The sequence below is a fragment of the Gorilla gorilla genome, chromosome 1, assembly GCF_029281585.2.
Source record: "Gorilla gorilla gorilla isolate KB3781 chromosome 1, NHGRI_mGorGor1-v2.1_pri, whole genome shotgun sequence".
Classification (NCBI taxonomy): domain Eukaryota; kingdom Metazoa; phylum Chordata; class Mammalia; order Primates; family Hominidae; genus Gorilla; species Gorilla gorilla.
Genome location: NC_073224.2, coordinates 193,184,869 through 193,300,994, shown reverse-complemented (window position 1 = coordinate 193,300,994; position 116,126 = coordinate 193,184,869). Strand labels below are relative to the sequence as shown.

Here is a 116,126-nt window from a genome sequence, read left to right as displayed (position 1 = left end):
ATTTGGTAAGCCAAGCTAGTTAAAGAGCCCCAGGGACTTGCTTCCCATCATCCACCTGACAAACATTTGTTCCCTGTCTTGTCGGGGCTGTCTTTTCATCTGTATGATGGAAGGAGATTGGGAATATTAGTGAACATTCAGGACTTTGCTAGATTTCCCAATCTGGGTGAAGGCTGGAGAGGCGGAAGATCAAGCTTCTGTGTTCATTCCCTTCTGGAATCCTGCGGTCCAACCTGAGGGCCCCGATGTATCCTGACTTCTCCCACTCATTACCTTCCGTGGAGGCCGATCCAAGCTTCAAGTCTTCAGAGGCCCTGCTGGCCTGTTCCCTTCCCTGTTCCCTGTGGCAATAGCTCAAGAGATTCAGGACCTATGTTCCAGGTTCTCAAAGTTGCTATGTCCCTCACATGGCAATCAAATTCAGTTAACATCTTTGAGGGCTCTGGGGGTGCTCAGAGGAAGGAGGGCTCCCCCAAAGCAGGTGGAGCTCTAGTCATGACTGTGGCTTATTTCACCACATATTCCACAGCTTGCTGTGGGGTAGGGAGGAGAGTGGCAACAGGAAACCTCAGAGGCTGCAGTGTTTATGGGAGCCGAGGGTGATGCGGCATCCTTTACTCAATAGGTGGATGCTCTGCCCCAGGCTGGAGAGGATGGCTTACTACCTAGGTCCCTGCTCCAAATATTGTTTTGGAATTTTTTTTTTTTTTTTGAGACAAGGTCTCACTGTGTTCCCCAGGCTGGAGTGCAGTGGCACCATCTTTGCTGACTGCAACCTCTGCTTGGGCTCAAGTAATCCTCCTGCTTCAGCCTCCTGAGTAGCTGGGATTACAGGCATGCACTACCATAACTGGCTAATTTTTGAATTTTTTTAGAGGCACGGTTTTGCCATGTTGCCCAGGCTGGTCTCGAACTCCTGAGCTCAATGATCCTCCCACCTTGGCCTCCCAAAGTGCTGGGATTACAGGCAAGAGCCACTATGCCCAGCTTTGTTATGGACCTTGAGCCAACAGGAAAATAAAGCCCAGCCTGACTTCTCAACCAAGCTGCCACTCTACCTCCCAGGACCCTTTGTTACTAGGTTTTGCCCCATGGGAGTGTGCTCTTTTATCTGCATCATTGAGGCCCTATCTCTTTCTTTTCCCCTTCTCTTCCTTTCTGTCTATTCTTCTTTAAGCATCCCTCTGTGAATCTCTCAAAGCAATTTTGTGTCAGCTTCCTAATGTATTTACAGATATTCTCATGTAAGGTGCAGGTCTTGGGTCACACAGTTCTAAGATAAATCTACTCTCACTGCCATGGTCATATTTCAAAATGACCATGAACCCAAAGCATGGGACTTGTAACAGTCTGAGCTGTCCAATGACAGAGGAGGTAGTGAGCGATCTGTTATAGGAGGTGTGCAAATAGCACCCTTTTAGAATGCTGGGATTGGGCCTCCTGTGGTGAGCCAGAGGAAGAGGCAGCAGAATGGAGGGCCTTCCAGATTCTAGAGGAGTGACTAAAGGCAGGGATATTGGGGGCTGGAAGGGAAGCAAGGCAGCTGGCCAAAGACACACTTGATTCAACAAGCTATTATATGTCAAGCACTTAGAAATGTACCTGACACATAATGAACGTTAGCTGTTATGATGACTGTGAATGATTCATAGACTATATAATGAAGGAGCTGAGATCAATCAGTCCTTCACTCCCATCACTGATAACAAAATAGATGAAGGATTGGGGTCTAGAGGGAGAATGGGCTTGCAATGGAACTTCAGGAGCTGGGCTGGGGCTACAACCTATGCCTCTGCCTCCCAGGAGAGCCTCTGCACAAAGCCAGGCTGGCTCCTTTGCAGGAAGAGGGAAGAGCTCTAGATGGGCCTTTGTTGACTATTAAGAACCAAGCTGCTTTTTAATTCCTGTCCAGGCAGCTTGTGAGTTGGGGCAGTGGAATGACAGCAAGACCTGAGCCAATAGATGCAGATGTCTACTGGAGAGTAAGGTCAGGAGTCAGGCCCATGTCCTGCCACCCCCACTGTAGCTCCAGCCAGCAACAAGTATCTTCCTCTTCAGGATGGCCTCCTGTCCTGTAATTAGTGTTGGGATTGTATTTCCACTCTGTCTTTTTATCTACTACCTCAAAAAAAAACCACCCAGATTAAGGGGCTGGAGTGAGAATAGCCAATGCCAGGCCAGGCGTGGTGGCTCACGCCTGTAATCCCAGCACTTTGGGAGGCCGAGGAGGGCGGATCACGAGGTCAGGAGATCGAGACCATCCTGGCTAACGTGGTGAAACCCTGTTTCTACTAAAAATACAAAAAAAATTAGCTGGGCGTGGTGGTGGGTGCCTGTAGTCCCAGCTACTCCGGAGGCTGAGGCAGGAGAATGGCGTGAACCCAGGAGGCAGAGCTTGCAGTGAGCCAAGATTGCGCCACTGCACTCCAGCCTGGGCGACAGAGCAAGACTCCATCTCAAAAAAAAAAAAAGGAAAAAGAAAAAAAAGAATAGCCAATGCCAGGCAACCTGAGATGAAACAGGGAATGATTCCTATCAGACTGAGTTCCCGGAAGGCAAAGAAAAGCCAGGCTTCTCCACCCCAAGCATCCTAGCTTAGCCCGGTCTAGAATTTCCAGAGCCCCAGGAGAATCTTTGTGTCCCCACCCTAGAGAGCTGGGCCAGACATGACCACACCAGCCAGCCCTCCACATGGTCCAGTATCTCAGGACAAAAAGCCTTCCCAGCCCCATTCTGGCTCAGTTCCTTCCATGGTCTGCCAAGAGCCATGTGGCACCCAGATCACCGCTTCCCACCAGTGGCTGCTTTAGTTTGCCTTTTATTTTACCAAAAATAAGAACAATAAAGTCTTCCCTCTGTTTCATAAAAATAAATTTTCCGACCCTCCCCCTATCCCAGAAATCAGCCCTTGCCACAGCCTAGAATCCATCATGCGAGTCACAGCACTCTGGGGAAAGCTCCTACTCCCCTCGCTCCGCAGCCTCTGGCAAAGCTGCCAGGCCACTCTGGAGGCGGCAGAGGCAGAAGTCCCAGGCCCAGCTGGCTGGGCCCAAGAGCTCCATCTGTTTCCCCAAAGTGCAGGCAGCTTCTAGGCCATTGAGTGGGGCATGATATTGGATGCTTGGCTCAGGAAACAACCCCAGCCAACCCAAGGGGCAGTGGGACATGTTGGCCTCAGGTTAGACATTATTGCTCAGAGCAGAAACAGTTGTGTCCTAGAGAGAGTCTGTTAAACCCTCTTTCCATGTGTATCTCTATGTAGCAATTGATGGGCCCTGCGGTCAGGATCCCTGGTTTCTCCAGCTCCATGGATGCCTCCGTGTGACAGGCCCTGGACAGTTTCTCCCTCTTCTTCTCCTGGCTTCAGTTTCCTTGTATGTACATTGAGACAGTGAGACTGGATGATTCTCAGGTTCCCTCTGGCTTTCCATTCTGGCATCCCAGAGTGGAGGCTCTGGGAGGGCAGAACCCTGTTCCTGCCTCAGTTTCCCCACCTGTGGGTCTGCGTATAGGGCTGGTTATGGAGGTACTGAGTAATGGAGTGCTGCGTGAACATCCCAGTCTCCCTGTGGATAGCTGTGCTGTGAGATCCAACTGGCTGGAATGTGTCAGGGATGGCTGGGAAGGAGGCAGGTACTTTTAGGATGGAGGATCTCCATGCCTGGAAGAGTCCATTCACCAACTACATCCTCAATGTGCTGGGATGGGAGACAAGACTCCAAAGTTCCCAATTCAAGTTCCACAAGCTCCTTGGACTGGGGGATTATTTTGTGCTGGGCTTCAGATCTGAGGAGCCAGGTCTGTAGATTCTGGGAGCTAGAGTGGAGTATATGATTCCCAGATGAAGGGCCAGGGGACCTTTGTGTACTTGAGGGATCATCTCCAACCCCCAGGAGGACACCTATAATACAGGCCTTCTTGGAGGCAGAGGGATGAGTAAAATGTCAGCTCATGGGCATCTCTGGGTAAGAGAATCAGAGCCTGTGTCTGCAGTGGGTCGGTTTAGGAACTCAAGGCAAGGCTCCTCTTCCTACCTTCCCCCCAGCTCTCCAGGACTCGTGCTGATGGAAGAGTGTAGCCCGGAAGGTTTGAATGTAGAGCAACATCTACAACCACATTTTGTGCACTTACACACATGGTCAGATACACTGAGTGGGGACGCTGAGCTGTCATCACTCCTACAGTGGTCATGGTCTGATGGTCCCATGGTATCTATTTATCCATCCATCCAACATTTATGGAAGGCCTACTATGTGCCAAGGAGGGGTAAGGCAGCTAGCTCTCACAGACACACCCCACAGTGAAAATCACACACACACACACACACCCCGGCATCTGTGCTCACTCACAGGCAGACTGCTCACTTTCTTGCACCTTTCTTGCCATCACCTCGGCCACACCCACATTCCTCCAATAGGCTTGGGAACCAGCATGGAAGGGTCAAGTGTCATAGAAGAAACGCCCTAGCCTACCCTACTCCCAGACTTCATGCCAGAGGTTTAACTCCACTTCCCTTCTGTTTGCCTGCCTAGATGTTCTCCCCTTCTCCATCCACAAGCGGTCAGGGCGACAGGTAGGCAGACTCCTGAGAACCAGAAGTCCAGAGGCTTTGGGTGTGTGGAGTGATTCCAGTGCCTTCAGATTCCTTCAGGCTCCTGGGGGTCCCCTCTGCCAGCCACCCTATGTTCAGATCGTCCATCTGATGGCCAAAAAAGTCCAGACCTGGGCTCAGTGGCAGATCCGCTCTGTCATCTCCCTCTGTAGAGACACAAGGTAGGGAGGGGTCAATTAGAGCTCAGCCTACTAGGCAATCCCTTCCCAAACCATAGGGCCTAGCTGATCTTCTGTCTGAGCCTGGCCTTCCCCCAGCAACCCCAACTCTTAGGCTGCAGATCTGGGTTTGTAAACCAACACTTGAATGAATTCTCTATTGAAGTACAGAATTCACTGTTAAATGAATTGCCTTCCCCTAATTCATCTACTTGGGCATTGGAGTTACTTAAAGCAGGCAGCTTTTGGACGTGAAAACTCAGAGGCTAGCCTTGGTAGGGGAGGGTGGTAGGGCTTGGCCTCACCAGTGGCTCCAGCTCCCGCTGGTCCACCAGACTGAACTCGCGGATGAAGTAGTAGAAGTGCTTGTAGCAGGTGTTGACGTGCGCCTCTGCCCCCATGCTGAGGATGCTATCGAAGTGGTGTATGTAGACATGGACAAAGACTCGGAAGAGGCGGGTCAGGATCTTGGTGCAGACCTGCTGGAAGTTCTTAGGGAAGGGAACTCCTAGAGGGCAGGGGAGGGCAGAAGAAGGGGATCAGTATCCTGGTGCCAAAGCTCTGCTCAACTTTTCCCTCCCACACACAGGCAACCAGGATGGCTTTTTCCCCAGCACACTTTTTAGTACACTTCCCTTTGGAAAACAGAGAGTGGTTTGACTTTCTCCCATACTTTTCTTTCTTCCTTCCTTTCTTTTTTTCTTTCTTTTTTGAGACGGAGTTTCACTCTTGCCCAGGCTGAAGTGCAATGGCATGATCTCGGCTCACTGCAACCTCCACCTCCCAGGTTCAAGCTATTCTCCTGCCTCAGCCTCCCAAGTAGCTGGCATTACAGACATGTGCCATCATGCCCAGCTAATTTTGTATTTTTAGTAGAGACAGGGTTTCTCCATGTTGGTCAGGCTGGTCTTGAACTCCTGACCTCAGGTGATCCACCTGCCTCGTCCTCCTAAATGCTGGGATTACAGGCATGAGCCACTGTGCCTGGCGATACTTTTCTTTTTAATGAAGCACAAATCTGACTGTGGCTCTCCCCTGCTGGAATATACATCATCTTCCACATTTTCCCATCACCTAAAGCAGGGCTTTGCAAACTTGTGGGGGTCACTGACCAACCCTTTTTAGACTATGATAAAAGTTACAACCTAAACTCTCCCCAGAAATATGTGCAATTGCAGAGATGCTCACATCACACTCTTGTATACAACTCCAAGGAGAGTTCAACAACTGGGTCCATTTAAAAAATCCCTGGGCCTTCAGGATTAAGTCCTAACTTTCCAGCAGGACGCTGCTCAAGGCCTTTCATGATCTTATCCTGACCTCCCTCTCTAGCCCCACCCCGTGTCCCTCCTCTTTTCAACATTCACACAGAAGTCCTCAGACCCCCAATCCTGGAAATTATGAATTCTGCAAGAGTTAGTTCAGACAGCCCTCATTCCTTCAAATATTCAACAACACGAAGACCCTTCCATTTATGAGCAAGGCCCTTTGCTGGGCCCTTCACACCTTTTGCCTCTAATCCTTAGAACAATTCGCCTGATGTGTCTGATTGTCACTTTAGATATGATAAAACAGAAGTGCTTATAAAGGTGAAGCTGCTAGCCCAAGGCCACATAACTATTAATCAGTGCAGAATGGAGACTGGATTCAAACCCTCTTTGCAGTGCACTGCAGCGACCCTCACAGATATTGGGACCCATGAAAAAGGCCCCGCTTCTGCATAGTCCCCCATGCTCAAGGCAGAGATCTTGATGGCTTATGCCCTCTCCTCTGTGTGGCAGTCACCCAGGGTTTTAGGCATCGATACCTGGAGTCCCACAGGCCCAGGGAAGTATGGCCAGCAGGGACTATGAATCTACATTCAGGTCCACAGCTGGCCCACCCGGCTCTGTAGACCCCCTCCTCTTCCTCACCATTCCCAGGTGGGGTCGAGCTTTCCCTCCCTCTGAGCCCCTCCAGCCCAGCCCAGATTCCTCAGACATATCCTGCCCATCTAGACTTGGGGTCCTGGGCTCCCACAGATCTAAGCCCCAGTTCGGAATTCCTCCCAGTTCAGTGCACTTTCCTTCAGTAGCCTCAGTTTCCTCCTATGTAAAATGAAGGTGCTCCTTGTTGGGCATGACAGTGCAAGAAACAGCAGGCCACTGGCTGGGGAGGAGCCGTGGGCATTGAATTGTGACTCAGTGCCCAGCTTCCTTCAGCATTCAGACTTCTCCCCTCAGGGCTTGACCACCCTGCCCCACCCACCACTGATCCACACAGCCTCTGCAGAGATGAGCTCCAGGCCAGGTGGGGGCTGGGCCCAGCTACAGGTGTGGCTGGTGTGATGAACACAGTGTCATGCCTGCTCAGCTCCTGGACCAACAACCCCCTCCTGCTGCCCTCGGGTGGGTAAGCAGTGCCTGGGTGACATCACTCATCTCCCCTCCCTACCCTCACCCACCCAGGCTGCCCAGCTGAGATAAGAAAAGGCCCCACAGCCTGTGCCTGGCAAGGGAAAATTCTGCCCTCAGAGCCCCAATCTGAGGTGATGATACCACCAGGGCCCACCCAACCACCAACTCCCTCCTTTTTCTGAGGCCAGGAGTCAGAGGGAACCCCGGGAGGCTGGAGGTCAAATCAGCTATGAACACCTCGGGGCAACTGTTCTGGAAGGTTCTGAGAATCACAGCATCTGTGGTCTTGCCAGAGTGGTCCTTGGTGGGACCACTTATGCTTTAGAAAAGAAAAGCCCTCTGAGGTGGGTGGATCACCTGAGGTCAGGTGTTCGAGATCAGCCTGGCCAATGTGGTGAAACCCTGTCTCTACTAAAAATACAAAAATTAGCCAGGCGTGGTGGTGGGTGCCTATAATCCCAGCTACTCAGAAGGCTGAGGCAGGAGAATCGCTTGAACCCGGGGGGCAGAGGTTGCAGTAAGCTGAGATCTCACCACTGGGTGAAAGAGCGAAACTCCATCTCAGAAAAGAAAAAAAAAAAAAAAGAAAGAAAGAAAAAGAAAAGAAAGAAAAGCCCCAAATTGGGAGTCAGGAAGTCCTAGCAAATGCTTGACCTTGAGCAAGGCACTTAACCTGTTTCAACCTCGCTTTCCTCTTCCACAAAATGGGGATGAAAATCAACCCCCAACCCTGCAGAGTGTCTGTATCAAACTAAATCCTCATCTGTGGAATGGGCTCCCAGTGGCTCCCTCCCCGCCAGGTGACACTCACCAACACGCGTGGGAAAGACCTCTTCGTCGTTGATGAGGCCTTCGATCCAGTCCATGAGCAACGCCATATAGCGTGGCGCAGAGAGCTTGGCGGGCCGCCGGTACTGGCGCTCGTCCTGCCAGCGGTACTCGTAGCGGGGCCCGCCGGCCATGACCGGGCAGCTGGTCTCACTGCAGCGCTCCGCCATAGTGCCGTAGATGAGGTTGATGCGGTTGAAGAAGTCCACCACGTGCACGGCGATCCAGTCGTCGATGTTCTCCCCGGGTGGTAGCCTCACCACACTGCGCAGGTCCAGGCCCGACTTGAGAGAGGCCTGTGCCTTCTTGTACAGCTCAAAGCGCTGTGTGCCCGGCTCAAAGCGCTTCCGCGGCCGGAACGTCTTGTCCTTGGCGAACACCTGCTTCAGGCACAGGGCCATGGCCAGCTGGGCCTGGGGCTGCTGTCCAGGGGCTCGGACCTGAGGATACCCTGCCAGGGACAAGGGCATAGGGGAGCTGGCGGTCAAGGCCTTATCATCTGGGCTCTGACTTCCCAATTCATCATTTCCCTGTCACCTCTCAGCCTTTGCTCAACCTCTGCATCCTCTGCCTGGAATCTAAGTCCTCAGCCCCTAGGTCCAGTGCCCCGCCCTCTTTCCAGGCTATGTTAGTCCCCCTTGCTAAGCCCCCACAGTCCTCCCATCTTGCTTTGTCTCTTTTCTGCTTTCATTGCAGAGCTGGGCCTGGCCTCTAAACAGGTGCCCCTCAGACTTGCTGTTGGTCACGAGAGAGGTCGCAGAGGCTCCCTGCAGGCCCACCAGCAGACAGGGGCTTGGACGAGATGACCTCTGGGAGCCCCCTTGGCCAGCTGGTGCAGCGTGGGAGAGCCTCGCAGCATTGTGCTGGGGGCAGGGTGGAGGGGGGTCGGGGGTGGCTTTCGGCTTCCTCTGGGATATCCCGTAGTCCATCCGGCCACCGGGGATTCCCAGGGAGCAGCAGGGAACTTTTCTACCAAAAATGTCCTTTCCTTTTTTTTCACCCTGAAAGAGGAAAGGGCCCTCCCGCTGCCAGTTGGGCGGCTTCTGAGTGTGGCTGCAAGCACTGGAGGAGGGGGAGGGCGGCAGGCCAATGAGGGCGTCGCTTCCTCTGACAACAGCTGGAGATCCTTCCCCTCAAGCCAGCCTCCTCCAGCCCCAAATCTGAACAAGCCACTGGCTCCTCCCCTTGCACCTGACACTCAGTAGACATTCGTCTAGCAACTACTATGTGCCTGGCACTGGGAGGTAGAAGAGTATAGTCAGATGCACCCAGGAGGGCCCATCTAGAGCTCAGGCAAATTTACTTTGCCTCCTAGAATTTAAGGATCCCAGATTCAGAACAGATTTTGGGAGACAGTGATCAGGGCCCTAGGCTCAGAGGCAGGAGTCCTGGGTTCTAGTCCCAGCTCTACCACTGGCTTACTGGGTGACCCCTGTATCACCATGGATTTAGCCCATCCAGGTCCTGGGTCACTCTGCTATAGCTAGGTTTCTAAGACCTGAGTCATCTCATCTCAACTGTGAGTGTGTGAGCTACTGGGAAATGCAGACCCATGTACCTACCAAAACTAGAATTTAGCCACACACTAAGCACACTGCCCCTGCCCCTAGACTGAGCACTAAGGCTGAGTATAAGCTAAGAATTGCATTCTGGTTCCAGGCTGACCTCTGACCTGGGCTCTGGCAAGTGTGAGCCCTGACTCTAGCCTTTAGCCCTACCCTGAGGCTTGCTTATGGCCAAAGCCTGGGCTTGACCTCTGACGCTGGAGCACTGTCCTCTCTCACATCTCTGGTAACCCTGGGACAGGATTGGGGAAGGGAGGGTGGGAACCAGGTGACAACTGGGTAAAAGCAAAGGGATGGCACATATTTCGGGGAGGGGTATTACTTCTGGCAAGAAGTCAAACTAGCTGGAGAGCTGTTTGAGACAAAGGTCCTTCCTTGAACCCACAAAGGCAGGCCAGGATGGGGGCAGTCTGGTAAAATGAGAGCAGCTTGGAGAGTAGAAACAGGCCATTCAGCAGGAACTTGTTCTCTTGAAAAAAACTCACAGATGTGAAAGGTCATCTCATCCATCCCGACTCTTCAACTTCTCACCCAAAGAAGTCCCCAGGGTGGGACCCCAGTTTCCAGAGCAAAGAGATTTCTGCGCTTCATTTGCCATCTCCATTTTAAACTCTGCTTGGGGCAAGTGCTTCCAAAATCCCTCACACTGCAATTAGGCGGGGCTCCTGGGCTCCCCACATTGCATGGCCCCCTTTATGACAGTTAGAAATAGGCCTCCACCCTGGCATTCAGCACCTTGTCCTACCTTTCCTGCCCCACTTCCCACCTCCCCACACCAACCACTCTGGGCTTCTTCCTGATTCCTGAACACGCCCCCACTCTTTTGCCTCTGCATGTTTTCTTATCCCTCCACCTGCCTGACCACACATCCTCAGATTGGCTGCTACCTCCTCCCACAGCCTCCTCTCCTGAACTCAGATCTCCTTCTCCTTGGGTAGAGGCTGCTTTTGGTCATTGCAGTCTCCACTCCATCCCCAACCCACCCCCAGCTTAGGACAAGGCCTGGCACAAAGTCAGTGTTCAGGCTTTAAGGAAAGCTTAGACTAGAATCTTAGAGTTAAAATAGCCCTGATAGATCAGCTGGCCCAACTCACTTGTACAGATGGGGAAACTGAGGCCCAGATGAGGAAACTGAGGCCTAAAAAGAGGACTTGAGGAACCTGTGTCCACATAGCAAGTTACAAGCAGAACTGGGAACTGGGATAAGGTGGGGCTGAGCTCATGACCAAGAGTAAAAGACCATTTTCCTGCACTGGCTCATCAATGGTCTGGTGGAGACAGAGAAGAGGAGGGGAGTGGAGGGACAGTGGAAGCATCTTCTCCACCAAACAGCCCAACCTGCTTCCTGTCCCCAACACACTGACTCCACACAGCAACCGGGGTGTCCTGACCAGTGAGCTAGAGTTCCACCTTACTCCTGTGGAACTTCAAGGCCTGGGTCTCTTTCCAGGAAAATGTAAGCTCAGGGGGTGGGTGCAGGGCAGGTGCTCTTCTAGCCACAGGGTTAACTCCCTTCACTCCCCACCCCCATGCCCTCACTGAGTTTCTATCTGTCACAGAACCTCTGTCTCTTCCTGAACCACTGCCGTTCCCCGTCCTAGCCCCCATTTCCCAGTGATGGCTATCCTTTCACTCCTGGAGTGGCAGTGCCTTGCTCATTCCCTGGGTGCGGATCTGGGCTTCTCAAATGAAGACAGCAGCCTGACCCTACCTGTTTCTGATATTTAGCCCCTTGCTAGGCTACATCTACCACTCCTTGGGCCTGGCCCAGGATCTGGGCCAGAGGATGGCCCCAGTTTGAACCCAGAATCCATCCTGGGACGCTCTGCAGGACAGAGGTCGAAGAGAAAAAGTAGAGGCGAAGACTCCACGCTCTCCTCGCGGCGCGCAGCCACCCACGCCCACCCCCGGCTTCCCTGCACCCTCAAACCAGCTCCCAGGGCCAGGAAGGTCGTAGGACCCAGAGGAGCCCGCCTGACATTTCCGCTCCCCGAAAACACGCCCCCCAACCCCTCCCCTCTGCCCCGTACTCCCCCCCCCCCCAACAATACCCCCCGCAACTTTCGAAGCTCTGAGCCTCGGACGCCAGCCCCAGGACAGCGGCCAGCCTGCCTTCGGGCGGGACTCTCCTCCGGACTGTGCCACGCCAGGACGGCCGAAGAAATGAAAGTGGAAGCCAGGCGGGCGGGGTGCGCGGCGAGGCCGCAGGGGCACGGCGCACACTCACGGGTCCTCTTCTGGCCGTGGGGTCACATTCCCAGCCACAGGATCGCCTTTCTCCTGCAGGTCCCGCAGTGCCTGTTCTCTCTCCTGTCAGCCTGTCCGTCTGCCTGTCCTGCCGGCCGCGGCCGCCCTCCTGCCCGGGGCGACGCGGCCACGGGGCGGGGAGGGGCGGAGAAAGGGGACTCCCCTCCACTCCAGTACACAGACGCACTCGCCCCCACCTTCCCGGGAAGTCCATATGGGGCTCCCAGCTTCCCCTTGGACAAAGGACTAACTGAGCTGCCCGCCCTCTCGGTGCTTCCTTGGACCTCCACCAAGGAGGCAGCCTCAAGTTCCCAGACAGTAAAATGGGAAAACGCTCGGCTTCTTCTGGAGCAGAAACAAGAGCTGCTAGATAAGGGTGGTTTCTTTGCCCTCCTAGAATCGTCTGCGTCACACTTGTCCCGGGACCCAATAAGGGATCGGGACTGTCCTATCCACTCCCATATCCTCAGCTCCTGGCACATAGCAGGAACTCAAAACCCACTTGATGAATGAATGAATGGGTGAGTGAAGGAATAAATGAACGCCTTGGGAATCATGAGCTGAGTCCTTCACCCCTGAGGGACAAGCCCAGAAGAGCGCTCAAATCACAAACTTCATCTCCTCACCAGGGAGGGGGCCTGGCTCAGGTTGGGCTGATTCTCCTTGCTCCTTACCCAGAGTCACCCCATTTCTTATCTCCAGACCCTTATCCCAGCTGTTCCATTTTAGAATACCTTCTCTCCCTCCTTCCTTCCGACAAGTCCAAACCACTCAAGATCTGATCTGCTCTCCCTACCACCTGGGTTCCTTCGAGGACAGACAGATATCTCACCAGCATTCAATGCACACCGTGGCTCCCAGGCCCAGGGTCCAGTTGGCTGCTCTGTCTGGGATGGGAGGGAAGATTGGAGGCCTTCTAGGGTAGGAAGCCCAAAGCAGAGAGCTTAGCCATAGAAGCCACTCTGGAGGGGTGGGAAGTGAGTAGATGCGGGTAGAGGAGAGCTGGAGGCCAGAGGTGGGCATTTACCATGGCACAATGGACCTCCCTTGTGTCTGGACCTTCTGTTTGCTGGATGACATGAGAACACGCTAGATCCTTAACCCAGATCATATCCTTTGCAGCAACATGGGCTGGAGCTGGAGGCCATTATCCTAAGCAGACTGACACAGGAATAGAAAACCAACTACTGCATATTCTCACTTACAAGTAGGAGCTAAACAATGAGAATACATAGATACTAGGAGGGGAACAGCAGACACTGGGGCCTGCTTGGGGGTGGAGGGCGGGAGGAGGGAGGATGAGACAAAAATACCCATCAGGTACTATGCTGCTTACCTCGGTGATGAAATTATCTGTACACCAAATCCCCATGACACAGAGTTTACTTATATAACAAACCTACACATGTACCCTTGAACCTAAAATAAAAGTAAAGAAAGAATCCCAGCTCATAGAACTGTGGATATGTTCTTTTGTTGAGCACCAATTTTTGCCCCAGTCTAAAGTTCTCTGTATTTTTATGTCTGACTCTTAACTCTCTGCCCTGAATCCCCTATAAACAAACACTTGCTTATGGAGCAAATTAAACTATGCTTCTTTATTTATTTGATATCCTAATCAATATCTTTTATTGAGTATAACTCTCCACTCAGATCATGGGACTGGGTGATAAAGCTAACCTGGTTGCCGACCTCAGGTGCTGACAGGTCAGTAAAGGGGACAACACACAGAGATACACAAGGTCAGAGCTCAGTCACCCAGAAGTGAGAATGTGGTTGTGGACTGACGGACTTTGTAAAAGTTGGGGTATTTGCAGGAAGCACATGGAATGCCCAGAATGGGTATGTTTAATGAAGAAATTATTTACAGGTATGGTCAAGGTGTAGGGAAACCACACAGTGTATCACCAAAGGGCTCACAAGAGCAGAGGCTGTCAACCCTAGGCTGCGGGAGTGTGGGGAAGGAATGGTGAAAGTGGGAGCTATGAGGAGGGGGCTGCTGTGGCCTAAGGTGGAGGGGCATACCCAGCTCACAGCAATCATACAGGGAAGGACAGGGGGCAAGTAAGAGGCCTCACTCTCCTCCCTCTCTCCCTCCCTCTGATCTCTGGCCAGGTTTCCCCCACTAGCTGAATCCTCCCAGAAGCTAAGAACAAGGGAACCTGTTGCTGCAGCCCATAGACGTCAGCCTCCTAGGGCGTAGAAATGGGTGGAGGGTGGAAAGCCATCTGAGGAGCCATGTGGGGTCAGGGCTGACTTCATAGGGGAAATGATTTGGAAACTGCTTGTGTTTTCCTTATCATTCAGTTCTAAATAGTTCATAAATTTCAGTGTAATTTCCTCTTTAACTCTTGAATGATTTCAAAGTATGTTTTTCAGTTTCTCAGCCTATGGGAGGTTTATGTTTTTCTTGTTGAGTTCTAATTATATTGCATTGTGGTCAGAGATCATGGTCTGGAAGATTCTTCGGAATTTGATGTGACTTCCTCTGCGGCTTTGTGCAGGGTCATTTTCTGGACCTCTGAGCTGGGTTTTATAGGATAGGCAGGAGTTTTTCTGGTGAAGAGTGAACAGCACAGAACCTTACACCATGGGAAATAGAGATGATCCATTTTGAAGGAACATCAGAAATTCCCAGCTCATCCTCAGAGTCCCTGGGTGTCTGTGGGATGGGAGGCAGGTGGAAGGGTTGGGGGAAGCGAGAGAGCCCAGATCTCTCAACTACCTGTACCCTCTTCCTGCCCTTCTCAGTCTTGGTTAGAGAGACTAGTTCTTCTAGGAGGCTCTGCTGGGGCTGAAAAGACCCAGACCTTGGAGAACAGTGTCCTGGCTTTACCGTAATTTAGCTGTGTGGCCTTGGGATGGTTCTGCCCTCTCTGATGAGACACTGTAACCCTCCAGCACTGGAGACCTACACAAGATGGGCTCTGTTCCCTGCCACTGTGTCTTGAGTATGATAAATGGCTCCAGAAGACTTCAAACAAGGCTCATCTCTGAAGCTTGGCGTGAGCCAGTGAGGACCTAGGAGAGGACGTGCCCTTTTCCACTACTCAGCCTGGGCACATGCCCCCCTCGCAGTGGGAACTCTGAGTGGCAGCAGGGTGGTGTCTACCTGCTGTGTGCCTTTGGGAAAGCCCTTGCCCCTCTCTGGGCCTTAGTTTCTACACCTCTACCATGAAAGCATCTTCTAGCCACACGAAGTACCACTCCAAGTACCTTATCAGAACCAGCTTCCTGTGCCTTCCCGCTGTAGGCCTATATCCAGTGACTCCACTGATACAGAGTGGCCACTTCCTGGGGACTCCCCAGCCCTTCCTATGCCAAGAAAGTTCCCCCCCCTCCCTCCCTGCCCCCCAGAATAAGATACTGCACCCTCAGTTCACCTTACCAGATGTCTGGCAGCTACTATAGCCTGATAGGGCCCACCCTCTACTCACTCTCTCCCAAGAAAGAGTTTCCATTTCAGCTTCTGCCCCTCCCTGCCCAGGAGGCAGGATCATCCATCCTGGATTTTCCATCCTGGCCCATTGAGGAGAATGCCATGGGCACCCTTATGGGCAGTCAGAGGAATTGAGGTTAAACTTCCTTTCACTTGAAGAAGACAAGGTTCAAGGGAAGATGGCAGGGGAAGACAAGGTTGACAAGGATATGCACTAAAATTCTGTGTGACCATGGACAAGGCACTTGTTCTCTGAGCCTATTTCACCTTCTCTAAAGTAAAGACAACAACAACATCTGCCCCACAGAACAGCTGAGAGAATCAAATGTGATAGCACTTGTAAACAGTAGAAGGCTGTGGTCAGTCTGTTTCAGGGGTGCTGCCTTCAAACACCCAGCAGGTGTTTGTGTGGAAGAGGGACTGAGCTTGTTCCAGGGTCCTGGAGAGCAGTGGGCAGACACCCAGGACAATATGAAGGGGCGCTTGGCACATCAGAGCTGTCCAACCATGCAGCCGGGATGGCTGTGCTGTTCTCTCAGGAGGGAGTGGTGCAAGCAGAAGTTACCAGCCCTGGGTGACATGGACTTCAGAGGGTTTCAGTCCCTCCAGAGATGGGGAGGGCCCTCTTGCCTCTAAGAACCTCAGGCTCCAGTGTTCTGTGCTCCAAGCTCCTCCTCCTTCCCAGCCATCTCCCCTTAAGGTAGAGGCATTCCTCTCATCTCTTCCATCTTGGGAAGGAGACCTCTGGAGGCTGGGTGGAAGCCTGGTGTGTATAAGTGCCTGAAGACCATTTCACAGCCCTCAGACCTCACCCTCAACATGGCCCCAGTAGGCATTGTCCCCTCCAACCACTTGGGTTAGTTCCCAGCCTGGGGTGCCCCACGAGTGGAGGTGATAGTTGTGGGGGAGGGGTGGTTTCACCAGTGTTCCAGGCTCAGCCTTCCATGGAACCCACTATGAAGGCTGCCCAGGAAATTCTGTCCAACCCTAGCCCCTTCTCTGCTGCTGGGGTGCCTCCATTTCAGCCTCTGGGGCTGCCTGCCTGGAGCAACCCCCACTTAGTTCAAAGCTTTTCTATAGAAAGCCCTCAGATTGCCCCAGTCTGGATGCACCCTCCTCCTTCCTCCACAGCACAGCATCCTTTCTCCAAGTGTGTTCACTAACACCTGCCTCCCTGCCTCAGAGTTGTCAGCAGGGATGGGGGTTTCTTATGGTCCCCAGAGAGCTGGGTGTTATCTTTTAGCAATAATGGTAGTAAATTATGGCTGGGCGCAGTGACTCATACCTGTAATCCCAGCACTTTGGGAGGCCAAGGCGGGCGAATCATAAGAGGTCAGGAGTTTGAGACCAGCTTGGCCAACATGGTGAAACCCTGCCTCTACTAAAAGCACAAAAATTAGCCGGGCATGGTGGCTTGCACCTGTAATCCCAGCTACTCAGGAGGTTGAGGCAGGAGAATCGCTTGAACCCAGGAGGCAGAGGTTGCAGTGAGCCGAGATCCAGCTTGAGTGATACAGTGAGACTCTGTCTCAAAAAGAAAAAAAAATAAAATAATGGTAGTAAATTATGATTTCAACTATTATGGTGGTGTGAAAACACATCAATTTCTTCTATTTGTTCATTCATTCTTACATTCCACAAGTATTTACTGAGGGCCCGTTAGATGTCAGGCACTGTATGTTGGCCAGTTGCAGACCTTCCCCTTGCTTTGTGGGTGATGACAAAGGCCTCGGTCTTCTAAGGAACTTCCACTGGGCCCACGAGTCCCATTGGCTACAGAGGAATATTATTGAACAACAGGTCAGGGAGGAGTGGCTTGTAAAAGGGAAAGGTTCTTGGATATCATTTAGTCTAATCTCCTTGAAGTATGTGGAAAACTGAGACACAGGGAGAGAAAGAGATCAGCCCAGTGATGAATCATGACAATAAAAACCATTCAGTGAACCTTACGTATGCCTCTCCCTGAGAGGCATATTCTCATTTCTTCTTCTCAGCAACCCTGGGAGAGAGGGAGGTTTATCTTTCTAGAGCTTTTAAGTTGTTCTTCTCTTCAGAGAGGGACAGAGGGGCTGGAAAGAAAGTTCCACTAAGTAGGGAGAAGGGATTGGCCATGTTTAGATGACGTTCCAAACTCTACACTGCAGCTCTCTTTGGGTCCCATCTTGGCTTCATGTCCAGGAGATGGGAGAGCTGTGTCTGCTGCAGCGGGAAGCAGCAATTCAGTGGGTGGAGTCCACTTCTTGTTGGAGACTCATGCTGCACCCCGTAGAGTCTGGATTCCACACAAGTACAGCTTGTGACTTCCTGCAGAATGTCATCAAATTGCATTTGGGGCCTTTTCAAGAAGTAGCTGTAGGAGCTCCGCTTTGCCTAAGGCTAAGTAGACTAAGGGTATGCTCTTGGCTTTCCCAGGAAGTTTTCCTAAATTACACCAGCTGCCTGGAACCAACCCTCCTCAGGGGGGAGCCCTTGACACAAAAAGTTCTCAGTGGTTTGCAGATGCGCTCCTTGGTTAAGCCCATGGAGGTCGTGTCTTCCCTTTTGGACTATAAGCCCTTAGAATTGGGTTTTTATTTATTTTGCCTCCTCCCATGTTACCTTGTAGCAGCAACTGACAGTTGTAAGGAATGTTCTGGTTTACAAAGTGCTTTTACTACTCTTTTTTTTTTTTTGAGATGGAGTCTCGCTCTGTCACCTAGGCTGGAGTACAATGGCGTGATCTCGGCTTACTGCAACCTCCGCCTCCCAGGTTCAAGTGATTCTCCTTCCTCAGCCTCCTGAGTAGCTGGGATTACAGGCACACACCACCACACCCAGCTAATTTTTGTAGAGACAGGGTTCGCCATTGTTGGCCAGGCTGGTCTTGAACTCCTGACCTCAGGTGATCTTTCCACCTCAGCCTCCCAAAGTGCTGGGATTACATGCGTGAGCCACTGTGCCCGGCCTACTCTGGTCATTTTTGAGTCCTGTAACAACCTTGGAATGCGAGTATTGGCTCCAAAAGGTGAAATGACTTGGCCAAGAAGCACAGCTTGAAATGGCAGAGCAGGGCCGGGTGGGGTGGCTCATGCCTGTAATCCTAGCACTTTGGGAGGCTGAGGTGGCAGATTGCTTGAGCTCAGGAGTTAGAGACCAGCCTGGGCAACATGGCGAAACCCCATCTCTACTAAGAAAATACAAAAATTAGCCAGGTGCGGTGGTGCATGCCCATGGTCTCAGCTATTCAGGAGGCTGAGGCAGGAGGATTGTTTGAGCCTGGGAGGCGGAGGTTGCAGTGAGCCAAGACTGCTCCAAAGCACTCTAGCCTAGGTGACAGAACAAGACTTTTGTCTTTAAAAAGCAAGCAAGCAAGCAAGCAAGCAAGCAAGCAAGCAAGCAAGCAAGCAAGCAGAGCTGAGACTCAAAAACAGGTCTCCCAGCTCCAGTCACAGGGTCTATCCTTCTGCCTGACACTGCCTGAGCACTTAGCAAATATACTGTTAGTAAGTTAGGCAAAGAACAAGTCAGTTTGAATTGGGGCTAGACACTTTCTAAAAAATGCTCTCCTGGGAAAGTAGATGATAATGAAGACATCTGTGCCTGGATCCATGTTAAAGCAATTGGCAGCATTAAGTACATCGACCATCCTCAGTAACCTTGACACCACCTTAGACTTCTCACTCACTCTTTTGATACCCTTGCAAAATCTGCTGGGGCAGGTCATATTCCACACATTCTACAGATAGCACCCAAGGGAGGAAGTCACTTAGTGTGAGTTGAGGGTTGAAAAAGAGATAAGAAGGAGGCCAAGTGCAGACAGAAGAAAGGGGTTTAGGAAACAGAAGGCTGTCTGAAGGTCACTCGGCTTCTAGAGTGCAGAGTTGCCTGCCTCTGGGAAGAGGGCATGAGGTAGACCATCACTGAGAGACCCGAGCTTCCCTGACCTTGAGAGCAGTTCCCTCTCCACAGGGGTGCCCAGAGGACACAGTGCAGGCTGCTGGCTCTGAGACAAACTGAGAAGGGTGAGAAAGTTCCAGCAATCAATCCCAGCTCCAATGGGGTGTGAGTTTCCCAACTGAGCTCTGTAGCTGAGTTCCCATCAATCCCTCATTCCCCTCAACCCCCCTCCCCTGCCACTGCTGCCTGCCTGGCTTTCCATATATCACCCCCCTCTGCTCACTCACCACAGGCGAGTACAAAATGCACGCAGGATGGATGGAGAGCTTCAGTCTGTGCAGGCAACACACAATTCTCTATGCAGCTGCAGGGGCCAGGCACAGATAATCCAGCGCAACAGATAATCCAGCATTTGTTTCCAGGGGTCATGAGCCAGGGAAATTCTCAGCTTTCAACATCAAACAAGGAAAACATCTGAACTCCAGGCATCTGGGAAGGCTTTCCTCTCTTGCCCCATAGAGGTCTTACCTAAGGGCATGCTGGGAACAGCTAGTCTCATCCAAGGAATTTTACTAGAGGCAGACAATAATAAAAATCCTTGTCTTTTTCAGATATTTTCCAGTTGGGTTGCCTTGGACTGAAGTGCAAAGAAAATTTGGAACAAAGAGATAGAAGGAATGCTGCTACTGATACCCTGTGTGACCTTGGGGAAGTCACTTCACCTGGGTTGGAGCCTTTTTCCTCAGGTGCAAAGTAAAAGTAAAAACTTATTGCAGGGGCTCCCAAATCAGGCTGAGTTTCAGAATTACCTGGAGAGTTAAAGAAAAGAAAAGAAAAATATTAAGTTCGTGGAAAAGTAATTGCGTTTTTGACATAAATGGCAAAAACTGTAATTACTTTTGCACCAGCCTAATAGTTTCTCAGGCCCCACCCCAGGCCAACAGAATCTATATCTCAATGGTGAAGCTCAAGAATGGACAGCTCTGACAAGTGCATCAGGTGTTTCTGATGCCCAGTCGGGTAGGAAAATGACAAGGTTAGATGGATTTGGTCTCTTTAAACTATAAACAGTTATGTTTAATGAGTTGCCAAGGAACTAAATACATAGACATCTGCAACCAGGAATAACTTTGTCTCAGATAAGCCATCTACAAATAATCAGGCAGGCCTGCACCTTGGCCCAAAACTCCAGACGTTACCTGGTTTCTGACCTAGATGTTAGCTGCCAGGCTTTGGGTCTGCCTGCTCACCTGCCCACCTCCCAGATTCCTGATGCCTGTCCCCTGGTCTGGTATGATTACCACTGCTCAAGCCTCTCTAAATTCCCGGAAGAGATTTTCTGAAAACAAAACATGGTGTAGAAAAATAGTACAAAAGAAACATGTTCTACAAATGAAAGGTCTATGTTCTAGGAGAAGATTTATGTTCCAGAAACAGAAATTCCTCCTCCTCTGTATAGATGTGCACCTTGAAAAGGTACTTAACCAGCTACTGTTTTGCACTTTCATTATAGTGCTAAGCACTCTGTGTTTGCTACATCATTTAATCCTTTCTTATATTTTGAGATAGGGCCATTATTATTTTATTTACAGATGAGAACACAAAGGCTCAGAGAGATTGAATAACTTGTCTAAGGCCAGACAGTGAACGAAAGGCAGAACTGGGATTCTAATTTAGTCCTGACTCTTCACATCTATGATGGTGTTTCCCCAGTGTCCTCATCTGTAAAACAGGAATAATATTGGCCGGGTGTGGTGGCTCATGCCTGTAATCCCAGCACTTTGGGAGGCCGGGGCGGGCTGATCACCAGAGGTCAGGAGTTCGAGACCAGCCTGGCCAACATGGCGAAACCCTATCTCTACTAAAAATACAAAAAGCTAGCTGGGCGTGGTGGCACACACCTGTAGTCCCAGCTACTCTGGAGGCCGAGGCAGGAGAATCCCTTGAACCAGGAGGCGGGGGTTGCAGTGAGCTGAGATCGTGCCACTGCACTCCAGCTTGGGCAACAAGAGTGAGACTCTGTCCAAAAAAAAAAAAAAAAAAAGAGAAAGAAAAAGAAAAAAAGGAATAATATTACTTTTTAAGGTATTGTTCAAAGATCAAATGAAAGAAACGTAGGCATCTCAGGGAGTCTTTTGGGGGTCACACAACAAGTGAGATTCAGCAAAATACCTCTCTGCTCCCGCTCTTCCCCTGCAAAATTAGTGCTAAAATGTAAGATATGTCTGCTACTTCTTACCTGACCAGAGGCAAGGTCAAAATGGGAGATTGAATGTGGGTTGAAGAAATGAGAGTGCAAGATGGGGATCCATACCATATTGTGAGTGTGGGAACAATAGCAGTAACAAACGTGATGTGGGGTCACAGTGGACCACATATCAAGCAGGACCCAGTAGTGATTGTTTCAAACCATGGCAAATATTTTTTGGGTAAATGAAGATCTTGAGAGGATACCACTAAGCTATGGTTACTGCCATGGCAGATGTAGAAGGGGACCAAGGTAACGTGAATATCACATCTGTTAGGAGGGACATGGGTTCTGGGCAATAGAGTGAAGATTCAAGTCCAGATGTGACGGGAGCACTGGACTGAAACCAGCCAGATGAAATGGGGCTATGTGTGGCGGTCCAAAGGACTAAAGTTCTAGGCAGGAAAAGCAATGTTTGACAACAGATTATGGGAAGATAGCAAGGTGGGAGTAAGGACGAGGGCCAGGAAAGGTGGAGTCAGTGAGATGACTTTAGTAAGTGGCTATGGGGGGAAATGACTTCCAGGTGGGCCATACCAACTCCCAAGGGATGGCCACCCAGAATCCACTCTGATTACCCCACAAGGGCATCTTGGGCTCAACTCCAGGCCCCAACTGTGAGGCAGACACTGGTGACACTGGCTAGTCTGTCCAGATGCAGGTGAGCCAGAGGGTGAGGGGCTGGGGTTTTGGGTAATATAACTAAAGACAGACGGTTCTGCTGAAGAGATGCCAAAGCAACTTGAGAGTTATCTTTGCTTATCAGCAGGAGAGGTGGTTAGGTAGAAAAGTGAAGACTCTCCTGGGAGTTTCCATCTACAGCAGGCAGAAGGAGGTGAGGGTAGTGAGAAGAGGCCAGATTTTGGCTAGGGGTGGGGAAGAACTGGCTCACCCAGAGCTGCCTCAGCATGGTGCAGGTCAGTTAGCAGGTAGAGAGTTCCCAGTCCCCAGGAAGATTTTAAACAGTTGTCCAATGGCTTAGTGGTGCTGTAGAGAGGCCTACAATGGTGGGCGGGAGAATTAGACTAGACCAGGTTTTTTTTTTTCAGTCTTTCTTGAAAACTGTTTTTTCAGATGACAGCTTATGAGAAGCCCAGTAAATAAAACACAGATTCTCTGGTTGAGTTGGGGGTCAGAATCCCAAGGTCCCCATCTCTGGACTTTGGGGATTTCTTGAAGCACAGTTTGAAAACTGGTGACTGGATAGTCTGTAAGGTCTTTTTTTTTTTTTTTTTTTTTGAGATGGAGTCTTGCTCTGTTGCCAGGCTTCGGCTCACTGCAACCTCCGACTCCCTGGCTCAAGCTAGTCTCCTGCCTCAGCCTCTCGAGTAGCTGGGATTATAGGCATGTGCCACCATGCCCAGCTAATTTTTGTATTTTTAGTAGAGACAGGGTTTCACCATGTTGGCCAGGATGGTCTTGATCGCCTGACCTTGTGATCTGCCCACCTTGGCCTCCCAAACTGCTGGGATTACAGGTGTGAGCCACTGCTCTCGGCCGCCCACCCCCCACCCTTTTTTTTTTTGAGACCGAGTCTCACTCTGTTGCCCAGGCTGGAGTGCAGTGGCGCGATCTTGGCTCACTGCAACCTCCGCCTCCTGGGTTCAAGCAGTTCTCCTGCCTCAGCCTCCTGAGTAGCTGGGATTACAGGCCCCTGTCACCATGCCTGGCTAATTTTTGTATTTTTAGTAGAGATGGGGTTTCACCATGTTGGCCACGCTGGTCTCGAACTCCTGACTTCAGGTGATCTGCCCACCTTGTGCTAGAATTACAGGCATGAGCCACCGCGCCCAGCCTGTAAGGTCTTTTTTTTTTTGGAGACGAGTCTCGCTTTATCCCCCAGGTTGGAGTGCAGTGGTGCAATCTCTGCTCACTGCAAGCTCCACCTCCTGGGTTCACGCCATTCTCCTGCCTCAGCCTCCCGAGTAGCTGGGACTACAGGTGCCTGCCACCACGCCTGGCTAATTTTTTGTATTTTTAGTAGAGACGGGGTTTCACCATGTTAGCCAGGATGGTCTTGATCTCCTGACCTCGTGATCTGCCTGCCTCGGCCTCCCAAAGTGCTGGGATTACAGGCGTGAGCCACCAACCCGACCAGGTCTTTTTTAATGTTAAGGTTTGGCAAGGCAAGACGAGAACTTGAAAGTGCCAGCCTGGTACTTAAAATAATTGTTTTGCTCCAAAAGTTTGTTCACATCATCATCTCTCAGTTCTTTCTGCTTACAAACCCTGGACCTGACTGCCTTCTCTGTTGGTCCCTTGGCTTGGTTTTCCATATGTAGCCTCTGCAATAATAGCAAGCAAAATGACCACTGTCTTGGGCTGGGACATAACCACAATGTGTTTGCCAGAGCTGGATCTCACTGTGCAAGCGATGTTTGTAGGCTCAGGTGGTCTGAGTTTAGTGGTCACTCAAACGGAGTTTGTTCAGCATCCACAGAGTATCTTATCCCTCTCTGCCGGGTTTCGTGCTGGACACTTGGAATATAATGTCCAGTAAGATATGATCCCAGTCTCCAAGGGCTATTCATTCTGGTGGGGAAGCCAGCCTTGCAGGGGGGCCATGTGGAGGGGAATAGGTCTCAGGGAAGGCTTCTCATAGGGATACTACAGTGAAGCTTTGAATTAACTTAAGGAGGAATGGGCATTTGAAGCAGGCAAATGTATTAGAAAAGAGCAGAACAGAGGTAGGAAGAGCACAATGTGTTTAGGGAACTGCAAGTTATCCAGAATGGCTGGAGCCAAAGGAGTAGGTAGGAGAGGCACAAAATGAGCCTGGAAAAGACACCATGCACTGGATCCTGAAGCTCCTGTGAGCTGATCTAAAAGGACTTTGTCCAGAAAGCCCTAGGGAACCTGTAATGATTCATAAGTGGTTTGAACCAATTTTTCTTGTAGATATTCCAGTTCCTAAAGCCTGAAGAGCTTAGAAGTAGCCCTGTTCAAGTGAATGTGAAGAATGAGCCTGCTCAGTGGACATTACAAATGATCCTATTAAGTGTGGAGCATGGACACACTTATTATTATTCCTGGGTTGGCTCCTGATGCAGACAGCAACCTTGAAGTCATCTCTTCCCTTTCTGTGCTCCTACTCTCCCTTTTAGCAGAACAAGGATAAAGATGTTGTTATCAACCTGTCACATCAGAAGAATTGACAAGACCAAAGTTCTCCAAAGGAAGTCCTCCCTAGTTAGAACATGATGTCTTGCAAAATTGTCTGGAGGAATCAGAGGTATATAATGCATGCATTTTGTTCTTTAGTTACCAGCAAGAAAATTGGGAGACATGTTTCTCAGGGCTGGTTCCAGAGCCAACCATGACTTACTTTTTTTTTTTTTTTTTGAGACAGGGTCTCATTCTGTCACCCAGGCTGGAGTGCAGTGGCACAATCTGGGCTCACGGCAACCTCCACCTCCCAGGTTCAAGTGATTCTCATACCTCAGCCTGAGTAGCTGGGATTACAGGTGTGTGCCACCACATCCAGCTAATTTTTGTATTTTTAGTAGAGAGGGGGTTTCGTTATGTTGAGCAGGCTGGTCTCTAACTCCTGGTCTCAAGCGATCGGCCCACCTTGGCCTCCCAAAGTGTTGGGATTACAGGCATGAGCCACTGTGCCTGGCTGGTTGCTCTCTTTTCTGAGCTGGAGTTGGGGCATGAGGGTACAAGGAGAGAGCAGCACATGTCACTGACCAGCAGGTTCCTGCCAACCTCATAGGGTTGGTAGGATTGAGATAATCCATGTAAGGGCTTAGCACAGTGCCTGGTATATGGTTAGCCCTTAGTAAATGTTAGTGGTTATTGTTAATGTGTATATAGTCAAGTGTTGCTTAACAATGGAGACTACATTGAGAAATGTATCATTAGGTGATTTGGTTGTTGTGCAAACATCATAGGATGTATTTATACAAACCTAGATGGTATATAGCCTATTGCTCCTAGGCTGCAAACCTGTACAGCATGTTACTGTGCTGAATACTGTGGACACTGTAATATAAGGGTAAATACTTATCTATCATATCTAAACATAGAAAAGGTACAGTAAAAATACAGTATAAGATAAAAAATGATATTGCTGTATAGGACACTTACAATGAATGGAGCCTGCAGGACTGGAAGTTGTTCTGGATGAGTCAGTGAGTGAGTTCTGAGTGAATATGAAGACTGAGGAGGACATTACTGTACACTACAGTAGGCTTTATAAACACTGTACACTAAATTTATAAAAATATTTTTCTTTTTTCAATAACCTTAGCTTACTGTAACTTTTTAACTTTATAAACTTTTTAATTTTTAAAACTTTTTGACTATTTTATAATTACACTTAGCTTAAAACACACTGTATAGCTGTATAAAATATTTTCTATCTTTATTCTGTAAGCTTTTTTCTTTAAAAAATTTTATTTTTTACTTTTTAAACGTTTTGGTTAAAAGCTAAGACACAAACATGTACATTAGCCTAGGCCTACACAGGGTCAGGATCATCAACATTACTGACTTCCACCTGCACATCTTGTCCCACTGGAAGGTCTTCAGGGGCAATAACACACATGGAGCTGTCCTCTCCTATAAGAACAATGCCCTCTTCTGGAATAACTCCTGAGAGACCTGCCTGAGGCTGTTTTACAATTGACTTAGTATTTTTTATACATAGAAGGAGCACACTCTAAATAATACAGTAAATACATAAACCAGTAATAGTCATTTACTATCAAGCATTATGTACTGTACATAGTTTTATGCACTATACCTTTTTATTTTTTGAGATAGGGTCTTGCTCTGTCGCCCAGGCCGGAATGCAGTAGTGTGATCCCAGCTCACTGTAGCCTCAACCTCCCGGGCTCAAGTGATCCTCCCACCTTAGCCTCCTGAGTAGCTGGGACTACAGGCGTGCACCACCATGCTCAGTTAATTTTTAAATTTTTTTTGTAGAGACAAAGTCTCGCTATGCTGTCCAGGCTGGTCTTGAACTTCTAAACTCAAGGGATCCACCTGCCTCGGCCTTCCAAAGTGCTGGGATTACAGGCGTGAGCCACCGTACCCGGCCCCTATACACTATACTTTTATACGACTTGAAGTAGTAGATTTACACCAGCATCACCACAAACACATAATGCACTGTGCTATAACATTACCACAGCTATGATGTCACTAGGCAATAGGAATTTTTCAGCTCCATTATAATCTTATGGGACCACAGTTGCATATGCAATCTAACTTGACCAAAACATTGTTATGTAGTATGTGACTGTAGCTTGGGAGGCCAGCACTGAACCCACAGTACCTCTTGTCTATTGCAAGAAACATATAGCCTTTGAGACTTTAACACTGTCTACCTGTTATTCCCCATTAAGCCATAAGTGCTTCATGGGTGGGTACCAGAGTCTGGCAAGCTTTGCATCCTCCATAGCATGCGGGGGGAGTTCCTTAACTCTCTTTGCCCCTTCTGAGACGGCATTGATCAGTTTGTCTTGTATTGTAATCATTCATGTCAGGTCATGCCGCTGAACTGTAGGCTCCTAAAGGGTAGATACTGAATCTTTATATTTGTCCAGAAACAAGCATTCCTAGCTTGGCTCTGCTCCAGGGCGTTAACACTTGCTGTTCTCTTTACCTGGTTCTCTTTCCCCAGCTCATGTATCAGCTGCCACTGCTGCAGAGATGCCTCTCCTGACCGTTAAGTTATTGCCTCCACTCCATAGTCTAAAATATTATTTTTAAATTTTCATAGCACTACCAGTATGTAAAATAATTTTATTGAGTTACTTGTCCTCTTTACAAGAATATAAACTACATGAGAACAGGAGCCTTATTTGCCAAGTTCATTGCTATATTATCCAGTTTTTTATAACAGTGCTTGGCAAAAAGGTGCTCAATAAGTGTGAATGAATGCTGACTCAATGCCAAATCAAATGACTAGGAAGTGGGCATTAGTACCTCTTCTCCAAGACTGAACAAAAGGTCAGTATGGAGAGTGCAAAGCAAAACATGTGGCTCCAGCTTCCAAACTGGTTGGAGAAGAAGTACCAGTATGAACATCCGAGAACTAGACAAAGCAAACTATAATCAAGTGTAGGTGTGAGGCACTGAATCAGAGGCAAGAGAGAAACAGGCAGTGGCTAAAACAGAGCTTGCGAGCAGGAATCATACTCTACTCATCTTTCTGTGTCCAGCACTTAACATAGTGGCTGCAGAATAGATGCTCTGTGAGCAGCTGTTAAGTTGTACTGTGTAATGGTCCACCAAGGTAATGCCAGTGGATTAGGTGAGGTACAGAGACTGTGTATAACTTGGTATCTTGGTTTGCAAATATTTCTACTCAACAAATTCTCGATCTATGTGTATTAAGAGATTCTTTTAAATCTAGAGTATTTACATGCAGGTACATACACAAGACAATGTTTTGGTTGAAATCCATATTACCTATTTATTCAACAAAAAACTGAGTATCTTCTACGGTCCAGGCCATGTCCTTGGCACTGCGAACAGAGATAAGTCCTGGCCCTCAAGGAGCTCACAGTCTAGTGGGGGAAAAAAGACACAAGAATAAATAAATATAATCTATTTGGAGTTTGCAAAGGGGGCCACTATGGGAGACAAAGAACAGAGGAACCTAAATATCCTATAGTTAGCATCCACAGGAAAGAAAGACCTGGCAATGTACATTTTTGTAAAGAATAGATAAGGCAGTGGTTCTCAAAGTGTGGCTGGCTAATTACCTACATCAGAATCATTTGGAGCACATATTAACAAGTAGATTCCCAGTACCTTCTGCACATATTCTTGATTTAGTACATGTGTGGAGGGGTGGTGTACGGTTGAGGCCTGAGAATCTGCATTTTAAAAGCACTTTAGGTGATGCTACTGCATCTTAAAGTTTCAGAACTGATGAGATAAAGTTTGTTCTTTTAACTGGAATAAAGAATGATCTACACATCTGAAATGCTAACTTGTATTAGTCTTTAATGAGGGGCAAGGGAAATAGAGAAAAGGATGGTAGTTGATATTTTCTACTGTAGTGAAGTTAATTTAATTCTCACAATAATCCTATGAGGTAGATATTATTATCCCTATTTTAGATGGAAAAAAACCCCCAAAATTAGATAGTTTAAGCAATTTGTTCAACAGTATAGAGCTAATGAATAGCAACACTAACATATGAACCCAGATTCACTTAACTCTAAAGCCTGTCCACTTTCTATAACACCATGCTAGCACCAGGGGACAAATTTACTGATTAAATGGTACAATTTTCTTTGAGTTCTTTGCCAGATCTTTCTAGGTAAATAAGTATAAAGAACAGCTACGTGGTACTTTAGTCATGCCCCACATATTTATCCATGGACACATCCTACTTGGCAGTTGGGGACTGAGGACAAATCCAGGAGGAATGATTAAAACGAATGGCCATTTCTTACTCCTTTTTCCATCATTTCCTCACCCGCTGGTGGAGGTGTAACAATGTACTATGTATGGCTAATAACTGGGTCCATCTGGAAAGACAAGCAAACATAACTGGATACCAATAAAAACAACCCCATCTGATGTCAAAAATTCTTGGGACCCAAAACATTCAGAAGGTCAGAAGGCATTCAATAAAAATGGCAGGGCAGATAAGACTCAAGTTTCTCAAAAGATAAACTGCCAGGACCAGAAGCAGGTCCAGAATTTACATTAGTTAACAGCTCAACCTTTAGAGAAATAGTGAAAGGATAGCAGCTTCCCCAGTTTAAAAAAATACTATCTGTCTCTCTCAATACATAGACTCAAAGGTGCAACAAAATAGACACGGCTCAGAGAATAGTGGGATGTCCATCCTATTTAAAGAGCTTAGGGACAGGCCCAACCTATAAAAATTCTTCTGGAAGGAAGAAAACACACACACACAAACTGCAAATACTGCTTAAATTCCCACTCACCACATTCAGTGTCATATAACCAGATCTTAGGCAGGAGCAGCAGAGTGGAGCACGTTAGATCAATAAAGAAATGTCAGGCCAGGCATGGTGGCTCACACCTGTAATCCCGGCACTTTGGGAGGCCAAGGTGGTGGATCACTTGAGGCCAGGAGTTCGAGACCAGCCTGGCCAACAAAGTGAAACCCTGTCTCTACAACAATACAAAAATAAGCCAGGTATGGTGGCATGCGCCTGTAATCCTAGCTCCTCAGGAGGCTGAGGCAGCAGAATCACTTGAACCAGGGAGGTAGAGGTTGCAGCGAGCTGAGATCACACTACTGTACTCCAGCCTGGGCAAGACAGAGCAAGACTTCATCTCAGGAAAAAAAGAAAGAGAAAGAAATGCCATGGTAAAGGCAGCTGACAACAATACTGGGGGCCTTGGGTTCAGAAGGCTGGTGTGTAACCACCGTCCTTTCCTATCACTGAGCTTGGAGCCACAACACTGACACTACAAATGAAAGATGGGTTTCCAGCTCTGGAGAACAACTTTCTTATTTCTGGCATTCCAAACAATTTTTCAGTCCCAAGATGAGTTTTGATAAAATCAGCCCATAGCCCTGACACTATGGACAGTATATAACTCAGATTTCATTATTTTGTATAACAAACATTGTAAGCCAGACTTAAAAAAAAAATTATTGCTATATTTTCCCCACATCCAATCTGGGAACATTTGCTTTCGTCCACTTTTTTGTATCATGTTTAGAGTTGTTTTTAAAAAAATCATGCAAACCAGGATTCATCTTCTCCTTACAAAAGAATTTTATTTATACCGCACTGATTCATTCCTTCAAACACATAGCCTCTAACAGGTGGAGTTAGAAAAGCGGGTGCCACAAACTATGGTTTAATAGTATGCAGGCCCTGTACCTGTTTATCTAACTATACCTGAAATTTGCTGATACCCCAAGCCAGCTACCTACACTAAAGGCATCTCTGGGGGGCATCATCTAGATGCAGTCTTTATCCTGATGGGAATATCTGGTTATTCTACAGTTTAAACAGGATGTTTGGCTTATGCTTTTGTTCAGCTGACTGGTGCATGGTAAGCATTAAAGCCCATATCTAACTACAGCAGGTCTTCCAGCTTATTATCCTGTCATGAGTTCATAAAGATGACAAACTCATCATTTGGGAGCTATAAGGTCAAAGTGGCCAGAATGCAACTGCGCTGTTACACTGTGCAAAATCAAGTCAACTGTCTTGTAGGTCCTTGGCTGTCTCTTGTTATAACCTCAAACACTTAAAAAAGGAAACCTCAAGTATGCTGAGATAATTATCAGAATGTTCAGGTACCTTTGTTCCTGAATATCAAGTAATAGGGCTCATCTCTGTGACTGTTTGCGACAAGCACATAGGGCAACTCATTACCAACTGCTCATTATAAATGCTGAGCTCTTGAGTTCCTGAGGAGGGGGTGGGCTCTAGACTATCGAGGGCTGAGTCAACTAGGTGAAGGGCCAACCTGTACAGTTCTAAGTCTTATTTTGGTTCTGGGCACATTTCAGTTCTGCTCCAAGTCCGCTTTGCTCCAATTCAGCGATGACAGACATATATTTGAACTCATTTGGTCTGAGGTTAAAGGTCTCCACTAACCCGTAGGTCTCTTTCCGATCAGTAGCGTAGAAGAGCTGAACTTGGTTGGCGATGCACTGTGCCTCAGCAACATTCTGTAAGGTAAAAAGAATAATGAGGTCCTTTCTTGCACAGAGCCACAAAGCTCTTGTCTGAGTTGTGTGGTGGGTGGGGGCCCTCGCCCAGGAGTCACCACTTCCAGAAAGTTTCCTTAACTTCTTGACGTCCTAGTTTTGGTTAGGTGCCCCTTCTCTGTGTACCAAATCATCCTGTGCTTACCACTGTCATAATATTTATCACACTGTATTGTATTTTTCCTTTTCTTTTTTTGTCTATTTTCCCTAGTACAAATTCCTCAAAGACATAGACCGTGGTTTGTTTTATATCTCTGCAGAGTGACATCTGGTGAATGTTTACTGAATAAATTAATGTACATGTTTACATTATTCCTCTTCATCCAGTTCCCTAATAACTGTTAAATATATTTCAAGGGGGAAATAAGACAGCAATAGTTACCCAGCTCTAAGAACCAGTTTGTGAGTGAGAACTAAGTTCTTGACTAACCAGATATACACTTGAATAAAACCTGTTATGATACTACCTTGGTCAGAAAAGTACTCCCAGAGCCAGCTGTGATGGTTTTAAAATTTGCCCACAAATTTTAAGATACTCCTCCCTTTGATGGAGCCTAATTTCCCTTTCCTTGAGTAAGGGCTATACTCAGTGACTTCCTTCTAACAAGTAGACTATGACAAAATGGCTGGGGGCATTGGTGTGAGTCTGTAGTCCCAGCTACTCAGGAGGCTGAGGTAGGAGGATTGCTTGAGCCTGTCTGGGTAATGTAGTGAGCCCCTTAAAAAAAAAAAAAAGACTATGAAAAAATGAAAAATGATGGAGAATGAGTTCTGCTATCAAGCCATAAAGGTTGTAACTTCTCTCTTGCTAATTTTCTTGCTCTGGGAAAAGTCAGTTGCCATGTAGTGAGGACATTCATGCAGCCCTATGGAGAAACACGACAAAGACATGAGGCCTCTGCCAAGAGCCATGTGAGTGGGGCTGGATGCGGACGCTCAAGCCCAATCAACCTTCGGATGACTATACCCCTAGATAACATCTTGACAGCAACCTTGTGAGACCCTGAGCCAGAACCACTCAGCTAAGCTGCTACTACAGAAACTGCGAGGTAATAAATGTTTGTTGTTTTAAGCCACTAGGTTTTTTATAATTTGTTATGCAGCCATTTATAACTAATACATCAGCAAAGGCCCAGGGAAGAGAAGGGCAGTAGCAGAGAAATGGTGAGCAGTAGCAGAGAAATGGTGAGCAGGCCACCCTACATGACAGAGGCAGAGAAATTAGCCAGATGTGGTGGCATGAGCCTGTAGTCCTAGCTACTCGGGAGGCTGAGGCAGGAGGATCGCTTGAGACCAGGAGTTTGAGGCTGCACTGAGCTATGGTCATGCCAGCACACTCCAGCCTGGGTAACAGAGGAAGACTCTATCTCTAAAAATAAAAATTAAAAAATGACAGAGATGGGGGTTAGAACACGGGCTACACTCTCAAACTTTGCAAAAGAGTCACCTCAGACAACTCTTACTTTTGCTATACATTCTGCAGTTCTAGTTGGTCAGAGGTACTTGTCCATTATCACCATGTTCATATAGCCAAAATTAAACCCCAAAAGGTATGGAAAATTCCCACTAAAAACTTACTGCCAAAAGTGTGCTATGTCTAGCTAGAGAATGATGAAGACGGGTTTATAAATAACATGGGCTGTGCTCCACCTCTATTCCCTCTGTGGGACTTTCAGGACATTTCTCATGAGCAGGCACTAATCTCTGAGACTGCATCTTCAATCAAAAACCTTTTCCCAAAAAGCTGGCTACTTCAAATTAATAGAATTTTAGAGCTAGAAGGGACCTGAGAGATCACCCAGTTCTCATTTAATAGGCTAGGAAACCAAGGCAGATGAGGTTCAGGGATGGGCTCAAGGTCAAGTGGCCAGCCAAGGTCACAGCCAGGACTAGACCTCTAGACTCCCTGGCTGGTATTCCCCCCAGTTCATCCTGCTGTTTCTGGTAGGGCAAGATAATTAAGATTGATGAAGGCCAATAACTACTTCATCCATTTTACCTTTCTTAAATTCACACATGCCTCAAGAGCAAATCTTTTCTGAAGAAAGTGCACTGCTATAATCTGAGGATACTACCACTCTCTCAGCCCCTGGCTACAGGGCCTCTGACATCAACTTTTATCTGAAGCTTGGGGTGGGAAGGTAGGAGTAAGTTCAGCTGTGTTCACCCTACAACACTGCTGTTCAAACTATTCTGTAGAGTCCTAGGGGCTCTGTGGAGGTGCCTCAGGTCCCTTCACCTGTTTTAGCTGTCATATCCTGGGGTTTTACATAGTAAGATTTTGTTTGGATAAAGGGGTCCTCCTACTACTTTAAAAAGAAGTTTGGGCCAGGTGTGGCGGCTCATGCCTATAATCCCAGCACTTTGGGAGGCCAAGGCGGGCGGATCACGAGGTCAGGAGATCAAGACCATCCTGGCTAACACGGTGAAACCCCGTCTCTACTACAAATACAAAAACACAATTAGCTGGGCGTGGTGGTGGGCGCTTGTAGTCCCAGCTACTCGGGAGGCTGAGGCAGGAGAATGGCGTGAACCCGGGAGGCAGAGCTTGCAGTGAGCCGAGATCCAGCCGCTGCAATCCAGCCTTGGTGAAAACAGCAAGACTGTCTCCAAAAAAAAAAAAAAAAGTTTTTGAAGACCACTAGTACGGTGAGTAGGATAGGAAGGTAAGACACAGAGAGAGATGTCTACCTCTCATGGAGGGTTATAGAAAGGCAACCCCCACCAGCCCTTATTCTCCCCCTGCCTTTTATTCTCTTGGCTTTCAACATGAAGCAACAGTCTCCTCGTTTTCCAAGACCCAATAAGATAAACATACTAATTCCCTGTGCTGCTCAATAAAGAGGTATTTTAACAAGTTTGATTCCTCCTCTCTTTCAATTTTCAAATCTACAATCAACACACCAAGTCCTGCCTATTTTATTCCCTACATATTCCTGGGGTCATTCTCTTTCCTCCATCTCTATACCACTGCTGTAGTTCAAGTTTTCACCACTTCTTGTGCAGACTATTGCAACTGACTTCTAAATTATCATACTGACTAGACTTGAACTACATACAAAATGTTTAGGAAGCAAATAATTAAAGTTAATAATTAATAGGCTAGGTCTTAAAATCCATCTCTTTATGGGTTCTTCTCTGTTCAAACCCTTTAATGACTCTTTTCATGCCCTCAGGGTAAAGCCAAATCTCTAAACAAAAACCACCAAACCTTACATATACACACATACACACACACACACACAAGTCATACCAAACTCTTTACAATACTGCAAGTCATTTTATGTCTCTCAGCATTTACTTATGCTATTCCCTCTGTCGGAAACATTTCTCCCCTTCTTTATTAGGCTAAACTCCTTCTGTTTGAAGGTTCAGTCTGGGTGTCATCTCCAGGAAGTATTACTCCCTTTGGGCCAGGGATATCACCCCATTCTCTATCCCTAGAACCTTCTGCATGTCTATCCTAGCACTTACTGCATTTCAATGAACTCATCTATTGACATAGATGTGGAGCCAAATAAAGCTAGGTTTTTAAATATTCCATTAGTTTTTAGCATTAAAGTTAGTTAGTTCAGAAGAAATCTCTAGTTTCCATGTGTTTCTATTCATTTGACATTAATGCTTTACCATAGTTGGAAATACTATGCCTAAAGTGCACAGTTCATGCATGAGTATACAGGGGATCATATATTCACGTTATACTTCTAAGTTTCTCTTCTCTAAGTCATGTACAACAAGTTCTAACATGTCTAGTTCTACACTACATCGGAACCTCACAGTCAAGTTGATTTATACAAGGCAAATATGTATTGTCTTGTATGCTGTCAAATGTTAAAAGGCCAGGAAGCAAATTTTAACAATGATGAGAACTGCGCAGCAGTTTGAGACCACCAGAGTGAGGTGGTAAAAATGGCAAACAGCAGAATGGGCCTCCTCTGACCTCTAGGATCCACTTTTAATATGATTAGATGCTGTGCTTTGCCGAAGACCAGAAAATATAGTACAATCTCTATATTGTCACTCACTCGCATGATCAAATTATTTCCTATCTTTTCAGCTCACTTCCAACTCCCACAACCCATTAGGACTCATAATTCTTACTGTCTCTAACCTCCCTTATATTTTCACTTTCCTCATTACCCAGCTTCCATTCCATGGTCAATAATCATTCCTTTGCATTCACCTTTAACTTCCTTCAGGCCATAGATAATATGTAAATAAATGAATATGGCTGCGTTCTAATAAAACTTGAAATACTATTTTTCTTTAATAATGGTTTTTGTTATTAAATAATTTCTGTATTTCTTTAAGAATAAAGCGTTTTTGGCCCAGCGTGGTGGCTCATGCCTGTAATCCCAGCACTTTGGAAGGCCGAGGTGGGTCGATTACCTGAGGTCAGGAGTTCGAGACCAGCCTGGCCAACATGGTGAAACCTCGTCTCTACTAAAAATACAAAAATTAGCCAGGTGTGGTGGCACATGCCTGTAATCTCAGCTACTCAGGAGGCTGAGGCAGGAGAACTGCTTGAGCCTGGGAGGTGGAGGTTGCAGTGAGCTGAGATTGTGCCACTGCACTCCAGCCTAGCCAACACGGCGAGACTCTGTCTCAAAACAAACAAACAAACAAAAAGAGTTTTTCCCCCTAATCATTTAAAGAGGTAGAAAACATTCTTAACTCGTGGGCGTTATAACAACAAGCAGTGGGCTGGACTTGGCCCATAGGCTGTAGTTTGCTGACGCTTGTCCTAGACAACAATTTTGTACTTCCTCTTTTTGACTCAAATGTCCAACATTTTTCCAATCTTGCTTTCAGCTGATGAGAACTTTTCTTTCTTTTCACTGAGCAATCTGTAGGAAACTTATACCACTACCTCTATCCATCTAATTTTATCAGTGGCCTTATACTCTGGCTTCTCTCCTGCTGTCATATTCCTGGTAAAGATCAACCCCTCATTACCAGACTTGCCCACTCAAAAATATCACTTCCCGCTTTCTCCTGTATCATCAACATTTCCCTCTCCACTGGATCTTTATTTTATTTTATTTTATTATTATTATTATTATTTTCTGAGACAGAGTCTGGGTCTGTCGCTCAGGCTGGAGTGCAATGGTGCAATCTCAGCTCACTGCAACCTTTGCTGCTGGGGCTTAAGTGATCCTCCTACCTCAGCCTTCCGAGCAGCTGAGATTACAAGGTGCATGCCACCACGCCTGGCTAATTTTTGTATTTTTTGTAGACACAGGGTTTCACCACGTTGGCCAGGCTGGTCTCAAACTCCTGAGCTCAAGCAATCCACCCACCTTGTTCTCCCAAAATGCTGGGATTACAACCATGAGCTACTGTGCCCAGCCTCAACTGGACCTTTCCCATCAGCATACAAATATGTTTTCTTTCTCATATTTGAAACAAAAGATACCCTTGGGCGCACTTCTCCACCTCCAGCTAATACCCCATTCTCTCCTTCCCTTTACAGAAATGCCCCTTGAAAGAATTTCTATGCTGATTCTTCGGAGTTTCTCTTTCCATCCTCTCTTAAGTCTACTCCAATCACACTTTTATGAAACTGCTCTTATAAGGCCCCCAGTGACTTCCATGTTTGTGAAATCAGTAAATTCTCAGTCCTAATCTCATTTGCTCTAATAAACAAGGGAGATTTGGTGAGTTGAGCAGTCCCTATTCCTTGAAACATTCCATTTTAGCTTCCAGGGCATTCTACCATCTTAATTTTCCTTTTACCTCATGGCCATTCCTTCTTAATCTTTGCTGATGCTTCTTCATCTCTCCAGGGATGGAGACCCCTCGCTCAGTTCTTAGATCTCGTCTCTTCTCTATTTTTACTCACTTCCTTGGTGACTTCATTCAGTCCTATGGTTTTAAGTACAATCTGTATGCTGACAACTCCCATATTTATATCTCCAGCCTGGACTTCTCCCATGAAGTCCAGGCTCATATATCTAATTGCCCACTACTTGGATATCTAATAGGCATCTCAGATTTAATACATCGAAAAGTGAGCTCCTGATTTTCCTGTTAAGCATATTCCTCCTGCAATCTTGCCTATCTCAGTTAATGGCAATTCCATATTCTTGGATAGAATTTTGGCTTTCAGTTGAATGTGATGAATGGAAAGGTTAATGTGGAAGGAAGAATGGGAGAGATGGTACTGAATAGCTTCAAGAATAATAGGGAAGTAGAATCCTCACTGTGTCCTAGGTTTGTGGGTTACTGCTACTGTGAGATATCAGCTGAGTGATATCACTTCTTTCTCCCTATGCAGCTGGTAAGAGAAAGAGAAAAAATAAGTGGGTGCTGTAATGAAGACTGTTAGGGGGAAGTGTCCACTGTTTGGGGACATTCTGAACTTAACCTCTGCCAGATAAAAGGATATGTGACTGAAATGAGCAAGGACTAGACAGACAATGTACAGTAATCACAACACTGCTCCTGGCACCTGGATGTGCAGAGAGAACACAGTGGGCATCATTAACTATCAGCATATGGTCAATGCTCTATCTCAGTGATTCCATCTAGGAGTGGGAAAAGGAGGAAAGAAAAACACTATAAATGATGAATGTTGTATAAATGAACAGTGTGAAGGAAGATAAAATATTGAGAGCTATCCTAGGCTTCAATACAACTCTTCCCTATAATTAAGAAGCCATTTACTTGTCTACAATCTCTTATCTGAAACCCTTAGGGCCTGATGTGTCTTAGATTCAGAATTATTGAATTTTAGAAAGATAACAGGTATAGATACTGTATAACTATATTATGTGACTCCCCATACTCAAACACATTAATATTTCCCTAGTAAAATGCATAATACTCCACACCAAGTGGGATTAGTTATATAAATAGTTTCACATCAGTTTAAAGATTTAGTTACCAAATGAGTTCAAGTTTACATAAGGTTTTGTGACCAAATGAGAACAAAAACATTTTGTTCTCAGAGCCCATGGGTTTCAGAATTGTGAATAAATGATTGAGGATCTGTACTAACTTCAAATTGGAAGATCTTGAGCAAGACAACTTCACTGTCACCTTTAACATAAGTAAGAAACAAGGTATATGTAGCTCTTTGAAATTTTCTCTCTCATGAGCTTTGGCAGAAGAGTAATACCTTCAGTGCCACGAGGTAAATCCAAAGAGTTTTGCAAATTAATTCTTACCAGAAATGTGGAATCCATTTCTGCAGTCATCAGCACTATGCCCTTTTCTTCCTTAAGTTCAGGATAGTGATATAAAATCAGCTGGCTGGCTGCAGCTTCCCCTCGGGTCTGCAAGGTGGAACACTTATCAAGGCTCAATAAGGTACCATCACAACAAACTGCAATTTCAAAGCAATAGACAGTCTAGAGGAAATTTTGGCTCTTAACAGCCCCTTGGGTGGCTAGTGAGTTGGAGGACTGGTATGTGGTGGTAAGGTCAGGCCTGCAAAGGCACAGTGAAACTGACAGTTTGCACAGTGTTATTTGTGTCTTCAACTGGAAAAGGTTTGGCTTTTTTCCCAGAAAATGTTTACAGTAGGCAGTGAATCCATCATTGTGACCATACATTTAAAAACAAAATGGCACAAGCAGCTACCAAATCAAGTTCTAAAGAAAGCAACGTGCCTGTGTAATTGCCACTTTTATGGACTAGTGCATTTCACAGTTGAAATCTACTCCCCTTGGCTGGCTCTGAAGACTGAGCTCTTTTAAGCTGTAGCAGGAGCTGCAGAGTTTGCACATGAGCCAGATTTGTAATGTGCAGCTCTAAAATATAATCTGGGTTGCGGGGGGGTGAAGGGGAGAAGAAGGATGAAAACACCATGATTTTATGAAGAATGATCAGGGCAGTGGTTACTAAATCTCCAGTCTAGACTAGGTAGAGAGGATGGGTTCAAAGCTAAAGCCCCTATATAGCACAGGTGGAAACAACTACATTCAAAAGAAGATTCCTGGACTTTATCTCTAAAATTTCAGCGAGTCTTTTTAATTATAAATATCCAGCTATCACTAGGGTACTTGTAATAGTTCAGCATCTCATTTTTCTTGAACATACTTCTAATGTTACACTGATCATTTTGGTCATCATTCTAATATTATACTAATCACTTTTATTGTAATTATGTTTCTGGATCTTTCTCCTATACCTGAATATTAGCTCCATGAAGGCAGGGACCTTGTCTCACAGATCTCCAAGTCTTAGCACAGTTCCTAACACAATCCCATAATGATTAAGTTCACAGACTTTGAAGTCAGATAACCTGGGCTCAATCCTGGCTCTATCACTTATTAGACAATGTGAACTAACATCTGAGGCCACTTTCTTCTATGTAATTAGAAATAATAACAGTAAATATGGCATATTATGAGGATTAAATGACGTAATGTATATAAAACATGTGGCACATAGTAAGTACATCAAATTGTTGGTTATTAAAGTATGTACTCAATAAAGGGTTGTTAGACATATTACAAAATAGCAAAGTAAAAAGCTGTTCCTTCATTCTATTTTGCATTCTTTACCCCAACTTCAAAGCCAATATAATTCATGCTTGTTTTTTGCCACATTTGGCCTCCAAGTATAGAATGCCAATCCTAGTTATGATTTAAAATATTGACTTTTATTTTAAAAGTTTTAAATGTTTTGAATCTAACTTTTAAATATTATATTTAATTATATTATATATTATATTAATTATATTATATATATAATTATATATATAATTAATTATATATATTAATTATATATATTATAATTATATATAATTAATATATATATAATTAATTATATATATAATTATATATATAATATATATAATTATATTATAATTAATATTGTTTTATTGGAAATAAAGAAATAAAGGAAGAAAGCAAACAAAATAACATTTATTAAACAGAAACTATTCACTTAGCATGTTGGAAGGTGTTGACCTAGTTAATAAAACACATTTAAGACTTGGAGCTTTCCTCAAGGGGCTTCTAGCTTGGGTTAAAAAGATAGCCATCATAACTCAGGCATGTTTGTTAAGTGAGGCACATGCAGTATATACAACTAGAGGTCTGGGGAAGAGACAAAAGAGAACCAGAAGTAGTCAGAGAAGGTGTTTTGGAGTCTTTTCCAATTTCTAGGTATTGAGGAGGGCCTAGAAAACTAGTCCAACACAAAAAGTATGACAATTCATCTGCGCCACAATAATAAATGCTGGGAGTAAGCAGCTATTCTGTGTCCTTGAGCCTCAGCAAGGGTTTCTAGTCCTACCAAGGGGTAGTCCTCTTTCCTCTAGAGGAAGGGCACAAGCCACCTACCTGAATATTTATAAGTGCAGTGAAGTGGAGTTCAGTACCTGTCCATTGTCCTACAAAAAACTCATAACCTTCCCTTCTTGGCAGAGCACATAGAAACTGTGAAAAACAGATATACAAGGAGACAGATGAATAAATGAAATTATTTGCTCTATATCCAACCACCTGTAACATTCATTCCATTTCCTCCATATTTTTTTTTAAAACATTTTTTTATTTTTTTGAGACAGGTTCTCGCTCTGTTGTCCAGGCTGCAGTGCAGGCATGATCACAGCTCACCACAGTCTTGATCTGCTGGGCTCAGGTGATCTTCCCACTCAGCCTCCCAAGTAGCTGGAACTACACGTGTGCACCACTAAGCCTGGCTACTTTCTTTTTTTTTTTTGGTAGAGATGGGGTTTTGCCATGTTGCCCAGGCTGGTCTTGAACTCCCAGGCTCAAGCAATCCGCCTCCCTCAGCCTCCCAAAGTGATGGGATTATAGGCATGAGCCACTGCTCCCAGCCTGAAACATTTTTAATATGTGGCAATAAATACTCATGTACTTATCAATCCATCTAAGAAAGCATCAGAAATACAATTGAGGTTCCCTCTGCATTCCCTTCTAATCCCATCCCAGAGTTAACATCTATCCAGCATTTGGTGTCTATCCTCCTTTTTCATATTTTAATACTTTAATGTATATGTGTATAACTGCAAGTTAAGAAGTAGTAGTTTACAGGCTGGGCATGGTGGCTCACACCTGTAATTCCAGCACTTTGGAAGGCCAAGGTCAGAGGATCACTTGAGTTCAGGAGTTTGAGGCCAACCTGGGCAATATAGTGAGACCCCGTCACTACAAAAAAATAAAAAAAATAGCCGGGTGTGGTGGCATGCGCCTGTTGTCCTAGCTACTCGGGGGCTGAGGCAGGAGGACCGACTGAGCCCAGGAGTTTGAGACCAGCCTGGGCAACATAGTGAGACCCTGTCTTTAGAAAAATTTTTTTTCAAGCAGTAGTTTATATGTTTAAAAACTTAAATCTTATCAAAGTGTGTGTATCCTTTTGTAACTTTTTTACTTCATAGTATGCTTCTGAGATTTATCCATGTTGATATCTATAACTCCGAATTCATAAATATCTCACTGTTGTATGGAATTCTACTGTAGAAGTTTATCACTATTTATCCTTCTCTTGATGGATGTTTCAATTTCTAAACTTTCTAATGCTGCTGAATTAGCTCGTTCCAATTGCTGTAATTACTTCACATTCTATCAGATAAGGCTGATATTGGAGCATGGCTCCAGACTAAACACCAAAAAATAAGTTTTATGCTCAAGATGTTTAGAATGGGGATGAGTAGTAGAGAAAAGAATGGTGCCAGAACAAAACAAAAGTATAAAGCAGCCCAATACACATTAGTCACAAATTATCTTCTTATTGTCAACTACTCAGGCTCCAATTTATTATTATTAGATGAGATAAACTTAGTGCCTACTTGACAGATGATCCCTTGCTAGGGAAAATATTTTTTTTACAGCTTTATTGAGGTATACTTGAAATACAACAAATTGCACATATTTAAAGTACACAATTTGATGAGTGTGACATATGTGTACTGTGAAACCATAACCAAAATCAACAAAATGAACATGGTTATCACTTCCAAGTTTTCTTTGCCCTTTGAAGTTCATACTTCCCTGTCCCTTACTGTCCCTAAGCAACCACTGATTTGCTTTCTGCCACTATAGGTTAGTGTGCATTTGTAGAATTTTGTAAAAACAGAACCACAAAATGAGTACTTTTTTGGTTTGGTTACTTTCACTCAGCATAACTGTTTCATGATCTATCCATGTATAGGAACAAGAGTGACTTTATTTTAAATGCTAGTCCACCGTGTGACTTCTGACTAACCCCAAGTCCAGGAATGCCTCCCAAATGTCTAGTTGATGTATTACTCTTTATGTAGAAACATCTATTCTTCCAAAACAATCCTTGATGTTGTTGCAGAAATCATAGGCAGTGATGACTGTATCCACCTACACATTCCTTCCAGAGCATGTATACTTTCCCCAAGATATAAGACATATTGGGTCTGTCTGGTTGTGGTGTGGAGATCTACCTGTATTGCAGCCACCCAATACGAAACTCCTGTCTGTAAGTTCCCCCAATAAATCATCCCATACCCACAAATTGGATTTGTCTGCCTCCTTCTTTGGTTTTTCAGCTCCTTCAGCATTTGGGGGTCGTTTTGCACATATGGCCCTTTCACAGAACACCATGTTGTTGCATGTATCAATAGTTCATTCCTTTTACTGCTGAATATTATTCCATTGTGTATGTATACACACACACACACACACACACATGCACATTCTCTCTTTCCACAATTCCTGTGCACTAGTGACAGACATTTGCATTGTTTCCAGCATTGGTTGTTACAAATAAAGCTGCTTGAATATTTGTGCACAAGTCATTCTATGGACATATTCTTTGAGTTCTCTTGGGAAAATATCTAGAAATGGAATGGCTAGTTAGTATGGCAGGTATATGCTTAATTTTTAAAGAAACTGCCAAACTATTTTCTAAAGTGGTTGTACCATTTTGCAATATGACCGGCAGTAGAGTTCCAGGTGCTCCACATTCTTACCAATACTTGGTATGATCAGTTTTTGACATTTTAGTCATTCTAATGGTATCTCACTGTAGTAATTTGGATTCCCATTATGACTAATGCTGTCAAGCATATTTTCAGGTGCTTATCTGCTATTCTTTGATAAAATGTTCAAATCCTTTGTCCATTTGTCTATCCTCTTTATTATTGAGTTATAAGAGTTTCTGATATAACTTGAGCTATACACCTTTTGGCTATTGTGACTAATGTTGCTATGAATGTAGAAGCTATTTGGGTATGCAAATAGAATGTTTTAATTTTGATGAAATCTAATTTATTTATTATTATTTTTTTGAGACAGAGTCTCACTCTGTCACCCAGTCTGGAGTGCAGTGGTGTGACCTCAGCTCACTGCAGTCCCTGCCTCCCAGGTTCAAGCGATTCTCATACCTCAGCTTCCGGAGTAGCTGAGATTATAGGCACACACCACCAAGCCTAGCTAATTTTTGTATTTTTAGTAGAGATGGGGTTTCGCCATATTGGCCAGGCTGGTCTTGAACTTCTGACCTCAAGTGATCCACCCACCTTGGCCTCCCAAAGTGCTGGGGTTACATGCGTGAGCCACCACACCCGGCCTATTTTTATTGTTTTGAGACAGGGTCTCGCTCTGTTGTCCAGTCTGGGCTCACTACAACCTCCACCTCCAGGGCTCAAGTGATCCTCCCACCTCAGCCTCTTGAGTAGCTGGGACAACAGGTGCTTGAAAAATTTTTTTTATAGAGACAAGGTCTCACTATATTGCCCAAGGTGATTTTTTTCTTTTATAGTTTGTGCTTTTTGTAATGTACTTATGACATCTTTGCCAAACCCAAGGTAATTTAGATTTCTTCTTTTATTTTCCTTTACAAGTTACATTTATGGGCCAGGCGCGGTGGCTCATGCCTGTAATCTTAGCACTTTGGGAGGCTGAGACAGGTGGTTCACTTGAGGTCAGGAGTTTTGACACTAGACTGGCTAACATGGTGAAACCCTGTCTCTACTAAAAATATAAAAATTAGCTGGGTGTGGTGGTGGGCTCATGTAACTTCAGCTACTCACGAGGCTGAGGCTCAAGAATCGCTTGAACCTGGGAGGCAGAGATTGCAGTGAGCAGAGATCACGCCACTGCACTACAACCTGGGCAACAGTACAAGACTCTGACTCAAAAAAAAAATTGTCTCTGCTAAAAATACAAAAATTAGCCCAGTGTGGTGGCAGGCACCTGTAATCCCAGCTACTTGGGAGGCTGAGGCAGGAGAATAGCTTAAACCTGGGAGGTGGAGGTTGCAGTGAGCTGAGATCATACTACATTGCACCCTGGGTGACAAAGCAAGCTCTGTCTCAAAAAAAAAAAAAAAAAAGTTACATTTACTTCTATGATCTACTTTAATTTTTGTATACACTGTGAGGTAAAAGTAGAGATTCCTCTTTTTTGTGCATGATATTCAATTGTTTTAGCAGCATTTGTTGAAAAGATTATCCTTTCTCTAATTTATTGACACCTTTGTTGAAAAACAACTAACCACATATATGTTTGTCTATTTCAGGACTCTACTCTGTTCCATTAATCTACATGTCTATCTTTGTGCCAATACCATACTGTTTTAATTACTGTATCTTTGTAGTAAGTCTTGAAATCAGGAAATGTAAGTCCTCAAGCTTTGTTCTTTTTCAAAATTGTTTTAGCTATCTCAGTCCTTTAAATATCCAAGTAAAATTTTAAAAGCAGCTCATCAATTTCTTAAATGCCTAGTGGGGTTTTGATTAGTATTGTATTTCATCTAGAGACCAATTAGGAGAGAACTGACACCTTAACAATAACAAAGCCTAGGCACAGTGGCTCACATCTGTAATCCCAGCACTTTGGGAGGCTGAGGCAGGAGGATTGCTTGAGCCGAGGAATTTGAGACCAGCCTGGGCGACGTAAGTGAGATCTTGTCTCTACTAAACATACAAAAAATTAGCTGAGCATGGGGGTGCATGTTTGTAATCCCAGCTACTTAGAAGGCTGAGGTGGGGGTATTGCTTGAGCCAAAGAGATTGAGGCTGCAGTAAGCTATGATCACACCACTGCACTCCAGCCTGGGCAACACTGTAAGATCCTGTCTCAAAAAACAAAACAAAACAAAATGTAACAAACTGAGCCATCCAATCCATGAACATGGTATATATCATTTCCATTTACTTAGGTATTCTCTGTTTTCAGCAATGTTTCCAAAAATGTTTTGAAAACCCGAGAAATCATTACTGATACCAAGTTAGCTGGTCCACCCCACCTATTCCTTTTCCCTTAGGCCTTCTGGCAGCTCAGTATTTCAGCTACGACCTCTTAATTCCTTTAGGCACATATTACCAGGATAGCATAGCCAAAACTGTGAAGAAAACTGCCAATAAAACAGGCATCTCAGCCCAGTTTGAACAGCTATTACGAAAAAAAAAAGACAACCTGTAATCCCAGCACTTCAGGAGTCTGAGGTGGGAGGGTCATTTGAGGCCAGGATTTGAAGCCCATCTTGGGCAACACAGTAAGACCTCATCTCTAAATGAAAAAAAAAAAAAAAATGCTGGTGAAGATGTGGAGAAAGAGGAACTTTTATATACTATTGGTGGAACGTAAATTAGTATAGCCATTATGGAAAACATTATGAAGGTTCCTCAAAAAACTAAAAAGAGAACTACCACATGATCCAGCAGTCCCACTACTGGATATATATCCAAAGGAAAGGAAATCAGTATGTTGAAGAGATATCTGCACTCCCATGTTTGCTACAGCACTATTCACAATAGCCAAGATATGGAATCAACCTAAGTGTCCATCAACAAATGAATGGATAAAGAAAATGTGGTATCTATACACAATGGAATACTATTTAGCCACAAAAAAACAAGTTCTGTCATTTGTGACAACATGGATGAGCTTGGAGAACATTATGTTAAGTGAAATAAGCCACGCACAGAGAGACAAATACCACATGTTCTCACATGTTGGAAGCTAAAAAAAAAAAAAAAACCTGATCTCACAGAAGGAGAGAGTAGAAGAGTGGTTACTAGAGGAACGAATAGCCAAAGGTTGGTTAAGGGATACAAAAGTACAGCTAGATGGGAGAAATATGTTCTAGTGTTCTATGGCACTATGGAGTACTATAATTAACAATAATTTATTGTATATTTTCTTTTTATTTATTTATTTATTATTATTATACTTTAAGTTTTAGGGTACATGTGCACAATGTGCAGGTTAGTTACATATGTATACATGTGCCACGCTAGTGCGCTGCACCCACTAACTCGTCATCTAGCATTAGGTATATCTCCCAATGCTATCCCTCCCCACTCCCCCCACCCCACAACAGTCCCCAGAGCGTGATGTTCTCCTTCCTGTGTCCATGTGTTCTCATTGTTCAATTCCCACCTATGAGTGAGAATATGCGGTGTTTGGTTTTTTGTTCTTGCAATACTTTACTGAGAATGATGATTTCCAATTTCATCCATGTCCCTACAAAGGACATGAACTCATCATTTTTTATGGCTGCATAGTATTCCATGGTGTATATGTGCCACAGTTTCTTACTCCAGTCTATCATTTTTGGACATTTGGGTTGGTTCCAAGTCTTTGCTATTGTGAATAAAGCTGCAATAAACATACGTGTGCATGTGTCTTTATAGCAGCATGATTTATAGTCCTTTGGGTATACACCCAGTAATGGGATGGCTGGGTCAAATGGTATTTCTAGTTCTACATCACTGAGGAATTGCCACACTGACTTCCACAATGGTTGAACTAGTTTACAGTCCCACCAACAGTGTAAAAGTGTTCCTATTTCTCCACATCCTCTCCAGCACCTGTTGTTTCCTGACTTTTTAATGATTGCCATTAAACTAAAGAGCTTCTGCACAGCAAAAGAAACTACCATCAGAGTGAACAGGCAACCTACAAAATGGGAGAAAATTTTTGCAACCTACTCCATCTGACAAAGGGCTAGTATCCAGAATCTACAGTGAACTCAAACAAATTTACAAGAAAAAAACAAACAACCCCATCAAAAAGTGGGCAAAGGAAATGAACAGACACTTCTCAAAAGAAGACATTTATGCAGCCAAAAAACACATGAAAAAATGCTCACCATCACTGGCCATCAGAGAAATGCAAATCAAAACCACAATGAGATACCATCTCACACCAGTTAGAATGGCAATTATTGTATATTTTCAAGTAGCTAGAAGAATGGATTCTGAATGTTACCAATACAATGAAATGATAAATGTTTGAGGTGATAGATGTGCTAATTATTCTGATTTGATCATTACACAATGCACACATGTATTGAACTATCACACTGTACCCCATAAATATGTATAATTATGTGTCAATTAAAAATAATAATAAAAGCAAAAAAAAAAAAAAGAAGTTGAAAAGATTAAGGTCTCAGATGTCTTCGAAAACGCACTTGTACCGATAGATTAAGATCTACATCAGAAAGGGCTGATGTGGTAGGGAGCTAAAAAGCCAGAGGCTTACTGGGTCAAACCCACATGATTTCATAAGGCTGAAAATGTCACTTATTAGTACAATCAACATGTGAGCATCTTTATTAAGTAAACAGAGCACTATAACATGTGAGACAGTATGGAATATGACGTGATTGGCTGGAAAATACTTGTTTGGCAACATTGATAAGCAACCCTTACATGATCACCAGAAACTTACTGTTGGACAGGACTGAGCCCGGTTCCAGATCAAATCAAACTTTTCTGCCTGTAGGTTGGAAAAGAATAAAGTTAACCTACACATAGTAAAACACAAAAGGCCACTATCACATGTAATTCACCAAGACTGAATTCTAGAATTATAATACAACTAAAACAGTCTTTTAAGTTTCATCATTTTCAAATCACTCTTATGACAGAAAGACAGGAAAAACCAGATGTCTGTTTTGCTGTTTATTGTCAGAATTATGTGTAAAGACTAGGTGCACCAATGCTCCAAATGCTCCAGGGAACTTTAACAATTGTCAGAGACATCAAGTCACCAAGTCAGTTTGAGGGAGAGCTAAGAAGGCCTGTTCAAACAATGAGTCAGTATCAGAGATCTAAAACATCACAAAAAGTGCAGACTCTTCTTCTGGCTGTTGAATTCATGTAGGATAAGGATATATATATATGAGAGATTAAAAAAAAAGATAGTGATACCATCATAACCACCAAAAGGCCTGGCTTTATCCTTCCATCTATATGTTTTCCTCCTTAATCTTACACTTACTCATGTAATCTCAATATATATTTGTGTGCTTGATAGAAACTTAACCTAAGCTCCCACCCCTCCTTCAGGGAAAAACAAAGAACTAGCTGATAATCCAGTACTTCAGATGCTTTATTATAGTGGAGGCCAGCAAAACATTAAACCAGAGAAGCCAGCAGCATCCCTTCTCTGTCACAGACCTTAATGGTCAAGCAGTAGATGGTGACCATCTCTAAGAATAATTTCAAGAAGGGAAAGACCAAGAAAATGCCACTTGCTAAGGGGAATATTCACCAGAGAAAGACTAGGAAGAGGCTCCAAGTCAGCTCAGGTATAGGTCACTTATAGGCAAGAAGGGAAAAAAGCTGTGCTAGAGGCCCTGTCTTAAATTCCAACAGCTTGGTTGGAAAACATCAGTAAGAAAAAAAAGTCATCTGGAAATTACTCAGCAACATGAACTTATACCACGCTCCCTTGTCAGAGACTTGACTCAGAGACATTTCTAAAGTAGAAAGAAGGAAAACAAGAGCCATAAATATACCATATGGAGCTTCCAATCTCTGGTGCTCAGGGCATAATAAAAACTCTCAGGGCTGTAAAATGCAGCTTCTCAAGAGGCAATAAACATAGGAAAAGTAAAGGCAACTGCCTGCTAAGGTTAGAGAACCGACTTTCATGTTGTAACACTTTCATTTTGCCCTCCAAACTACTTACAGGAATAACTGCGTAGACTGTATCTTTTGCTGCAAAATATTGCTGCCAAATCTGTACAAAAAAGAGAGGGGTGTCTGTGACATGTGGGTAATCTTTTCAACATGTGCCAAGAAATGGTGACAGTTTTCATTGCTCAGAGGAATATGCTATTTGATAACAGAGAAGAAAAACCCAGTATAACGCTTTCATTACTAGCACATCACAAAAAAGATTTAATACAATCCACTCTTCTAGATGATTAAACTGTAACTCTTAATAACAAATTCCTGACAGAGAAACTGATTCTCTGACTTTAAAAGTCATTCCTCTTAATATGTGCCTTGTGTGTGATAGACAACTTCTTTTTTTTCACATTTTTATTTCCTCCCCAAACCTACACCTCCCCAGCCAACTGAGCCTTCCCAGAGAGTCAGGACTAGAGCTCAGGGTTCAGAGTCAGGCAGACCTGGATGCGAATCTCAGCTCCAGTCATTTACTAGCTATACTACCTTTGGCAAATTACTGAAAACTCCCTAAAAAACATCAATAAAATAGCAATAATAACCTCACAGAATTGTCATGACTAGTTGAAATAATGTAGGTCTGTGCTTAGCTCAGCACTTGTCACAGAATAAACACTACAAATAATGTTAGCTTTTGTTAGATATTGTATTAGTCCATTCTCACACTGCTAATAAAGATATACCTGAGACTGGGCAATTTATTTATTTATTTATTTATTTTATTATTATTATTATTATTATTATACTTTAAGTTCTAGGGTACATGTGCACAACATGCAGGTTACATAGGTATACGTGTGCCGTGTTGGTTTGCTGCACCCATCAACTTGTCATTTACATTAAGTATTTCTCCTAATGATATCCCTCCCCCAGCCCTCCACCCCCTGACAGGCCCCAGTGTGTGGTGTTCCCCACTCTGTGTCCATGTGTTCTCATTGTTTAACTCTCACTTATGAGTGAGAACATGTGGTGTTTGGTTTTCTGTCCTTGTGATAGTTTGCTGAGAATGATGGTTTCCAGCTTCATCCATGTCCCTGCAAAGGACATGAACTCATGCTTTTTTATGGCTGCACAGTATTCCATGGTGTAAATGTGCCATATTTTCTTAATCCAGAGACTGGGTAATTTATAATGGAAAGAGGTTTAATTGACTCACAGTTTCACAGGGCTGGGAAGGCCTTAAGAATCTTACAATCATGGTGGAAGGGGACGCAAACGCATCCTTCTTCACATGGTGACAGGAAGAAGAATGAGCAAAAGGGGGAAAAGCCCCCTATAAAACCATCAGATCTCGTGAGAACTCATTACAGCATGGAGGTAACTGCCCCTATGATTCAATTACCTCCCATTGGGTCCCTCCCATGATGTGTGGGGATTATGGGAACTACAATTCAAGATGAGATTTGGGTGGGGACACAGCAAAACCGTATTAGATATTATTGGCATGTTATAGGCAGCTCTTAAAGTCCTGCTTCCAGAAAGTCTTCTACATGTGGAAGAGATAAGGTCTGTTGGATCTGACTATGGTATATACCAATCAGAAGTCCTACCTCTGCTTGACACTAACGAACAAGGAAGCTACAGTTGACCTTCATGATGCAAATACCAAAAGGTGGGGAATAAAAAAATTATATAATAAAATTTGAAAATTAGAAAACAGGGAAAAGGAAAAAATGCCCATAGTCCTACCACCCTAACAAAGACCACTGTTACTTTATTTCTTTCTAGTATGTCTTTTATAGTATACATAGATGTAGCATATATGCAATATTGTGTCTTTTTATTATTTACCATTAATATCATATGGATGCTCTGTGTTATTTTTTACTACCTTTTTTTTTGCCTTCCCATGCCTTTTTACATGTTATTGGCTCTGACTAGAAAGCCTCTCTCTCCTACCTCTGACCTCCCAAATTCTTCCTGTCCTCTGAAGCTGAGCCTATATGCTTCTTCTTCCATGTAGTTTCCCTTGATATTACAGTCAGAAGTTTTCCTATGAGCTGCTTTTCTATTTTATTTATTTCCTCCCCCTTGCTTTCATATTTTATATCTCTCTTAAGATGCCTAGGATATGCTACTTCATAATAAGATCATTTGCATATGGATCTATTTCCCTCACTAGTTTGCAAGCCCCCTGTAGGCAGGTATCTGCTGTGTTGTCACCAATGCCTTGCAACCCAAAAAGTACTCAGAAATGCTGGTTGAATGATAGATGATTGTGAAATAATAAGAAACATGTAATCTAAAAGAGGCACTTAACCCAGGGTAGAGAAGAGTGCCAGAGGAAGGGACACTTGGAACTGTATCCTGAAGAATGATTAGGAGTTAGTAGGGAAATAAGGAGGCTGGGAAGATAACAGGTAGGGCAGGAGAAGGAGATAAGAGACACATTTGAAGCAGAGAATGACAACACTAACAAAGGCATAGAAGTAGAGGAGGGTATCATAACCAAGGTGACACCAGAGTGAGCTAGTGTTGAAGAATGGGTCAACTTCCTTTAGAGTTGGTCTGTTTTGTCAACATTTCTGTTAAAATATGGGGCCCCAATTGAAGATACTAATCAAAGTGTGATCCATCTAATCAACACAGAGCACAAAAGGACTATTAACTCCTAGGACCTATGGAAACTACTCTCAATGTGGCATAAGGCTGCTTTACCTTTTCTTTTTTTGCATGTCAAAACATTGTCTTCTCATTTTAAGGACAGCATATTCTGATTATTTTTATTTAATTTATGATATTAGCAGACAGTTTATGAATCAAAACTGAAATTCATGAGACTGATATATGTTTCCTTATATAGTTGAATTTAGCTACTCATTTCAACAAACACAAATTTATACCTAAAACTATAGGTCTCAATGATACTTGTCATATGATCAGGCCTCCTGGGCCTGGCTTCTTTTTCCCCTAAATGACATGTTTTGTGTCCATGTTCCTTTGGTACTTCTTCCAAAGGCACAGCCAGAGTTCTCCCTGACACTTTGCATATGCCTCTGTTAACAGAAAGAACCTTGTGCTGATCTGATCCGTTTTGTGGAGGCTAAAACTCCTTGGGGATGAGGATTCTCTCATTTATCTCTGTATCTGGCACAGAGTCTGACATTTAATTGGTATGCATTAAATGTGTGCTAAAATAAATGATACCAGCATACAAAGGAAACCCATGGCAACTGGCACAACTTCCAGTTGTGGGAATATGATGCAGAGTCAAACAGACATGGGTTTGAGTCTCAGCTCTACCACTGACTAAGTTACATAATCTTTTTAAGTCACAGTTTCCTCAATTGTAAACTGGGAATAATGGCACCCACTTCACGGGGTGGTTAAGAGAATTTAATGAAATAATGCATATGAAGCATTAGGCATTGTACCTGATACAGAGTATGCTGCTTTTATTATTATTTTGATCCTCTCAATCTACCTAATATATAATTCATGGAACTATAAAGAATGCCAAAAATATAGCTTATTAGAGAGAAAAGAATCACAGGTATAAAAATATAAATGACCAAACAGGCAGGATAGCTCATGAGTGCTTTGAAGGAAAGTGTTCAGGAGGCTTCCTGAAGAAGGTCCTGTGATAATGGAGAGCTATGAATGCCCAGAAAAGGAATACAGGAAGTCACTGAACATTTGTGACCAGGTTCCTAATATATTTTTTTCCCATTTTTTAAAAAACATAAATATAGCAATTACTCTATGCCAGGGACTGTTCTAAGTGATAATAAATGTTAACTCATTTAATTATCCAAATAACTCTATGAGGTAAGTACTATTATTTGCTCCACTTTAAATAGGGAAACTAAAGCCCAGACAAGTTGATTAACTTGTCCAAGTCCTATAGATAGTGGCAGAGCTAGGACTTAAAACCGGCAGCTTGGTTCTAGAGTCTGTGTTTTTAAACCAATACACTATACTTCTCCATAATGAAAGGAGAAGTTTCAGAGGACTCAGTTGATGAGCATATTATGGGTGGAGTGGAAAAAAAAGGAGAAGGGAAACCTATTTGGAAAGGTAGTGCAGTAATTCAGGTACAGAGTACTGATGAGGGTTACAGGAGATGTGGATTATGGGAATGAAAAAGAAACTAGAAATACAAGTTGATTAGACATATAAGAGTGACAAAGAAGACAAGTTTTCTCATGACATTGTTCTTCAAGTAATTCATCACTTTTGCCTTTTATTATTACCTTTCATTGTGGCTAGAAAGAGGTGTCAGAAAATGTACTTTCAGATTTGGTTCACAGAATTCACATTTTCATAGAGTAGGCCAGCCCATTTCCATTCATTACCTGTTTTATTTCTTCTGCAGTTTTTTCTTTTACCATCTCAATGTTAAAGATTGAACTGAGAGTCTTGAAAGAGACAATAAAAAGCAATTAACACATAATTTAAAAAAAAAACAAAACAGTTTAACTCTATCTCTAAGCCTGTGGCAAACATGTCAGGACAATGAAACAGATTTCCAAAAGTAGAAAACAAGTATAAGAAAACCCACATGCCCAGAGAAAGTGAGCCCCCAAGCCTAGACAGGTTTTCATAGTTCTGTTCCTGAGGAGTCTCTCTTAGGTTGCCATGTACTTCCCAAAGGCTTCACCCTTACCAATGAGTCCTGCGGCACTTTGCAGGTGGTAAGAGGAGAAAGTTTGGTTGTTATTTTTAATTAAACTGCTATGCTAGGGGTCATGGTCAAGGACACAAAAGTTCATAGAAATATTTCTCACTTCTACAGCTGGAAAATCACCTTACACAAAATCATTGAGCCCAGTATTTATGTTCAAATTTGCAGCCTCTTGTTCTAGATGTCCCATATGACTTCAAGCTTTTTTTCCTATATTTAATTAGAAACCTACCTTGTCCTTAGTGAATCCTCTGTTCACAGACTGTTTCCCCAAGGCATCTGTCTGAAATATATAAGACAAGATATTAATCTACACTTTACTTTACACTTTTTAGAAAAAAGGTAACTAAGCTAAGTGAGGTACCCAATCTCATTAAATAATTTTGCATGTGAGAACTCACTTCTCTCCACTTTTTATAATAATTGTTCTAAAAATTTAACACTATTTTTAAAATTATTGTTGGCTGGGCGCAGTGGCTCACGCCTGTAATCCCAGCACTTTGGGAAGCCGAGGCGAGAGAATCGTAAGGTCAGGAGTTCGAGACCAGCCTGGCCAACATGGTGAAACCCCATCTCTACTAAAAATACAAAAAATTAGCTGGGCATAGTGGCGGGCGCCTGTAATCCCAGATACTTGGGAGGCTGAGGCAGGAGAACCGCTTGAACCCGGGAGGCAGAGGATGCAGTGAGCCGAGATCACGCCACTGCACTCTAGCCGGGGCAACAGAGTGAGACTCTAGTCTCATAAAATAAAATAAATAAATAAAAAGAAATAAAAATAAAAATTATTGTTTATAAGACAACAACTTTCCTCTAAGATTCTGAGATTCAGAGATAAGATTTCTCTCTCAGTAAACTATCATCTACTAGTACTGAGAGTCCATTCTCCACCTGCCACTGTGGATATGAGGGATTTCTTCCCAGAATTAGGCCTGCTTGGGATTACTGTGCTCTGTCCTGACCTATTCCACACTGAGCCATGGAAGAGGTAAGAAATGGAAAGATGTGTTATCCAAGGATACTGCTTATCTCTGACAACACTTTGATGGTAGGCATCCTCAGCAGACTAGAGTCTTTTTGAGTGTTCAATCTTAATGTTTCCTCTATCAAATTAGACACCCTTAAAAAAAGGCCACCAACAACTGAAAGTGATTATTTTGTCTCTTAGCCATTATCTCTCATAAAGGTCATAGCCAGTAAATCCTGTTTTGAGTAGTTTCTGATAGTAGGGATGGGTTGTTCTGAGTCTTCCACTCAAGGCTGTGCTTCTCAGAAGTACATTCGACATCTGGGATTCTGAGGCTGAAAAACACTTTCTGCATAAAACCTTGCCTTTAGTCACTCTGTGCTTTAATTAATCCACACTTTTCATAAATGATGGTCATAGAACCTGTACCCACAAATTAGAGAAAAGCCTGTTGAACACACTTTAGTCTTTTTGGTCACGCACCTATACACTGACAACATCCCAGTGTAGCCGTTCCTTCATATGTAAACCATCTAAAAAGGAGTTAATTTCATTTTCTTTCTTTCTTTCTTTTTTTTTTTTTTAGACAGGGTCTAGCTCTGTTGCCTAGGCTGGAGTGCAGTGGCACAATGTCGGCTCACTGCAACCTCTGCCTCCCAGGTTCAAGTGATTCTCCCACCTCAGTCTCCCGAGTAGCTGGGTCTACAGGCTTGTGCCACCATGCCTAGCTAATTTTTTGTATTTTTAGTAGAGATGGGGTTTCACCATGTTGGCCAGGCTGGTCTTGACTTCTGGCCTCAAGTGATCTGCCCACTTCGGCCTCCCAAAGTGTTGGGATTACAGGCATGAGCCACCGTGCCTGATGAGAATTTCATTTTCATACCACTCATTCTCAGGTGTACCATGAAAACAAAACAAAAACAAAACAAAACCTCCACTTGCACAGCTGCTTTCACCTTTCAGTCATGAAGCCTCATGTATTGGTTTTTACATAATGTCTCTCCAATCTATTATTTGTATCCATTTTCACTTATAGAAATAAAAAATTTAAGCCCTAAGTATAAGCGTATTGCATTTTATCAAATCTAAGACATCATATCTTAAGATGCACCATTATTTTATGCATCAGAAAATGATGCCAATTAAATAGCACAATATTTTCCTAACATATCAATTATAAGACAATTTTAGTGATGTTAAAATGAGAAAAATAAGAGTGAGCTTTAGATTTGATGAAATAAGGTAATTAAAGCAGTTGAAACTACATGCCAAAAATCAGAAGCATTTAATAAGAACTTTAAATGGGTGCTTTATTTCCCTACTATGGATGCTTTGGAAATCTGTGCAGATAATTTTATGGTTATCATAATAGTTTATTGGATATTGATATCTACATTATGGGAGGGGTGTCAAGTGGGTGAGTTCTACATAATAAAAAAAATTTCCCTCATCCTGTACAACTTTTCAATGTCTAGCTAGACATTCTTGCAGCTGAAAATACCTATAATATTTCAATATTTATAATTACTTGGGCCTAGAACCTTTTTTTTTAAACACTGCTTTAATACTAAAATTTCCAGAAATGCAACTACTATATAACTTGAAAGATTCCACATTGTGGAATCATAGGTCACTGATAACAACACTGCTCATGGTTTTGGAGGTTTTTTTTTTTTGGAGACAGAGTCTCGCTCTGTCGTCCACGCTGGAGTGCAGTGGCACAATCTCCGCTCACTGCAACCTCCGCCTCCTGGGTTCAAGCAATTCTCCTGCCTCAGCCTCCTGAGTAGCTGGGATTACAGGCATGCACCACCATGCCTGGCTAATTTTTCTTTTGCATTTTAGTAGAGATGGGGTTTCACCGTGTTGCCCAGGCTGGTCTCGAACTCCTGACCTCAAGTGATCTGCCACCTTGGCCTCCCAAAGCACTAGGATTACATGCGTGAGCCACTGCACCCAGTGGTTTTAGAGTTTTTATAATTATCAACATAACACCCATTTGCCAGTCAGTATTTGCTGCTTACATGTTCAAGGTTATTTCAGAAATGGGTGGAAGCACCTCATGACTACATTAGGTCTCACAGTGTAGTCGTGCCCTAATATTTACATGCTAAAATATGTATTTTGTTAAAAAATACTTTTCTTTATATTATGGTTAGGGCATTATATTGATTTTCCCACCTGAGGTTATACATACAGGTAGGTTATATTTTTACATACCTATTGTTTTATTTCAGGGTAGAAAAGGGAGAATTTTTAAAAAATGTATTATAAAAGGGGGATGTTGAGTCCCATGTGGTGGGGAACCAATAACTCAAAGTAATAAAGACAAGACTGTGGGAATGGAAAATATGTGTTAGCCGTTAGCCTTCCTCTATCTAGCTAGATACAGAAGATAGCAAGTGAATATTTACCTAAGAGCTGCCACAATTTAAATTAAATCTTTACATATTCTACATTTTATCATAAAGCTAAATTTTTTTTTTTTTAAGATGGAGTCTCACTCTGTTGCCCAGGCTGGAGTGCAGTGGTGTGATCTCGGCTCACTGCAAGCTCCGCCTCCTGGCTTCACACCATTGTCCTGCCTCAGCCTCCCGAGTAGCTGGGACTACAGGCACCTGCCACAACGCCCGGCTAATTTTTTGTATTTTTAGTAGAGAAGGGGTTTCACCGTGTTAGCCAGGATGGTCTCAATCTCCTGACCTCGTGATCTGCCCGCCTTGGCCTCCCAAAGTGCTGGCATTACAGGCATGAGCCACCACGCCCGGCCTCATAAAGCTAAATTTCTAAGTCTGTTTACCAAAAAGGGGCAAAGAACATTCCTATCTAATATTTAAAGTTTATAATATAGTAATATTTCCAAGAGCTATTGACTTGTAACCTTACTACTATAAGTGTTTATTATAGGAAATGACAATTGTTAAAATATTTGTAGTAAAGAATTGTTTGCTCACATAAAGTTGTAAACTCTATTTGTCATAGGAGTTGAATTTGCTCCCCAACCTTATTATAATTAACCCATCTGTTATTTTTTTTTTTGCCCAGGCTGGAATGCAGTGGCATGACCTCAGCTCACTGTAACCTCCGCCTCCCAGGTTTAAGCGATTCTCCTGCCTCAGCCTCCCAAGTAGCTGGGATTACAGGCGCCCGCTACCACACCCAGCTAAGTTTTGTATTTTTAGTAGATACAGGGTTTCACCCTGTTGGCCAGGCTGGTCTCAAACTCCTGACCTTAAGTGATCTGCCCACCTCAACCTCCCAAAGTGCTGGGATTATAGGCGTGAGCCACTGCACCTGGCAACCCATTTACTATTAATCCTGTTCTAATTAACTCAATTAGTCATTTTATTTTATTTTTTTCTATTTTTATTTTATTTTTATTATACTTTAAGTTTTAGGGTACATGTACACAACGTGCAGGTTCGTTACATATGTATACATGTACCATGTTGGTGTGCTGCACCCATTAACTCCTCATTTAACATTAGGTATATCTCCTAATGCTATCCCTCCCCACTCCCCCGACCCCACAACAGGCCCCAGTGTGTGATGTTCCCCTTCCTGTGTCCAAGTGTTCTCATTGTTCAATTCCCACCTATGAGTGAGAACATGCGGTGTTTGGTTTTTCGTCCTTGCGATAGTTTGCTGAGAACGATGGTTTCCAGCTTCATCCATGTCCCTACAAAGGACATGAACTCATCATTTTTTATGGCTGCATAGTATTCCATGGTGTATATGTGCCACATTTTCTTGATCCAGTCTATCATTGTTGGACATTTGGGTTGGTTCCAAGTCTTTGCTATTGTGAATAGTGCCGCAATAAACATACGTGTGCATGTGTCTTTATAGCAGCATGATTTGTAATCCTTTGGGTATATACCCAGTAATGGGATGGCTGCATCAAATGGTATTTCTAGTTCTAGATCCCTGAGGAATCACCACACTGACTTCCACAATGGTTGAACTAGTTTACAGTCCCACCAACAGTGTAAAAGTGTTCCTATTTCTCCACATCCTCTTCAGCACCTGTTGTTTCCTGACTTTTTAATGATTGCCATTCTAACTGGTGTGAGATGGTATCTCATAGTGGTTTTGATTTGCATTTCTCTGATGGCCAGTGATGATGAGCATTTTTTCATGTGTCTTTTGGCTACATAAATGTCTTCTTTTGAGAAGTGTCTGTTCGTATCCTTTGTCCACTTTTTGATGGGGTTCTTTTTTCTTGTAAATTTGTTTGAGTTCACTGTAGATTCTGGATATTAGCCCTTTGTCAGATGAATAGTAGTCATTAAGACTCAGCAGATTCACTTAAAATTTAGGATACCCAAGGCAAAAAAAGTATTTTCCAAGTAAAATAAACACCTCTAATTTGACTTTAAAACACAATGTAGAATCCCAATTTTCTACTGTAACTACCTTAATTCAGGCTTCTGCAGCCCACACCTGGATTACTCCATATTCTCCCTGGTGCTGGCTTCTCCTACACCAGTTTGTTCTGTGCACCACCCTAGGTTAGAATTTTTCAAATAATAGGTTGTGAAATACATTTAGTGGATTGTGATCAGAGTTTTTTAAAAGATGAAAGAGAATAAAAAGTAATAAGAATGGACTGCATGTTGTAAAAGTTAGCATTATTTTATAAATTTTTTTTCAGTTACAATCATATACATACATGTGTACTGAATTGCAATGTAAAATATATTTCTTACTGTGGTCATGGTCAAAAAGTTTGAAAAACACCGCATTAGAATAATCTTCCCAGACACAGTTTTCAACATGCTTTTCCTCAGCTTTGATTCCTATTTAAGGATAATAATGGCTAATATATATTAAGTACTTATGCCAGAGACGGTGCTAAAGAGTTTTAAATGGTATTATCTCTTCAGCACAACTCTGTGAAGTAGGTACTGTTATTATTCCTGTTTTACAGATAAGCAAACTGAGGCATGGAGAAGTAACAATTTGCTCAGAGTCACCCAGCTAGTAAGTGGAAGGGTTAGGATTCAGTCCTTGGCATCTGGCCCCAGAGCCCACCCTCTTAGCAGCTAAATTATCCTGCCCGTACTCCTTAAGCCCAAAGAGTTTAATGCCTAACTTACTTCTTTAGCCTTAACACTTCCCTCTCCATTTTAACTGGGGCATAGTACCTTGCTGTCTCCTGAAACCCCTTTTACTTTCAAAGCTCTTCCTCTGTTTAAGCTAATTCCTCAACATGGGAATAGATGGGGGTGGGTTGGCAGGGTTGGTTGGTTGTCAGGAAACTAAATCTAGTCTGCCAAATATTTTTGTAGATTAAGTTTTATTGGGACAGAACCATACCTATTCATTTACGTACGGTCTAGGCCTGCTTTTGCACTGTAATGGCAGAGCTGAGTAGTCACAAAGAAGACCATACGGCCCACAATGCCTAAAATATTTAACACCTAGTTCTTTACAGAAAAAATTTGATGACCCCTGCTCTACATCAAAGTCCCATTCCCTCCTCTCTACTTAATTTAAATCCCCCACAACGTTCCTAGCCTAGGTCAGGTTCCATCTCCCATGGGAAATTTTCTCTGATACCTCTAGCCTACTACCATGTGTGCCTTGCCTTGACCACTAGACTGCTCCTCTTGGGAGCAGGAAGTACCCCTCTCATACTTCTATATCTCCACCATGACCACAGTACTTTGCCTAGAAAGAGCAGGATAAACATTTATGGATGGAAATGGAGTTGGGAGAGACTATGCTCAGTTCACCCAGCTGACCCATCAATAAACCAACTTTAAGGATAAGGGTGAGGGTAAGGAGGGTGAAGGAGTGCTGGTAAGCAAACACCACAAATGGGGGCAGGTCTTACCTTCTGTTCCACACATTTGATAAAATCACCTTGCCTGGAATGCCCCACTGGCTGCTTCCGAAATTCACTGCGTTTCTCCAGGCGGGACTCAAAAGCAGCTGGGTCTGACCTGATCAGAGGTAAACCAAAGGGTAAACCAACTGGGCCTTTTTGGATTCTAAAATAATAAAGCATCACTTTCCACCTCTACAGAGAAAGGACACTGCCATTCAGAGAGGTTGAAAAATTTGCCTTCAGTTAGTAAGAACTGGGCACAGGCCTAGAAATAAAGAAACTGGAAAAAGAAATCCTGTTATTCAACTGTTGTTAATCCTCAAGGGGCCTGTGTAACATTTTTCTTTTGTAGGCTGTTCCCTAGGTTTACACAGGGCTTAGTCTCTCAGGTACTTACATTCAGGGTACTAAGAATTTTGAGGTCATCTTGCTGGATCACCTCTTCAGACAAGAATCCTATAGCCTCCTTACTAGGTGTCAAGCTTTTACTTGAATACATCCAGTTCTTGAAAATATGTCCCCCCCAACCAGGTTAAACATCTGCTTTATTCAGATCCTGGTGATTCAGAGGCTTTAGGTAGCCTATTTTGCAGAAGATTTAGCATCTGAGTATCTCCCTGACCTACCCTCCAAAGAAGCTGCTCTTGGAGATGAAACATCAGAACACATTCTTTATGTCAAAATGGGGTTGGTCTTCAGGTTTGAAGTCCAGGCTGGGGTGCTGTCCCTATTAAGAATTCTTCAGACTGTGTAGCTAACCATGGGATATTTGGTTTTGTACACTTTGGTGAAGATATCATCCAGGGATTCCAGCTCTTTGGCCATGAGACCCAGAGTTTCATGGGTGAGGTCTGGAGGACCCAGGGACATCTTGGCTATCCCTCTGATGGACTTTCCTGGTCAATGCATTATAGGGGGCCCCTTCTTCCATAAAATTCCTTTCTGGAGGTGACATAAAACACCACTCCCTTCACTGTCATGTAGATGGGATGTTTTTCTTCTCTCCGTAGTGGGCCGGCTCCTCCTCAATAAAGAGCCTCACCAGGGGTTTCTGCTTAGTCGGGCACGGCACCTGCCTGGCCAGAGCTGCAAGCAGCCCTGGGGGCTGTACCAGGACCAGGGTCAACCCTGCTAGTGGCTACAGCTGCAACTGGGCCTGCCATAGTGAAGGGGTAGAGAGGGCAAGGGACAGCCTGGGCAGTGAAGCTGTTGCTGGGATCTGAGGATATAGAAATAAATAAGTCAGACTCCCTACCTCAAGGAGCTCACTATCCAGTGGGAGAGACAGGCATAAAAGTAAACAAATGAAAGTATAACAGGTATTATGATGAAAATTTGCTCAAACATCCCCAAATGGTTAAGGTGGTTTCATGCCTCTGTACCTTTGTTTATGCTGCTGCTCCCCTTACCGGAACATCCCCTCCTCTCCATTCTTTTTCAAAGGAAGTTTGCTAATAGATAAAACTAGAGAGAGACTGGCAGGGACTAGGGTATGAGGAACTTGTGTGAAACATTAAGGAGTTTGGATGTTATTTAGAGGTCAGTGGGGGGGATAACAGTATGTGTAAATGTTGATGGGAATGATCCAGTAGGGAAGGAGGGTAAAACCAGTTATTTATTTGTTCATGAGTCGGTAAGAATAAATGGATGCTGATAAAGTATTCAAAGTACGAGTAGACAACTCTTCAGAGATGCTTGTGTGTAAAACAGATCAAATACAGATCAACGAGAGAAGCCTGGAGGGGAACGTACATCAAAGAAAGGCTTTTAAGATGACAAATACTTGAGACTATCTCAATGCTGCTGGAAGGAGAGCAAAAATACTCATTCATTTACTGCATAACTGTTTCAAATGGCAAGAAAGATCACTACAGTAGCAGTGAGAGGAACTGGGGTAAAGTAGTCCAGGAATGGAAGTAGGGAACTCTAGTTAGAGGATAATAGCAACAGCCCAGGTGACGATGATGGAGTAGATTAAGGCAGTGGAAGTAGAGATGAGACAGAACTCAAATTTACAGTACTAAGTCTTTGGTTTCCTTTCATAAGACAACTACCTTCTTACCCTGCTAAATTCTCTCCCAAGCCCCTTTAATTTTCACCTCTGATCTCCTTTAGCTCTTCCCACTTGAACTCTTCAGACGCTCCTATAGCCCCTCATATGCACCTTAAGCCCCTCTAAGCTCCAGATCCTTCCCTCTGGAAGCTAAGAGGTGGTGTTAGGGACCCTGGACTCAGAGTCAGACAAATCCCAAACAGCTGTGTGACCTTTGGCAAGTCTCTTACTCTCGCTGATCCTCAGTCTCCTTAAGAGGGTTCAATGGGTGATCCGACTGTGACACTATTAGTCTTTGATGCCCTCCTCCCATCCCCAATCGCCTTTCCTTGCAGTCAAGGCCCTAAGCTACCACCAGCCTGTGAACTCCAGCTCTGAGCCAGGCCTCAGCTATCTTAATATGTGACCTTGAGCAAGTCAAGTCCCTTCTCTAGAAGGCGTTTTCCCATTTCTATAATGAGGACAGGTGTCTCTGAGCTGCCTGCCTCAGGGCTGTCATAAGAGTCCACCTTAGCGTTTGGAGAACCAAAGCAGACAAACGTGGAACGAGCCAGGGCTTTGCAGAGACTCCCAGCTGTGACACCAATTAGCTGTGTGATCTTGGGCAAGTGACCTAGCCTCGCGGAGCCTGGCTACATCATCTGAAGAGCGGGGACAGTACTAGTGCCCACCTCACAGGGCTGTCCTAAAGCCCAGCAGCCCGGGCCGCCCCTCCTCCCGCCTCCTGTCCGCCTCCAGCCAACCCAGGCCCGCACCTGCGCAGCTGCTGGATCTTGTCGCGGTAGCGGTCGTAGAAAGGGTTGGCCTGGAGCTCGGCCTCGGCCCCGACCCCGCTGCCGTCGGCGCCCCCCTCGGGCCGGCCCGAGCCGGGGCGCACTGGGAAGACGCGCAGCTGCGCGGGTGACACGAACCCCAGGCCCAGGGCGCGGCTGCGCACCGCGCACAGGCCCCGGTAGAGACCGGCCACCTGCAGGACCGCCGGTCCCGCGCCACCCGCAGCCGCCACCACCACAGCAGCCATGGCCGCCCCCGCCTCCTCCGCCTCCTCCGCCTCCTCCGCCTCCTCCGCCTCCTCCGCCTCCTCCTCCTCCTCCTCAGGCGCGTCGGCCTCGGCCCGCGGCCCGCGCGCCCGCTCCATCCCGCTCCGAGTGCGCCGCGCCCGCGCTCCGGCACCGAGGTTCCGCGCGCCCAAGGTTCCGGGCGCGGGATAGCGGCGAGGCGGGGCGGGGAGGAGGGGGCGCGCCGCTCTGGCCCCGGCACTGCGCGCTCTCGCCGCCCTGTGTATGCCACGGCCCGCCTCCTCCAGGGAGGCTGCCCAAATTCAACGCCCTTCCTCCCTCTGGGACCAGCAGCCTCTGCGCGCCAAGTCCGTTCTCTAAAGCCAGCGGATCTCCAGGTCCTCGCGGTGCTTGCCCCTGGCACTCGCTGTAGTGCCAGGCACTCGCTGTAGTAGTCCGTCCTTCAGCATCGAAGGTCTTTTCATCAACTATAATCACAGCAGCAAGCTTCTCTTTACTGAGGTTGCTATGTGCAGGACACTGAGCGGCTTCATACTCTGTGTGGCAGTATTATCCTCATCTAACAAATAAGGAAACTGAGGCCGAGAGTAATTATGTGACTTGTTCAAGTTCTACCCGAGAGCTGAGCTCTTTTCAAGATGGCAGCTGCCTCCCAAGCCTCCTTTTCCTCTGCTTCCTGACATCCTCCTTGAACTCCAGCCACAGTGACTTATTCTCTCCCAAAGAAACACCAGGATTACTCCTTGAAGAGTCCTTATTCAGGCCCTTTTTGACCCCTGGAATCCTCTCTCCTTCCATTCTCTCAACCCAAATGCCACAATCTTCCTTACCGTCTGAACCAGGTGTGAGCTCCTAGGGTCAGGGACAGTGACATTAACATCTCTGTGTCCCACCTGCTCACAGAACAGGGCCAGTCCTGGAGTGGGCTCTCTGGGACGGTACTCATCATCAGGTCCTTCTTGTCTGGGTTTTGTCTGATTGAAGCCCCTCCTGGGACAGGGGCAGAGCCTTCAACTCTGCTCAATCCAACCTATGCTCATGGAGATCAGCCCTGAGCCCTGCCCTGTGCGAGGAACAGTGTAATGGAAGATGAATAAGTCCTTCAAATATGCTAGCCCATACCTGGCTCACACTCCTAACACTTGCTGTTTTCTCTGTGGATCTGCATGTGGCTGCCTCCTCATCATCTAAGGGCTCAGTTCACATGTAAGCACCTCCAAGGGACCTAAATGACAACCCCCCCATCTCTTTATAGTCTTTATCCCATTGTTCTATTGCATTCTCTTTATAGCAGTTATCATTATCTGAAGTTCTTAGATCCTTGTTTATATTAATTCATTGAGCTTACATTCTAGTGGAGTGAAACAGACAATAAATATATAATGTTAGGTGATGCTACATGGTATGCAGAAAAACAGCAGGCCAAGAGAGATAGAGATAAGGGGACACTTGAGCAGAGACCTGAAGGTAATGTGGGAATGCTGGGGGAAGAGCCTTCCAGGTAGGGGGAACAGCAAGTGCAAAGGCCCTGATGAGGAGGTTATTGAGTCTGAATGAGTGAGGGCACAGCAGCAGAAATCAGACCAAGAAGGTATAGGGAGGGCTAGTTAGATTGCTCAGGCTTTGGTTAAGGACTTTGATTTTAAATCGAATGAGATCGGAAGTTACTATATGTTTTAAGCAGTGGAGTAATATGATCTACTTTTTAAAAGGATCATGCTGGCTGCTGGTGGGGTTTAGGATATGTGGAGGCAAGGACGGAAACTCTCCCAAGGGTGACTAATTTGTTCCAGTTTGCCTAGGACTTTCTTGGCTCTAGCATTGAAAGCCCCATGTCCTGAGAACCCACCCCAAGTCCTGGGCAAACCAGGATGTTGGTCACCCTACAGGGAACAGTAATCCAAGTGAGAGATGGTGGTACTTGGACTAAAGTGATAGTGATAAAAAAAGTGGCCAGATTTTGGTTATATTTTGAAATAAAAGCCTAAAGATCTTGCTGATGGAGTCAGTGTGGGTGTGATAGAATGAAAGGAGTCAAGGATGACTTGCAGGTTTTTGGCCTGAACAACCCGAAGCACAGAGATACTACTTATGAAGAGGAGGAAGGCTGTAGGTAGGGTAGACTTTGGAGGATGGATAATCAGAGTTTGGTTTTGGACATGTTGGTTTGGGATAATTTAACAGACTGGCAAGGAGGGATGTCAACCAGGTATTTGGTATGAGTCTAAAGTTCTGAGGAGCATTCCAGGCTGGAGAGATACAGTTGCGTACTGTCAGTGTATAGTGATATTTAAAGCCAGGGGTCTGGGTGAGATAACTGATGGAATGAATGTAGATAGAGCACTAAGAACTGAGCCCTAGACATGCCTACATTTAGAGATCAGGGGAAAAGGGAGAAACCAGCAAAGGAGACTGGAAAGTAGGGGCCAGTGACATAGGAGGAGAACAAGGGTAAGTGGACCCTGGAGAGAATTCTGTGCTAAATAGTTCCTTAAGTCACACACTGGAGGACTATAAAGAGGGGAGTCATTAAAATGGTGCTAAGAAGCTGAGCTACAAGCAGTGGTGCAACCTACTGGGAAGGCTGACTTAAGCTTAATTAGGGAAGGGCTTTCTAACTGAGCTGCCCATAAATGCATCAAGCTGCCTCAGGAGGTGGTGAGCAAGTTCCCGACTCAAGTGAGTCCTGAGTCCAGGGAGATTAGTTGCTGTGTGGGGAAAAATCTACCCCCAGGAGTCAAGCATGGCCCTGATGGTGGGATCAGATGGTGGAGATGAACTAGACAACTCTCAAAGTTTCTTCAAATTGGCAATGATATTATTCTGGGCAGTCTGTCACAGAGTAGGGGGGCTGAGCTGAGTCTTGAAGGATGAGCAGGTGTTCAGTGGTGGAAAAGTGGGCAGGGGCACTCCTGGGTGAAGGAGCAGCATGGGCACACCTCCAGAGATGTGAATGAGCAGGGTCTGTTCAGGAGTACGGACTAGGCAAAAGGGAAAGGTGTGTGGAGGATGAGGAGGGAAGTAAGGCTGGAAGTAGATGCAGGCCAGATGGTGGGAAGCCCCACAGGGCCTGGGGCCTGGGAAACACTTGTCAGCACTTGAAGGAAGGTAATTAAATAAAAGACAGATTGTTGGAGCCAAAGAAGGAGGTATTGACCACTTGGTTCCCTTGAGCAGGTTTTTTCCTGCCAACTTGGTTAGATACTTTTTGAGAACAGGGCTGCCCAATGCTGTGTGTTCCTTGTTACATTCCTCACTGGGGACAGGTATCCCATCAACCGTTCCCTAAAGACCAGCAACATCCGTAAGTACCTGAGGGACGATGGCCCTTTTCTGGGGTCTGCTCTGTGGGTTCACCATAAGGGGTAGGTACAGACAATTCAATAGGTGAACCAGTCTCTGATAGAAGTAGTAGTGACACTCCACCCAAAAAATACCACTGGATGAAGTCCCCTCCTTCCATTAACCCAGGACCACTTCACAAGCACTGCCCCTAGAATGCCCAATTCTCAGAACCCAGTGACCTCTCCTTTAGAGAACAAAAGGCCTGGGCATTCTGGAGACTCTGATTGGCTGGGCAGATGGGCTGACTGGCTGGGCAGATGGGTGGGTGAGTTCCCTCTCCCCAGAGCCATCGGCCAGGTACCAAAGCTCAACTGTATGGATTCCCAACAGGAGGACCTGCGCTTCCCTGGGAGTGAGTGCTCCTCCAGTCCCTGTCACTGGACTTGTGCCTTAGGGCTTGGGGACAAACACTCAGGGAAGGCCCTTTGCATGGATGGGACAGTGCCTGGCTGCCTGGAGGAGAGCTAAGTAGTTAGGAGATAGTCTACCCTAGAAAACTAAGAATTATTTTAAGGCAAAGACCATGCTCTGATCAACCAGAGAAGATACTATCAATAGCCCAGGACCATCACAGCTGAATGGAATGGGATGGGACATTGGTGTCTCTGTCAACTGATGAGCTTTCACTTTTTTTTTTTTTTTTTTGAGATGAAGTTTTGCTCTGTTGCCCAGGCTGGAGTGCAGTGGCTCAATCTAGGCTCACTGCAACCTCCACCTCCTGGATTCAAGTGATTCTCCTGCCTCTGAAGTAGCTGGGACTGCAGGCATGCACCACCACACCTGGCTAATTTTAAAATTTTTAGTAGAGACGGGGTTTCATCATGTTGGCCAGGCTGGACTTGAACTTCCGACCTCAAGTGATCTGCCCACCTGGGCCTCACAAAGTGCTGGTGAACTTTTGCTTCTTGATGGACTTGCCCATAGTGAAACTTCTCAGTCTGATGGATTGGATGGGTCCTGGGTTAGGAATCAGAGGCTTGACTGAGCCTGGGCAGCACATGCCCCCTCTAGACCTAGCTTTTCTGATCTGTAAAGAGTTAAAGGTGGTGCTTAAGCTCCCTGGAAATCTAGCTTTGACTGAATAAGAGAATGATGAGGCAAGTCAATAAGGGAGGGAAGGAACGGTGAGAGTAGTTAAGTGGATGGAGTGATTGATGCATGGGTTAAGTGAAAGAGGAATGAGAAACAGCTCAGGCCCCAAGCTACAGCTATCAGCCAGCATGCCTCTTTTTCTTTCTTGCTGCCTTAGTGTGGGTCTCATTGTACTTTGGAATCCTGGGGCTGTGTTCTGTGATAACTGGAGGGTGCATTATCTTTCTGCACTGGAGGAAGAACTTGAGGAGGGAAGAGCGTGCCCAGCAGTGGGTGGAGGTGATGAGAGCTGCCACATTCACCTACAGCCCATTGTTGTACTGGATTAACAAGCGACGGCGCTACGGCATGAATGCAGCCATCAACACGGGCCCTCCCCCTGCTGTCACCAAGACTGAGACTGAGGTCCAGAATCCAGATGTTCTGTGGGAGTTGGACATCCCCGAAGGCAGGAGCCATGCTGACCAAGACAGCAACCCCAAGGCGGAAGCCCCTGCTCCCCTGCAACCTGCACTGCAGCTGGCTCCACAGCAGCCCCAGGCCAGCTCCCCATTCCCACTTCCCATCTTTCAGGAGGTGCCCTTTGCCCCACCCTTGTGCAACCTACCCCCCCTGCTGAACCACTCTGTCTCCTATCCTTTGGCCACCTGTCCTGAAAGGAATGTTCTCTTCCATTCCCTCCCGAATCTGGCCCAGGAAGACCATAGCTTCAATGCCAAGCCTTTTGCTTCAGAATTGTAGCCTCCTCCCACTGAGGGTGGGAGCTGCAGGAATCAGGTGCAGAGTAGGAAATGGAACTAACCTCAGGAAGGTGGTATTGACAGAGGTCAGGACCCACCTGGATGTCATGCTATGAAATATTAAAAGAAAAAAAAAAGTTCAAGGCTCCCTCGTTTCTCATTTGCTGTTAGGAAGGCAATGTCCTTCCTGTCTGATGGGGTCACTTTGCAAACCAAGTTGGTTGCTGAGTCTCACCAATATGAACTGGCACTGGTGGTCGGCTGTGGGGAGACACACTGAACCAGTACTTGTGGATGGACTCAATATCCCTCTGTTCAGTATTTAAAACAAAAATGTGTGCCAGGCCCTGGCCTAGGTACCCCAGGGCACTGGTGTTCTGTGGGATGTGAAGCACAGCTGCCACCAGAGTGATAGCTGCTGAGGGTACGTGAGCTATGTTGATTTACAGTGGCTATGTCACAGGCAAAATGAGTCATCACGAGCCCTGTGAGCCACACTGCACTATGGGCTGAAATGCATTCTTTGTTATTATCTATGATGTATGTAGCTCTTACGTGGTTGCCTCTTTACATTATTTCTAATAATTCACAAGAACACTGCCAAATGGATATCATGATCCTCCTCTTATGGATGAAGAGACAGGTTCCAAGCGCATATGCCGTACCTTTCTTAGTTGCAGAGCCAGTTCTCAAATCTACATCTGCCTTGCATCAAAGTTACTGGTATGAAAGTTATTGATCATCAGTTGCTTGGCATCAAAGGTACTGATCTTCCCACCATACGCCATAGTGCCCCTTCCCTAACACCAAGTGTTAGAAAACACTTGGTGAATGCTTCGGATTGTATATAGGGTGTCATTAAGTTGGTCCATGAACTGGCTTGGAGGAAGGGCTGGTCAGTGAACTGCCTAAAATTATATGTAGACATATATCCATAGCTTTTACCTTTCCTACAGGAATCCATGTCCCCCTCCCAAAAGTTAAGATCCACCACATGGGAATATTAACAATTTTTGTACTTCTGGAAATGGTTCTACAAGGTGAGACAAAGATAATACTGCCCATTTGGCTCCAGTTTTGAGGTAAGAAAGCCCAGCTCTATCACAGGATATGTGTTTCTCCCTTTCCTTTTGGAAATGAACAAATCCTCTCATTATATTTGTAAATAACAAAAGCTTTATGTATAGTCATTTACATAATGACTGAGGGGGAAGGTCACCAGATTCTGTGTTGGGGGGAGGGGAGGAGGTATCCAGAATCTAGCAAACATGTAGAGTTATTTTTTTTCTGTGTGTGAAAAAGTTTTAGCTTGTGTATGACCCCTCTTTAGCAACGGATTTTAAGTTTTGTTTTTTTTTTTTTTAAGGTGGTGGGACATTTATGGCAAACATGCTTTTATATTGACTCTCAAAAAATAAAACAGGCCTAAGTGGAGCATCTCGGGTAGACACAGGGGCAGGGCTCACTCCTGCCTCACCTCACCCCTCCCATCCTCTGGATGCAAAAAGCCTGAACCCTGCAGCCTTTGCTTCTTCAGGCCAAATATTGCAGTCCTTAAGGCAGACTCTTAATTACTTTGGGCCCACCATGTGTTACTCCTTGCTTTCAAAAGGTGTAAGGCGTCCATAAATATAGAAATCAAAGCAGATTTTTTTTTCCCTTAAAAATCGCAGGGGAGTGAGAGAGGCTTTAGTCAGACACATTGAGAGAAAAAGAATTTTTTTTATTTAGCTAAATTAAAATGGCTGTGTTACTTATTTGAAATATGCAAAGCTCAAATCAAGTCATGGAAACCCTGAATTCTCCCTAAACAGAACCAAAATTGCTTATACATTACCAAAATAGCTTCACTAAAACAAAGTAGATTTAAATTTCTTAATATGAGAAAACAACAAGGTAGGTTAGGTTCGTATAACAAACAATACACGCTCTATAAAGTCTCAGGAATACCCAAATGTGTTCTGGTTTGGATATGAAAGAGGGACCACTTCTAGCTGGTGTTGGTAAGCAAGCCAATGAGGTGTGCAGCAAACAAAACTTGTCACTAAAAACAACTCAACAGGCCATTATGAGTATGAGCCCATCACAGCCAAAATCCTCAACTGTGACCGGCAGGACCAGCAAGGGGGGGTGTTGAAGGGGTTATGAACAGCAACCATAAAGAAAGGAATCTCCAACAGAAGGGACAATGGCCAGCAGTAGGTGAAGGGAACCCATTCTTCAGCTCTGTTGCATCATACACATTCCTGAGGGTCAGGCACCTCTCTGCTTTTTAGATGACACCACAGTCATCTAGAAGTCAGGTTTTCTCTTCTTTTGGTTCTTCTTTTTATATGCTACCTTTTTGCCTCTCTGATTTATGGGGAGGCTCTTTTAGTAAACATTATACAAGATAGTACAAGGCAAAAGAAAACAAGGACCAAGAAGCAGTGCTTTGAGTAACTTAGGAAAGCAGCAGTAGGAGCTGCCAGACTGAAAAGGTAAAAGGATTTAAAACCAAAACCAAAACCAAACTCACTATCCAGTCTTCCTCTCAGAGATGAGATATGGCTGGTGAGGCTTGACTACAGCTAAATACAAGTCACAGGCTCAGTAAGTTAAGACAACATACAAATAAAAGTCCCAAATTCACACTAAATAATAGGCTTATGGGATGCTTAAGCCAGTGAGTCTGCTCAACTCAGAAGAAAGGAGTTCAAGATACCCTACTTTTGCCTGGAAGATGTACTTTCTCAGGCAGGATGACAAAAATATTCATAGATCTGAGAATGCAGTATAAACACCTCTGCCAAACTTGGTAGGGGGAGAGGATGGTACTGTATACTGGCTCAGGGGTGATACTAGTCAGACAAGCACAAGGTAGGAAGAACAGAAGATAAACCAAAAAACAAAATGGATTTCTCCATGTATAGCTATCTGATGCAAGGGAAAATACACACAACAAAGAGTTAAGGTGTCTTCAAAGTATCTGCCTATGAATAAGAATTTGAAACTAAAAAGGACAAGCTACATTACCCTCAAGTATATTTCATATAAATCAGTTCTCAAAAAAATACCTTCCAGGTACAGACATACTATTTATGGTACAGTATATACAAATATAGCAGTATAATTCAATTTATTGCTAGAATTTTATTTGGTTGTTAGAAAATCTGTAAGGGTGTATATATATATTAAAAAAAGGTGTGGGGTGAGAGTGGATGGAAGGCAGTCAGAAGGGTGAGAGTTATTTTCAAGTTACCTAAAGTGCCAGGCTAATTTGTTTTAACCTTTCCAAGAAAGTGAAACTGAGCATAAGCTATAATGAGATAAGGGGACACATTCATGGGAAAAGACTTCATCTTGCTTTAACTAAATTTTAATACTTCTGGAAAAAAAATTTAAGTTTAGTCAATACCAAGCTGAACATCATGTAAAGAAAAAAAACAGCCCTTAAATGTTTAAGGGTACCGGACTGTATCCATGGTGAAGGGCAACCTGAACAAAGTTAAAAAGGAAATGATCTCCACTAAAGAAGTCTGTGGCATGACAGCTTTCTCTACTTTCTCCCTGACTTGGCCTATACCAAAGTTAAGTTTTTATAGTTTTTTTTTTCCCTTTCAAGTTGTTGCCCAAAGACTGCTTCTAAGAACAACACAGCAATTCTAGACTCAACACACAGGAGACATGGAGGTATTATTCCTTTCAATCTAGGGATCTTTCATGCCAGGTCCACAGAAGCATTTAAAGGAAGTATTGTACTTGCTTGTATTAGATTTGAAAAACTTGCTACCACCATGTGAAAGTCCTAGCTCCAGGCCTGCCCTGCTATACTTTGGCATCCTTTGGATAGAAAGCCTCTAGCTACTTCTGAGCTGGTAATGGTAAGGAAACTGAATATTATTTCACATGTTTCATCTCACAACCTTTTTGGCTTTAGTCATCCCCCAGAGAAACATATTAGGCTCTTGGTTAGCCTCTAGGTAAAATCTCAAGGGGTATGGTTTTCTGGGTCAAAATTAGAAGCACAGCTCTCTTCTAAAGCTCTGGGTGGTCAGTGTGAGATAGTGGCTGGGGGAACTTAGCCCTGCCATTCGAATGGAGATGGTACTGGTGGTGGGAGCCAGCTACGGCTTTAAGACAGACTTAAGTGGGTGGGTGGGGAAGGCAATCTAGCTCACTCAGCGGGGAAAATGGAGCTCCCCAATGGATAACTTTTTATGCTCATAAACCCTGAAATAGTACTAAAAATGAGAAAAATCCCCAAGACTTCTCTGATTCCCAGGTTGGGATTAGCTGAGGGAATAGGAACAAAGAACCAGAATCCTACTTCCACGAGCCATGCCTGGAGTCAGTACTGTCTCCAGTGTCTACTCCCTGAAATCGGTTCCTCCAGCTACCAGGACAAACCCCCTGGCAGCGCCTGGGCCTTTGAGGGGTGCCTTATGGAGACATGGATGTAGTTTCAGCTGCCACCCACACCAGATCAGCAATTTTTAATAAGTCATTTGTTCATATCCTGTTCAAAATCATTCTTCCTACTTTCCACACAATATGCACAATGCTTTCTTTCATTTAAATATTTACAAACAGAAAAGGCCTATCTTTTAAAGAAAAGACATTTTCTGAGTCTCTATAAAGTGCAGCTAATTTAAGGCAAATTTAAGTGAAATATAAAAGTGGCTTATTCTCTCTATATATACATTTCCCAGCTTTAAAAGATAAGGTCTCCTCCCCTCAAAAAAAGGAAAGAGAAAAAAAGAGGGCTTTAATTTTTTTTCTGGCAATTTTAAAATGTAAGATCTTACTGGTTGTAGGAAATCATAGATTTCTGAACATCATAAGTAAAATGGTCTTCTTTAAAAAAATAACTTTTATATAGCTTCTTCAAACAAGTTAAAAGGTGGCAAAGTATCTGCTACAGTAGTTTGGAGGACTAGAGGACTGATGGGTAAGTAAGGGTTGTTTTGTTGTTAGGTAAATAGATATTAGGCAGTCCATTTCTAAAATATGCCTGATGAAGCTAGATACCTAAAGCTGCCCTTAGCTCCAGGAATGAGTATCTTCCATCTCCATCGGAATCAAATGCTCTCAAGCTCTCTGGTTCTGGCATAGCAGAACCTAGGGAGGTCCAGATTTCCTGGTAGGTCAGCTTCCCATCCACGTCCTGGCCAGTCTTGCGGAATAAATCCTGAAGATCTGTCAAAAATGAATTACAAAAAATGTATACGTCTAAACATACAGCTAAATTTAGTTAAAAGTAGTCTCAACTGAATTTAAAACACTAAAAGAAAAGCTACTCCGCAAATTTTGTTTCCAAATGGTAAAGTTTAGGATTTCACTAAAGCAGGAAGACTAATTTTTGATCCCTTAAGAATATATTTAAAAAAAAAAAAAAAAAAAGGCTGGGTGCAGTGGCTTACGCCTATAATCCCAACACTGTGGGAGGCTGAGGCAGGAGGATTGCTTGAGGCCAGGAATTTGAGACCAGCCTGGGCAACACAGTGAGACACTGCCAAAGTAGAAGCAGTGACAGATAATCGCAGGAGAATGAATGGTCTCATCTTCTCTCTGTCCAGCGTCTTCCCTTTAGATTTTCCTGAATTTATTCTTATGTTGAAGGGGTGAAAAGGAATGCAGAGGCCTAATGAGTTACATGATAGGAGCTAGCTCATAAAACAGACTGTGGCATATTGTGAGATTTCTTGTTGGATGGCTGAGTGGAGACTGGAGGAATGACTTGGAAGCCCATAAAACAATCCCAAACACTCATAGCTTTCTCAGTTTTGACAGGAAATCCAAAGCTCAAAGAGGAAAGTAACTTGCCTACGGTCATGTAACTCTTAAGTGGAATACAATACAAATTTCTTTTCTTTTTTTTGAAGCTAAGTCTCACTCTGTTGCCCAGGCTGGAGTGCAGTGGCGCGATCTTGGTTCACTGCAACCTCTGCCTCCCGGGTTCAAACGATTCTTGCGCTTCAGCCTCCTGAGTAGCTGGGATTACAGGCGCCCGCCACCACGCCCAGCTAATTTTTTTTAATGTTTAGTAGAGATGGGGTTTCACCATGTTGGCCAGGCTGGTCTTGAACTCCTGACCTCAGGTGATTCGCCCACCTCGGCTTCCCAGAGTGCTGGGATTATAGGCGTGAACCACCACGCCTGTTTTTTTTTTTTTTTTTTTTTGTGGTGGAGTCTTACTCTGTCACCCAGGCTGGAATGCAGTGGTACGATCTTGGCTCACTGCAACCTCTGCCTCCTAGGTTCAAGCTATTCTCCTGCCTCAGCCTCCTTAGTAGCTGGGATAACAGGTGTGTACCACCAGGCCTGGCTAATTTTTGTATTTTTAGTAGAGATGCGGTTTCATCATGTCGGCCAGGTCTCTAACTCCTAGCCTCAAATGATCTGCCCACCTCAGCCTCCCCAAAGTGCTAGGCCACCACACCTGGCCTAGAATACAAATTTCTTATTACCTAGTCCAGTGCTCTTTCTATTATGTGACACTTGTCTCTCTGGATCCAGAAATTAAGCAGCTCAAGAACCAGTGACTCAAAAGTGTAATGAGATACCATGTCATAATCACTAGGATGGCTATAATAAAAAAAGACAGGCCTTACCAAGCATTAGGGAGGATGTGGAGAAAGTGGATTGAACCCTCACACATTGCTGATGGGAATGTAACATGGTATAGCCACTCTGGAAAAGTGTAGGAGTTCCTCAAAAAGTTAGGGCTATCATATGACCCATTAATTCCATTCCTAGGTATATATATACTCAAGGCAAATGAAAACATATGTTTACATAAAAACTTGCACATGAATGTTCATGGCAGCATTATTCTTAATAGCCCAAAAGTGAGAACAATCGAAATGTCCATCAACGGATGAACAGACCAAAATGTGTTAGGTCAACAGAATGGAATATTATTCAGCCATAAAAAGGAATGAAGTACTGATACATGCTCCAACATGAATAGACCATAAAAACATTATGCTAAGTGAAAGAATCATATTGAAAGAAAAAGCACACACAAGGCCACATACTGTATGATTCCATTTATGTGAAACACCCCAAATAGGCAAATCCATAGAGATAGTGATTAAGAGACTAGTGGTTGCTGGAGACTGGCAGGAGAGGGGACTGGGAGTGACTGTTTAATGGGTACAGAGATTCTGTGAGGGGTGATGAAAATGTTCTGGAATTAGATAGTGGTGATGGTTGCATGACCTTGTGAATATACTAAAAAACACTGGATTAAATGCATTTTAAAAAGGTGAATGTTATGGTATGTGAATTATATTTCAATAAAAAAGAAGAACCAGAGGAATTATCTCTCCAAAGTGCATGCTCTCTACTTTTTAAAAATCAGTAAAAAGAAAAAGAGCAATATTACCAGTTGATCTGTATCTTTTTTATTTCAATGGCAATATTGAGCCAAAATGATTAGAGAATGTCTATCAATAGTTTCTTCTGGTATTTTCTCAAGGGCCTCATCACAAACACTTAGGAAGGTCAGTTATATACATAACTTTTTTTTTTTTTTGAGACAGGGTCTCCCTCTGTCACCCAGGTTAGAGTGCAGTGGCATGATCACAGCTCATTGTAGCCTCAAACTTTTAGGCTCAGGCTATTCTCCCGAGTAGCTGGGATTACAGGGTGTGCGCTACCACGCCTGGCTAATTTTTGTATTTTTTGTAGAGTTGGGATTTCACTATGTTGCCCAGGCTGGTCTCGAACTCCTGAGCTCAAGCCATCTGCCTGCCTTGGCCTCCCAAAATGCTGGGATTACAGGCATGAGCCACTGCACCTGGCCGTATATACATAACATTTAAAAAATACTTGTGTCCCCATAATCAAATAGAAGATTTAATATCTAATACCAAAGAAGGTCAATGAGCTTTATGTTTCTTTAAAACTTCCCAAATTCCTTTAATTTCATCATTTATTCCACACCATACCTAGGTAAAATAGGCCTCTTGATGTTTGGTATTCAGGAAGAATAAAAATAGCTTGAAGGGAGGGAAAACAGTTGCAGTGCAAGGTCCAGTCCATCAAGGAGCTCCTATAAACAAGCTTCTGAATAGGGCCCTACTCTCACTCCTACAATAGGTGCAGCAATGCAGCTAATAAAATGTCAAAAGCTCTCTGAAAGGCAGGAAAGCAGTGGGACACTTGTTCCCAATGCCTTACACCAAGTGGCTAGCTGAAGAGTCCTGTTTTTGTTTTTTTTTTCTTTTTTTTTGTGGCATGAGTTTATACAACATGCTACACTACACACTTGGTAGCAGTATTCAAATAAAAATATGATTGCTGCCTCAGGTCATTCCAAAAGTATAGTCATCCAAAAGTATTTAAGGCCTATGCTGAGGACTGAAGCATGAGTGTTAAGACTGCTATTCCTTACTCTGACCTAATAGCTTTCCCCCATTCATTCTCATCAAATATTGATTTAACAATGGAAAGTGGCAGGAAGCTTGTGTTCCCATTAAACACAACACTTTCCCTCCTCCCCAGAAAACAGAAAAAAAAAAGTCAGGAACAGGGAAGAAAAGTAATCACATTTAAATGGTGATATAAAAATTTAAATCTTCTATGCTTTAAGCATTTAATTGCAATGTGTAGGTAACTCATTCATTTATTTAACAAATATTCAGGAGTACCAGGTACTGTGCTAGGTGCTGGGAGTAAACAAGACATAGTCCTTACCCATAGGAAGTTATATTTTGTATCTCCCCAGGAAATTCCAACAGAGTGACATGTGCTAAACAGGGGCAAACAAAATTTAAGAGCACACAGGAGGAGCCTAATCCAGTCACTGGAGGTAAAGAAATGTTCCTGGTAGAATGGTATCTAGGCTAAAGAGAAGAGCCAGAGGAAGGTGTGGTGGACAGGAGCAAGCGATTTGCCAGGCAGCCAGCTAATACAAAATCGGGAGGCACTAAATATCACCATGAGGGATAGAACATGCACTGCTGGAAGCAGTGCAAACACATTTTTCTGTGAATCATATCCTTTGTACTAATATTTTGCTGATTTTCAGTAAAAGGGTCCTTCATTTTTGGAGGGCCCTGACAAACAGGGTCAACTTTTACTTTATTTTACTAATCTCATGGTATTGTATTTGCTTTTATGCCTTCTCCATTAGACTGTAATATCCTTGAAGAAAGAAAATGAGACCATATCTTATACTGTATTCTTATTGCTTAGCACTAGGTTTAATGAGGCACTCAGTGAATGAAGACCCTAAAAAACATTAACAGAAAGACAATATAGTACACTGGTTAAAAGTGCAAGCGTTGGCCAGGTGAGTTGGTTTGTGCTTGTAATCCCAGCACTTCAGTAGGCCGAGGCAGGCGGATAACTTGAGGTCAGGAGTTCAAGACCAGCCTGGCCAACATGGTGAAACCCTATCTTTACTAAAAATACAAAAAATTAGCCGGGCATGGTGGCACACACCTGTCCCAGCTACTTGGGAGGCTGAGGCATGAGAACTGCTTAACCCTGGGAGGCAGAGGTTGCTGTGAGCCCAGATTGTGCCACTGCACTCCAGCCTGGGGGTCTAAAAAAAAAGCACAAGCTTTGGCATCAGACTGTCTTGGTTTGCATTCTGTTTCAACCAATTATTTGCTGTGTGGACTTAGGCAGTTTCCCTATCAGTAAAATGGGTATAATACATAAATACTTATGTTCATGGGATGGTTATCAGGATTATATGACATAATGCATATCAAGTATCTGGCACTTGATATCTGCTCAATAAATGTTAGATCATATATATTTTTGACAAGTGAAAATAAACATTAAAAAGTTATTACTTTGAACATTCCCATTACTACCCCGTGGTATAAAAATTTACCTTCAGTGCTAGAAACTCCTGGTAGGGAGATAGGTCTTAGTTGGGCAGCTTTCTCAACTGGGTCTCCAAGAAACTGTGAAAATTTTGGCAATGCTGATGGCTTTGATGTGAAACTCTCTACTTGCTCTGTAACAAATACATATGGTTTTATTTAGTATTATTGAATCTAACACCAAATTAAACTAGTATCAAAGGTCACCTTTTAGGAAAATTGGATATACAATTAATTTAGAGAAACATTTGAAGATAAAGTAGCATAGTGACTATGTGAAGTTAAAGGCTTGGATTGAGACATATTTGTGGGCAAGGGAACACCAATCAGTATTATATTATGTTAAGGTTTGCAGCAGCAGTCCCATTAGAAGATCTTACAGTACAAGCTAGCACTAAACATGTTTAGATGGTAAGAGCTTAAGCTGTCAAGTGACAAGAACAGTGGCTGGATATCAAAGATCTTGACATCCTGGGAGATGTGCTTTAAACCCAGTCTAGGGGTATGTGCCACCCGCTAAGCTGGTGCTAAGAGTGCAACCGTAAGATGATGTAGCACAATGTTAGGACAAGGCATTCCACCACAGTTCTGTCTCCTACTAAAGGAGAATTCAAGAGAGTTTGTACTGCTTTTCTAAAATAGAAAAATACTTGTGTGGGGGAAAAGGTCAAAGCTAACACAGTCCAGTGCCTTGGTTATGTCCTCACAGGGTCTAAATCAGTGGAGGCTCATGTATCTGCTAATATTGATTAGACAGGTCCATACCTAAAGCCAAAGACCCTTCCAACCCAAAGATCCCATCGTTATTTTTGTTAATGATTTTCAGAAGGACGAATATTTATTTTTAAATACATGTTATGCACTTACAGAAAGGAAAAGACTCCCATAAACAACTTTTAGGGCTGGTTTAATATACTCTATGACAGTAACATTTTTGCCTATAATTGGATGCAGACAGCATGGAGAATTCTATTTCCAGCTAAACATTACCAATTCTTCCCTTAATAGACTAGAGTACAAATCATGTACAAAACGGGCCTTTTCTAAATGAAAGCAAAGTGTATCAGCTTCATCTCGGTGCGTTCAGGCATCACTCGCTTGGTGCGATCAGTACTGCTGGAACACCTTCCCTGCTCCCCGTGTGAGAGGCAAGCTGCTCAAGCCTCCATGAAATATTAAGAAGCCGGCTCTGCTCTCACCTTCATCGGCAGTCTCTGGAGGCCTGTTGCTCTCAGGTTTGTTTGTAAGAGCACTGATCAGCTGGAGTTTCTCTCTTAGCTTGGATACCTGAGAATTTGAACTATCTTCTTTCTGCACAAAACAAAGATTACAGAAGGTTTAAGGTGGTAGTAAGACTTCATCTAAGTGTCCACTGTATTCCCAGAGCCTGTTTAGCATGTAGTGTTTGACCCTCAGTAGGTTCCCTATAAAGACAATAAAAGAATGAATCAACATATACTGGTGATGTCTTTGGTCCTCAGCACTGATAAGTATCTTGCTGGATTTGAAACCATTAAGGGAACATTATGCTACAGATGATCTGATTCACTGTGAACATTTGGTTGATGGGGGAAGGAATGCATGTGTCAGCAGTAAAGGAAATGTACCCTTGCTCAGGTGCCTATGCGACACCCATTTCCTAAATGAGCAGGATCTTGTTTTCTAGGAGCTATTTCACACTAACTAAATAACTTTCCAAAATATCTTGCTTCACCTTGTGACTAGACCACTTTAGGCAGAATTTCACGCTCTTACCACCTTACAAAAAGAAGCAATTGAACAAAAACAAACCACAAGTTTTCCCCTATCTTTCCTCTGTTTCTCCCTGGTGATGAGTCAACTGGTGGCAGAAACTGTTAAGACATAAAGAAGGAGCTGTAATATTTCTAATTCAAAGTCTTGCTTGCTCATATCTTTTAAAAAAGTTTTTTCGCCCATACCCTGCCTCATTCCCAGGAGTATCAAGAGTGGCATATACAAATACATTTAATTATAAAAAGAGAGACATCTGGTTTCTATGAGGCTCATTTCTAACAGCTTAGATGAGTGTGAAAGGTCCTGATCCTATGTTTAATTAGAACACCAACTCATTACACATTTATTTTATTATTGATTTACTTTTCTTGTATAAGTAATTGTTAACTTATCTTGCCCCATCTTATTTCTACTCTAATAGTTACTGTATAGTAGTTCACTCAGTTTATTTAGGGAGCTAAAATATGAACACATGTAGTGAAAACTAGGTACTAAATGTTTGAAGAACTAATGGTAAGGAGAAATGGTATCTGGTTAGGATGTTTGGATGAGGTAGGACAAAGGAACTGATACCCTGCGATGACAGTTAAAAACAAAAAAGGCCTGAAAGTAAAGCCATGATGAAATTTATGTATACGTGTGTACTAGTGTGTTCTGATATTTATTGTTAAAATGTGAACTGTGGCTGAAATTGCTACTACTTTCTAATAGAAACCACCTATTAGTTTTTTTGTGCTCAAAATTTACATCTGGCTCTTAAGTTTTTCTGTCTTCTCTAGGTGAGGTTTAAAAAAAATCTGCAGAAGCAGTTAGAAAACTCAACAAAAGCTTAGCTTATGATGCATTAAAACCTTAATATATTGTGACTTTATCTAGATAATATAAAACTATTAAGGAAGGAAAAATAAAGATATAAAGCACTACATCAAAAGCTGCCTTTACTGTGTGGTTCCAGTTCCAGTTCATTTTCTCTGAACCTCAGATCTTCCCAACTTCTCAAACATAATATGCATTTGAGATGGTAATTTAGTCACTCAGTCATAATCTTCCTGGCTTTTCCTTTATCTTAGCCCAGAGTTTAACACTCTAATCAGAGAATACTGTAACCACACTTTCTTTCCTGGAATATCAAAGCATATCATAGATTGCTGTCTTGACAGTATGTCTAGGAAGAACAAAAAAGGGGAAGGTACAAGGTGAAGGGAACTGGCTGAGGTTTAAATGGATTATGAATACATAGAGATTGCAATACAAAAATAGGAAATAAATTTTAGATTAGACACCATTTTTAGATTATCTCTGCCTCTGTCCCCCATCATTAGTACAGATAACTTACTGTCTTAGCGTAAAAGTCATTTCCTTAAGGGAAGCCTTCTTGATCTTATCATATCCTGTATTTGTCCTTTATAATACTTATCATACTCATGATTCATGACCTGTTCAATTATGTGTTAACGACTTTCTGACTGACAGGACTTTGAGCTCCACCACAACAGGGGTCACATGTCTGCCTTGCTCACTGTGGTCCCCCCAGCTCCCATTAAAGTGTTTGGCACAGGGTAGGTGCCTAAAAAAGTATTCCTTTATTCACTAACATACTAATTTACTAATTGCTTTGTTTTGAAGTTTCAGCACATGAGAACAAAAGTAAGCCCTTTGAAAAAGTAGCAGTAGATCAAAAGCACAGAGATGCTGCTGCATTTACTTTTACTTCAGGGTAAGCCTCCCATTATTTACCTTTATGCTTTGGATTTTTACTGTATCTGTTCTGTTGGTGACTTGATCCAAAGACTCTCTTTTCAGAGTGGCAAATCTATCACCCATCTTAAAGGGCAAAACAAAAACAAACAAACAAAAGGAAGATTAAAGGCAAACATTAAAACTTGAACATCTAGCACTTTTAAACAAATTCGTCAAACTTATTTAAAGGATCTCAGAACACTCTCAACAGAAATTGCAGAGGAGTGGGAGATGGGAGGAGAGAGGGAGAAAGGCCAGAGACGAAGTTGAAACTAGTGCTTCTAGCTGTTTCAGTCACAAACTTTAAGGCTTTGAAGGATAAAAGGTGGTAGAACTTTTACTCAAAATACCATGCTGAGCACGATGCTGCTCTAAGAAACAGTAGGACAGATGGATACTATTACCTATTTTCTCTGCTGGAGAAATATAAAGTAGGGGGAGAGGGCAGAGACAGTAAAGAGAGTTTAGGAGTGGTAAGTTTTCACAATAAGCCTTGAAAACTTTCAAGGCATAATACTCATCATCCAAAATTCTTAGCCAACCTAGTTTAGCTGAGTTCAAAAGGGCTTCGTAAAATAAAGCTCCTTTAATCTTCACAGCTTTGTAGTAAATTATACAACCCTGTAAAGCAGGAGGGGGAACAGGTCTTCCAACTCCACCCTTCAAAGCCAAGTCCAGGCAACTTGCCAAGGCTCCACTGTGGCAGAGCCAGTTCAAATGCTGCTTTCCATGAACCAGAGTTTGACTTTATTTGTGGGCTTACTTCCAGCTTTGGTGGTTACTTGAATTTATGGCACAATTTCCTGTATTTGGTTTCTATTTTTAAATATATGCCTGTGTCTTTGCTATATGAAATCTTTAAGGGTGGGGGCTGCAGTTATTAAAAAAAGAATCCATGTGGATCCCTGCACAAAGTTTATGTGAAACTGCACATTTTATTCACAACAATATGAAAACCAGTAAACCGTGCACAGTCTGCCAGCATCAGTGACTTAGTAGGTTAGTTTCCTTACATGTAAAATGAGGAGGTGAACTCAATGACCTCTTAAGTTGGGGAGCTGATCTGACCTGATCTGTTTCCTGACATACGCAAAAGGTTCCCCTTAATATATAGACAGCAGGATAAATATGAAAGCCAAGTTCAGGCTTAAAGAAATGATAAAAGATTTTTGGTTACTATCATTTTCATGGCTCCCACCCCTAATAACTTAAAAAAGAAAAGACCCAAAAGGCCCTCGGAAATACGTGCCAGCACTTCCCTACCAGATGGCACACTGGTAACATGACAGTAGCCTTGTCATCTCTGCCAACAACTAGTGGTGAGGCCTTGGTAAGCGACTCGACCTCTCCGCATCTCCCTCTCCAAATCAGGACAAACACTGCCTGGCCATTCACATCACACAGCTAGTGTGAGGATTAAATGAGACACGGATTAAGCACAACACAAATGTGTAGCCTCTCAAATATGCCAGAAGGCTGTTCTCAAAAGGTGGTAGAATGTTATCCATGCACAGACAAAACACACTGCATGTCACAAAAGATCAGAAAAGGCTTACCATGCTGAAGGACAGGTTTGCTTTCTTTTCTACCTTGCTCATAGCAACCACATCGCTTTCTATCAGGTTGACTCTCTGGGTAAGATTACTGACTGTCTTGTTCATTCCCTCGAGTTTAAGATCATTCTGTCTCTGGTACCCCACTAGGGCACTGTTTACCTCCTCTAAAGAGTTGTGAAGGTACAGGATATCCTAGAGTGGAAATAAATAAAGTTATGGAATCCACTAAAGACATAAATTAGACAAGCAGGCCAGCAGCACCGAACAACCATTACTATGTCAGGTACTGAAGTAAACTCCTTTTCCTGGTTTTGACCATCAATCGTCTGTCTTTGCTTTGTCCCTCGCACTCTAAATTGCTCCTTTTGGAATTGTTTGGCCTCAGCTAGACAGGAGGGGGAAAGAGGCAAGAGGACTACCTACATGATTCACTCTTTGGTCCCAGAAAGCTGAGAGCTTGGGAATTGATTTCCCCAATGTTTACCTCACCTGCTGGAGGAAAGGCTTGCTGGGTTATTAAATGAAAGGTCCATTAACCTAATTTGTCAGAACAAACCTACCTCAGGAACAATACCGATTACTGAATTGGCTCATGTAACAATACCATAACAAGTAGTGCATTGTTTAGTATAAGATTCAATTATTTTTACTGACATCCTCCAGTACTGATTGCTACTTTAAAAAGAATGATAACTATAGGTTTTAAAGGGCATTAAACTCAGGACAGGAATTCTTCTGAGTGAAGATTTCCTCTATTCTCTTTAATGTGATTCTGAACTCAAAGTCTTTTTTCCCCCTCTTGCCTTTTCGTCTTTAGACTTTAGAAAATCCTGATTTTCAAGGATATGCTTTCTAACATTCTTAGAATTTACTGTGGCTCAAAATAGCCATCACTCTGGATTACTTAGCTATCCATTCATCTTTAACCTGCCCAGATAGCTATTTTTTCATAAAGAGTTTCAGGATAATCTGCTCATTCTATGTCTTTCAAGATAAGAAAAGGAATTTACTCCACTGACTGACATGCAGGGAAAAACTGCAAAGTGCCAAAGAAGGGAAAGGACAGCAATATGGATCCCCGAGATACCAACACACATTCCTCTCTGCTCAGCTCCCAGGCAGGCAAATAAATACAGGATGCACCTGCTGAGACACCAAACACTAAGCCCAAACTATTTGGCTGCCTCTGCAGTGCACTGTGGTCACAGGGAGTTAAGCCAGAGATAAAAAGCACCTGTTTCAAATTCTCACTGTGGGTTTTATTGTCAAGTTCTGATGTGGCTGAAGGTGACGGAATGATCTGGTTGCTTCCAGGAGTCTCTTTCAAGAAGTGCTGATTCTGTTAAGAGGAAAGAAGTTTAGTGTAGGCAACAGGAATTATTAGGTCTACTTAACTATCTGAGATTGTCCTAGAACATTCTAGCCTCCCCCAGAATGCATCCACAGATTAATCAGTAAGTATTGCCAGGGAATGTACAGGCTAACCAGTCCTGTGCTAGGTTCTGAGAGAACCCAGCTTGAGCATGCACTAGGCCAGCAGCACCAAGATTACATCAGGGAACTAAGATCCTCCTAGTCTATTTCTCAATCTCTTAAAGGAATGAACTCTCTAGAAACCATTTCTCCTTTGCCCCATTGCCTGTGCTCCCAGAGAAACTATAGCATCACTGTAACTTTCCAGGGACCAACTCGGTCTCAACCTGGGACAGTGTCATTGTTTCCACTGGACTCAAGAGCTTTGACATTAAAAAGGCAGCCAGTCATGTAACCACTGGCTTGGGCATTTAGCATAACCACCAATCATGTGCATTATTAGTTTTTCCCTTATAGCATTATGCTAAGTAAGACTTACGTTTGAGGGTTATCTTTCCTTTCCCATTCCCTTCCCACTGCTCAAGTTTCTTTCCAGAGACTGAAGTATAACATGTTTATATACACTTTTCCTTTAGTGAGGAAAACTTTGCATGGCTTAACCCTTCAGAGCCCATAACTATGACTTATCTAGCATAAAGAATGACAGTAGGAGGATTACCATTGGCAGCTATGGAAATTTAAAAGAAGCAGATTTAATTATAACAGAATGCAACTGGTGAAAATAAGTTGTTTTCCTTGAAATCTGAAATCAACCCTGTTTTTATAAGAAAACCAAAAGGCAACAATAAAGAAAAGGAGGAGAGAAGGAGGGGGGAATCCATGGTTCTAGAAAGCAGCAAATTTTTTAGTTAGGAAAAATTATTTTAGAAAATAGTGAATTACTTGAGAGCATAATCAAGATATTAAAATAATAAAAGAATTGCTGAATTAGAGGGGTCTTTGTTACTATGGGTCACACAGTTACTCAGCGGCAGTTAGAACCAGAACCAAGGGTCTGGACACCCAGATCAATGTTTTTTCCTCTGGGTTAGCCCCACTAAGTAACAGTGAGGTGTGCCAGTCCTGAAGAAAATGGAAAAAAACTCTCTTCTAGAGCTCTCTAATATAGCCCAGGTCTCCTTGGTACAAACTTCCCAATTTAAACTTGAAATTCTGAAGCTTGCAAAGAGCAGGTGGGGGTGGGAGGGCAGATCCAGATACTGGCAGAGAGACCAGGGAACTTTTGTGTGCCTTGAATAGTCCTGATTTCAGATGAGTTACACATAACTCATCTCCCCAGCAAGATGGCAAGGGCTGCACCATCCTTTTTTACTCTTCATAAATCCTTCACGGGGCTGTCACCCATTAAGTGATTGATTAAGGCCTCCAAATGACTGCAGACAGCTTACATCTGCAGCAGCACTAAGTGATCCAGAGATATTTGAAAACAATTCCTAGGCACTGGAGGGGTTTGCTTCTGTCAGTTATCTGTTGCTGCCTAACAAATTATCCCAAAGCTTTGTGGCTTAAAACAACAACAATTAAGTATTTCTCATGATTCTGTGGGTTTACTGGGCTCAGCTGGGGGTTGAGGGATGGGGGTGGTGCTGTTCCATGTGTTGTAGGCTGCATTTAACTGACAGCCTGGCTGGAGCTGGAACATGCTAGACAGCCTGCCTTTCATCCACGAGCACACGTTTCAGCATTTGGGAGTCTAAGAGCCTTGCTCAAATTCCTGATGCACAGAATAGTGAGAAATAATTACTTGTTTTAAGCCACAAACTTCTCGGGGTGCTTTGTTATGTTGTAATCAACAATGAGACACTTTTCCACTTCCCTTTCCTTCTTTTCCATTTTCTGTCCTACCCATTCCATCCTCAGGAACTGTGTCTTATTACCTTACCTCCTCCAGTACTATGTTTGCAAAAGATTTGGCTTTTAATTCTATCTACAATAATTGCTTTATTAACAAATTGTAGAACAATCAATGTATACTGCTTATTAGATCTTTTGAACAGATGCATAGCAGGGCCTTTTCAGATTAGTGGAAAGTTGGCATCATGACTCTTACACAAAAAAGGGTGAGCAGGAGCATGCTGACTTGCTGGGTCTCCTTACCATATCACTCTGCAGTAATTCCATCGTTTTCTTGTGTTCATCCACAGTTTTCTGTAGTGCTTCCACAGCAAGATGGACACTGTTTAAAGTATTGCCAATGGAAGCTACACTCTGAATGGAAACATATAGGAAGGTGTAAGAAAGCTTTAAGAGACAACTGATATGCAATAAACTGTACATATTCAAAAATGTATAATTTGAATGTTTTGACACATAAACAATTGTGAAACCAGTACTACAATCAAGATAATAAACACTCATCACCTCTAAAAGTTTCCTCATGACTCTCTGTAATCACTCCCTCGCCGATCGTTCCCAGGCAACCACTGATCCACTTTCTGTCACAATAAATCAGTCTTCATTTTCTAGATTTTATATAAGTAGAACCAGTGAGCAAGTAGTGCTTTTTAAAGTGTGGCTGCTTCTACTCAGCAGAATTGGGATTCATCCATGTTGAGGCTACTTGGCAGGCTGCCGAGCAGCATTCCATTGTGTGGCTCTATCATAGTTTATCTCTCCCCCTGCTCATGGACATTTAGGCTGTGTTCAATATTTGACTATTACAAATGAAGCTGCTATAAACATTCGTGTTCAGGTCTTTATGTGGACTTATAGTCATTCCCCTTTATCATATGCTTTCTAATCGCCATAATACCTAGCAGGTGAATGGCTGATCATATGGCAGGTCTATGCTTCACTTGTTAAAAAACTGCCCAACAATGTTCTAAAATGGTTATGCCATTTTACATTCCCACCAGCAGGGAATGAGAGTTCCTGTTACTCCATATCCTCACTAATATTGGTACAGTCATTCTTTTCAACTTCAGCCATTCTAATGGAAGTGTATATTGTGATTTTAATTTACATTGCCCTAATGAAACACTGCCCTAATGAAAATCGGTGTTTCTGATTAGTTCAAATATCTTCAAACTATGATTACATGTAGTGTATACTGAGATAATTAACAGGACTCTTTCTCTATCAATCAAATAAGTAATTTTCTTAATTTAAATGATTTTTCCTAGAGGAAAACCAAATCTTCCCTAAAGAAAAAATATTAGTTTATAAATCTGGAACCCAGGGATAAGGTTCTCTCACAAACTGCCTCTGTCAATCCCTGCTGTGGGAAGGCAGATGGCCAAGCTAACACAGTAGACTGCCACTTGTTAGGAGCAAAGGACACTTCGAGCAAAAGTGGGAGGGAACCATATCTGGCTTTGGGAAACTCAATACTGCAGAGATGAAAAAAAAGTAGAATCCTGTCAGCAACCACTGAATAGGGATATGAGTAGTGGCTTACTTTGCTTTCATTAGCCCTAAAAAGCCCAAGTAGACAGGGAACTTGGAGATATAATTCAGAAGCCATGTTTTAAAAAAGGCCTGTCCTAAGGGAACATCTAAAAGGGTGTTACTATTCAGTGAGTTTTGGCCTTTTCAAGACATGCTGACAGCTTTACAGTGCCACATTAGTATTTTTAACCAAGGTCATTTTTATTACACTGATATCCAAGAATCCAAGAGAACACGAGATGACGTTAAAAAAAATTACATGAGATACAATAAAGTTAGGTATTTGGGATGACCTACCACTTCAAAACTGAGCCACTTGAAAGAAACACAGTGCCTGGCATGATAAACACACAGATTTGCAAAGAGACAACACACTGGGTAAAAGTATCTAAGCTGGTTTGCTATCTATGTAAGCTCTGTTGCTATCTATGTAAGCTCTGAATGCCTGTTACAAAAGCTACAGGCATTCAAAGACACCTACTGTTTGTGAATCCAATCCTCACTGGCTGGATGTATGAACCCACTGGGATGCCAGAAGATAGTAAGCTCTTGTTTAAGGATTTTTTTTTTCTTTTCTTTTTTCCCCTAAGGAAGCAGCTGACAGAGCCATGTGAACTCTGGAGCAAAACTCTGAAACTAGTATTCCCATCAACAGCAAAGTGCCTGGTACATACTGAAGGAAGTTCCACAAATGTTTATTGAATGAATAAATTCAAGAATAAACCAGTTTCCTTTTCTGGTACCAAAACAGAGATATAGACCAATGGAACAGAACAGAGCCCTCAGAAATAATACCACACATCTACAACCATCTGATCTTTGACAAACCTGACAAAAACAAAAAATGGGAAAGGATTCCCTATTTAATAAATGGTGCTGGGAAAACTGGCTAGCCATATGGAGAAAGCTGAAACTGGATCCCTTCCTTACACCTTATACAAAAATTAATTCAAGATGGATTAAATACTTAAATGTTAGACCTAAAACCATAAAAACCCTAGAAGAAAACCTAGGCAATACCATTCAGGACATAGGCATGGGCAAGGACTTCATGTCTAAAACACCAAAAGCAATGGCAACAAAAGCCGAAATTGACAAATGGGATCTAACTAAAGAGCTTCTGCACAGCAAAAGAAACTACCATCAGAGTGAACAGGCAACCTACAGAATGGAAGAAAATTTTTGCAATCTACTCATCTGACAAAGGGCTAATATCCAGAATCTACAAAGAACTTAAACAAATTTACAAGAAAAAAACAAATAACCCCATCAAAAAGTGGGTGAATGATACGAACAGACACTTCTCAAAAGAAGACATTTATGCAGCCAACAGACACATGAAAAAATGCTCATCATCACTGGCCATCAGACAAATGCAAATCAAAACCACAATGAGATACCATCTCACACCAGTTAGAATGGCAATCATTAAAAATCAGGAAACAACAGGTGCTGGAGAGGATGTGGAGAAATAGGAACACTTTTACACTGTTGGTGGACTGTAAACTAGTTCAACCATTGTGGAAGACAGTGTGGCGATTCCTCAAGGATCTAGAACTAGAAATACCATTTGACCCAGCCATCCCGTTACTGGGTATACACCCAAAGGATCTAGAACTAGAAATACCATTGACCCAGCCATCCCGTTACTGGGTATATACCCAAAGGATTATAAATCATGTTGCTATAAAGACACATGCACACTTATGTTTATTGCGGCACTATTCACAATAGCAAAGACTTGGAACCAACCCAAATGTCCATCAGTGATAGACTAGATTAATAAAACATGGCAGATATACACCATGGAATACTATGCAGCCATAAAAAATGATGAGTTCATGTTCTTTGTAGGGACATGGATGAAGCTGGAAGCCATCATTCTCAGCAAACTATTGCAAGGACAAAAAACCAAACACTGCATGTTCTCACTCATAGGTGGGAATTGAACAATGAGAACACTTGGACACAGGAAGGGGAACATCACGCACTGGGGCGTGTTTTGGGGTTGGGGGAGGGATAGCATTAGGAGATATACCTAATGTAAATGATGAGTTAATGGGTGCAGCACACCAACATGGCACATATATACATATGTAACAAACCTGTACGTTGTGCACACATACCCTAGAACTTAAAGTATAATAAAAAAAGAATAAACCAGTTTCCTTTTCTAATGCAAGACTGTGAGAGCTGCTTCTGTACTAATGGCTACAGAAGCCTATCATTTCCTGAATTGGCCCTAGGAACAACGGCAAGAATCTGGCCTCATCAGAGTTGTCCCTACCCCCCTTTTTTTCCCCCGAATTTGTAAGTAGATGGCCACATTGGACAAGTAGCAAATTATGGAGACTGAGCACACACAGATGGTGTGGCTATGAAATAGCAAATTTTGTCTTCGCTTATGGCTTAGAAATTTCTTGCTCCTTTGTGGAAAGAATTCATATGCTCATAGACCCTGGCACATAATCTGATCAAACTTAGCACATATTTTTATAATTCAAAGATCCTAGATTTGATATCCACCGTTTGGGGAATCCCTTCTTCCATTTCCTGTGTCAGGGGATGATGTTCTTTATGTTTGAATTAGGCACCTCTTCTGCCTTCCTACCCCTATCCACTCTTCCCGTCCATCTCTAAGGATCCCTGAGTACTATTCATCTGGTTGGTCACAGCTCACTGTAGCCTCAACCTCCCAGGCTCAAGTGATCTTCCTACTTCAGCCTCGCATGTAGCTGGGACTACAGTTGTGTGCCACCATGCCCAGCTAACTTTAAAATTTTTTGTAAAGACGAGGTCTCCCTATGTTGCCCAGGCTGATCTGTAATTCCTGGGTTCAAGTGATCCTCCTGGCTCAGCCTCCCAAAACGTTGGGATTACAGTCATGAGCTACCATGCTCAGCCTCCAAAGTGATTTTTACCAATATTATACTCCTAGCAGGAGCAGGAGTGTTTGAAAATTTCCTTCATTCCACATATCCTTGCCAACACTTGTTTCCTGAATTTTTAATTTTTGCATTTCCCCAGGTCATCTTTTTTTTTTTTAAACTTTCTTAATTATGGAAAGTAACAGAGATTTAGGGTAACTATCATGTACAATTGGTCTGCTTTGATGAAGATATTGTGAGTGGTGAACTGAAAAAGCAAGCTGAAAAGCGAACCCATATATGCTAACACAAGAGTGCCAGCAGAGCAATTCTGGGACTCAGAGAGCCAAATAAAAAGGTATGAACCCATATAAATCACAGCTGAGATAACCTGTTGCAAATTAAAGGCCTAACTAACCAGACCAAAACAAAATTGTTCTGAATTCTTTAGGACACAATGATACACTCCATTACTGCCCTCTTGGAGCAGCTGATTTCAAATGCTAGGCTTTCAATGAAAACTTATAAGAAGCTAGAATTATGGCAAATAGTACCCACACATGGCACCTACCTTCTGAAGTCTCTGTACCCACACATGGCACCTACCTTCTGAAGTCCCTCTACAGTGGTAGGCAGGCTAATCAAGTCTGCAGCTGACTTAACATTGGCTTTGAGGTGGTTCACTGCAGAAGTCAACAGAGAAATCTGAACAAAAAAGAGTAACAAACAATGAAAACAAATGAGAATTTGTAGAGGACACGTTACCTTCACAAACTCTATGGTTGGTGATGTCAAGATAGTCTAGGATTTTATGTGTTTCTGCAACCCTGTCAGCTCACAGAAGTAAAGGAGACAGTACTTTGGATAGAGTTGGGATCTGGGAGGCAACAATAATACCCCTTCTTTCCCTGCCCAATTTGAACACTAGTGTCAAAGAGTAAAGGCAAGTGTTATTCTTTACCCTGTCCTGGCAGCACAAGATCCCAAAATCTTAAATTACTCAAAAGATGCTGTAATTATCACACACTCCTTCAACAATTGGACAGGAAGAAAGCTAATGATGAAGGATCACTTCAAAATTTCATTTTGGTAAAATGTAACACCTCAGTAATTTACCAAACTTTTGTTCCTGCCCAAGTGGGAACATATAAAGTAAAAGCCCATCTCACAAAATACAGTCTACAGGAACTGCACTCTGACAATTTGAACAGCACTTTCAACTACTTGGGGATTTGGTTTTGGTTTAAAAATGTGACTAATATTTCCAACTCAATAGCTCAACCAGAGCACTACTTTGTATCCTGAAGGGGCTCAATAAATACTCACTGACTCACTGACTGATGCAATGTATGTATTAAAATAGGAATTTAATCGAAATAAAATGGGGCTTCCCTTCTGCTATTTAGGCATAGAATTCTAAACATCTAGACTTCGCTCTTGAATGGGAACTGGGGGAACCTGTGTAATAGTCAGTTTCAGGCCGCAGAGACAATATTCTAAAAGCTTTGCAGTTTGGCTCAAAACACTTGAAAGATTCTTAGTTCTAAACCGCTTTCCTATTCTAAATTCTAGGATGAGAACACAGATCTACCAATAACAATTATATTCAGAGTGGCCTCATAGGGTACCCACCAGTTCTGGGCACTTGTTATGGGCCAAGCACAGTGGTAGGCACTGGGAGGTGTAAGACAAAACAGAACCTGATTCCCTACTCATTCCTTTAGCAAATGTTTGGCATCTCTGTGCCAGACACTGCTGCAGTCATTGTGGAGACAGCAGAGAGGCAAACAAGACCATGAAGCTCTGCTCTCATGGAGCATACAACCTAGTAAAAGGTGACAGAAAAACAAAGAAAAGAAATCAGATTGTAATAAGTACTATGCTAAGAATTTTTTCCTTTCTCTCTTTTTTTTTTTTTTTTTTTTTTGAGACAAGTCTTGCTCAGGCTGGAGTACAGTGCAGTGATCTTGGCTCACTGCAGCCTCTGCCTCCTGGGTTCAAGTGATTCTCGTGCCTCAGCCTCCTGAGTAGCCAGGATTACAGGTGCATGCCCCTACGCCAGGCAAATTTTTGCATTTTTAGTAGAGATAGGGGTTTCGCCATGTTGGCCAGGCTGGCCTTGAACTCCTGGCCTTAAGTGATCCACCTGCCTTGGTCTCCCAAAGTGCTGGGATTACAGGCATGAGCCACCATGTCCGGCTATGCAAAGAATTTAATTTAAACAAAGCTCCCTGAGTAAGTAGTAGTAGCTTGGTCTGAGACAGGGAGTCTGGTAAGGAGCCTGGGAACTCGGGAACTCAAGTTCTCTTTTCCCTCTTTTCTTTTAGAAGGCAAAAGTTCAGAGGCTTAAGATGAATTTTCAGCCACTCACTAATAAAACAAATACTACTGGACCCTATTATTCACCACTGGTGAACAACACAGATGTCAGGGATCCTGTGTTTACATTTTAGTGCAAGCAGACAGACACTTTTATATAGAAAAATATCAGATAGTGGGAAGCACTAGAAAAAAATTAAAATAAGGTAACTTGACAGGAGTGACTGGGTAGCAACTTTTAGACTGATCGGTCTGAGGAGGCCTCTGTAAGGAGATAAAATTTAAACTGAGATCTAAATAATAAGAAAGAATTAATCATATGAAGATTGGAAGACGCCTATTTCAGGGAAGAGGGAACTGCTAGACCAAAAGTCCCAGTACAGGAAAGAGCTTGGCATATTCAGAGAACAGAAGTTTAGGTGGCAGGATCTCATAATGTGTGTGTGTATGTGAGAGAGACAGAGAGACAAAGTAGGTGGTGAGGCCAGTTGTGCAGTAAAGTGCCAGAACAGGCAGGACTCTGTAAACCAGAACAAGCACATGGGTTTTACTTGAGGTGTGATAGGCAGGGGTGTGTAAGCAGGATAATTACATGAATGGAGACACCTTGGAGGAAGACTACTATGGCTGTCAGTAGAAATGGAGAGACCAGTAAGAAGGCGATCTGTGTAGTCTCGGCAAGAGATAATGGTGGTTTAGACTTGAGTGGTAGTAGAGGTAGTAGCAGAAGTAGAGATGATACGATTTGCTGGGACTGGGTGTTAACAGTGGGGAAGATAGAAGAATTAAGGGAACCTCTTAGGTCTCTCACCTCAAGGAGCTTTCAATATAACTGAGAGACAAGGCAAGAGTACGTTAAAGAAACAATTAAGCATTAAATGTGATACTGAATAAAGTTCTGAGAAAAGGATATCAATGCAAGCTGAAAGAAACAGGCTTCGCTGAAGTAGGACTCAAATTGGACTCTGACAGAGAAGTTAGAATTTTATACATAAAAACCAAGCAGGCATTCTTTCTAGGTTAGAAGGGTGAGGGTGGCATCGGGGGATAGGGAACACAGTATGAATAGGCTCAGGAGTACTTTCTTTTCATAGCACTTTTCAAAGTGACAATGATTTGTTTAGGTGGTCATTTGATTGAGGTTTCTCTCTTCCACAAGACTATAAACTCCACATGATCAAGGACCATGTCTGTTTTACTTTCCACAATACCCGTGATACAAAGACTGGCATTTGTTGAATGAATGGCTGAGAATTAACACTCTGTGTCTGGGATGGACATTGAGAAGGCTAGTCTAAGCAGAGTAGAAGACAGAGGCCAGGGGGGTAGGAGATAAGGCTAGATAAGTAGTGAATTTATTCTTTTCATCAGTAACTGGGTATAATAATAATAACAACAACAACTATTTAACAACTATCTTATAAGGATGTGTGATGGTTTCAAAATATGTCTACAAATTCTTTGATAGTCTTCTTCCCTTCAAGAGGTGAAACCTACTTCCCCTTCCCTAGAGTGTAGCCTGACTTAAGTAACTTGCTTCTAGAGAACAGAATAAAGCGGAAGTGACAACTGGCAACTTTAGAAATTAGGTCACAAAAGGTCCTATGCCTTCTTTGCTCTCCTTGGATTAGTCACTCTGGGGAAGGGAGCTGCCATGCTGTGAGGACACTCGAGTAGCCCCAGAATGACAAGTCCATGTTGGGAGGAACTGAGGCCTCCTACCAAAAGCCATGTGAGTGAGGAACCTCCAGCCCCAGTCAGACCTCCAGGTTATAAAGACCTGGATGACATCTTAATTGCAACCTTAGAGATCTTGGCCAGAACCAGTCTGCTAAGCTGCTCCCAAATTCCTGACATATAGAAACCATAAGATACTAAATGACTGTTGTTTTAGGCCACTAAGTTTTGGGGTAATTTGTAACCAAGGAACAGATGATCAATACAGGCTATGAGAATTAAATGAGACATATAATCAAAGCTCTTAGCATAGTACCTGGTACAGATGAAATATCAAATAAGTGACAGTTCTTTAATAGTGAAATTAATAAGCACTAAAACATGCAATTCTCCATAAGGACTCCAGAATAACCAGACTAACCATCAACATTGTAACTCTGTTCGTTTAAAAACAAGATGGGTGAGAAACCTCAGTCCACAGAGATACTCTCAGCAAACCATAAACTTCCTAAGAGAAGCAATTACATTAAGGAGGTTTTCACTCATGCCTTTAAAAAGATATGAATGATATCCAGGTTTGAAAAGGACATATAGAAACAGGCATTTTCATGCACTGCTTATGGGAGTATAAATTAGAGAAGACTTGTAAGAAGTTTATCTAGGAATATCCATCAAAATTTGAAATGTTTATATTCTTTATTTTAGCAATTTCATTTCTAGAAATCTTATAAAATAGCTCACGTACATGATATATTTTTTAAAATAATTTTTCCTTATTTGTAACAGCAAAATACTAGAAACAATTTAAATGTATATCACTAAGAATGTGCATATATTCAGTGGAAAAGCAAGTTGCAGAACATATATTGAATGACCTTATTTATTTACAAACACACACGCATGTTAACCCATAGGCTAATTCACACTAAAAACTATTATGATTTTGTAAATAGAGAACTAGGAGGATGCAGCCCACATTACTGACTGGACACCTATGGGAGCATGAGAGAGAGAGAGAGAGAGAGAGAGAGAGAGAGAGAGAGAGAGTGTGTGTGTGTGTGTGTGTGTGTGTGTGTGTGTGTGTGCCTGTGCATGTGAGATGGGAGCACAGAGATGGGAATTGAAGGAAAATTTTCATAGGATTTCTGTATGTGTTTTATAGTTTAAACCTTATATAAGAATCCACTCACAAATTACTTAAGAGATTTTTAAAAAGACAAAAGATAAGAAAGAAATACACACACAGGAAAAAGACGCCACATAACTTTGCAAAGGGTTTGATGGGTTTTCTTGGCTGACCCTTTCTTCCATGCCCTCACGGGGCTTTCCGAGACCACTGTAACATGCCCAATCATAAAATGCTAGGAAGGGTTCCTGCCCCAGGTATGTTTTCCTTAGTGCCCCAAAGTATGTACACAGTTGGTTCAAGATCAGTTTGAAGGGCAAGACTATAGTTATTCCTAATACTCTATCAATTATGTGGTTACCTTTCAGCCACCTGAGGGGACAAACTCCTTCCTCCACTGACAACTGGCCAGATCCTAAAGGAAGAAACTATTCTTTGGGTAAAAACTCTTCTTCCAGGTACTGAAAGTTCCAACCTCCTGAGGTTATGGCAGAGTGCATGGCTAATCATAAGTATCTCGGGAATGGCAGTGGTCTCACAAAAAGCCAGTGTGACTGGTTGGCAGCTGCCGTTTCACCCAAAGTTAAGAAGCAGCTGAAAGCCAATGCCAGCAGGATCGAGTGAGGTGCTGCTGCACTTTTCTCTGTGCTGCAAACACTCTATGCCTAGTGTGACACTCTATGCCTAGTGTATCAGCTGCCTCACTGCAAAAGCATGCTCTGGAGAGCTGACCATTAACTTTCCAGGTACCAAACATCACTTAGGTCTTCTTACTCACTTATAAAACCTGGATCACCTACTGTTCCCTAGGACTTGGCTATTTAACCCATAAATTACAAAGCTGGATTCCATCTTCTAGCATTTCTCTCTTCAGTAAAATAATGCCAACATCTGTGGAAAGCTATAGCAAAGCTTATATATGTAACTAAAATGGAGATGAGGCACCCTCCCATTACTTTCTCTGGAATTGCTCTGGCCTCTAACAGATGCATTCTAGAATGTCAGATCAGATTCAGGCATTAGAAAAGTCACACTTTGGAATTCAGAGTCTAAAAAGTTGAATTAAATAGAACCCATTAAGAAAAATCCATATTCCAGCCAAAAGATGAGTCATGACTTTTATGCATATTACATGACTTTTCATTAGAAAAATTAAAAATAGCTACAGTAGACCATTTGCTTAATACATCATTTTATACTATAAAGTTGGAAATGCTGCTTTTTTGCTTTGGGGTTGAAGTTAAGTGTCCTTTAAATAGTAAAGAAAAAGTTATTAAAACAGACAATCATCAACGATGAGTGATTATTAGTCCTAGCAGGGACTCAGCATCATATCCTTTCAACTTTATCTACTGAGCACCTACTGAATCCTACAGGGGCTACCAAGATGTAACGCAGCATGGGAAGCTGGAAAGAAGAGAGGCTTCCAGGACTTGAATATTTTACTTTTAGTATTGCTACACAGCTGAGTAACTGTGGACAAGCTACTTAACTTCTTTGAACCTCAGTGTTCTTAACTGTAAAATGGAGAGAACATCTCCTACTTCATAGGACTGTAGAAGCCAAGAAAGGAGATCACATGTGCAGTGCACCTAATAATGGCTGGCACAAAGAAAGCATTTAATGAATGGCTGTTATCGTCAATACCATCATCGTCATCATCATCATTGTTGCCATCGTTTTCTTTATCATCATGCTTAAGGCTTAGAGTACAGTGTACACCTTTCTAGTGCAATTAGAAGTATATGCAAATAAGCATCACATAACGTATTTGGACTGAGTGCTAAAAGAGAGCTACACAGAGTACTATAGGAGAAGGGCACTCAAGGTCCTTCTTGATACGGCTCTTGCTGACTTACTTATCTCTGGCCTTTTTTACCAAACCATACTGTAGCTATAACGAGTGACTAAAATTCCCTGAACACACCATGTTTTCATTCATCTATACTTTTGCACATATAGTCAATTCTCATTATTAGTGGTAGTTATGTTCTAGAAAACTTGCAACAAACATTCAATTAGTGAATATTGAACAACTGTTCCTTGGGGAAACACAGGTTAGGTTCCTGTGAGTCCTCTGCTCATACTTTTTTTTTTTTTTTCAGACAGAGTCTTGCTCTTGTCGCCCAGGCTGGAGTGCAATGGCACGATCTCAGCTCACTGTAACCTCTGCCTCCCGGGTTCAAGTGATTCTCCTGCTTTAGCCTCCCAGGTAGCTGGGATTACAGGTGCTCGCCACCACGCCTGGCTAATTTTTGTATTTTTAGTAGAGACGGGGTTTCACCATGTTGGCCAGGCTGGTCTTGAACTCCTGACCTCGTGATCCACCCACCTCGGCCTCCCAAAGTGCTGGGATTACAGGCATAAGCCACTGTGCCCGGCCTGCTCAATTTTTTTAAACTAATCAATACAATACATAACCTTGTTGTATATGTATTTCTGTTTAAAGACATCTTATTTAATGCATATTGTTGACTCATTAGCATTGAACCCACAGCCAGCAGAACCATAACCCATGCCTGAAAGAAGCCTATCTAACACATGTATTTTTTCCATAGGGAACATCACAGTCTCCTTGCACTTTGGAACAATAGACAACACGTTAGCACTATGGCTGAGGGACATTTTTGAACATGGAAATCACCAAAAACAGCACAAAAATATAAAAAATATGGCATTAAATATATTGTGAAAAAGACACTGTTTACAATATGAGAGCTGAATCAAGAAGGCAGCATGTCACCTTGTTCAAACTCAGCTGTAAATATGCATGCTGGGTGACTCAAATTCCTTGCTGCTCTGCATGTGTTGATGAATGACTGCAAAAGTGCCACAAGTATAGATTTTGAGATTACAAATAAATTTAGCAAGTACAGAATTCATAAATTATGAGGATCAACTGCACTAATGTTCTACCTAAAATATTCTTCTCTCTTTCTGTAGAATTCAGCTGGCCAACTCCTATTTGCCCTTCAGGACTCAGTTCAAGAGCTCTAGGAAATCTCACCTGGCTCCAATCTAGGTGAGATACATACTTAAAAATGCCCTCACAATACTCATTTGGACCTATTTCTTTTTGCTTATCAGGCTGCTTTACAACTGTTTACTTTTCTATTTCCTCCATCTGATTATAAGATCCTTGAAGGAACTGGGGGCAGTGGCTCACATGTGTAATCCCAGCACTTTGGGAGGCTAAGGTGGGAGGATCACTTGATCGCAGGAGTTTGCAACTAGCCTGGGAAATAGTGAGACCCTGTCTCTATAAAAAAAAAAAAAAAAGAGAGAAAGAGAAAGAAAAAAAATTAGCCAGACATGGTGGTGCATGCCTGTAGTCCCAGCTGCTCCAGAGACTGAGGTGGGAGGATCACTCGAGCCTGGGAGGTCGAGGCTGCACACTGAGCTGTGACTGCATCACTGCACCCCAGCCTGGGTGACACAGTGAGACTGTCTCAAAAAAAAAAAAAAAAGGTCAGAGAGCTTGTTTGTCCATTCTGTTCTGCCATGTGAGGACACAGCAAGAAAGTGCCATGTATGAAATAATGAGCCTCCACCAGACACCAAATCTGCTGGTGCCTTATCTTGGACTTCCCAGCCCCTGTTGTTTTTAAGTTACGTAGTCTAAGATATTTTTTTATAGCAGCCCGAATGGATTTAGACAGAATCCAAAGCCTAGCTCCATAAAAGCAGCTAGGTAATTGTTGAATAATGTCTTCAAGGAAGGAGACTCCCTATAACAGTCAAGAGGGAATGAGTATAAAACCAGAGGTTTCATGAATAAAACAGAAAAGTAAATTAGATTTCAACTACTAATTTAAAGCTTTTTCAAGGGAAGATTTGATTTTAACTTTTTTTTTTCAAACTAATGGCTTTTTTTTCCAGATTATATTAACTTCAACTTACATTGTGATAAGAACAGTTCTCGTTAAGTGATATAATAACACTTCTTGTTTGAGCCAGTTTGAATTGCTTCTAAAACAACTGCCACTAAAAGCATCTTAAGTGACAGTTATGTTTAGATATGGAAACATAGTTAAATATTACTTTAATTTTTCTACCTACTTTGGTTTAGGACAGATGCCTCTGACTTCAACAGACCATCAGAGATGTGTAACATTAATTTTAGAAAACCACTCAGACAGAGAGTGCTGAGCTCCCTTAGGAAACAACACAAGTCTCTGCTTTCCCATCACCAATGCTCTGGGCCTGCGCTCATGGTGAAGTCCTCTGTTATCAGGCTGGCTTCATAAGTCAGTCCCAGCATCTTTGAAGGCATATTGATGCTGAAATGGAAAGGGTTTCACTGCAATCTCTTCCAGTTTCATAGATGAAGCCCTAGGACAGAAGCAAACTTTCCTATTTATAGCAGGTCCTTGAATAATATTTTGTCCAATGTCATTTGGTTATAACGTTGATGGGAAAAAAATCTGACTCCTGGCTGGGGCCACTGTCTGTCTGCATGTTCTCCTCATGTTGGCATGGGTTTTCTCCAGGTACTCCCACATCACAAAACTGTGCATGTTAGGTTAGTTGGCATGTATAAACAGTCCCAGTCTGAGTGTGAGCGTGTGTACGAGTAAGCCCTGCGATGGGGGTGGCGTCCTGTCCAGGGCTGTTTCCTGCTTTGTACCCTAAGCAGGATAGGCTCTGGCCACTCATGACCCGACCCTGCACTGAAATAAACAGATAAATATTTTACTTGCTTTTATTCATCTTTTGTAAATGTATGTATCGCTCACATTTATTTCAATGTTGAATATTAGATGTGTTTTGGTCTTTATCTAGAAGTGTAGTGATTTTTTTTTGTGGCCAGAAATGTGCCCTAGGAATTTAACTTTTTTTTTTCTTTTTTTTGAGACAGTGTCTTGCTCTGTTGCCCAGGCTAGAGTGCAGTGACACGATTACAGCTCACTGCAGCTTCAAACTCAAAGGCTCAAGCAATCCTCCTGCTGCAGACTCCTCAGTTGCTGGGACTAAAGGTGTATGCCACCATGCCCGGCTAATTATTTTTATTTTTTTCTAGAGAGAGGGTCTTGCTTTGTTGCCCAGGCTGATCTGGAATTCCTTGGATCAAGTGATTCTCCCACCTTGGCCTCCCAAAGTGTTGGGATTACAGGTGTGAGCCACCACACCTGACCTTAAGTCTTGTTTATATTAATTAGCCTATGATAAAACTGGTTTCATTATATGCCATTTACTTAAGTTTACAGTTTCCAAAAACCTATCAATGACATTGAGATTTACTGTATCTGCCTTCTCAGGTGCTTCTTGCATTAAAAATAATGGCAGGCTAAGAATAAAATGATTATTTTGTGTCTAGCTTCCTGGTTAAAGAGAACTCAGAAACCAACATATGTACCAAAGATTTGAAAATCTGTGTTTTCTCCCACCATGTACCAATATCCCCTTTGACTCTTCCTATAATGTCAGTTTACAAGAACGAGATGAAAAATAGATAGCTGACTTTGCCTTTTCATGCTGAACGGTATCATCCTCCTCTCAGAATGGTAAACTGCATGACTGGCTACCTATATGGAATCCCCAGTTTGCCCCAGGAGAGATGCTGATTATCTTTCAGTGCTTCAATGTGGTCTACTTTCACCTGATGTAATTTGCTGTGTGAATTTAGGCCAGGCCAATTTCTCCCATCCTTTTTGCAAAAAAGGGGTGAATACCTGCTTTTCTCTAATTACTTAGAGTCCAAAGGTAAAGGACAGAGGGTAAATACTAGAAGGCTGTAACTCATGAATTATTTCATGAATAATTTTGAAAGATTAAATAGAACTGAATGGAAAGTGTCATAAGGCACCACACACATTAAAAGTGAGCTACTGTTTCAGAAACGTTTATGTCAGTTACAAATAGGTATGTATGCGTTTACTGGGTAATGATGTAAAACATTTTTTACTGCAGGTTCCAGGCAAAAGTTTGGAAGCCACTGCCCCACACTATTTATCATTGGTCTTAAGTGCTGAACTGCCCCACTCCTGGACCATTGCTGAAAGGTGTGGCTTCAGATATATTTGCAAGCACTTTCTTCTAGCACAGCACTCCTTGTCACTACTGGCTCATTCTGAACTTTGTGATTCTACTCTGAAGAAGACAATACCTTCTTAGCCCCAAGAAAAATAATATCTATTTTTAAGCACTCTGCATGTGTGTCTTTCATCTGGTACTTGACTTTTCTTTTCTACACATACACATTTCCTAACTAAACTGGAAAAAGTAGGGATAGGGCTATAGTTAGCCTGTGACAAATATGGTATCCTTATACATACAAGATGCTTGATCAACATCCTTCGAATAAGCCTTTATTCTCTGGCAGAGTCCCACCTTGTAATCAATGTCTACTCAACTCTGGTCAATTTAGGGACTGGAAAAGTTTATGTTGTATCTAGGCTTATTTGACTGACCAAGGTATTTAACCAACTCCATCACCCACTCCTAAGCTATTCTTAGAATGACTACTATTGATGATTTCCAGATTTTGTAAACTCAAATGAAATAAGCTCTCATTAGCTAATAAAAATGGGTTATCTACTTTTCTTGGGGGTTAGATGACACTCTTTTTATTTGACACCTACTCTACTATGTAGGAAAGGGTGATTCAAGAAACTTCCAACTTTCTCTCAACTGCTGTATTTAGTAGAATTATTTTCTTTTGCAGAAAGGATTAACATTTTAAATATTTGGTAAATGCATAACTATTTTACCTGACTTTAACATGCTGGGATTACAGTATGCAAAACCCCATTTCAAAAAGTAAAACAAACTGAAATGAATTCCCTATACCTACAATTCTCTATATCCTATTCATACTAAACAACCAAACAAATATTCATAGCTTACACAGCAAAAATCAAACTTTTACTACCTGCTTATTCATTTCTGTGATGTTTATCCAGACTTTGTTCAAACCCATCTCTCCAGATTCAATCTTCTCAAGTTGTTTTTGCTTGCTGAGTAGTTCTTCATTAAGTTTGGGGATTTCTTGGAATGAGCTTTTCTGATTAGATTCCACTAAAAAGACAAAATAAGAACAATCATAACTAGCATAAAGTGCCCTCATGGTCCTAAGATGAAAAAATCATCAAACAGTAGGAAAGAAGATGGATTAATAAAAGTTAATTCTGACATTGTTCTTTTATTTATGTAAATATATATCTTTCACACTAAAGCTCCCATTTTAACTTTAAGGGCTATTTCACTGCTGGCAATGCAACTTTTAAAAGTTAGCCAACTAAAAATCATAACAGAATGTGAGCAGAAAGAGTTGGCTTTGAATCTCAATTCTGTGACTTACTATGATCTTGAGCAAATTACTCAAATTCTTAGAGCTCAGTTTCCTCATCTGTAATACAGCGATAAAATATACTTTCACAGGACTGTTAATATTAAGTGAGAGAATGGCTGCAAAGCACTTAAGACAGCTGGTCATAGATGATAAATGCTAAGTACTGACCAGCTCAATTAAGGAGCTTTTAGATTAGTCAATTAAGATTTATAAATCTACTCCATTAACGCTCAAGGTGAGATTATAAGTTATATTTCTAAATGCTTAAATCTTTTTCTACCTTAGTCAACTGCAAGGGGGAGGTTTTACCACCTTTCGAATGCTGTTACGAGGACTAAGATTTTTAATCTTTTTCATAAGTAGTAAACAGTATTTTCTTAAGACTTAAATCACCCCAAAACTCAAAATGAAATAGAAGATAAAAGAATATGCTAGGTGAAGTATAGTGTGATATTTGGCCTTTCTTTTGGGAAACAATAGCTCCTGAATGGTTTAGGGATTTGCCAGCCTGAAGGCAGAGGCCTGAAACAATGCTTTCTCTTCTTTCTTTAAAGAGCATTTTCCCTTTTCATAGAAAATAAAACATTAATAATGGCTGGTCCTCCAGAATAAAACCTACATCCTTTTTTTTTTTTTTTAAAGCCACAGACCGCCTTAGTTATTATATGCTTCCTTAAAACTAAAAACTGGCATAAAAGACCCATATAAAATAACTTCCTAAAATGTAAGCTCCAAGACTATTTTGTTCATTTCTACATGGTCAGCTACATTTTGTTCATTTGTTCATGTGCTATTTTGTTCACTTCTACACTTAGAACACTCCTGACACATTTTAAGCACTCAATCAATATTTATCACCTGAATAAATATTTCGCCTTTGCTTAACTTCCAATTACATTTCTCATCACTTTACCTACCTCTTCAACCTACTTGTGGCCAAGCTGATCTTCCTGACACACTAACCTTTGAAGCCTCATGACCCTTGCACATGCTATGGTTTTTGCCTAGATGCCCTTGGCTTGTCTCTTCTTTATTTCTACCACTTTGGCCTAGTTCATTCCTTTTAAGATTCAGCACCAACAGCCAGGACACTCGGACCACTGCACCTCTTTTCACTCCAAATTCTACCATGCACTTAACACGTGGTACTGTAACTTTACTCATCTGTCTCCTCTACCAAATGGTGAGATGCTTGAGGACAAAGACTAGATCTAACTTGTGTATGCATTTCCAGCAGCCAGCCAGAGCCAGGTACTCAGAAGGGTTCAAATGCTTGTTCTGTGAAATAATTGCAGGGTATGAAATGGAGTTAATGTTATACTATTAAGTTAAACAAAAAAACCCTCAACAAATAACCCAGGATGGGTGCGGTGGCTCACACCTATAATCCTAGCACTTTGGGAGGCCGAGGTGGGTGGATCACCTGAGGTGAGGAGTTTGAGACCAGCCTGGTCAACATGGCAAAACCCTGTCTCTACTAAAAATACAAAAATTAGCCAGGCGTGGTGGGGCATGCCTGTAATCCCAGTTACTCGGGAGGCTGAGGAAGGAGAATCACTTGAACCTGGGAGGTGGAGGTTGTGCTGAGCCAAGATCTTGCCACCGCACTCCAGCCTGTGCGGCCGGAGCGAGACTCCATCTCAAAAACAAACAAACAAACAAAACCAAATAAAAAACCCAAACACATTTAACAACAAGATCCCCCACAAAATGAGGAGTGATGGTGGTATCCTTATTTTAAGCAAGCTTACTACTGAAAATTCAGAATAATTAAAAGAAATGAGATATATTTATTCATTTTCCAAAAATGTTTGCCAAAGGGCTTCATTATAATGACAGACTTCCTACATGCTTTAACATTTAAAAAAAATTGATATATGGTAATTGTACATATTTACAGGGTACACAGCAATGTTTCCATACATGTAATGTATAGTGATCAGAGTAATTAGCATATCCATCATCTCAAACATTTATCATTTCTTTGTGTCGGGAATATTTGATATCCTCCTTATAGCTATTTGGAACTATCTAGTGTTAACTCTAGTCATGCTACAGTGGTACATAACACTAGAACTTTCTCCTCCTATCTAGCTGTAATTTTTCATCCTTTAACCAATCTCTCCCTATCCCTTCTTTCCCTATTCTTCTCAGTCTCTAGTATCCTCTGTTGTATTTTTTACTTCTATAGAATCAAATTTTTTTGTAATATATTTTTATTTTGTTTAGACATGAGATCTCTGTTACCTAGGCTGGAAGGCAGTGGCATGATCATAGCTCACTGCAGCCTCAAACTCCTGGGCTCAGGTGATCCTTCTGCCTCAGCCTCCTGAGTAGCTGGGACTACAAGCTTGTGCCACCACGCCCAGCTATTTTTAATTTTTTTAGAGATGGTGTCTTGCTATGCTTCCCTGGGCTGGTCTCAAACCCCTGGGCTCAAGTGATCCTTCTGCCTCAGCCTCCTTAGTTGTTGGGATTACAGGTGTGAGTTACCACACCCAGTGAGATAAACTTTTCTTATCTTCCACATATGAGTGAGAACATGTGGTGTTTAACTTTCCGTTCCCAGCTCATTTCACTTAACAATGTCCTTCAGTTCCATCCATATTGCTGAGAATGACAGGATTTCATTCTTTTTTATGGCTGAATAGTATTCTACTGTGTATATATACTACATTTTCTTCATCCATCTGCTGTTGGACACCTAGGTTGATTCCATATATTGGCTATTGTGAATAATGCTATAATAAACATGGGGGTGTGGATGTTTCTTCCACATACTGATTTCCTTTTGCCCAGTAGTTCCCAGCAGGTGCTTTTAATGTAGCACTTGATTTACACATGGTTTACAGGAATATATCTATCTCATACAGTAAAAACATTTTACCAGCCAGTCTAAATTCATTTCACTGAATTTCCTATACATTTTCAGTTAGGTTATAAAGAAAAACTCATCCAACAAACATCTGCCATACTCAGGTACCCCGAAGGGGCAAGGGGCGAAGTCTCTCTTTCCTGCAGTCTATACGCATGAACTAGGAGGTAGGAGTGGAAGAGGAAATAGACAAATACATAAATAACTTGGGTTACAATTATTAACTAATAAACACATAAAGCTGACCAGCCCTGAAAATATTCTGGATCCTGAGGACTGTATGAGCCAAGAGGGGATCACAATGATTATCTGGTTTGGAGCTTTTTAGGAGAGACAAGTCAAGTAGAGGTACTTTTATTACATAAATGGGAGGAAGTGTAGCAAACAAACAACTTCTGATTACTAATTCATGTTTTTCCAACAAAGGAAGCAAACAACTTAAAATTTTGTATGTTAATGCTCAAAAGAATTTACTTAGTTCTTTTGATTTCCTAATCTTTAAGATGAGGAAATGGAAAAATGTAAACATATACCAAACAGTAAACATATTGCTGACAGCAATATTTTATATTTATACAATGTCTTTCCAGTTTGCAATAAACTTTTATGTATTAATTATTCAACAACTTGTTATTAAGCCCCCACCATGTGTCCATCCCTGCACCGGCACTAGTATATACAAAAGACCCTGAAGCTCTCAGTCTAGTGGGGAGCCAGGCATGGTCACAGAATTACTATACAGTGTGACCGATGTTATGACAGAGGAATGCCCAAAGTGCTTTGGTAGCACAAATACATCTTTATGTTTTATAGATGAGAAAGTGAAGGCCCAGAAAGAATAAGTGACTTGTCTAAGTTTTACAGCTAGTTTTGCAAAGCCAGAATTCAAAAAGTCAAACCTTCTGCTCCTAGGACCAGTACTTTTTCTAGTATACTTTAGAGGTCACAGATACCTACGTCCCCTAATGCCCTCGTTAGCACAAGACCATTTTTAAGTTCTGTGCTAAATGACCAAGTCACTACTTTGTCTGTATGGCCAGAAAAGGAGGTGCCTGATTCATTTATACTTTTCCAAATTTCTTTTCATTTACTCAAGTCTTTCATAGTGGAGTGACAGAAAAGGATGGTTGAGAATAGAATCTTCCTTAGAGTAACTGTGGAGGTTTTTTGAAGTATCTGGTTTTGGAAAAAAGAATACTGAGCTAAGAGTTTCAGGGCCAGTCAGTACTTTTAGCTTAAGGATCAAGTTTCTCTTTGACGAGAAAAAAAAAAGAAAAAAAAAGGCCAAGCCTATCTGCTTTGCTTTCTATTTCAGGTATTTTAGCAATCCTTCCTTTCCTTGCAAGTGTCTTGGAAAATTTATAGAAATAAAATCAAGAAGTTCTGGATTTCTCAAAAAGGTATTAAAGCCAGACAAGCAGGTGGTCTTATCCAAGTTCGTGAATCCCACTGTCTTCTCGAAAAACAAGAAAAAAAAAATTAACCTTAAAAAATATATTTAGGCAGGGCGTGGTGGCTCAGGCCTGTAATCCCAGCACTTTGGGAGGCCGAGAAGAGTGAATTACCTGAGGTCAGGAGTTCGAGACCAGCCTGGCCAACAAGGTGAAACCCTGTCTCTACTAAAAAAAAATACAAAAAATTAGCTGCATGTGGTGGCATGTGCCTGTAATTCCCAGCTACTCAGGAGGCTGTGGTAGGAGAATCACTTGAACCTGGGAGTTAGAGGTTGGAGTGAGCCGAGATCGTGCCATTGCACTCCAGCCTTGGTAACAAGAGCAAAACTCCATCTCAAAAACAACCAACCAACCAACCAAAAAAAAAAAAAATTTTTTTTTTAAAGTAGAAGCATAATTCAAAGAAAGATTATTTAAACCTAACAAGATTGGTTCCATTTAGTCAAGATATTGGTTCTCACAAAATAACTCCTAAGTAGTCTACAATGGTTTAGCCTATGGACTGACTACACCCCATTCCCTACCCTCCCTCAGGAAGTCCTGCTTTGCAATGTCAGGAAGACATTGCAGGTGCTGGCATTTCTATTGTAGCGAATCAAAGCCAACAAAACAGCTGGACTGACAATTCCAATCTGCTTCATTCAGCTGGCTGACAAATGTAGTCAGGGTCCCAGGGGAATGTGGCTCAATGGTAGAAAGCAGGGTCCGCAGTCCAGGGTATAATTCTTGACATCTCCTGAAGACAATATAGTATTTCCAGGGATTGGTATTAACAAGTGTTCAATAAATATTTATTGACTGATTGCCAGGTCTATTATATGTACAAGTACTACATTTTTAAAATGTAGTACTTTATTTGCATTCCCAAAGAAATTACCTGAAAAGCTCAGCTAAGCTATAAATTACATAAGTATCCTGTAAACACGGGTACAGAGCAGTCAGAAAAAGGAATCCCTGGATGGGTGAATTGAGCAATGTTTTGAAATATATAAATAAATAATTGCTATATGTGATCAAAACAAGCTACAGCACAAGCCTACAGCTGAACTACAAGCCTAACTAACTACAGGGCTGTAGTTAGGAGACCCAATTAACTACAGAGAGATGACGGCACAGACAGGCGTCTTCAGTGGTTACTTATGGTTGAACACTGTTTCTGAGAACCTAATTTCCAAGTTATGCTTACTACTTACAAAGAAAAAATTGGCCTCAGAGACACTGTACAATACTGCAAGGACAACTATAAAGGAGGAAAAATAAATATGGGGTACTACATATCTCATTGTTTCTTATACCATACTCTAAAAATTGGTAATCCAGGTTAGGATTCTGGCAGAGAATTGTGGCATACTGAATCCCCAGCCCCAGAATCAGAAACTCAGAAGAAAACCAAAGTCAGTATTTTTTTTTTCAAGCAACATCACTAGAAACATCATTAACACACTAAAAATTAGCTGTTCTTAGGCTGGGTTCAAAACTTGAGTAACTGCAGGCAGCCAAGAGAAGTTGGGATATTGCAATCTTCTAGGCTTCAGATGGGAAAGTGAGGATACTGTAATCTAGGCTTAAGATGGAAAGTAAGAACTTTAATTCCAGTTCTGGAGCCAGATTTCTTTATGACCTTGAGAAAGCCTTGTGGTCAGTTTCCTGGTGTGCTCATGCTATTAAGGTTAGGGTATTTGTGATTAAGTTGAAACTGGATCCTTTGCTTAGAAGATTAACCCTTGAAACCTAGAGCCAAAAGTTTCAGTGTTGCTAAAAAAAAAAAAAAAATTCGATGTTAAATTCGGTCAAAGCTATTATGCAAACATACCTTTTGGAAAAAGTAATTTGGGCCGAGCACAATGGCTCAAAGTTGTAATTCCAGCACTTCGGGAGGCTGAGGCAGGCAGATCACTTGAGCCCAGGAGTTCGAGACCAGTCTGGGCAACATAGCAAAACCCTGTCTTTTACAAACATACAAAAATTAGCAGAGGGTGGCGCGTGCCTGTAGTTTCAGCTATTGGGATTGGGGGTGTGGGGTGCTGACACGGGAGGACTGCTTGAGCCCATGAAGTCAAGGCTGCAACGAGCCAGATGCCACTGCACTCCAGCTTGGGTGACAGAGCAAGACCTTATCTCAAAAAAAAAAAAAAAAAAAAGAAAAAAAAGAAAAAGAAATGAAAAAGTAATTTGGACGTGTAAAATATAACTTTACAATTTAGAATATACAAAACTCTGTGACTTCAAAACCTCCTTAAACTTTAAAACTCACTCATGAGATAAACATTTCTGACAGTTGCACGGTGTTCAAAGTAGGTATGGTTGTTGTAAGCCCTTCACGAGTATGTAACTTAGTTCAAGTTTCCTAAAACTTTAAAATGATAACACTCATTAATGGTATTTAAATGTTTTTTTCTTGAAACAGATCATGTTACTAGTACAAGCACAGCTAAGGAGAGAAATCTATCAGTCCTTGCTCTAAGCTTGAAAACTGGTAAGTATGCAGAAAACCAGTTCTTCCTGTTTCTTCTACTAAACTTCTTTTAGATTACTGACCAAGTTGATATCAAAGAGATCTGTAGGCACTTGAAGAAATGTGCATAGGCTTACAAGGCCACCAGGAACAGTGGTGCAGATAGTAGTGTTATGAATGTGAATTTGGGCAGCAAGGGGCAAGAGGACGCTCAGCTCTGTCATACTTAATCACTGAACAAATTACTTAATCCTTCTAAGAGCACAAAATAATAAAAATAATACCCATCTCACTGGATTATTTTGTAAAGAAAATGATTTGAGACTTGGCACAGAGTAGGCCTTCCACAAATGTTAACTACTCTTATTATTGCCCATTCCTATGCTCCTATTTGGTCCTTCTAAAGAGGCAATCGTTTGACAGATGCTCCCACATTCTTTCTCAAATGGCCCTGTGAGGTGGAAGGAATAGCCCAGTGTTGTCATTGCCACTTTATGCTTGGGGAGATGCAAGCCATAAGTAGAGGTTACACCAAGTTCTAGACTCCTACCCCTAGGGTAGGAGTCTCTTGCCTTTTGTACGCTAAGCATTGACTGCAATGCCATTATTTCAGATGTTACTTGTCCTGCCGGTGCATAAGCACTGCCTTTTATTTGTGAGTTTAAAAACAAATAAGTGTTACAACATTCAAGCAGAGAGCTCAAAAAGAGTATAAAAATACTGAGAGGAACGTATAATTGCTTCACTAGAATGGGCAAAACTCTTCGTTCAGCAGGGTTGACTTTGTCCCAGAACGTGGAAAGGAGTCCAGGATTACACCCTGAAAAGAGTGACCACTGCCGGGTGTGGTGGCTCACGCCTGTAATCCTAGCACTTTGGGAGGCTGAGGTAGGTGGACCACCTGAGGTCAGGAGTTTGAGACCAGCCTGGCCAACATGGTGAAACCCCATCTCTACTAAAAAGACAAAAAAATTAGCTGGGCGTGGTGGCACACACCTGTAATCTCAGTTACTCAGAAGGCTGACCATGAGAATCACTTGAACCTGGGTGGCGGATGTTGCAGTGAGCCGAGATTGCGCCACTGTACTCCAGCCTAGGCGACAGAGCAAGACCCTGTCTCAAAAAAAAAAAAAAAAAAGAGAGTAATCACTTACTTACTTGTTCGAAATTTTTCCTTGAGGGCATCCAGATCCTCCTTGAGAGCAACCTGCATCCACACCAAGCCAACACAGGCCACAACACAGGCAGCAAGGATGACAAAACCACAGAGCGGATAACAGATCTTGCAGCATCGTAAATAGTCTCCCCTGCTCAAGAGGACAAATTCAACCATGAGTACAAAAGTGATTATGGGTATAGCTTTATTAGAAATAGTACACGTTTTGCCATGCAATTATCTCCTTTAAATGAATAACCGGTGAATTAACCAGGGGAGGTAGGGTAAAGCACTTAAATGAATAAATAATATGACCTATTAAGGGTTCATCTACTGGATACAAAGGTTTCAAATGTCACATAAAACAGAAGGAGTTCCTGCAGGTAAAAGGAAGAACCTAAAGGCACTGCAGCTGTCATTATCAGGAGGGAGGTCTTTGAATACAAGCTCAGGTCACAAAAGTGTAAAGACCAATGTTTCTCTGCAATTCCATCTCTGCACTGTAATTTGCCTATTGATTTCTCTCTCAAATACATACTCACTCACTCCGGGGAACCTTGTTCCAGTTTACTGAAACTTTATAAACTTTTGAGCAAGTTTTACTGCAAAAGAAATGAAAGAAACAGGATCTGTAGTTTTAAGTGGACACCTGGTGTATTCTAGCTTATTGGCTCAGAAGTAAGGAAACATAGAAGGGGCTGGATTTCACACAAAACATCAACCAACCTTCAAGGTCTAAACTAACTTAGTAGGGTTACTACTCCAGGTACCTTCTGATGAAGGTAACACTTCATCTGATCTTCATAAACCAAACCCAGGATTGCCCTTAACAGCCTAAGCTGACAAAGCTCATTAGAAATCAAACTCTTCCTTTAACAAAACAAGACATTTTAAACCAACCAACCACTCAATGTCAGCACCCCGACCTTCTGCCTAGCCATTGTTTCTACATCCCCAGCAGAATCCTCTTTTCTTTTAGTGTGCTCTGAGAGAGTCAAAGGACGTTTTTAAAGTTCCCTTTAGTCCTTTCCCATCCTGAGCCCCAATCCCAATGTCCTCAAATCTTACTACTTGATTTGCCTAGTGGTCTCTCCACCTATGAATGGCTAGGGAAAATGATGCCTCTTCTTTTGCCCCCCCACCCCACCTACTCTCAAGGCTCATACTTCCTACAGTATATCTCTCACCATATTTCCCCATCACCAATATTCAGACTCATCAAGAGTGCAAAAACGAAATAATTTGCAGTCTTAAAGTCTCTGCTTTTCCTTTGTTCTACACTGTTTTAAAAAGTCTAGTCCCCAAAGCTTCTCTGCTCCTCTGTCTCCATTCTTTGCTTCTTTAGGACTCCCTGGACTCTTGGCACATTCTCCAAGTCCACATTTCCACCTCAGATTTGGAGCTTTTCTTTCTACACCTAAAGACAGATCTCTAACTTATTCTTCATTCAGGATCTGAACTTACCTTCTCCCTAAAACCGTTTTTCCCTCTTTGACTTCCAAGGCCTACACCCTTTTTTCTTCCTAAGGACTTCCTTTCTCCTTCCTGTCAATGTGGCCCCTTGGTAGTGCAAGGAGATGCCTTCTTCCCATTCCACCTTTCACCACTACTCACTTGGCAAAGCGAGAGCGATTTCCAACCACACCGAATTCCTCTTCCTCTTCGGAGCTGGACTCAGAGTCTGAGTCGGGAGGCTCAGTGCGAAGCAGGCGGTGACTGCTTGGGCCTTTCTTGGGCTTCTTTCTCCGGCTGTCCCCAGCCAAACCAATCAATGCATTGAGCTCTTTGCGCTTTTTCATCTTTTTGTGTGGGGTGAGTGGAGCCCCGACTCCTGAGCTGCCAGGTTCGTACCCGATGCCCAATTCTCTTCCTGCCTTGGAGCTGCCTTCCAGGGTTGGGAATCCTGGGCCAGAGCCCCCTGGTCACTCCCACCTAGGGGTGGGACTGACCAGATCCGCCAGGGACTGGAGATTGGAGCCCAGAGGAAACTGGAACTCAGATGGGTGGGGGAAATCACATAGAAATGGCCAAGGAGCTGGTGACCCCAAAGGATAAGGCCGTGGGTGCAGAGTGTTAGCAGAGGGTGGAGAGGGACCTTTATCTCCCAAAGGGCGAAAAAAAAGCCAGGTCAAAAATGAAGGATTCTCAGCCCGGATAAGTAGGCAATACTTCTAAGGGTGCTCCAGGAGGTGAGGAAGGGCACGCTTAAAATACGTGTTTTGGACCTCCGGAGCAGGATTTCCAGTGGAGAGGGAAGAGAAACTCGTTCTTGAATGGGAAGAGAGTGGGGAGGTGCAGAGTAAGAAAGTGGGAACGCGTCAGTCCCTTCCTTGCAGGAGAGGTGGCGGCAGGAGGGGGCTCCCAGCAGCTACAATCCCAACACTGCTTGGCCGCAGAGAAAATGCCCGGGCCAGGAAGCCGGCTGGGGTGTGTGATGATCACCGTTCTCCGGCCTCCGTCCTGAACGTGAAGGGGGCCCGAGGCCGAGGAAGATCCGGACCCCGACTCGAAGGGTCGGCCTGAGAGAAGCCAGTCCCGCGCCTGCTAGACCCCCGCCCCGCTGTCTGGGCCTTGGGGACACGGTGCCGCGGGCGACGGCGGCTCGGCCGACCGAAAGCGCTCCCGCCCGGAGTTTGAGGTCTCCGGCACGGGCAACTCTCGGCCACTCACATGCGCAGGCCCCACTCCAGCCGCGACTCCGGCCCCTGCTCCGGCTTCGGCCGCGGCTGCTCCCGACACGTTGTTGTTGGCGTTGGTGGTGGCGGCGGCGGCGGCGGCGGCCACCGCGAGCTCCAGCCCCGGGCCATCGCTCCAGCCCCAGATCACTTCCCCTTTGGCAGCGGCCGCCTGCGCCGCCTGCCAGTAAGCCGCGCTCCCATTGGTCGCCCGCTGGGGTGACGTCACGCCGGGGGCGAAAGTCGTGGTGGAGAGGTGGGGCGTTAAAGGGGCCCTGCCCCGGCTGGGGCTGGGTCCCACCTGCCGATTAGGGTGGCCCCGCCCCCAAGAGGGCTTCCGGGACCTGCTGAGAACCTGAGCCGGGTGGAGTCCTGCATCCTGCGGAGCGCGGGCGGGGCAGGCAAAGCGCCCGGCTGCTCGACCTACTTCGAAAGTTCATCAGCCGCCCAGGCCCCCTGGACTAACCAAGTCTGAAGGCTCCGCCTCTCTGACTCTCACACAGGCTGTTAAAAGTTTAGGCGCGTTTCAGATTAATTAACACATTCATTCAGTCAATAAATATTTATTGAGAGCTTACTTACTACGTGTCAGGAGCTGTTCTAGCGCTGGGGATACAGCCATGAACAAAATAACCAGGGTCCTTGTCTTCCTGTATAGGGTTGCCAGATTTAGCAAATAAAAATGTAGGACACCCAGTAAAGTTTGAATTTCAGAGAAACAGCAAACAATTTTTTAGCATTAAGACATCCCATGCAACATCTGGGACATCCTCACACTAAAAAATTATTCATTGTGTATGTGAAATGCAAGTTTAACTGAGTATCGTGTATCTTATCTGCCAATCTATTCCTGCAGTTTATTTATACTCTAGAGGGAGGAGAGCAACAATAGGCAAACATATTAAATGTCAGGAGGTGATAAGTGTTATGATGAAAATTGAAACACGGTCAGGTGATGGGGAGTGCCTCTGTGAAAAGGGAACATTTAGTCAGCTTATCCGAGGAGAGGTGAGGGAATGAGCTGTGCAGTGGCTGCAGGAAGGAGTGACCAGGAAGACCTGTTGTGGCTGGACCAGAAGAGCAAGGAGCAGAGTGATAGGAAATGAGGTCAGAGAAGCATCAGAGGCCAGGGCTTTAGGGCCTTATGGATCACTGAAAGGACTTTGGGAGAGCACTGGGGGCTTTAAGTTGAGAGGTAGCATACTCTGGCTTTTCCGTAAAAAAAAAAAAAAAAAAAAATCACTCTGGGCCAGCGCGGTGGCTCACGCCTGTAATCCCAGCATTTTGGGAGGCTGAGGTGGGCGGATCACAAGGTCAGGAGATGGAGACCATCCTGGCCAATATGGTGAAACCCTGTCTCTATTAAAAATACAAAAATTACCTGGGCGTGGTGGTGTGCGCTTGTAATCCCAGCTACTTGGGAGGCTGAGGCAAGAGAATGGCTTGAAACCGGGAGGCGGAGGTTGCAACAAGCCGAGATTGCGCCACTGAACTTCAGTCTGGCAACAGAGCGAGACTCCGTCTCAAAAATAAATAAATAAATAAATAAATAAATAAATAAATAAATAAAAATAAAATAAAATAAAATAAAGGAAAAAATTACTCTGGCTACTTTGTAGAAAAAAGTGGGGGGAGAGTGAGGAACACAGGAGAGCAGTTTGTTACAGTCCAGCTAGAGATGACGCTGATAGATTAGAGAGGCAGTAGCAGAGATGGAGAGCATTCTGGATGTTTCTTGAAGACAGAGCTGACAATTTTTGCTGATAGATTAGATGAAAGGTGTGAAGAGAAGAGAGGGTTTGGAGGTGGAAACACTGGAAGCAAGGAATTGTTATTTATTGAGATGGGGTAGAGAAAGTTTGGGACAAGTTTGACAAGCCAATTCAATATTCAAAAGGAGGCTGTTTGGTATACCCATTGAGAGTTCTCTGGGCACAGGTTGGGGCCTGAAATATCAATTGGGAAGTCATCAGATATAAATGGAATTTAAAGCAAAGTGCTTTGAGCTACT

The 116,126-nt window shown here is 43.1% G+C and overlaps 4 protein-coding genes and 1 pseudogene across 11 annotated transcripts; 1 reads left to right on the top strand and 4 right to left on the bottom strand.

The window, feature by feature from the left end:
• Positions 1–2,802: 2,802 nt before the first annotated feature.
• Positions 2,803–12,159, bottom strand: MOB3C (MOB kinase activator 3C). 2 transcript variants are annotated; one of them, XM_063699094.1, is made up of 4 exons: positions 11,672–12,159; positions 7,978–8,445; positions 5,076–5,278; positions 2,803–4,758 (listed from the first exon to the last, which is right to left on the bottom strand). In XM_063699094.1, the coding sequence occupies exons 1-4, from the start codon at positions 12,018–12,020 to the stop codon at positions 4,729–4,731; spliced, it is 1,050 nt and encodes a 349-aa protein (XP_063555164.1). In that variant the 5' UTR covers positions 12,021–12,159; the 3' UTR covers positions 2,803–4,728. The 2 variants fall into 2 exon arrangements, with proteins under 2 accessions (XP_063555164.1, XP_055204027.1); XM_055348052.2 differs by lacking the exon at positions 11,672–12,159 and adding an exon at positions 10,045–11,544.
• Positions 12,160–30,071: 17,912 nt separating this feature from the next.
• ATPAF1 (ATP synthase mitochondrial F1 complex assembly factor 1) lies at positions 30,072–63,580 on the bottom strand. 2 transcript variants are annotated; one of them, XM_031008258.3, is made up of 9 exons: positions 63,144–63,560; positions 60,342–60,450; positions 53,768–53,818; positions 53,207–53,269; positions 48,910–48,960; positions 47,665–47,712; positions 40,330–40,425; positions 38,206–38,313; positions 30,072–30,997 (listed from the first exon to the last, which is right to left on the bottom strand). In XM_031008258.3, the coding sequence occupies exons 1-9, from the start codon at positions 63,524–63,526 to the stop codon at positions 30,803–30,805; spliced, it is 1,104 nt and encodes a 367-aa protein (XP_030864118.3). In that variant the 5' UTR covers positions 63,527–63,560; the 3' UTR covers positions 30,072–30,802. The 2 variants fall into 2 exon arrangements, with proteins under 2 accessions (XP_030864118.3, XP_030864122.3); XM_031008262.3 differs by lacking the exons at positions 38,206–38,313; positions 40,330–40,425 and having other exon boundaries at positions 63,144–63,580.
• LOC109028179 (neudesin-like) lies at positions 60,473–62,837 on the bottom strand (annotated as a pseudogene).
• Positions 63,581–64,479: 899 nt separating the features above from the next.
• TEX38 (testis expressed 38) lies at positions 64,480–68,727 on the top strand. Of its 5 annotated transcripts, none has more exons than XM_055348112.2 (2): positions 64,480–64,613; positions 68,002–68,727. In XM_055348112.2, the coding sequence occupies exons 1-2, from the start codon at positions 64,574–64,576 to the stop codon at positions 68,583–68,585; spliced, it is 624 nt and encodes a 207-aa protein (XP_055204087.2). In that variant the 5' UTR covers positions 64,480–64,573; the 3' UTR covers positions 68,586–68,727. The 5 variants fall into 5 exon arrangements, with proteins under 5 accessions (XP_055204087.2, XP_018873543.4, XP_004025786.4 ...); XM_019017998.4 differs by lacking the exon at positions 64,480–64,613 and adding an exon at positions 64,757–64,874; XM_004025737.5 differs by lacking the exon at positions 64,480–64,613 and adding an exon at positions 66,964–67,104.
• Positions 68,728–70,286: 1,559 nt separating this feature from the next.
• EFCAB14 (EF-hand calcium binding domain 14) lies at positions 70,287–114,324 on the bottom strand. 2 transcript variants are annotated; one of them, XM_004025736.5, is made up of 11 exons: positions 113,055–114,324; positions 111,443–111,591; positions 103,081–103,226; positions 91,694–91,792; positions 86,931–87,041; positions 84,694–84,798; positions 83,460–83,651; positions 81,901–81,987; positions 79,608–79,719; positions 78,417–78,542; positions 70,287–73,762 (listed from the first exon to the last, which is right to left on the bottom strand). In XM_004025736.5, exons 1-11 carry the CDS (start codon positions 113,237–113,239, stop codon positions 73,587–73,589), a joined length of 1,488 nt encoding a protein of 495 aa, XP_004025785.1. In that variant the 5' UTR covers positions 113,240–114,324; the 3' UTR covers positions 70,287–73,586. The 2 variants fall into 2 exon arrangements, with proteins under 2 accessions (XP_004025785.1, XP_018873534.1); XM_019017989.4 differs by lacking the exon at positions 83,460–83,651 and having other exon boundaries at positions 113,055–114,311.
• Positions 114,325–116,126: the final 1,802 nt, after the last annotated feature.

What these genes read in the sequence shown, in the direction of transcription:
- MOB3C (XM_063699094.1), bottom strand. Translation starts at nt 12,020, where the DNA reads ATGGACTTCCCGGGAAGGTGGGGGCGAGTGCGTCTGTGTACTGGAGTG. An exon ending in GAGGAGAGTCCCGCCCGAAG is followed by an intron (nt 8,446 to 11,671) that starts GCAGGCTGGCCG and finishes TGTCCCTGGCAG; the next exon opens with GGTATCCTCAGGTCCGAGCC. An exon ending in GGTCTTTCCCACGCGTGTTG is followed by an intron (nt 5,279 to 7,977) that starts GTGAGTGTCACC and finishes CCTGCCCTCTAG; the next exon opens with GAGTTCCCTTCCCTAAGAAC.
- ATPAF1 (XM_031008258.3), bottom strand. Translation starts at nt 63,526, where the DNA reads ATGGAGCGGGCGCGCGGGCCGCGGGCCGAGGCCGACGCGCCTGAGGAG. An exon ending in CAGTCTACGCAGTTATTCCT is followed by an intron (nt 47,713 to 48,909) that starts GTAAGTAGTTTG and finishes TCCAACCTACAG; the next exon opens with GCAGAAAAGTTTGATTTGAT. An exon ending in GGGCTCAGTCCTGTCCAACA is followed by an intron (nt 40,426 to 47,664) that starts GTAAGTTTCTGG and finishes TGTTTTTCACAG; the next exon opens with TTTCTATGTGCTCTGCCAAG.
- TEX38 (XM_019017998.4), top strand. Translation starts at nt 64,790, where the DNA reads ATGTTAGGTGATGCTACATGGTATGCAGAAAAACAGCAGGCCAAGAGA. An exon ending in ACTTGAGCAGAGACCTGAAG is followed by an intron (nt 64,875 to 68,001) that starts GTAATGTGGGAA and finishes TTGCTGCCTTAG; the next exon opens with TGTGGGTCTCATTGTACTTT.
- EFCAB14 (XM_004025736.5), bottom strand. Translation starts at nt 113,239, where the DNA reads ATGAAAAAGCGCAAAGAGCTCAATGCATTGATTGGTTTGGCTGGGGAC. An exon ending in CAAGGAAAAATTTCGAACAA is followed by an intron (nt 103,227 to 111,442) that starts GTAAGTAAGTGA and finishes TTGTCTTTTTAG; the next exon opens with TGGAATCTAATCAGAAAAGC. An exon ending in TAAAAATCCAAAGCATAAAG is followed by an intron (nt 79,720 to 81,900) that starts GTAAATAATGGG and finishes TGTTTTGTGCAG; the next exon opens with AAAGAAGATAGTTCAAATTC.